The sequence below is a fragment of the Heptranchias perlo genome, chromosome 24 (genome assembly GCF_035084215.1).
Source record: "Heptranchias perlo isolate sHepPer1 chromosome 24, sHepPer1.hap1, whole genome shotgun sequence".
NCBI lineage: Eukaryota > Metazoa > Chordata > Chondrichthyes > Hexanchiformes > Hexanchidae > Heptranchias > Heptranchias perlo.
The window spans coordinates 9,051,632-9,173,527 of record NC_090348.1 but is presented as its reverse complement, the minus strand read 5'-3'; the positions used below and the strand labels follow the sequence as shown (position 1 = coordinate 9,173,527).

The window sequence follows — 121,896 nt, the reverse complement described above, 5'->3', positions numbered from 1 at the left end:
TTAGTTTATAAATAAAACTCACTATGAATAAAAAAGAAAAAGCATGAATAAAATCCTTGAAAACTAAAGATATAAATGCACTTTTTACATGGTGGATCGTTAAACTAAAAGTATGGGCAGTGTGCCTTTATTCCTTAAGTTGAAACTATCAACAACTTGTTCGTTGTAAATAAAAGCTACCTATCACATTATGTAGAAATGCTTCAAATAATATATTCCTTCATTTTATCAGCACACTTGAGAGTTATTGTATGTTTTTTTTGTCTAAAAGATAATCCAGCTTTGTTTTTCTTTGTATTTTATGTGCCAGTTCCTGTATATTGAAAATTCTGTATATATGTAAAGTATCTGGATTTCTAAGAGAATATTATTAATTTAAAAAGGAGATCTTAAAGGAGCCAGCACAATGATTTCATGAAAAAACTGTCTCTGGTGATGTAGTACTATTACAAGCTATGTGCAACCTAGAATCCAGGCATTCTAATGCTTTGTAAAATGGTCACTTTATATGTTAAAGCCATCCAATAATTAGTCTATGTAAAAACTGATTCTTAAGTCAATTTACAAGTGCACTTGTACAACAGCCTGCTTGAAGCCAAGTTTTGGCATTTTTCTTTTGACCAATCATGTGCCTAAAACATGTGGGCATCAATCACCATGTCTAAGAATCTCTTACTCAAGATACTGAGGAATGTACACAGGTATAATTTCTGTTTGCCCTGTATGGAGTGCACACTCTCTCCACAGATAGACACAACCCGTTTATCTCAGTCCAGAGAAGTTGGGCACAGGTTGGCAGGAGCCAAGGAATAGGCACTCTTGACACTCTGTAGAGTTAATGCTGCTGTTTCATTAGCTAAAGCCATACAGCTTATATATTAATATATATATATATATTATTCCTCTATATATTAATATTGTGGAGTGCAGTCTAGATCACATCCATGGCACCGTGGGGCAAATGACTGCACAGGGGGGCACAGTAAAGTGTAGAAATGCAGTGGTCATAGGGGATTCGATAGGGGGATAGACAGGCGATTCTGCAACCACTGATGTAAGTCTCGCAAGGTGTGTGCCTCCTTGGTGCCAGGGTAAAGGACATTATTGAACAGGTACAGAACATTTTGCAGGGGGAAGGGGAAGAGCCAGAAGTCGTGGTCCATGGTGGAATCAATGACATAGGTAGCAAAGGTTTGAGGACCTACAGACAGAGTTTCAGGAGCTTGGGAGGAAGTTAAAAAGCAGGACCTCAAAGGTAGTAATCTCTGGATTACAACCAGTGCCACGTGCTATTGAGTATAGGAACAGTAAAATAAGACAGGTTAACGTGTGGCTGGAGAAATAGTGCAGGAGGGAGGGCTTCAGATTCCTGGAGCATTGGGATCAGTTCTGGGGCAGGAGGGACCTGTACAAGGTGGACGGGTTGCACCTCAATGTTCCCCCAGGGAGGTTAGTGCTGTGGGGGAAGGTTCAAACTAATTTGGCAGGGGGATACTGTTACAGCACTAGAAAGGAATGATGTACTTGAGGATTCAAAGACAGAATCTATTTGGTTAGAATTGAGGAACAATAGAGGGGCTATTATGCTGCTTGGTGTATACTATAGGCCACCAAATAGTGGGAAGGAGATAGAGGAGCGAATTTGCAGGCAAATTTCTGAAAAATGCAAGAACTTTACAGTAGTGATAATGGGGGACATCAATTATCCTAATATAGACTGGGAAAATAACAGTACATAGAGCAAAGAGGGGGAGGAATTCCTGAAATGTGTACAAGAGAACTTTCTTGATTAGTATGTTTCCAGCCCAACGAGGAAGGAAGCAGCACTGGATCTAGTTCTGGGAATGAAGTGGGGTATGTGGAGCATGTTTCAGTGCTGGAGCATTTGGGAAACAGTGATCACAATATCATTAAGTTTAGAGTAGGTAAGGAAAAATCAAATGTGAAAATACTTAATGGAGGAGGGCTAATTTCAGTGAGTTGAAAATGGATTTGGCTCAGGTGGATTGGAATCAAAGATTGGCAGGCTAGACAGTAAAAGAGCCATGGGAGGCATTCAAAGAGGAGATAGTTCGGGTACAGACTAGACACGTTCCCACGAGGGGGAGTGGAAGGGTATCCAAAGCTAGAGCTTCCTGGATGACTAAAGATATAGAGATTTAAATGAAACAGAAAAAGGAGGCTTATGATAAATGTTGGGTTCATGATTCAGTAGAGAACCTAGCTGAATACAAAAAGTGCAGGGGAGAACTGAAAAAGGAAATAAGGGGGGAAAGAGAGACTATGAGAATCGATTAGTGGTAACATAAAAGGAACCCAAAAGTCTTCTAAACTTATAAATAGTAAAAGGGTAGTCAAAGGTAGGGTGGGGCCGATTAGGGACCAAAAAATTGATCTTGTGGAGGCAGAGGGCATGGCTTAGGTACTAAATGAATACTTTGCATCTGTGTTCACTAAAGAAGAGGATGCTGCCAATGTCACAGTAAAAGAGGAGGTAGTAGAGAAATTGGATAGGATAAAAATAGACAAAGAGGGGGTACTTAAAACATTGGCAGCGCTCAAAGTAGAAAATTCACCCGGTCCGGATGGGATGCAACCTAGGGTTGCTGAGGGAAGTAAGGATGAAAATTGCGGAGGTTCTGGCCACAATCTTCCAATCCTCTTTAGATATGGGAGTAGTGCCAGAGGACTGGAGGATTGTAAATGTTACACCCCTGTCCAAAAAGGGGGAGAGGGATAAACCAGGCAACTACATACCAGTCAGCCTAACGTAGGTGGTGGGGAAACTGTTAGGGACATTAATCCAGGGCATATTTAATTGGCAAGTTTGGAAAATATGGGTTAATAAATGAAAGCCAGCATGGATTTGTTAAAGGCAAATCGTGTTTGACTAACTTGATTGAGTTCTTTGATGAAATAAGGGAGAGGGTTGATGAGGGTAGTGCGGTTGAGGTTGTGTATATGGACTTTCAAAAGGCGTTTGATAAAGTACCACATAATAAACTTGTTAGCAAAATTGAAGCCCATGGGATTAAAGGGGCAGTGGCAGTGTGGATACAAAATTGGCTAAGGGACAGAAAGCAGAGCATAATGGTGAACAGTTGCTTTTCAACGTGGAGGGAAGTGTGCAGTGGTGTTACCCAGGGGTCAGTGTTGGGACCACAGCTTTCTTTGATGTATAATAATGACCTGGACTTGAGTATTCAGGGCATAATTTCAAAGTTTGAAATTTCAAACTTAGAAATGTAGTAAACAGGGAGGAGGCTAGCAACAGACTTCAAGAGGACATAGACAGACTGGTGAAATGGGCAGACACATGGCAGATGAAATTTAGTGCAGAGAAGTGTGAAGTGATTCATTGTATAGGAAGAATGAGGAGAGGCAATATAAACTAAGTGGTACAATTTTAAAGGGGGTGCAGGAACAGAGAGACCTGGGGATATACGTACAGAAGTCTTTGAAGCTGGCAGGACAATTGAGAAGGCTGTTAAAAAGGCATACGGGATCCTTGGCTTCATAAATAGAGGCATAAGAGTACAAAAGCAAGGAAGTTATGCTAAACCTTTAGAAAACACTGGTTAGGCCCCAGCTGAAGTATTGGGCCAATTCTGGGCACCACACTTTAGGAAGAATGGTATGTTGCCTCCCTGGTGCCAGGGTCATGGATGTCACTGAGCGGCTGCAGGACATTCTGAAGGGGGAGGGTGAACAGCCAGAGGTCGTGGTCCATATCGGTACCAACGACATAGGTAAAAAGAGGGATGAGGTCCTGCAAGCAGAATATAAGGAGTTAGGAAATAAGTTAAAAAGCAGGACCTCAAGGGTAGTAATCTCAGGATTACTCCCAGTGCCACGTGCTAGTGAGTATAGGAATAGGAGAATAGATCAGATGAATGCATGGCTGGAGGGTTGGTGCAGGAGGGAGGGATTTAGATTCCTGAAGAATTGGGACCGATTCTGGGGGAGGTGGGACCTGTACAAGCCGGACGGGTTGCACCTCAACAGATCCGGGACTAATATCCTTGCAGGGGGGTTTGCTACTGCTGTTGGGGAGGGTTTAAACTAGAGTGGCAGGGGGATAGGAACCTGAGCGGGGAGTCAGAAGAGAGTAAAGTTGAGAGAAGCAAGAGAGGGGAGGACCCAGGGGAAATTTACAATACAAATAGTTGTTCAAGAACAAGTGAAAGGGAAAAGCGTAGAGCAGCAGAAAGAAAGTGTACTTTAGGCACTACAGATAAAGTGAAAACTAGAAGGTGTGAAGTGATTAACCCAGCATCAAAGGTGAAGGTCAGGCTAGAGTGTGTGGCCCAACTAAGAGTTCTATATACAAACGCACGGAGTATAAGGAATAAATTAAATGAACTACAGGCACAAATTCAAATTGGAGGGTATGACATGATAGCTATTACTGGCTGCAGGATGGTCAGGATTGGGAACTAAATATACCAGGTTATAAGGTCTACAGGCGAGATAGGGAAAATGGAAGGGGGGAGGAGTAGCCTTAGTGATTAGAGATGAAATCACTTCACTGATAAAGGAGGATATAACGAGGGGTAAGCAGCCAACAGAGACATTATGGGTTGAATTGAGAAATAGGAAAGGATCTAAGACTATAATGGGAGTTGTGTATAGGACCTCTGGCAGCAGCTCTGAAGTGCTAGATTGTATAAATGCAGAGATTAGACAAGTGTGTAAGAAAGGCATGGTGGTCTTAATGGGGGACTTTAACCTTCACATAGATTGGGAAAAGCAGACTAGCAACTGTCAGAAAGGTAGTGAATTTCTTGAGTGTGTCCGGGATAGTTTTCTACAGCAGTATGTCCTAGACGCAACAAGGGGGCAAGCCATATTAGATTTAGTAATGAGTAATGAACCAGATTTAGTTAACAGCTTGACTGTGCGTGAACATCTATCCAATATCGAGTTCAAGGTAGTGTTTAAAAGGGAAAAAAGTGAATCAGCTGCTAAGATTCTAGACTTGGGTAAGGCCGACTTCAATGGGATGAGACAGAGACTGTCCACAGTAAACTGGGTAAATCTGTTAATGGGTAAAACGACTGATGATCAGTGGGAAATGTTTAAAGAAACATTTAACGTGATACAGAATCGGTTTATACCCCTGAGGGGCAAGAACTCTACTTGCCAAAAGAAACAGCCATGGACAACTAAAGAGGTAAGGGACAGTATAAGACATAAGGAAAGGGCATACAAAAAGGCAAAAAATGGCACAGATCCTGGCGAATGGGAAAGATTCAAAGGTCAACAAAGGGTCACAAAACAGATAGGAAGAGCTACAAAAAGAGAGTATGAAAAGAAACTTGCAAGGAATATCAAAACCAATACGAAGAACTTTTATAGCTATATTAAGAAAAAGAGGGTGGTCAGGAGCAGTGTTGGCCCCTTAAAAACTGAAAGTGGGGATATTGTCATTGACAATGGGGAAATGGCGGACATGTTGAACGATTACTTTGCGTCAGTATTTACAGTAGAAAAACAGGATAGCATGCCGGAAATCCCAAGAAAACTAATATTGAATCGGGGACAGGGACTCAATAAAATTAACATAAGTAAAACAACAGTAATGAAGAAAATAATAGCACTAAAGAGTGACAAATCCCCAGGACCAGATGGTTTCCATCCCAGGGTTTTAAAGGAAGTAGGTGAGCATATTACAGATACCCTAACTATAATCTTTCAAAGTTCTCTAGATTCAGGAACTGTCCCTCTAGATTGGAAAATTGCACATGTCACTCCGCTTTTTAAGAAAAGAGAGAGAGGGAAACCAGGGAATTATAGACCAGTTAGCCTAACATCTGTTGTGAGGAAAATGCTGGAGTCTATAATTAAGGATAGGGTGACTGAACACCTCGAGAATTTTCAGTTAATCAGAGAGAGCCAGCATGGATTTGTGAAAGGTAGGTCGTGCCTGACAAACCTGATTGAAATTTTTGAAAAGGTGACTAAAGTAGTGGACAGGGGAATGTCAATGGATGTTATTTATATGGACTTCCAGAAGGCATTTGATAAGGTCCCACATAAGAGACTGTTAGCTAAGATAGAAGCCCATGGAATTGAGGGAAAAGTACGGACTTGGTTAGGAAGTTGGCTGAGCGAAAGGCGACAGAGAGTAGGGATAATGGGTAGGTACTCACATTTGGCAGGATGTGACTAGTGGAGTCCCGCAGGGATCTGTCTTGGGGCCTCAATTATTCACTATATTTATTAACGACTTAGATGAAGGCATAGAAAGTCTCATATCTAAGTTTGCTGATGACACAAAGATTGGTGGCATTGTAAGCAGTGTAGATGAAAACATAAAATTACAAAGGGATATTGATAGATTAGGTGAATGGGAAAAACTGTGGCAAATGGAATTCAATGTAGGCAAATGTGAGGTCATCCACTTTGGAACAAAAAAGGATAGAACAGGGTACTTTCTAAATGGTATAAGTTAAAAACAGTGGATGCCCAAAGGGACTTAGGGGTTTCGGTACATAGATCACTGAAGTGTCATGAACAGGTACAAAAAATAATCAATAAGGCTAATGGAATGCTGGCCTTTATATCCAGAGGACTAGAGTACACGGGGGCAGAAGTTATGCTGCAGCTATACAAAACCCTGGTTAGACCGCACCTGGAGTACTGTGAGCAGTTCTGGGCACCGCACCTTTGGAAGGACATATTGGCCTTGGAGGGAGTGCAGCGTAGGTTTACTAGAATGATACCCGGACTTCAAGGGTTAAGTTACGAGGAGAGATTACACAAATTGGGGTTGTATTCTCTAGAGTTTAGAAGGTTAAGGGGTGATCTGATCGAAGTTTATAAGATATTAAGGGGGACAGATAGGGTAGATAGAGAGAAACTATTTCCGCTGGTTGGGGATTCTAGGAGTAGGGGGACAATCTAAAAATTAGAGCCAGACGTTACAGGAGTGAGATTAGAAAACATTTCTACACATAAAGGGTCGTAGAAGTGTGGAACTCTCTTCTGCAAACAGCAATTGATGCTAGCTCAATTGCTAATTTTAAATCTGAGATAGATAGCTTTTTGGCAACCAAAGGTATTAAGGGATACGGGCCAAAGGCAGGTATATGGAGTTAGATCACAGATCAGCCATGATCTTATCGAATGGCGGAGCAAGCTCGAGGGGCTGAATGGCCTACTCCTGCTCCTATATTCCTATGTTCCTAAGGCCTTAGTAGAATGGTGCCAGGGTTGAAAGACTTCAGTTGCATAAAGAGACTAGAAAACTATGGTTGTTCTCCTTAGAGCAGAGAAGTTTGAGGGGAGATTTGATAGAGGTGTAAAATCATGAAGGTTTTGGTAGAGTAAATAAGGAGAAACTGTTTCCAGTGGCAGGAGGGTCGGTAACCAGAGGACACAGATTGAAGGTAATTGGGAAAAGAACCAGAGGTGAGATGAGGAAATATTTGTTTACGCAGTGAGTTGTTATTATCTAGAATGCACTGCCTGCAAGGGTGGTGGAAGCAGATTCAATAATAACTTTCAAAAGGGAATTGGATAAATACTTGAAGTGGAAAAATTTGCAGGGCTATGGGGATAGATCAGGGGAGTGTGACTAATTGGATAGCTCTTTTAAAGAGGCACAATGGGCTGAATGGCCTCCTTCTGTGCTGTATGATTCTATGATTCTAATGCATAATATATCACTGGAAAATGAATTACTGGAAAAATAATGTAGAAACAGTCAATGTCATTTACCTTCAGGTCCTTTATCACCAATATATTTATCATCGGCCACCTGTTATACATTAATTTCAAAGTATAATAAGAATGCCAAAAATGTATTTTTCAATCTGAGAGTACATAATGAAAGGCTAATGAATGCTTGGCACTGAGCTTCAGTGGTACCTCAGTCTTGCAATTCACAGAATCATACAATCTTACAGCACAGAAGGTGGCCATTCGGCCCGTCGTGTCTGGGCCAGCTCTTTGAACGAGCTGTCCGATTTAGTCCCACATTCCAGCTTTTCCCCCGTAATGTTGCAAATTAGTCCTCTTCAAATACATGTCCAATTGCCTTTTGAAAGTTCATATGGAACCTGCTTCCGCCACCCTTTCAGGCAGTGCGTTCCAATTCATAACAACTCTCTAGGTGAAAAAAATCACTCATTTCCACTCTAGTTCTTTTACTTATTATTTTAATCACTGTGAGGATACGTTACAGCGGTCGGTAGTCTATCTACAGGCTACTGTGGCTATTAAGACCCATGAGATGACTGAAGTAAAAGCAGCAAATGAAGAGTTAAAAATTAGACTTACCAAACAAAGACAAAGAATAGAAGAATTAACGGCCACCACCCGTACTAGGGCTGATTTAATGAAACAGGAACAAGACAAACTTGTTCCACGACTCATGCCGCAGGGAGATCCTTAAGTTAACAGAACAAATGAAGTCCAGGAGAGGCATGATCCATATAATTACCCGATATGGATCGGGAGGCAGATGATGATGACATAGATTGGGGGGGGGGGTGTCCAGCAGGAAAAGCTGAACATTATTGGAATCCGGATCAGACGCCCATGGCACCGGCACTTGTGGTCAAACGGGAACCCCCAAATGACCAGGGAGAACCAGGAAAGGAGATGCACGGTGTCATGGCTCCGTATGACACCACCCAAATACAGAACATGGTCAAAAACATTCCCCGAATGAAACATAAGGAGGACCCAAGTCCTATCCTTTCAGCCATAGAGCAGGCTGCAGAGTTGCACAATTGCAACTTGGGAAAAAGGTCAAACTTCTACTCCAAGTATGTCACCCTGAGATGTATAAAGTACTGCCTGAGGCAGTCCGAAACGGCAGCTCACTTTGGGAAACTACTGCTGCCGCGGTGTGGAAGGCAACAGAGTACAGCATTAACGCCAGCCGTATGTGTATGTGGTCCCTGATGGACTGTCGTCTGGAAGTGGGGGCAAACCCCAGTGCTTTTGCTGACCATTTATGGAAACACTACAAAGCAGTGTTTCCCGGTCATGATCGCGAAAGACCGGACCACCGACAATGATAGTGTTGGATAGGGGGTGCCCATGAAACCTATCAAGCTATAAGGGATATTTATGACCCCTCCAATCCCAACCATAACGAGAAATGGGTCACGGGCTGGATGGAAAGGAAGTCTGAACAACTTAAAGCTAGGATAGGCAAAGTGCACATCATCCAACAGACTGACCACGGACGCCGTCCATGATGGTGCAATGAAGGCGGGGTAAACCAGAGACAGGAACATTTTATGAGGAAGGTATAGGAGGCGGGGAGTAAAGACATGGAATGTTGGACGTGTGGGGGAAAGGGCCACTTGATGGGGTCCTGCCCCTCTCAACCAAAAGGGAAAAGGAACAGGAGAACCTTTTAAACAATTTAAAGAATGGCAGAAACTACATGGACCCAAAGCAGACTACACTGGTCGCGTAAACATGATACAAGCTTCTGCTCCTCTGGCAGAACAATGATGGGGTTTGGCCTCCTGCAACAACGGGTCCCGAGCAAGATTGCAATACGACCCGTTTGGGAGCCTCATGTCAATGTTGTGGTAGGAAGCCATCGGAAACTCTTTATGATCGATACAGGAGCATCTTGCATTTGCATTTGGGGGGGATTCTCCTCCTCAGTATAAAATTGTCGGAACTATAGAATTGGGAGATTTTGGTGACGGCGTGTATAGAGGAGGGCTGACCCGAACCAACCTGACAGTGGGTAATTAGGTTGTCAAATGGTCGCCGCCTGGGTGCGAAACCCATCGGAAAAAGCGGATGGAATTTTGGTTGGATGAATATGGGATTGTGGTAAATATGGCCTAAGACTGTCTATGGAAAATGGGGAAACAGGGTTTAATACAGTACGTAGACGACATCCTTTTGCACACTGAAACTATGGGTGATATCCTCCTTAAAGAATTCCTAAAAGATAATGGTATAAAGATTAACCTAAGGAAAGCTCAGATTGTCATGTCCCGGGTATAGTGATTTTAGAGCATGGATCTGGACAGGTAGCTGACATTAAGATATCGGCTATAGGCAAAATACTGATGTCAATAGATGCTCCTTCTCTTCGGACATTCTTGGGCTATCATAGGGAATCGACGGAGAATTTCGCAGCCAGGACAGCGCGTTATATACTCTGTTTAAAAGGGGAGCATTAAGGGAATGGGGTGGGGGGGTAGGGGCAGTTCAGGAGCAGGCAGTGACTGATCTAAAATGGCCCAGGCACCGGCTCTGAAGTCACTTGACCCTGGTGCGCCCTTTTGACTAGAGGTGGGGGTTTCCGATTCCTTACTCTCCACGGTTCTAACACAAGAACGACACGGCGTTCAGATCCCAGTTGCATTCGCGTCCCGAGTCCTGACACCTGTGGAGCAAGCATATAACGCCTTTGAAAGACACTTACTCGCGGTATGTTGGACTACTAATAAATCTGCCTACATAACCGGTCTCGGACAAGTCACCCTACTCTGCCCACACCGCAACCGAGTTATTGTTGTCCGGGACACTAAAGGCTGGGGCATTCTATAGAAACCGAGTAGCGAGGTGGACCTTAGGACTACAAGAGCTCAACCTCAATGTCAAACACACACTCACCCCTCTAGATCGAGCGACAGGATTACTTTTCTCGGGAAACCCCCCACGAATGCTCACTGTCGATTCCTAAGGGAGATGGGTGGTCCTCAGAGGAAAGAGGACCCATTTCAACCAAACCCTGTACCGGACTCGATCTATATTTTTGTGGACACCGGACGGGATTTGGAGTCTATATCCCAGAGCTGGAAATTGAGAAATCGGTCAGGCTTAGTAACGGCCAGTCTGCACAACACGTGGAATTGGCCGTGGTAGCCCATGTCCTTCAGACGCCGCAGGTACAGGGTCCGGTATCAATCTTCTCAGATAGCTATTTTACTTGCCTATTCTTAACTATCTTCTCATGTGGGAGGAGAGGTTTTACCTCAGAGGATGGCAAACCCCGACAGTCCACTCCCCTTCTACAAAATATTCTTTCCACGGCAGAACGCCGAGGCAGCCCAGTAGGAATAGTAAAAGTAACGGCTCGCTCCAAAAACTTACCTCGGACCAGCGAGAATGCTACGGCAGATAGCTGTGCTAAAGGCTTCTTTGAAACTAGTGAAACATGGAAGCCTTCATTGTCTGACATAATGTCCACCCAAACCATTAAACCTCTCTTCCTCTCTTATTAACCTCAGAACCCTACAAGGGGATGATGAATGAACTCAAACGGTTAGATTGGCCATAGAGGGTAAAGAACCTTGGCCGCTGGACGCCCCATGGACTGGAGATGGTTTTGCCATCCTCCATGACCTAGTATGTTACCAAGGGAGATGGGTGGTCCCCAGATGCATTTTGGCGCGAGATAGTCCAATGGGCTCATAATTCAGGAGGCCACCAGAAAGGCGCTAGCCTACATGACCGGCTGATACAACAGATGTATTGGCCACAGGTGGACAGAGTGATTCAGTCCGTGGTAGACCAATGCTTAGTATGAGCCCAGATGTTGGGACTTTAACTTTCCCAACATTGACTGGGACAGCCATAGCATTAGGGGCTTGGATGGAGAGAAATTTGTTGAGTGTATTCAGGAGGAATTTCTCATTCAGTATGTGGATGGCCCAACTAGAGAGGGGGCAAAACTTGACCTCCTCTTGGGAAATAAGGAAGGGCAGGTGACAGAAGTGTTAGTGCGGGACCAGTGATCATAATTTCATTAGTTTTAAGATAGCTATGGAGAAGGATAGGTCTGGCCCAAAAGTTAAAATTCTAAATTGGGGAAAGGCCAATTTTGATGGTATTAGACAGGAACTTTCAGAAGTTGATTGGGAGAGTCTGTTGGCAGGCAAAGGGATATCTGGTAAGTGGGAGTCCTTCAAAAATGTGTTAACCAGGGTTCAGGGCAAGCACATTCCTTATAAAGTAAAGGGCAAGGCTGGTAGAAGTAGGGAACCTTGGATGACTCGGGAGATTGAGGCCCTAGTCAGAAAGAAGAAGGAGGCAAATGACATGCATAGGCAGCTGGGATCAAGTGGATCCCTTGAAGAGTATAGAGATTGCCGGAGTAGAGTTAAGAGAGAAATCAGGAGGGCAAAAAGGGGACATGAGATTGCTTTGGCAGATAAGGCAAAGGTGAATCCAAAGAGCTTCTACAAATACATAAAGGGCAAAAGAGTAACTAGGGAGAGAGTAGGGCCTCTGAAGGATCAACAAGGTCATCTATGTGCGGAACCACAAGAGATGGGTGAGATCCTAAATGAATATTTCGCATTGGTATTTACGGTTGAGAAAGGCATGGATGTTAGGGAACTTGGGGAAATAAATAGTGATGTCTTGAGGAGTGTACATATTACAGAGAGGGAGGTGCTGGAAGTCTTAACGCGCATCAAGGTAGATAAATCTCCGGGACCTGATGAAATGTATCCCAGGACGTTATGGGAGGTTAGGGAGGAAATTGCGGGTCCCCTAGCAGAGATATTTGAATCATCCACCGCTACAGGTGAGGTGCCTGAAGATTGGAGGGTAGCAAATGTTGTGCCTTTGTTTAAGAAGGGCGGCAGGGAAAAGCCTGGGAACTACAGACCGGTGAGCCTGACATCTGTAGTGGGTAAGTTGTTAGAGGGTATTCTGAGAGACAGGATCTACGGGCATTTGGAGAGGCAGGGACTGATTAGGAACAGTCAGCATGGTTTTGTGAGAGGAAAATCATGTCTCACGAATTTGATTGAGTTTTTTGAAGGGGTAACCAAGAAGATAGATGAGGGCTGTACAGTAGACGTGGTCTACATGGACTTTAGCAAAGCCTTTGACAAGGTACCGCATGGTAGGTTGTTACATAAGGTTAAATCTCACGGGATCCAAGGTGAGGTAGCCAATTGGATACAACATTGGTTTGACGACAGAAGACAGAGGGTGGGTGTAGAGGGTTGTTTTTCAAATTGGAGGCCTGTGACCAGCGGTGTGCCTCAGGGATCGGTGCTGGGTCCGCTGTTATTTGTTATTTATATTAATGATTTGGATGAGAATTTAGGAGGCATGGTTAGTAAGTTTGCAGATGACACCAAGATTGGTGGCATCGTGGACAGTGAAGAAGGTTATCTAGGATTGCAACGGGATCTTGATAAATTGGGCCAGTGGGCCGATGAATGGCAGATGGAGTTTAATTTAGATAAATGTGAGGTGATGCATTTTGGGAGATCGAATCGGGCCAGGACCTACTCCGTTAATGGTAGGGCGTTGGGGAGAGTTATAGAACAAAGAGATCTAGGAGTACAGATTCATAGCTCCTTGAAAGTGGAGTCACAGGTGGATAGGGTGGTGAAGAAGGCATTCAGCTTGCTTGGTTTCATTGGTCAGAACATTGAATACAGGAGTTGGGATGTCTTGTTGAAGTTGTACAAGACATTAGTTAGGCCACACTTGGAATACTGTGTACAGTTCTGGTCACCCTATTATAGAAAGGATATTATTAAACTAGAAAGAGTGCAGAAAAGATTTACTAGGATGCTGCCGGGACTTGATGGTTTGACTTATAGGGAGAGGTTAGACAGACTGGGACTTTTTTCCCTGGAGAGTAGGAGGTTGAGGGGTGATCTTATACAAGTCTATAAAATAATGAGGGGCATAGATAAGGTAGATAGTCAAAATCTTTTCCCAAAGGTAGGGGAGTCTATAACGAGGGGACATAGATTTAAGGTGAGAGGGGAGAGATACAAAAGGGTCCAGAGGGGCAATTTTTTCACTCAAAGGGTGGTGAGTGTCTGGAACGAGCTGCCAGAGGCAGTAGTAGAGGCGGGTACAATTTTGTCTTTTAAAAAGCATTTGGACAGTTACATGGGTAATATGGGTATAGAGGGATATGGGCCAAGTGCAGGCAATTGGGACTAGCTTAGTGGTATAAACTGGGCGACATGGACATGTTGGGCTGAAGGGCCTGTTTCCATGTTGTAAACTTCTATGATTCTATTGATCCTGGCCCTAAACAAAAAACCTGGTGCAGTCATGTCCCTGGAAAAGACTTCAGATTGATTGCATAGGCTCATATGAACATACATACGAGCATACAAATTAAGAGCAGGAGTAGGCCATTCGACCCCTCGAGCCAGCTTTGCCATTTGATAAGATCATGGCTGATCTGATTGTGACCCCAACCCTACTTTCCTGTCTACCTACTATAACCTTTGACTCCCTTGTTAATCAGGAATCTATCTAACTCAGCCTTAAAATATACAATGACCCTGCCTCCACCGTTCTCTGGGGAAGGGAGTTCCACACACTCACGACCCTCTGAGAGAAAAAAAATCTCCTCATCTCCTTAAATGGGAGACCCCTTATTTTTAAACTGTGGCCCCTCATTCTAGTCTCTCCCACAAGGGGAAACATCCTTTCAGCATCTATCCCTTCAAGTCTCCTCAGGATCTTATATGTTTCAGTAAGATCACCTCTCATTCTTCTAAACTCCAGTGTATACAGGCCCATCTTGTCCTCATAAGATAACCCCCTCATCCCAGGAATCAGTCGAGTGAACCTTCTCTGAACCACCTCTAAAGCAATTATGTCCTTTCTTAAATAAGGAGACCAAAACTGCACACAGTATTCTAGATGTGGTCTCACCAATGCCCTGTACAACTGTAGCAAAACATCTCTACTTTTATATTCCATTCCCCTTGCAACAAATGACAACATTCCATTTGCCTTCCTAATCACTTGCTATACCTGCATACTAACTTTTTGTGTTTCATGTACTAGGACACCCAGATCTCTCTGTACCTCAGAGATCTGCAATCTCTCTCCATTTAAATAATATACTGCTTTTTTATTCCTCCTGCCAAAGTGGACAAGTTCACATTTTACCACATTGTATTCCATCTGCCAATTTTTTTGCCCACTCACTTAACCTGTTTATATCCCTTTGCAGACTCCTTATGTCCTCTTCACAACTTGCTTTCCTACCTACCTTTGTGTCATCAGCAAATTTAGCAACCATACATTCGGTCCCTTCATTGAAGTCAGTGATATAGATTGTAAATAGTTGAGGCCCAAGCACTGATCCCTGTGGCACTCCACTCGTTACATCTTTCCAACCTGAAAATGACCCATTTATGCATAATCTCTGTTTCTCTCTCCCCAAAACCGCATGGGGAAAATCCTGATTTTTGTCATTATTGACTCTTTCTCCAAATGGGTAAAGGCTATCCCGGTCGCTAAGGCTACCGCCACTCAGGCAGCGAAGGTGCTTATTCAGCACATTTTCACCTGATGGGGCCTGCCCGACCTCATCGAATCTGACCTGGGGGTTAAAGCGACGGTCAGACTACATAATGTTTCGGGAAAATGGTCCAAAAAATTCGACGGTCCATTTCCCATAATCGCTTAACTGAGCCCAAATGTATATGAAATGATCTGTGGAAAGGTGTATAGATGGATACACATGCACTGAATTAAACGATGGAAAGGGTCAGAGGCGGGGAAAATAGACTGTCTTGCTTTAAGACTAGCCCGATGCCAAATTTCTGACAATCCCCTCCAGGGTCCGTGGACGCAGGTCCACACGTGTCGGCAGTGACAGTGTGGGAAGGACCCCTGATACCATCATAGTTTTGGGAATCCAAGCAATTCGGCCTCAGGACACGATTATAATCTGAGGCAAAGGAGAGCTATATCCCAGTAGGAACCATGTAGATATTAACAAAGAGCATACATTATTGTGTTACAGGTGAACCATGGTATGCCTGATGGTAACATGTATCATTATAACCCTCCTTGGGTGGGGGGGGGGGGGGAGAGAGAGAAATGGCCGTACTGAGGAAGAGGAGGACCACGAGGGTTATCAGGGTCGGAGTACAGTAGAGGAACCGCCATATGCCAAGTCACCACACCTGAGGCGAGCTCGACTTATAACCCACCAGATTTTAAACTGCTGGACGATGGCCAGGAACGCCTATCCTCAAAGCCGTTTCGCTTTCGAATCATCAGCTGCCGAGTACAGAAGGTGTCAGTGACTAGAGACAAGGGGCGAAAATTGACATGCACTTGCTCTGGGGTGGAGAGAACAGTCATTGGCTTTGCCAGATGGTGGCTGGCTGTACCGACCGGGGCACCAGCAACAATTGTCCACGGATCCATCGCTCCCTAATAGGCAAGCTGGGATCCCCTATGCCGGAAAGTTATCCCATGATGGAAGCCAGAGAACATTGAGCAGGCCACAGTTTTGGCCACGACATGAGGGCATTTTCAAATGCTATCGATAGGATTTCAGGCTTACCCGAACTCCACAGAGGTAGACCTAACCTCCAAAGAGAAAGAGCGGGATGATAATGTTACAAAAACGGACCCTGACATGTCCCCGCATTGTCCACCCTCAGAATTGGGCCCTAACAACTAACTGTTGGTTTTTAATACCTATCAATTACCATATAACGATGTTAAGTTTGACATTTTCCAGCATTTCTTAATCTATCGCTAATTGAAATGCCCTTTGGTTTATGTGATATAAGAGATTTTACCAGTAGATGTTGACCACCGAGATAAGACAGTTTGTGAAGGGAAACTCTCAGGAAGACCGACATCATCAACCGGACCAGCAAAGCAAGTCAGGAAGGAAGAGGGGTTTCGCGGAATGGTTGGGTATAGGAGCTGCAGGTTTGATCTTGATGAGGGAGATAAGTGATAACTGTAAGAAGACTCAGAACAGGATAAACGAGGTCCCCAGGAATGTTAGCCAGATCGCGAAGGCTGTGACGTGTAGCTTTAGTGCTTTCGCAGGTACAAAAATGGCTAGAGGACATTGAAAACAATCGTATATCCGCGTTTATAACCGATGAACAAATGGCCAAATGGAACCCGATAGGGGGCGAGCACTGTTATGTACGACGTCTGGGGTCGATATATCGGGTGATAGGATGTTGCAATCAATGGCAGGAGGGCCGACCTCTGGCTTTAATGTTAGCCCTACCCATTCTCACACCAACCGAACAGCCCCTGCAAGTCTTTAACGTTACATTCCTAAGGGTGATGGAAGAGCGATGTGCATAAGGAATTCGTCAACTACTCTAGAATTCTGGTGAAGTCAAATTTCACCTGGGCTGCACCTGATCTATCAAGTTGTTCGCTGACTAAAGACACCTGGATGTGTAGAGTTGTGAAGTTAAAAACAGTGGATGTCCAAAGGGACTTAGGGGTTCAGGTACAGAGATCATTGAAATGTCATCAACAAGTGCAGAAAATAATCAATAAGGCTAATGGAATGCTGGCCTTTATATCTAGAGGACTAGAGTACAAGGGGGCAGAAGTTATGCTGCAGCTATACAAAACCCTGGTTAGACTGCACCTGGAGTGCTGTAAGCAGTTCTGGGCACCGCACCTTTGGAAGGACATATTGGCCTTGGAGGGAGTGCAGCGTAGGTTTACTAGAATGATACCCGGACTTCAAGGGTTAAGTTACGAGGAGAGATTACACAAATTGGGGTTGTAGTCTCTAGAGTTTAGAAGATTAAGGGGTGATCTGATCGAAGTTTATAAGATATTAAGGGGAACGGATAGGGTGGATAGAGAGAAACTATTTCCGCTGGATGGGGATTCTAGGAGTAGGGGGCACAGTCTAAAAATTAGAGGCAGACCTTTCAGGAGCGAGATTAGAAAACATTTCTACTCATAAAGGGTGGTAGAAGTTTGGAACTCTTACGCAAAGGGCAATTGATGCTAGCTCAATTGCTAAATTTAAATGTGAGATGGATAGCTTTTTGTCAACCAAAGGTATTAAGGGATATGGGCCAAAGACAGGTATATGGAGTTAGATCACAGATCAGCCATGATCTTATCAAATGGCGGAGCGGGCTCGAGGGGCTGAATGGCCTACTCCTGTTCCTATGGTGCAATGTTCCTGGATGCGATGTGTTGCAAAATAACGTGCCTGCATGCGTGTGCACACTAGATGAGCACTTCCCGAATTGTACGTTGGGTTTACAGCGTTGGAAACCGGGAAGCGCCAAACATGGTTACACGGGCCGAGGAAGATATTGTGCGACCACGTCAGATAACCGCTAACTTTCTGTTTTAAGCCGGAAGAACCGAGAAAGGTGGCTGACACCACCTTGATTCCAGTCCAGACACATAATGTAACTGAGATCAGGGTTAAAATAGGCCTCCAAAGGGAGGCACAAGAAGCTGTTATAAAGTTCGGACACCCCATTCCATATCTCTCCTTGAGCCATAAATCGATCCTCTGAAAGACCATCTCACCGAACTCAAACAATAGAATGAGGCCGCAGCTGATCAGATTAATAAGTTAGGTGATCATGAGTGGTGGGAGGTTGTGTACAACGTAGGACAGCATCCTTGGGCTAGAATTCTCTCCCAGGTCTTAATAATCTTACAACGTGTGCTTGTCATGTTTATCATGTGCATTAAAGATCGGCAGCGTTACACCCACCTAGATCGCGAGATCGACATGGTGCGATATCGTGCAGTCCGAAGGTGAGTTGAGCCAAGACTCAACAGGAGGGAGATGTAAGATAATGGCTAAATACATCAGGCTAAATACATCAGGATAAGAGCTGACTATTGCATTCTGACCATGTCTATCTGGCTAACGCAACCTATTGTTCCAGCTCGTACAAACTGCAGCCTAGCACAAAATTAGCCATTGTCTTCTAACGAGGAAGCAAGAAAACAGATGTTAGCAGAACTGAGAACTCTGGAAGGACAACTGTTAACCTCGAGGCAGACAGCTGCCTCGCAAAATGGACACTTGTGATACCCTCGGCAACTAAGATATGAAAGGGGCAGCACAGCTATGAGAAGAAGGACATCTCGGAGCTACCGGACTGCCCACCAGGAATACCCAAGGGCTCTGGGTCTGATCAACGCACGATCTAGGATAGAAGCACCAGGTTGTACATCTGCTTGCTAACTGAAATATAATTGCTTTATAATCTGCACCATACTGTAATGTATATTGGACTACTGATTTGTGCTATGTTGGAGTATCAATAAACCCTCATACCCCAAAAGGAAACTCATTTTCTGAATCTGTAAATCTGCAACAACCCTATTTACAAAGCCAAGTATCCCATACGCTTTCTTAACCTCCTTATCAACTTGCCCTGCCACCTTCAAAGATTTGTGAATATGCACCCCCAGGTCCCTCTGCTCTTGCACCCCCTTCAAAATTATGCTATTTAGATTATACTGCCTCTCCATGTTGTTCCTCCAAATTGCATCACTTCACACTTATCTGCATTAAATTGCATCTGCAATGTGTCTGCCCGTTTCTCCAATCTGCACCTGTCCTCCTGACCTCTGTTACTACCCTCCTCACTATTTACTACGTTGCAAGTTTTGTATCATCTGCATTTCTTGAGATTCACGATCTGTTGATCAAGTTTTCTTTTCCTGGATTATAATATTTAACCACTCCATTTAATTAGTTTTACAACCCACTTGCCAACTATCTTTTCTATCTTGTATATTTTTGAGACAGAACATGAGAAAGCCCAAATTTACAAATGCAGCTTCTTTTGTGCCTGCATTGCACCTCAATCAATATTTGAAGTGACATTACTTGGTCCAAGGGGTATAAACTCGGTCTGCTGTCAGCCCTCCCGCTGGTGGAATTTCAATCCAGCTGCCTGACACCCCTATTGATTTGACGTCAAATAATTAATAAAAAAACACTTGAAAATGGTTTGAGAAATGCCAAAGCGAAGTCCAAATAGTTCATTAACTCGCGATGACAAACAGACCAAAAACTGGATCAATAGAAATCTTCGATCAACTAATTACCTCTGCTTTTCAGCGCAGATTTCAATACGTCTCACATTACAACAGATTACATTTATCAGCAAATAACCTGGCCATTACTTACCACAGACCTTTAATGGTCAACTAGTCCTATTGTGTTGTGGCTATGCTCGTTGATCAGTATAATTTTATTTCAGTCTCCTCCTGATATGATCAGCTCAAGAGTGACTCACCAAAGACATATCTGTATATCTTGACAAGAACAAAATGTCTTGACTGAAGACGTAAGTTATAGCCAACTAATATATTGCAGTTGTAACCACATTCGATATGAAATTAAGGCTGAAAATCAAGTCCCTCTTATCAGAGTTGATCTGAAAGGACTTCACTGACTCTTGAATATACCAACACAATGAACAAAATACGGGTTAAAATATATTTTGAAATGATGATACAACACTTTTAGTCGCCCAGTTACAACACATAGTTACAATAAAATTCAACATTGCAAAGGTGACTGACAATGACTAAGATCAAGCAAACTTCCCTTAAATACTGGCTCTAATTTGTAAACATTGTTTCATAGTTTGAGAATTCCGTTGTATCACAGCATTTCAGTAAAACATTAGTATAGTGTTGTAACAAGTAAAAGGAGTTAGATTTCACTAGAACGTCCTGCATAATATTGAACTTCCTCTTAAGTGTGCTCGCTGTACTTCATTTCCCAACCTGCTCTCTCATCTTGTTGCTTCTATTGATCAGGAGACAATGCACTGACGTCGTACAGGGGATGTGTAGCAGGTTGAAACGTTGATGCTGACATGTTGAGAAAGTTGCCGGGTTAATGGGGATATCTCTGTTTAGTCGCTGGTGTCCATCATTCCCCGACGCCCTGCAGCTTCCTCTTCTCGTGTGTCCCTTTGTGGTTTCAACTCTTCAATCTCCAAGACTGACATGTGGCCCCTTTAGAATCACCCGCCCTGTCAGAGGGACTTCTCGGAGAGCATTTAAAGAGTGCAAAGATCAGAACCAGAGCATACCAACAAAAAACACAGCCACTTAGCCTGCTATCAGACCTGCAAGTGGAAGTTGAGGAAAAAGAGATGAAGGTGGGTGAGCTCTATTTGCTTCATTGTACTGAGTGGTCGGATAGATTACTGAGACTGCTACTGATAGTTGGCTGAGATTGATTTAAACAGGCGTGAACTACGAATCATTCTGCTGGGCAGGTTTTGCAGAAAGTGATCAGTTCATTTGGCGGTACAAATGACCTTCTCAAGACTCTGTATTTCTTTGTTACAAAAAAAGCTATAGGAGACTCAATGACAAGAGACTGAAGAAGTCGATAGTTTACTTAAAGACTGCAAAAATAATATTGCATGTTTTTTGGATTTTGATAGATCGGTGTAGGAAGTAGTGTGAAAAATCCGGGATATTTACTCAGCTTTTCTCCCCTTCCTGTACAGGGTTTGGGGGCTGTCGCAGCTCAGACTCTCCTGCTGTTCCTTGTGTCTTCATTCTTTGTACAATCCAGGAGCGCCCCTCAGGTACAGACCCAATTGTTAACCGGGCAGGATGCTCAATTATTTGAAATCAATTCGTTTTCACGTTCACACTTCATGTTCCAATCTCTTTTTTTAAAATGTATAACTGCTTCTTGTTTGGATAGGGTCACTTTCAGAGACGTAACTGGACACCTCAGGCAATGTTGTATTTAAAAGGAGCACGTAAGTTCATCCTGACATCTTCTTATTGACCGACTCTCTTCACAGTGGGAATCTAGTGCTCCAGAGTCCAGTACATGAGTTGATACTTTACTCTTAAATTTTACTCATGTTTAACAGAGATTTAAATGTTTACATTTTACTTGTTCTTCATTTCTGTCTTAAGATATTAATGAATGAAAAGATAAACTATAAAGCGGTGAACAATAACATTCGTTGGGCTATCTAGATCATTGGGAGATTGCATTGTACCAATCTCCTAATGATCTAGATAGCCCAACGAATGTTATTAATAACTATTTAATATTGAGAACTGTACCGTGCATTAACCAAAAACGATCAAAACCAAACCACAGGGGATTGTATCTGACGAACTGAAATGCACAGTTTGAGGTTGTTTATATAATTAACTTCGATCTTTACACGCATTCATTTAACGTAAATCCTAACTCACTTCCTGTAGTGAAAGAATTTGTCTTTATAACTTAAGGGCTCTGCACTGCCCTGGTAGCTTTAAGTTGCGTTTATATTGACTGAATACAACTGGTGAAAGGCACGGTTAATTGGGAGCCAAGTCTTAATATTTCTTGTAGTCAATATTCCTACTCTTGGCTAGTAGAATATTTCACAATTCACATTATCAATGACCGATGAAAGTGCACCTTCGTTCCCAATAAAACAGCCGAGGTCACATTCGATAGGATTGTAAATTTCTAGAGAAACAACAGGAAATGGCCAAATAGATTTGTGTTTCAAACTTGTTCAAACTGTCGTTACAGAGGGACGTCGATTCATTGCTGATGATGGAAAAGATGGAGACCTCTATGAAAAAATAGATATTGGTAAGGGACAAAATAGAATTGGAAAAGTATTTGGTGTTAAATGTCATAACATGTTAATGATGCTCCATAGTTTATATATCGGTATGGAAATGACAGGTTAGTATTATCCTTTCGTCCCCGCAGTCCCTTTACAGGTCAATAACAATTCTTGTCTTTATCAGAAACTAGAAGCCAAAACACCAATCCATTAACTCTATCAGAAGCAACTGCTATGCTCCTGGCTTCCATCAGACAGGCGCAAGAAGGCAAGTATTTTTGGCAAGCTTCCTATAAGTTCATTATGTAATGGGGTGTGTAAAGTAGACTTACAAACCTGTACTATGTGAACATACCAAAAGAAAAGTGAGACAAGGTCAGCAGGTCATTCACTATCAGTGAACTGCATTCCTCAATCACTAGTAATGCTAATTCCTGGGAGTTTGAAGTTCATAACAAAACTAGTTTCAAAACAATCTGTTTACCACAGTCCAATTCATTATGTTGTCAGTACTACAGTTATCATCAATTCTGAATGAAGCAAGCAAATCTGATACTGAAGTAATTCCAATTACTTTGCTGCAGTTTCTAAATGGAATTTAGTAAGGGACTTATCACAATAATCAGTAAAAAGGGATAAGCATTCAGGTTCTGCTTGGATCAGAGATTCTAAATTAAGTGAGGTGTTCGGTATAATGATGTATTGTGGATCAGAATTGTACCTGAATTTGGGTATGTCATTTTGTGATTTAATTTCTACTAGAAATACATCAGAGGACTATATCTCAACAAAAAAAAACAAACGAGGACCATGTGAAACTACAGGGTAAATTCATTGACCCCACACTTCCAGGAGGGAACTATGCTCAAAGAGAGCACGGGTTCAAAGAATTGGCCCAATAGTGTGGTAGCCCTATCTCTATCCTGTGCTCCCTTCAAGTACGGTAGCAGTAGCTACCGTACTTGAAGGGAGCACTACACTACGGTAGCGTAGTGGTTATGTTACTGGGCTAGTAATCCAGAGGCCTAGACTAAAATCCAGAGTCACGAGTTCAAATCCCGCCACGGCGGCTGGCGAATTTAAATTCAATTAATTAAATAAAAATCTGGAATTAAAATACTAGTATCAGTAATGATAGCCATGAAACTACCGGATTGTCGTAAAAACCCATCTGGTTCACTAATGTCCTTTAGGGAAGGAAACCTGCCGTCCTTACCCGGTCTCGCCTATATGTGACTCCAGACCCACAGCAATGTGGTTGATTCTTAATTGCCCTCTTAGGGATGAGCAATAAATGCTGGCCTTGCCAGCGACGCCCACATCCTGTGAACGAATTAAAAAAAAGTGGGGACCACACTAGAGGCAATGAATTGACCTTTTGGAATATTTCTCCAATACTCTCCTCTTCTCACCCAAAGGTGGTGACTCATACTGAGATATGGTTCCACAGCTGCCAACAACCCTCTAGTACCTCACCCAAAAATCACACCTTATGAGCCTAGTAGGTGAGTGTTGCCGGACTATTTGACTATGGCAGGCATCACTGCAAAGCCTAATTCTGACCTCCAAATACACACACACACACACACACATAAATACTTTCCAGCAGAGTTAATAAGACTGAAATCACAAACTTCCACTGATTTTTTCCCCCATCCAAGTCCAATGGCAATGAGACTAATTGTAGTACCCCCCTCGTGCCCTAGCTGCCTAGGTAATTCATCACAAACCAGGAATTAAACCTGGCATCTTCTGGTCTGTAGACCACAGCATCACAGTGGTCAGTGCTTTCACCCACCTAGGCATTGGGGTAAAACATACGAAACTATATTTAAAAGATCTATTTTAGGGAACAGCAGGGGAGTTCTCCTGGTGCCCTGACCAAAATTTATCCCTCAACCAACATCACTAAAACAGATTAACTGCTCATTGATCTCATTTGGTGTTTGTGGGATCTTGCTGAGTGCAAATTGGCTGCCACATTTACCTACAAAATAGTGACTACACTTCAATTCATTGGCTGTGAAGTGGTTTGGGACGGCCCAAGAACCTGAAAGGTGCTACATAAATTCAAATTCATTTATAACTATCCTTTGTATGTAAACTCTGAAGAGTGTCTGGTCTGTAGGTGGAGTGCTGAATAGCCTAGGTTGAATGATCAGAAGTCAGCAAAACACACAGTTACTTCCTTCAATCTATTACTTAATAAACTATTTCAATTTGCGGTCTTCCCATCCTCAGTTTACCTTACTATAGATTGGCTCTGTCCCAATTTGTTTGTTGTATTTACACTAATATCTTTTCTAATCACAGCAATTTTTTACAGCATCAAATTTAAAACGAACCTATATATTGGGGAAAAACTGAAGAAAAGAGCATGCTAATCCTGTTTATATATATATGGCACAGAGGGATATGAAAAATTATGAAAATAACCTTTCCATTTTACTGTATCAAAAAGTACTGTCTAAGTAATCAGTCTGGATACTTCGGTGCTTTTTCTGTTTTAAATGAGAGCTTCCCCCTCTAAAATCAGTGTATTCTGTACAATGCATGATCCTAGCTGAAATAAACCTTCGCCTACTCTAATCGAGTTAGCAGAGACTCATGTGAATTATCACTTTTGTTATATGTACTTTAAAAAAAAAACTACAGATGAGGAAGAGGAAAGTGAACAGCAGCATTTTTGGCAAGAGAACCCAAACTGGAGAAAATTACTGCTCTAAACTCTTGACGCACTTCTAGAAACCAAGTTTTCCCCGTTGAGCCATTAGATTTCACCTACGTGCAATGTGACTCTGTACAAAATGGTTACACAAAAGTATGTTTGTAAGTTATTGATTATATTGTACATGGTAATAGATATTACATCCTTTTCATAACCTGTTTGAAATGTAGAATTGTTTAGTGAATTAAAAGCCTTTAGCTTCTTCAATGCTAATCATTACTGTTGAGTATCAGGACTTTCACAGTTACGTATCCAGCTCTACTTTCTCAAAATTTAAATCAAATATCTTGGCTAGTAAATTAGAAAAAAAAACATGATTTTATTCTCCCTCAAATGGTCAGAATTTTTGATACTGTTTCAAATTACACTCAAATCTTCTGTTCGTGGAGCATGATTTTTGTATAATAAAGAAAATCTCACACACACACATTACCATTTTGATATAGCATAACCACAAAAACGAACGAGTAACGATAGTTTTTAGAATTACATCGTACTTTTTGGTACTTTTACTTACTGACATTATACACAGTGAAGAGAGTTGCAAAGTTAATGTGCACTTTTAGTTAAAGAAAGACTTGCATTCATATAGCGTCTTTCACAACCGCAGGAGGTCTCAAAGCGCTTTGTAGTTGATGAAGTACTTTAGAAGTGCAGTCAGGGTTTTAATGTAGGAAACGCGGCAGCCAACGTGTGCACAGCAAGCTCCCACAAACAGCAATGAAATAAATGAGGAGATCTAAGGTCAGGACACCAGGGAGAGCTTCCCTGCTCTACTTCCAACAGTGCCACGAGATCTTTCACGTCCACCTGAGATGGCAGACGGGGTCTCGGTTTAACACATCATCCAAAAGATGGCACCTCTGACAGTGCAGCACTCCCTCCATACTGCGCTGAAGTGTCAGCCTGGATTATGTGCTCAAGTCTCTGGAGTGGGACTTAAACCCACAACCTTCTCACTCAGAGGCCAGGGTGCTCCCACTGATCCACAGCTGACACCTAAATAGGAAATTAAATGCCCTTAACTATAGGCAAGATGGGGAAAATGTGTTTATTATGAAAAATGTCAATATTAAACACAACAACTTAAATATTTTATGACAATTATTGCACACTGAAGTAATACATTGTCAGTTACACCTGATTTAATGTCATCTGTCTTATAACAATCTAAATTAGTTATCCAGCACAAGTCTTAATGCTTTGCACCAGAACATAACTTTTTTTTTCTAAACAGTAACAATGACCAGCTAAATCAATATGTCACCAATATTTAAGCTACCAATATCCGCAAATCCGATTAAGTCAATGTCAAGGGCCAACTGGATATAATAATTGAGGCTAGGGCATTAGGTTAAAAGAGAAGATTCATACATGGTCTGCATATTCTGATTGAGAGCTGGTGACATAACTATTAGGAATATTGAACAGAATGCAAGAATTCCCAAACATTAGTTTGCAGTCACTATGCTTTCCAAGTCAATATTATGGGAACTAGTCACTTTTAATGAGTTATTTTGATGAATTCTATTATGAACACTTCACTGTATTCAGTTGGATTTAAAAATCAAAACTGCAATTTGAGATGAAACTACTGTGCTGGGCATATTAAATAATACTCGCAAATTAAATTTGCAGTCAGTCATTGTGACTGCTTCTATATCTGAAATCTGATTATGCAAAATGGACCATTAATGCCACAAATGTAGAACAGTGGCCATTAAAAGCACTCATGAACACCATCTGTATGTTAATCCAATTTCTACTAAATCACCTTTGGATTTTTAGTCAGATTCCTAGAAATGGAAAAAGGTAACAGCAACAATAATTACATGGCTCATTGAGAATTCTTACTGTCCTTTGCACTTCCCAAAGTACAGTAGCACATTTAGAGTCCAAGTCTACAATAGGTACCTGGGGATTTTGAATATTGTTAGAACCTGGGGCAAGGATTGTGCTCGTGTCATCTGTCCACTTAACTCATGACTGAGCACATCTCCCCTTCTATCCTCTACTAACTGACAGAAAGTGATTTCACAAATCGGTTTTATTTCTTTATTCTATACACACACACACACACACGCAAGTGCAGGAGACTATACTCTCTCGATAAGTACATTTTAGAATGATAAAGCCATGAGGTGACTCTGCATAATGCCGATACAGGAGGACACAAACAGGAGTTTGCAGGACCTTTGATTTTTAAGATGGAGACAATACACAGAAACATTTCCTCCCTCTTTTCTGGCTTTTGCAACATCAATAAATCCAACCTACGTACCATTCCATTTTACTTTTGTTTTGGGAGCTTAATTTATTTTGAATACGGTCAAATCAGGTTGCAGCAGAAACGGATGCTAGTTTAAAAAAAATTGTTTTTTAGTATTTAAACAAAGTTTTGAAAAACAATGTGTGGGAACTTAATGATACTGATACATGATGTAACAAATATTGAATGCATTTGACTTGGACATTTATGAATTAGCATCTGAAGCGCACAGCCCATTAAATAAACCAAATTATCAATCTTGGCCTTAAAATATTTTATATTGTGAAAACAAAGCAGGTGATTAACAGTTGGTGCATCGTTCTTGGAATGAAAAGCTTGTAAACACACCATTCACCGTTTAATACTTTTCAGTGTTGGTAATAATTGAGGATCTTTATATTAAAATCGAACACTGTCTTATTTCAGGCACTGAGCGTCATCATCAAATCCTCTCTACTGTGCACTAACAATGTGAGTTTGGGACTGAGACACAATAGTACAGCCAATTACACTAGTGTAATATTTTCTATTTCCCACACCAGTTATTTCTTGCCCTAAGGGAGACAATCAGTTTAGTGCCAACCAGTGTTAAATTAGAGGATTTTTATTTTGCCTAGTAGGAACTATGTTGAGACTGACAGACTCATTTTACATAGGGCCTCACAGGCAGATGAGTAAAACTTTCATTAGATAGAGTTGAAATACAAATCTTTTTAATTGGGTACATTTCTTCCAAAAGCTACTTTAATTATAAATTCAGCTACAAAAAATAGAATATGCTAAAATCACTAGAGTTGGAAAGAAATAGCTTATATAAAAAAGTAGAAATGTTCCTTAGTGCTGTAAAAATACTAGAACAGACGTGACATTTGGACTGATAAATGCTTTACTTGGTTCTAAGAACAGGATCAATCATTAGTTTTATATAAGCACTTAGTTTTTGCATTTTGCAACTATTTTTCTGCATTTTCTCAAGCCAAATGCAATATATTTCACAACTTCCAAGCTGAAATTCCTCAGTTACAGAACAGATCGGTAGGAAAAAAAGGTGGAAGGTTAATCCCCTCTTATTATTAGATGGTAGCAGCTGCAATGTCGTGGAGGAGCTCATTTCAAATTGGATTTTCTCCCTCTGTTGCATCAGCAGTAGGGTGATCGATGCATACTATTTCACATAATCCCCGAAAGAGAAGTCACAGGGATAAAAGATGTGGTGAAATCAGTAAAAGTACAAGAGCAGATGGCCTATAGTGAACCTGTACACACACCCCAGAACTGTGATTATTAATGACATTAGCATCAAGGAATAAAAGCAGCATTTTCAATCACAAAAATACAAAATTACAATCTGGTTGTATTTACTAGGAATATATATCGAAATAGGTTAAGATAAGCTCCAACCCCAACAATGAAATACTAGGTCAAATGGAAGGTGCTGGAGGTCCTTTGATGCACTAGGGACTGAGGTCATTTACAGTGAGAAACAAATACGATCCACCATACCTTCCGAAACATTAATCACAGGAAACATGATTCCAAATGAGAACCATGAACAAGCTATTGGAACATGACCTAATACAATTATAAAATTCTATAAATATTCTAATAAAATGGCATAGGTGGGTTACAGAAATCAAGGGGTGGTTTTGCAAGTTCACCATTACCTCAAAGTGGACATTCACTACCAGAAATAAGTTCTAAAAGAATGAAAGCTGGACGAAGTGACAAGATGCATATGGGGGGGGGGGGGGGGGGGGGGGGAGGTTTGATCCTTTCAGCAGCAAACCGGGGTTGGGTGGGGAGGACATTTATTCCTTTATTCATAGAACCGATCTTTTCTTTAGCTACTGTAATCATTTGAAAGTTTACACAAGTTTGCTACACACATTTACGCATAACTTTCCCTCTCAACAAAATTCCAGCTTTGATACTTTTGAGAGTGTGTGATGGCCGTCTTAGTCACAGGGTAGAGTATAACCAGGTCATGTGGATTTAACTTGCCATTCTTCAATCCCTATTTTCCATCAAGGTATTGTAAACATAAGTGTTCCGAATGATAAAGTTAGCTCTCCGCTCAGTTTTAGTACTCCGCATGTGACTGGTTCTTCCCCATAGGAACTGGGCCAAGGGAAACTGGTGCTTTAATGTTTCTTCGATCCTTTTCGGCCTCTTCATCCTCATCGTATCGCTCATCATCATTCTCCTCATCATCACTCTGGTGTGGGCTTGAATGCAAGGACACAGAAGGGGATGGGGGTACAGATGCTGGTCTGGGATATCTAAAACCTTCAGTCTAGTGTGAAAAAAAAACAATTAGTCCATGCCATTGTTATTATTTCTTTTTAAAAAGATGAAGTCAAAATGGCAAATAGTTCCTGTAACACTGTCTTATTGCAAAATCAAACAATACGCAACTGTACAAAACAGGCAAACTTACCAATGGTGGTGCAATTGGGTCCATCTGGAATTTTTCTGGGAAGGCTTTGCACAGCGCAAGATGGCGGGCATGCATGTAGTACTGAAGAATTTAAAAAAAATTACACTGAATTATCATCGACTGTTAGGAAATATAGTAAAGTTTATGGAACCCAATACCGCACGTGCTTTGCGTGTTGAGTTATCTTCTATCGGAATAAGCTGCATTTCTAGAACTTGCGTGAATACCAAGTAACATTTTGAGAAAAGTATATTGCAATAACTCTTCTGTACTCAAGTTTTGAAAATGCATTGATGTTCTTTTTGGTTAGAGACTAAGAAATTTACATTTACTACAAGGTGTTTAATTTGTTTCCCTTCGCGCTGTCATGTTAGCCTCTTCAGTCAGAACATTAAGACTATCCAACTCAACTCCACACCAATTTTCAACAATGCAGGAAGAGCACTCTGACTAGTTTTTTCCTCTTCCAAAAGGCCCAGCTAATGTCAACAACTTCTCCTCCACTTCCCAGAGTAGCACATAGTAGATTGCCCTTCACGATCCTAAACTTATGTCCTCTGGTCTTGCTGCCCTGGCATATCTAAAAGCATGGTTTCAGATTTTCACTCTCTGTCCTATTAAGTATCCTATCCACTTCAACATCTCTTTTCAATGTTATCGTGCCATTCATTATGACTCTTCCCTCGTACATCAGGGATCCTCCTTGCTCTCCTCTACATTGTCTCCAGGGCCAGAACTAGTGATCACTGTACGCAGTGCTCCAGGCGTGATTTGACCAGGGCACCATCTAGCTTTAGCATAACCTCTCAGGAAATGTTACATAACTTAGCATCCTATTTGTTTTAATGCCATCTCTCACCATGTCCAAAGGACATGAGGTAAGTAAACCTACACCTCTTTCAAGTTTCCCTATTGCTAAGTTCTATCACACCCAGAGTACACATGCTTCTTTTTCTTACTTACAATATGCTGTACTTTGCAGTTTAACATTGAAATTCATTTGCCACTGATCAATTTGTATGCTAAACCAAAGAGCTCTCTTTATACGTTTTTATACCTCTTGACTCCATAATGCTTTCTGTTTTGGTCTCACCTCTGAATTTAGCTATCTTGCAAGGAGATCACAGTTTCAGTTCATTTAGGATATACTAGGAATCTAGGAACAGGTGGGCACCCCACTGACTATCCTCCATTTCCATCTAATCTCCCCACTCTGTAATCTGGATCTCCTTACAGCTGACTTGTGCTTCCTTCTCCTTAGCCTGTTACTAATTCACATTATTACCCATGACACTCACTGACCTAATTTTGTAAAAGGAGTTTCTCAAGCAATTTTTACCAAAGGCTTTTTGAAAGTCTCAGCACACTGTACAACAAGGCTTTTGCTTCCTTTTTTCAACCTGGATGGTCACCTTCTCAGAAAAGTCTTGAGGTTGATCAGACAAGATCTAACCTTTCTAAAACCACATAAGCTGTTATTTATTAGGTCATTTTCATACAGGTGGTACTCCATCTTGTTTCTGGTTACAAATCCCATTAGGCTTACAATTATGGAGGTCTGCACAATGTGTCTGCAGTTGTCAGGAATGGCTCTGTAACCCTTCTTGATCATGGGAATTACCTTTGCTTGTTTACAGTCTATCAGAAACCTCCACAGCGTTTGTTGACTCCCTTAGAATGACCAAGTGCTTCACAAATCTCTTCCCTCATCTCTAAATACCAGGAGATTTATTGATTTTCAGTCACTTCAGTCCATCTGGAATTTCTGCTTCACTGATCTCAAGCTCCAGAGCAGACAGAGCAGATGCAGAACACCAAATCTTCTACCAAATTAGCTGCTTATACTTACTCTGCCCAGATATCTCCAGTCTAGAAGCTCTGAAAGCCTCTCAGTCCGATTTCTCTGGATAATTCTCTGGCGACGTGACTGCTTGCAGAACCCAAACATGAACTGTGTCAATTGATTGCAGGACTCATCGACAGATCGGAATCTACGGTCAACTATGTAAATCCCTGGACACAAAGACAGCACAAAAAAGGTTAAAGAAAGCACTAGCCCTCTTAGAAAACTAAATGTAGAGCATCTTGTGGGTGCAGCATTTAACGTAAATGACTTACCATAGGCTGTTGGATCTGCCACGTGTTCCTGCATAAAACAACCAAAGCCAGAGAGGTTGGTAGTCACACTGGGAATTCCCATCACTGTGCACTCAGCTATAAAAGCAACGCAGAGCCATTGAAGCAGCACATGCTGTTTTATACTGGTCAAGCTTTATCTTTCTCTAATTATCATACAAGTAAATACCGAAATTTATTCAAGCAACGACGTGCAGGTATATGTACTAAAGTAGTTGTCTCTCTGCTGTACTTGCCTATACATCTCCCCCTCCACCCACCCATCCCACCCCAGGACTCCCATCCCCCACCACCAAGCGATCAGGTCCCTTTGCTGGAAAATAACCAGGAGGGAAACAGTGACTACACACGAGTTACTTTGAAGTTCAGTGTCAGTTGTTATGTAGGTAAATGTGGCAGCCATGTCACACAGTAGATCCCACACACAAGGTGATGTATTGGCCAGAACATCAGGAGAACTCCCTGCTCTTCTTTAAATAATGCAATAGGGACTTTAAATGTCCACTTGAACTACCAGTAGAAGTGGGGGCATCTGTTTACCATCTCAGATGAAGAACAGAACCTTTGAAGATGTAGCACTCTCTCTGCAGTGAAGTATCTAGGTTAGGAGTTCAAGTTCTGGAGTGAGGATTGATAGCACAACCTTCTGATTCAGAAGCGAGAGTACCACCAACTGAGCCAGTCAACACAAATGTAAATGAAAAATAAAGTCACAACAGATAGGGAAAAAAAAGCATGAACAACATTTGGAATAATCTACTAGTTAAAATAGAGTCAAAAGGGAGTTCAAAGTACAGTTAGATACTAGGCTGGGTGAGTTAGAGTACTAGAGGACCGAGCTTCGATGGGCTGACTGGCCCTGGACTTTAGTTACATTTTAAAAAATACTTTAAATAGGCTGATTATTCATTAGCGGATTACAAGGATAATTATACCCACTTCCTCCACAACCATGTGGTTATTCTAGGGTTATGGGGTGCCTAGGGTTATGGGGTGAAAAAATGATACAAAGGATAAGATTGCCTACCTTGAAGGGTTATACTTCAAATGGTAGAATCCCCTCATACATCATAGAAAATGAACTAATCCAGATTTGATCTGGGAAAATCACTTCTGTTTTTGGTCCGGACATCACTGGAATCACAGTTTGGCGGAAATGGGGTGGTAGCTGAGTTAAAGTAGCTGTGCACCACTTAACGCTTCCCTGCCATATACTGGGGCCTTCCGCAGGGTAGCCCCAGCATCTGCCTAAATCAGGTAGGGAGCCTCAATACGTCCTATGACGTAAATAGGACCCTGATGCAATTTAGAGGGACAACTGGGTGGAGCATGCACCATGCACCTCCACCCAGTTGAAGCAGGCAGTGAAGAGGAAGAGGCCCTCACCAGTCATAGAAAGGTTACAGCAGGGAAGGAGGCCATTCGGCCCATCGAGTCTGTGCCAGCTCTATGCAAGAGCATTCCAGTTAGTTCCACTCCCCAGCCCTATCCCCGTAGCCCTGCAATTTTTTTCCATTCAAGTACTTATCCAGTTCCCTTTTGAAAGCCATCCATCCACCCCCCTGCAGTGCATTCTAGATCCTAACCACTCGCTGTGTAAAAAAGTTTTTCCTCATTTTACCTTTGGTTCTTTTACCAATCACTTTAAATCTATGTCCTCTGCTTCTTGACCCTTCTGCCAATGGGAACAGTTTCTCTCTATCTACTCTGTCTAGACCCTTCATGATTTTGAATACCTCTATCAAATTTCCTCTTAACCTTCTTTGTTTTTTATTCGTTCATGGGATGTGGGCGTCGCTGGCGACACCGGCATTTATTGCCCATCCCTAATTGCCCTTGAGAAGGTGGTGAGGACTCAACCTTCTCTATTCCAAGGAGAACAACCCCAGCTTCTCCACTCTATCCACTTAACTAAAGTTCCTCATCCCTGGAATCATTCTAGTAAATCTCTTCTGCACCCTTTCTAAGGCCTTCACATCTTTCCTAAAGTGCGGTGCCGAGAACTGGACACAATACTCCAGAGCTGTGGCCGAACCAATGTATTATAAAGGTTCATCATGATTTCTTTGCTTTTGTACTCTATGCCTCGGTTTATAAAGCCCAGGATCCCGTATGCTTTTTGAACCACTTTCTCAACCTGCTCTGCCACCTTCAATGACTTGTGCACATATACCCCCAGATCGCTCTGTTCCTTTTAGAATTGTGCCCTTTAGTTTATATTGCCTCTCCTCAGTCTTCCTACCGAAATGGATCACCTCCCATTTTTCTGTGTTAAACTTCATCTGTCACGTGTCAGCCCATGCCACCAGCTTGTCTATATCCTCTTGAAGTCTATCGCTATTCTCCTCACTGTCCACTACACTTCCAAGTTTTGTGTCATCTGCAAATTTGGAAATTGTCCCCTATAGATCCAAGTCCAAGTCATTAATATATATCAAGAAAAGCAGTGGTCCCAGCACCGACCCCTGGGGAACACCACTGTACATCTCCCTCCAGTCCGAAAAACAACCAACCACCACTACTCTCTATTTCCTGTTGCTTAGCCAATTCTGTATCCATGCTGCTACTGCCCCTTTTATTCCATGGGCTTTAATCTTGATGACAAGCCCATTATGCGGCACTTTATCAAGCGCCTTTTGAAAGTCCATATACACCACATCAACTGCATTGCCCTCATCTACCCTCTCTGTCAGCTCATCCAAAAACTCAATCAAGTTAGTTAAACATGATTTGCCTTTAAACAAATCCGTGTTGGCTTTCCCCAATCAATCCACACCTATCCAAGAGACTGCTAATTCTGTCCCGGATTATCGTTTCTAAAAGTTTCCCCACCAACAGTCCATTCTTGTGGATATAAACCACCATTGCACTCTGGAACAAAAAGACCAAGTGTGCTTTAAACAGAATCCTAATCTCCAGCCTCAGAAAGGCAGTTCCAAGGCAAGTTCGCAGTGCTTGGCACAGTTCTCTTTTCCCTTATCCCCACCACCTTATCCCAAGAATAACTTCTAGCATCAATACTGTCCACGCCTACTGTCATTTCCACCCAGTGAACTAGCTACTTAAGACCTTCTAGCAGTGCTGCACATTCCCACAGGCTTTTCCCAACTTCTATGTAGAAGGGTCTGTACAGAGTTGGCAACTTACCCAATATTCTGTACCAAAGACGAATGAATGGTTAACATTTTTGGAAAAAAGCCTCTCGAGTGGTTTATAGAAAAGGGACGCAATGATGACACTTACCAGGAGTGTATCCCCAAGGTTCATAATAGGATGGGAAAACACCAAGATGACAGCCTCGAACAAATTCTTCATAATCCATAGGCAAAAGTGGGCTTGTGGATGACAGAAACTCAGGGTGGAAAACAATCTAGAAAATTAAAAAGCGATAGGATTTTAAAACATATTTAAAAAAACCAGAAATATCAGTTGGAAGGGAAACACTGGTATTGCTATTCTGAAAGCATTTCTGAAAATAGCCCGAAATGGCACTTTATTTAGGGTACATTTACACTGCAACTTTAGCGTTACTGCAATGCGCACATTGCAATACACCAGTTGGGTCCTGGCATGACTATGGAGGGAAGCAGTGAAAGACTTCCAGCTTCACACCACTTGTATCTATGGGCCCCTCGCCAAGATTAAATGCAAGAGATTTAGAACAGAGAGCAAGAGAAACTTCTTTGCTCAGAGAGTTGTGAGGCCATGGAATTCACTTCCAGGATTGAGAAACTATGTAGCAACGGAGGTTAACAAAGCCATAGACAATGCAAACAAAGTACTGGGGTTCATTTCTAGAGAAACAATTGAAATGGAGAGAAGTTATGTTAAACTGATATGGAACCTTGGTTAGACCACACTTGACCAGAACTGTGCAAGTTATTTTTCCATATTGCAAAAAGGATGTAGAGGCACTGGAGAAGATGCAAAAAAGATTTACAAGAATGATACAAGAACTGAGAGGCGATAACTATCAGGAAAGACTGAACAGGCTGGGGCTCTTTCTTCCAGAAAAAAGGTTGAGGGGTGACCTAAAAGGTTTTTAAAATTATGAAGGGGTTTGATAGGGTAGACTTGTGAGAGTCCATAACTAAGGGTCATAAATATAAATATAAGATAGTCACTAATAAATTCATTAAGTAATTCAGGAGAAACTTCTTTACCCAGAGAGTGGTTAGAATGTGGAACTTGCTACCACATGGAATAGTTGAGGCAAATAGCATAGACACATTGAAGTGGAAGGTAGATAAGTACATGAGGGAGAAAGGAATAGAAGGATATGCTGATAGGGTTAGATGAAGTAAGGTGGGAGGAGGCTTGTGTGGAGCATAAACACCAGCATAGACGAGTTGGGCCATATGGCCTTTTTCTGTCCTGTAAATTCTATGTAATTCTATGTATGTCAACATTCAAGATTAGATTGAATAAATGGATGAAAGAAAAGGGGATAAGGGGGTATGGGAACAGAGTGGGTAAATATGATTAGGACTATTTGCTCATTTGGAGGGTAAACATAGTCATAGCCTGGTTGGGTCAAATGGCCAGTTTCTGCATTATAACTTCTATGTATATTAAGCTCGGACCTAAAAAGGCAGCTTTTAAAAATTATTCGGAAGATAAGCATGCATGTTTAAAGTTCCCTCTGGGACCCAGCAGTCCAAAATCTTTGCCAGCCAGTATCAACAAGATATTGCTGGCTGAGAACAGTTACTGCACACATGACAAATCATATGGTTAGTATTTGAACGCAGATGTCAACTCAGCATTTCACTCAAAAAAACAAAATCAGCTTTTCTCACCCCCACTAGAAACTGACAACCTTTAATCCCAATTGATCAGCTGGAAGACAGGACTGGGACCTATTAGAACCAGACATTACTTTCTTCCACTTTTAACTGCGCATGAATTTGAGGGAGAAATATTTTTAAGATGAGCTGGTTTGAGAGTCACAATTACAGGTGTGTTTTACCCTTGTGCCTAAGAAGGAATATACAATGAATAAGATGCTTTTAGGCACCTTTTAAAAACATTCTTGTGTCCTGTTGCATGTTCAGTCTATCTCTGTGTATTCACGTATCATGAGGCAGTTAGCTGCTTCGGAAGTTGATTAGATTTTGTTAGTTTTCTAGGTTGGTAGATCTAGCTATAGTTGTTACTGATCAGCGATTGGTAGCCAAACAGTAACTGCACCTTTAACTAATCCACTGTATAAAACACAGAACTGGTCAATGATACCAACTTCAGGGTACGGGGGAGCTGACTTCCGCACTGCTGGACTAAGATTTACAAAGCTATTAAATGAGCACTGATCCAAATTCAAGAGTTTAAAATTATGAACAGGTCAAAATTTTCTTTGTGCAATTTCACCAATTTACAATCACATGAAATTGTTTCAGCTTTTCAGAAATACTAGACGACTAACTTCACAAAGCTAAGTGGAGGCAGGACACAGTCAATAGCTGTAACTCTATTTCCCTAATGCAACACCCAATTCTAATCTAAATGAAAGACCACAACATTTAATTGTGCCTGTCATGCAGAACCATTATTGGATGAGCCAACACTTCAGCCATCTGTACTCATTAAAGCCATTCAGTTCACTTTCATTCGAATAATTACTGATCTAAACAATATTCACATTGCAATCCATTAAGATACCAATCAGCCTAGTTTACTCTTGACCTCAGCTTTTCCAAATTTGTCTTTTCCCCTCCTCTAGGCACTCCACAGACCAGTTTTTATGCCACTGTGCATTGCAGTTATATTGGCCCAACTCTAATGATACTTGTCCCAATCAGTGAAGCTAAGAACATCACAGTACATGAATGGATATGATGTTCATTTATCCATGATGCATAAAGCAATAATGGGGGATAGCAGCAGACAGCATGCTCAGTCAAGTGTAAGTAGATTAATGCTCAACATACCAGAAATAAAAACCTTAGCACAGGTTACTGATGTAACTTTTCTAATTACGTTCAGAAGTAATTCACCCTTTTTGTAAGAGCGAACATTCTGGCGTTGCTAAACTTTTTATATGTGGTAAGGCGACTCCTTCTACAACACGTTAGAAAGAAAAAGTTCCCACCCAAGAAACTTGCTAGGCCAGAGCAGTTTTCTTGATTGCAAAAGACAAGCTGAAGCATTTGCAACCATCTTCAGCTAGAAGTGCCGAGTGGATGATCCATTTCTGCCTCCTCCCAATATCCCCACCATCACAGAAGCCAGTCTTCAGCCAATTTGATTCACTCCACGTGATATCAAGAAACGGCTGAGTGCACTGGATACAGCAAACGCTATGGGCCCTGACAACATCCCGGCTGTAGTGCTGAAGACTTGTGCTCCAGAACTAGCCCCGGCTCTAGCCAAACTGTTCCAGTACAGCTACAACACTGGCATCTACCCTACAATGTGGAAAATTGCCCAGGTATGTCCTGTCCACAAAAAGCAGGACAAATCCAATCCGACCAATTACCATCCCATCAGTCTACTCTCAATCATCAGCAAAGTGATGGAAGGTGTCGTCGACAGTGCTATCAAGCGGCACTTACTCACCAATAACCTGCTCACCGATGCTCAGTTTGGGTTCCGCCAGGACCACTCGGCTCTTGACCTCATTACAGCCTTGGTCCAAGCATGGACAAAAGAGCTGAATTCCAGAGGTGAGGTGAGAGTGACTGCCCTTGACATCAAGGCAGCATTTGACTGAGTGTGGCACCAAGGAGCCCTAGTAAAACTGAAGTCAATGGGAATCAGGGGGAAAACTCTCCAGTGGCTGGAGTCATACCTAGCACAAAGGAAGGTGGTAGTGGTTGTTGGAGGCCAATCATCTTAGCCCCAGGACATTGCTGCAGGAGTTCCTCAGGGCAGTGTCCTGGGCCCAACCATCTTCAGCTGCTTCATCAATGACCTTCCCTCCATCACAAGGTCAGAAATGGGGATGTTCGCTGATGATTGCACAGTGTTCAGTTCCATTCACAGCCCCTCAGATAATGAAGCAACCTGTGCCCGCATGCAGTAAGATCTGGACAACATCCAGGCTTGGGTTGATAAGTGGCAAGTAACATTCACGCCAGGCAAGTGCCAGGCAATGACCATCTCCAACAAGAGAGGATTCAACCACCTCCCCATGACAATCAGCAGCATTACTATCGCCGAATCCCCCACCATCAACATCCTGGGAGTCACCACTGACCAGAAACTTAACTGGACCAGCCATATAAATAACGTGGCTACAAGAGCAGGTCAGAGACTGGGCATTCTGCGGTGAGTGACTCACCTCCTGACTCCCCGAAGCCTTTCCACCATCTACAAGGCACAAGTCAGGAGCGTGATGGAATACCCTCCACTTGCCTGGATGAGTGCAGCTCCAATACTCAAGAAGCTCGACACCATCCAGGACAAAGCAGCCCGCATGACTGGAACTCCATCCACCACCGGCGCACCGTGGCTGCAGTGTGTACCATCCACAGGATGCACTGCAGCAACTTGCCAAGGTTTCTTCGACAGCACCTCCCAAACCCGTGGCCTCTACCACCTAGAAGGACAACGGCAGCAGGCACATGGGGACACCACCACCTGCACGTTCCCCTCCAAGTCACACACCATCCCGACTTGGAAATCTATCGTCGTTTGGTCAAAATCCTGGAACTCCCTACCGAACAGCACTGTGGGAGAACCTTCATCACACGGACTGCAGCGGTTCAAGAAGGTGGCTCACCACCACCTTCTCAAGGGCAATTAGGGATGGGTAATAAATGCTGGCCTTGCCAGCGACGCCCGCATCCCGTGAACGAATGAGAAGAAAGTCCCTGCCACTGGACTCAATATCAAGCATCTCCACCACCACCACCAGCACCCTCTGGCTGCTGTATGTACAATTTACAGGATGCTGTGCAGCAACTCACTAGAGTTACTTCAACAGCACCTCCCTCCTCTGCAAACTCTACCACCGAGAAGGACAAAAGCAGCAATGCAGTGGGAACCCCACCACCTGCAAGTCACACAACTTGTTGAATTGGACATAAATCGCCATTCCTTTATCGTCACTGGAATTCCACCATCAACACAAGGACTGCAGTGGTTCAAGAAGGCCCACCACCACCTTCTCAGGGCAACTAGGGAAGGGCAATAACGGCAGCCTTGCCAGTTTCACCCACATTCCAGAAACACAAAAAATACTAATTCTTTGCAACTTATAACCAACAATCTTGAATCAGCTGCAGTCAGACAGCAAAAAGCATAGGTCATGTACTGCCGCACAGTCAGTTGTGTCCTGCATTACCACACCAACAACTCACCGAGTCTACCCCACAGAAACAGGCCATTTGGCCCAACAGGTCTATGCTGGCGTTTATGCTCCGCACGAGCCTCCTCCCACCCCTCTTCATCTAACCCTATCAGCATACCCTTCTATTCCTTTCTCCCTCATGCGTTTATCTAGTTTCCTCTATAATGCATCTATGCTATTCGCCTCAACTACTCCTTGTGGTAGCAAGTTCCACACTCTAACCACTCTCTGGGTAAAGAAGTTTCTTCTGAATTCCCTATTGGATTTATTAGTGACTATCTTGTATTTAAGTCGTGTAGTTTTGGACTCTCCCATAAGTGGAAATATTTTCTCTACGTTTACCCTACCAAACCCTTTCATTATCTTAAAGACCTCTATCAGGTCACCCCTCAGTCTTCTCTTTTCTAGAGAAAAGACCCCCAGCCTGTTCAGCCTTTCCTGATAAGTATACCCTCTCAGTTTTGATATAAGTCTAGTGATTTACATAGCACCTTCAACGTAGTAAAACGACCCAAGGCGCTTCACAGGAGCGTTAATGAACAAAATTTGATACCGAGTCACATATGATGATATTAGGACAGGTGACCAAAAGTTTACTCAAAGAGGTAGGTTTTAAGGAGCGTCTTAAAAAGGAGGAGGAGGGGTAGAGAAGTTTAGGGAGGGAATTCCAGGGAATTTAGGGCCTAGGCAGCTGAAGTCACAGCCACCAATGCCACGTCATTAATGGAATCAGTTCTTGTGGCTCCTTTGAATGCTGCTCCCTGATCTCTACCAGACACTCTGAGGTCCCAAGAGCAGGCTAGGCCCATCCCAGAAAATTAGGGAGGGAAAGATAAACAGCCAGGGGTATTGTGGTTTGTGCCTTTTACTGTCCATGAGTATTGATCTGGGAAGTGGTTGCTTGCCCACCATCTCAGCAGAGGATGTTTGCATGAAAATGGAGGGGAGATAGTGGGCCATAATCTGCTATCAAAATAACGGTGAGGCTAATGGTGCTCGTTGTTATTTATGCGCAAATGGTACAACAACTTCAGGCGAGGAGCAGATGCATAATTAGATTCTAATTTCCACTTTTTTCTCAGTCCTTGCACTATTAATTTTGCAATCCTTCAATCTGATTGGTTAAGGAGATACCCAGTTGCTTGCCCTGTTCACTCAGGTCCCAGATGCCCTGTTTCCCTCACTGCGACGTTATCAGCTCGCACTTTCAGCAACTTGCCACCCAAAAAATTTAAAAACCTAAACCTGCAAGGGCAAGTCCAAATAATGGCCGATGCCGTTAGATGACCTGCTACAGTAAATTATGGCCCAATAACATCACGCATAAATGGATTATTAGAACGAGTTTAGCAATATCTGCTAGATTCAAGTGATCAAAATGGACTGTGAACGCAAACACAAGTAAGAAACTAACCAATCTCAAGCAAGGCTGGAGAGAAGAAAAAGATTCCCCAACTCGGAGAGAAGAAAATGATTCCCCAACTCGGAGAGATATTGCCAGCCAAAGCAATCAATGCTTTATCGATTAAGTTGATAAATAAAAAAGACATAATAGCATTTATATAGTGCCTTTCACGATCTCAGGATGTCCCAAAGTGCTTTACAGCCAATGAATTACTTTTGAAGTGTAGTCACTGTTGTAGTGTGGGGAAATATGGCAGCCAATTTGCACACAGCAAGGTCCCACAAACAGCAATTTGATTATGACTTTGGTTGAGGGATAACTATTGGCCAGGACCTCGGGGAGAACTCTCCTACTCTTCTTCGAATAGTGCCATGGGATCTTTTACGTCCACCTGAGGGGGCAGGCGGGGCCTCAGTTTAACATCCCATCCAAAAGACAGCACCTCCCTCAGTACTGGACTGGGGGGGGGGTCAGTCTAGATTTTGTGCTCAAGTCTCAAGCAACCTTCCGACTCAAAAGGAGAGAATGCTACCACTGAGCCTAGGCTGACACTCTACAACAACAACTTACATTTATATAGTGCCTTTAACATAGTAAAATGTCCCAAAGTGCTTCACAGGAACGTTATCAAACACAATTTGACACCAACCCACATAAGGAGATATTAGGACAGGTGACCAAAAGCTTGATCAAAGAGATAGGTTTTAAGGAGCGTCTTTAAAAAAAAAAGGGGGAGAGAAAGGCAAAGAGATTTAGGGAGGGAATTTGAGCTTAGGGCATAGGCAACTGAAGGCACAGCCGTAATGGTGGAACAATGAAAGTCAGGGATATGCAAGAGGGCAGAATTGGACAGGGATAAGTATAGATGATCAAAACAGCCCACGGAACACAATGGTTTCAATGGAAGGGTCTTCTGTGGAAATCAACTAGCTCGCTTCGAAGAACAGCAGCAAGTGCAGACTAGATGAAGATTTTTCTTGACTATTGAAGTGCCTTGGGATGTTTGACTACGTTAAAGGCGCTACATAAATGTAAGTTGTTGTTGTTTGTATTTGTGGGTCAGAGAGAAATTTCCTGGCACTATCCCCAGGTAGAATAAGTAAATGACATACAATTCACAGGAGGGCTAACAAACGGTACCGATTGATATAGAATACATCGAGGGGGCACGAGTGATGTGGACTGTATATGAGCAGTGAAGGAGTCATCAGCAGATTCAAAGTTCCCCATGATCTACGGATGTGCAGCAACTGATGGGCAGGCTCCCCATAGTGCAGGGAATATGAATCCAATGATGTAACTGCAAATACGGATAACCAGGCCACTGGTCATTAACTTCCAGCAGTGAGCTTGCTCTGGGTGAAGAGGCAATTGCTTGGTTTGAGGGCATATGTCAACAGTTGGCAGGTAGGGGCGGGGGGCTCAACCGGGATCTTGGGTTCATGTCACGCTACACGTAACCCCACCAGCAAAAAAGGGGGAAAAAATTTATATGTTTTTTAAAATTCTCTCTCTCTCTCTCTGCCATTTTGAGTTTCTTTCTGCCTGCCTGTGTAATCGACACAATGTATATCCAGTGTACTGGGACGTGCTGTTCTCCGTGACTGGCCTGTTTGAATAACAACGACACCTTTTGATTGGTGTGATGCTGTCCCAACATAGTATAAGATATGCGATTTGAGAACCTTTTCATTCATTCATCTGACGAAGGAGATAATCTCCGAAAGCTTGTGATTTTAAAATAAATTTGTTGGACTATAACCTGGTGTTGTAAGATTCCTTACATTTGTCCACTCCAGTCCATCACCGGCATCTCCACATCATAACTTATTGCACACACAATCCAGCATACTGTTTAAATAAAGACTATTGTTCAAAATCCCAATAATGTGACACCTACTGTTTTCATAATACAAGCAAATATAAGTCCCACAAACCACCCACTTTTCTAAGGAGACATTAACCAGAACTACATGAATTCCTTCAGCTCTCAGGGCTTCACACAAAGAATGAAATAGCTCAACAAGGCCGGGTGCTGGAACAGGCCAGTCAGTAGCCTGCGTCGCCATGTTTACATTTAAACAGAAATGGAGATTGATGGAAAATAAAAAGGGAATGCAAACATGGACTGTTGGCCAGCAGGTCCTGGTCATGTGTGCTTGCCCCATCTGTGAGCTTGGCCCATCTGTGAGCAGTTCTCCCTTAGATTAGTGTCTGCAGGAAAGGACGTTCAAGGTTTGTTGGGCCTTTTGGGCCAAATAGCCTTTCTCATTCAATGCTTTGTGATGTGCTTAAATCCCCAAGCATGCACGGCAATAAAGTTTTTACACTGATTAACTACTACAGCAGGCAAGAGGCAGCTGTAGGAACCCTAAGTGGTCCATATTGGATCACTGTGAACAGAACAGGTAACTAGAAGTCTGTAGATTTAGATCAGTGGTCATTCCTATCATGCAGACTGCTGCATTATCTACTGCTATTGAATAATACCATTTCATTTCAAAAACACTGATAACAGAGAACCACAACACCGTATAAAAGCGAGGCTCATAAGCAGTAAGGTAGAGTCTGTAGGCAATGCATTCTCACACGTGAACAGAAGGTAAAAGGCGCACCTTGACCCTGTCAGCCCGATTGTTGAACAGCCCAATTCGTCTGATGGTGTTGAGGATGGGGTCGTTGCCGTCATCGAGCATGTTGTGAGTTGTCACTGGAGGCAATGTTTGCCGCTGAAGTCAGTAAGAACAAGGCTCTGATCAGTGGCAGCAGTAATAGCAATGCTAAAAAATGGCTCGATGCTGCATTGTGGGCAAAAAGCTGTTTTGGGATATCAAAATAAAACCACACAAAATAAAACACATGGCAAATCACATCGAGAAAGGACACAACTGAATCCTTGCTACAAACCACCCCAGCACAGTAAGGGATTTCACCAGAGTCAGCATTCAGAATATACTCGACTCACTGATAGAGGCACTAATTCCAAATCATTAGCATCAACAAACAAACGGTTCTAAACAGCAACACAGCTTATTTGTATTAAAAATGGAAATGCATTCAAATATTTTAGATTAGTGCAAGAAGGTCAAAATATTACAGAACAATCTATGCATTTTATTTCTCCCTTCCTTCATTTTTGGAAAACGTCCTCCCCCGCAACATAGTTGAAATTTTCAAGACTGAGGTCAATAGATGTGTGTTGGGTAAGGGTACTAAGGAGAATGGATCAAAGGTGGGTAAATGGAGTTAAGATACAGATCAGCCATGATCTAATTGAATGGCGGAACAGGCTCGAGGGGCTGAATGGCCTTCTCCAGTTCTTACGTACTATGTTCCTTAGAAGGTGGTGAGCACTTTTATTTAAAAAAAACCCCTACAAAATGTTCAAGAGGAGTGATGGATTCAAGTGCAGGCCTATGTCCCAGAGATATCTACTGACACAATCAGTGTTTTGTGATGATGTGTAAAAAAAATTAAACGATCGGGGATGTAACATTTTAAAGATTAAAAAAAACCCTCACTGCAACGACGCTAACTCAATGGAAACATCAGGACCTGAAATTATGGTCAAACGTGCATCAATACTGCTCTGCTTCTTCACAGACACTTTTCACTATGGAAGCTTTCAAAAAGTTGCAATTAAGTGAAACATTCGCCTCTTGAAATTTTAAAATCATAACTTAAAAAAAACCAAAACAAGTAATTTTCAATCTGTACGATGATGTAAAATTATTACACTCCCAAGTATACCTGAGTTGCATAGATGGCTCTTTTCATTATGGTCAAGTCATCACGATCAAGGAACTTGTTCATATCTGGAGTTTCCCCTCTGCAAATATACAGGATAATTGGTAGGGTATTAAATCATGACAGAAGTAGAATAGATCAAAGCAATTTTTGGGTGGTTAGTGTAACTTAGCATAAAGCTGCCCAATGCCCATGCGTTGAGTTTAGGCCACTTTTTTTTCCCCCCAAACCATTAAAAGCACCTCTTTGTAGTGGGTCATATCCCTTTACAAGTTTCACAGAAACTTACTGCAGAAACGAATCTTTATAAACAAATAATCACTTAGACCCACATCATGCAAGGCACTTGTAGGCACATATGGGTACCTATCTGTTAAAGTAATTGAATTCCTGTTTCCCCTACATAACAGATAAGCTTGTGCAAATTTGATAATGGCAAAGACTGCAAGTACAAGTAGACAACAGCTAGTTTGCACGCATGTAAAATGGTTCAATACAACTTGTCCCAGCTTTACTCTGCTCACTTGTCCAAAAGGGCAAATAAAGCACACCCAGGTTTTAAAAAGTAGTCGATCAAAGACTATGGATAATGTGCATATAAATTTTTCTTTTCAAACTTTATGCTGGAGGATCGGAGTAACTCACTTTAACAATGCTTCATAAAGTCGCTTTCCAAATTTCTCCTTGACTATATGGGCAGTATCCCTGCAACAAAATAAAAATGAAATTGCTTGCGGCTCGATGGTTCATATGAAGTTTACAGTGAGCACTGGACATTACATTGCCAGTGAATGAAAAAAAGAGAAAACAAGCTGGCATCCAGGAACATTCAACACCAACTTACTTCTCCCTCCAATCCTTTCATCGAATGTTGCAAGAGAATTTATCATACAGCAAGGAACAGTACCCAATGTTGGGTCACAGGACTGGTGCTAGCTATGTGCTGTTGAAAGTAGCTTTCAGCTCCGTATTAGGATATAAACAATAATCAAGGGGTCCAATAGCTACTTCCAGTGTAAAGCCGCTCAGGGTAAATTTTGCAAGGCTTCAATCTAGCACGCAGCCTCACTTGACTGGAATGCAGATCAGAGAATGAAGTGTGGAGGTCAATAAAATTAATGGTCAGAAAAAATAAAATCGGATATTTGTGACTCATGCCCTCTGACCTCTACACTTAATTCTCTGAGTTGAATTCCCACACGGGGCTCGAAGTAGAGTCTTACAAAATTTATCCTCTTGTCTCTTTTAGCCCCACACTCAATTCATGAGATTTGTAGATTTCAACCATCAAATCGGTCTCTCTGACACAAGTCCACCAGCTGAGAACTGGATCGATATAGAATACTTTATCCAAAGAACTTTGCCAGATTTGCATTGAGGTCACTGGCCACCATCTAGTACACTGCCCAAGGGGCCATTCAGGTGCAAATTCAGTGGGTATACAAGCTATTTGACTGGGGAGGGGGTTACAACCAAAGCAGATCCTGTCCTCACCCAATATCCACAATCATTCTTTACAGCATGAGTTATTGGACAGTAAGTCAGGAGCAGGAACCTTTGTTCATTGTTTTCCTTCCCTGCCTAGGAGCACTGCAGTGCTCCAACAACTGCCCTGACTGAGATGAGCTAACAACTCAAACTAAGGATAGAATCTGGACTTTCATGTGGCTCAATTCCACACTGGTTGGTGATTTTATCAACTAAGGCACTGGGAGAGACATAACTCATCATCTCTGTCCAAGAGCCCAATGAACTCCCTATTGCAGCTAGCAGTAAAGCATAGAAACTAGGGATAACTTTCACATAGAAGAGTTCTTTTAGAAAAAGGAATAAATTCACAGGAAGCTCGTGTATAGAATTTCTTCCATGCATGAAATCTCCTTCCGGAGTGAAGCAATCTTGTTGAAATTTACCTTTTAAGTATTGTTGTCTTGTGTGGAACAAAGCTCTATGAAGTAATATCCAGAATGCCTACTAGCTGAACATGACACCATCGGTCAGTGGGTAGCGTTGCATTTCAGGAGTTTTGACTTAGGGTAGACCTGAAATTTGTAACAGCAACCAAGGAGTGGGACATCTGATGATTAATCAGTCATGATGGGAGTCTTGAATTATTCAGTTTTATTTTAAAGTATTATTGTAGGCAGTTATTTGGACATATTTTGGCAATTGATGCAAGATATGGCCACAATAAAATTTACATCAACTGTGTGGTACAAGCAGGTTTAGTTTGTGGTATTGAGGTCACAGAAAAAAAAACTACTGCAAGTTTATAGGCCGAGAGTTGCTATGGTTACAGCTCAGGTTTTACTGGAGGTGATGGGCAGGTAGTGCACAGCTGTCTGAATTCTTCTCTTCAATTGTCAGTGGCTTGTAGGAGAATAGAACCAGTTGGGCTGCTATCTCACGCAACATTTATTTTTTTTTGCATTCGAGGTAAGGGATGTTAGTGCTAGGACATGAAACACTTCCCATTTCAAACACCCAGTGTCAGCAACATTTAAAAATAATATAGAAAAGATTGATTTACCAGAGCTGTTTTCTGACTGCCTGCCCCTTCAATGTTTCAATATTAAAGTTGTGTGTTTTTCCCGGCATTATGAAAAACACCACAACTGTTACATCACACATGTGAACCTAACAAAGAGAAACACTGTATGTAAAATGAACCAACTCTTCGTGCCCCACACAAAAAAAAATATTTGTACAGCACTATTTTACACTGAGTTATTAATTGTTCATTTGTTTGAAAACTGTATATATTTTAATGCTTTCAGTGAACATCACCTACACTGTGGTTCAATAGGAACAGGTATTATTCACTGTACCTAAGATTTTTAAAATATGGTCCCACGCATAGGAAGACTCAATAACATTGGAGGGAACAAATAACTTTGATGAAGGTCTCATTTACCAAATTGATTTTAAAAAAAAACTTTCATTAGAAAAGAACAAACTTGCATTTACAAAGTACCTTTCACGATATTAAGATGTCTCAAAGCAATCGTATAGTGTCAGCCATGGCTCCGTTGGTAGCACACTTGCATCCGAGTCAGAAGGTTGTTGTTTTAAGTCCCACTCGAGACTGGAGCACATAATCCAGACTGACACTCCAGTGCAGTACTGAGGGAATGCTGCACTGTCGGAGGTGCCGTCTTTCGGATGAAACATTAAACCAAGGACCAATTTGCCCTCTCAAGTGCATATAAAAAGATCCCATGGCACTTTTCGAAGAGGAGCAGGGTAGTTCTCCCCAGTGTTCTGGTCCATATTTATCCCTCAACCACCATCACCAAAACAGATTATCTGGTCATTATCACATTGCTGTCTGTGGGATCTTGCTGTGCACAAATTCACTGTCATGTTTCCTACATTACAACAGTGACTACACTTCAAAAAGTACTTCATTGGCTGTAAAGCGCTTTGGGACGTCCTGAGTTTGTGAAAGGCACAAAAGAAATGCAAGTCTTTCTTTGTGGCCAATGAATTACCTTGGAAGTGTAATCACTGGTTCGTAGGCAAGTGTGGCAACCAATTTGTACACAGCAATTAGATGAATTGAGCAATCAATCTGTTTTGTTGTTGCTGGTAGAAGTATCAGCCTAGATGCTCAGGTCTTGGGATGGAATGATGGTGTGTGTGTGTGTGTGTGTGTGTGTGTGTACAAATACTTACCAAGATCATGGAATGATACAGCATGGAAGGAGGCCATTTGGCCCATCATGCCTGTGCCAGCTCTTTGAAAGAGCTATCCAATTAGCCATTCTCCCTTGTTCTTCCCCCATAGCCCTGCAATTTTTTTCCCCTTCAAGTATTTATCCAATTCTCTTTTGAAACCTATCATTGAATCTGCTTCCACCACCCTTTCAGGCAATGCATTCCAGATCATTACAACTCACTGCATAAAAATCTTTTCCCTCATATCGCATTATTACCTTAAATCTGTATCCTTTGGTTACTGACCCTTCTGCCACTGGAAACAGTTTCTCCTCATTTACTCTATCAAAACCCTTTATGAGTTTGAACACCTCAATCAAATCTCCCATTAATCTTCTCCGCTCTAAGGAGAACAACCCCAGCTTCTCCAGTCTCTCCACGTAACTGGTCCCATTCTCGTAAATCTCCTCTGCAGCCTCTCGAAGGCCTTGACATCCTTCCAAAGTGTGGTGCCCAGAATTAGCCACAATACTCCAGCTGGGGCCTAACCAGTGTTTTATGAAGGTTTAGCATAACTTCCTTGCTTTTGTACTCTGTGCCTCTATTTATAGGATCCCAAATGCCTTTTTAACAGCCTTCTCAACTTGTCCTGTCACCTTCAAAGACACCCCCAGTCTCTCTGTTCCTGCACCCCCTTTAAAGTTGTACCGTTTAGTATATATTGCCTCTGCTCATCCTTCCTACCAAAATGAATCAATTCACACTTCTCTGCATTGAATTTCATCTGCCATGTGTCTGCCCATTTCACCAATACGTCTATGTTCTCCTGAAGTCTGTTACTACCCTCTTCACAGTTTACTACATTGCCAAGTTTCGTGTCATCAGAAACTTTGAAATTATGCCCTTTATACCCAGGTCATTAATATATATCAAACAAAGCAGTGATCCTAATACTGACCCCTGGGTAACACGACTGTATACTTCCCTCCAGTCTGAAAAACAATTGTCTGCTTTCTGTCTCTTAGCCAATTTTGTACCCATGCAGCCACTGCCCCTTTAATCCCATGGGCTTTAATTTTGCCTACAAGTCTATTATGTGGTACTTTATCAAATGCCTTTTCAAAGTCCATATACACAACATCAACCGCACTACCCTCATCAACCCCCTCCGTTACTTCAAAGAACTCAATCAAGTTGGTCAAACACAACTAACCTTTAACTGGCTGGCTTTCATTTGTTAACCCATATGTTTCCAAGTGGCAATTAATTTTGTCCTGGATTATTGCCTCTAAAAGTTCCCCCACTGCAGACGTTAGGCTGACTGGCCTGTAGTTGCCTGGTTTATCCCTCTCCCCTTTTTTGAACAGGGGTGTAACATTTACAATCCTCCAGTCCTTTGGCACCACTTCCAGATATAAAAGGAGGATTTTAATTTTTATCCTATTCAATTTCTCTACTACCTCCTCCACAAGACAATCCCCTTTTTGGTCCCTAATTAGCCACACCCTTCCTTTGATTATCCTTTTACTATTTATATGTTTATAAAAGATTTTGGATTCCCTTTTACGTTACCCGCTAATCTATTCTCATACACTCCCTGCCACTCTTATTTCCTTTTTCAGTTCTCCCCTGTAATTTTTGTATTCAGCTTGATTCTCTACTGAATCATGAACCTGACCTTTATCACAAGTCTCCTTTTTCTGTTTCACTTTAATCTCTATATCTTGTCATCCAGGGAGCTCTAGCTTTGGATGCCCTTCCTTTAGCCTAGTGGGAACGTGTCTAGTCTGTACCCGAACCATCTCCTCTTTGAAGGCCTCCCATTGATCTTTTACTGTTTTACCTGCTAGTCTTCCCAAATGCTCCCCCACTGAAACGTGCCCCACTTCATTCCCAGAACTAGATCCAGCACTGCTTCCTTCTTCGTTGGGCTGGAAACACACTGATCAAGAAAGTTCTCTTGTACACATTTCAGGAATTCCTCCCCTTCACACTGTTATTTTCCCAGTCTATATGAGGATAATTAAAGTCCCCCATTATCACTAGTCTATATTCCTTGCATCGTTCTGTAATTTGCCTGCAAATTTGCTCCTCTATCTCCTTCCCACTATTTGTTGACTTATAGTATACACCCAGCAGCATAATAGCTCCCCTATTTTTCCTTAATTCTAACCATATAGATTTGGTCTTGAACCCTTAGTATCAACCATTTTCAGTGCTGTAACAGTGTCTTCGGTAAATACTACCAGCACCCCCTTCCTTTTTTTTCCTTTCCTGAATACATTGTAGCCAGGAATATTAAGTGCCCATTCCTCATCTTGGGTTTGAGCCAGGTCTCTGTTATTGCCACTATATCATAATCCCATGTGGCTACTTGTGCCTGCAGCTCACTATCCTTATTCATCGTGCTCTGTGCATTTACGCACATGTACTCCAAACCCATCTTAGTCTGTCTTGCATTTCCCCCCTGTCTAATACCTCCTATTTCTGAATTACTCTTTATTCTAATGCGATGTGTCTCACCCATTCCTCTGTGCACCTTGTAACTCCTCTCAAATGCTTCAGCCTGGTGCCTCTCCCCCTGCCAAATTAGTTTAAACCCACCCCCGCAGCACTAGTGAACCTCCCTGCGAGGATATTGGTCCCAGCTGTGTTGAGGTGTAACCCAATCATCTTGTGCAGGTGCCTCCTGTCCCAGAACTGGTCCCAATACCCCAAGAATCTGAAGCCCTCCCTCCTGAACCATTTCTCCAGCCATGCAGTAACCTGTCTTACTTTACTGCTGCTACTCTCACTAGCATGTGGCACTGGGAGTAATCCAGAGATTACTACCGGTGAGGTCCTGCTCTTTAATTTCCTCCCTAGCGCTTGCAAATTTGTCTGTGGGTCCTGAACCCTATTCCTACCTAGGTCATTAAGATATTGAACTACCCCTCCCTCCACCACTGCCATGATTTTATAAAATTGGGCAGTATTGTTTTGCCAAGGCCTCAGTCAAATCTCCCAGTTGTTACAAAGGGCGGGGGATATGTATTGACACTCTAAAGATATCACTTAAGGGATAAGCGTATTGGTCCAAAGCATTCACTAGTCAAAACTCCTAGTTGCCAAGGGTGAAAAATGGAGGGGGCAGGGTGGAGGAAATATTTACACGCTCTGTAAAATTAGCACTCAATGGATAGGTGCGTCCAAATTAGGCCAAAGTTTCGATTTTTCACATTAACCTGAAACAGCCCAATTTGAAACACTTTGGTTCTAGTTGCTCAGCCGTGGCCCGTTATGACACAGTAATTGTGGGCAGGTCCAGTAGAACTCAATGCTGCTTCAAACCTAGGCTATTGTACCATGACAGCATCGTGTCGAAGCTTGATCCTGTCCCCATGCAATGGACCTCGAGCAGAAGACCTGGTTGATTTTTTCTTTACCTCTCCCAGCTCACTTGCAGGTCGTACATGACTAATAGTAAAAAGTATGAAAAATTACACTATGTTTTTAAAAATCTATTGAGAACGGGAACACATTTTTTTTTTAAACATAGAATTTACAGAATATAAAACAGATCTTTCGGTCCAACTGGTTAATGCTCCACATGAGCCTGCTCCCACTATTTATTTAATCTCCCCCATCCCTTTCTCCCTCATGTATTTATTGAGCTTCCCCTTAAATGCATCTATGCTATTCACCTCAACCACTCCATATGGTAGCAAGTTCCTCATTCTCACCATTTGCATGCAGTTCATTACAGACTTAAAATGAGCCCACTTATCAAGTGCTTCTAAAATGGTAAGGAATTCTTACAGGAAAGCTGGGAAAAATGTCAAAAGTTGGGTCGATCAGCGATTTGTAAGTTCAGGCCATTCAGTATCAAAGGGGTTCCCTAGAGGTACAAAACTCATCTTCCACATTTTCATGGAAGACTGATTCATTCAGCAGACCAATTTCACAATAAACAGACTTGTCGGAGGCACTGTCAGGATTGCTGACTTTCAAATGTGGATCACATTGCTGAGAAAACACAGGCACCAAAGCACTGAGTGGATGTTCAGCTCTAAACATGAAGACACACTCACTTTGTCTTCGCTTGCAATGCATGACCGGTCAGTACTGCATTAACCTCTCAAGAGTTATTTACTCTTGATTTCATGGGTATTCTTAAAAAAAAATAGTTTGGTCAAGACTGACTGTAAAGGATAAAAAAAAGGCTTCCATGTTTATTGTTCAAGAAATGCAGGATAATAGATGTCTAGCTTCTCTGAATGATTGGCTCTTGTTTGTGAAACAGGAAGCTGATATATTGCTTTAAATTATTAGTACATCACAATATAGAGTTGCTGACAATATAATGGGTTGGATTTTGCTCTGAGCAGCGAATGAACAGCACCAGCCGTTGGTTAGAATTGCACTGGCCCATAGACTTTCTATGAGATTTTGCACGGCAAGTTCCTCGAAATTAGAGATCCATTCAGCACGGCGCCCTCTACAGGGCATCTGGGACCTGGGTGAACAGGGCAAGCAGCTGTGTATCTCCTTAACCAATCAGATCGAAGCACTGTTAATAACAGCACAGTCAGAACCAGGAAGTGTAAGTTAGAATAATGAATTCAATGACAAATCAGGTACACAAAGCGAAATAAAGAGAAGGCAAGAAAGATTTAATTAAGAGACAGAGATAAAAGAGACAGAAAGTAAAAAAAAGTATTTAATTATTGTTGGACATATAAAATTTAAAAGCTAAAAGGAAAGAGACCCCACACTCGTTAAAGTTAATTTTCAGTGCCAGAGAGGTTGTTTGGCAGTAATTAAGACTTCCCACGCAGTTAAAGGGGTACTTCAACTTGAAATAACTCGACGTAACTTTTTGTGGTGAGTTTAGTCTGTATATAATCGGGTAAGTACAGGAACTTCACGCCGGCGGGGAGCCAGAAGGCGAGATGCCATTTACACACAGCTTTTGGAGGAGCATCTCATCTCGGCCAGCAACTTCCGGATTTCCATGTTTAACTGTCCATGTGCGGTCGCTGGACGTTACTGTCCGATTTGCACATGAATAACAGTGAGCACAATTAGCCTCACCGTTACTTTTACAGCAAAATCCAGCCCAATCATTTCTGTTGTAATTCCATTGCCAAATGCAATGCATGCACACTTCAGAAGAACATAATCGACATTGCTCCGAGCTACACCAGTACAGCATCCCAAGGGTCTGAGGGATCAGGCTGGGTTGCTGTGGAAATTGAGGCTGAGAGAGACTTCAAGATTGGGAGGGAGCAGGGATGGTGTCCAAAAAAACTACCAAGACAAAGGGGAGAGGAAGTGGGCAACTACTATAGTAGCTAAAAATAGGCTGAATTTCCCCCCCACACACACACAAACTGATCGGTCAGTATGGTTCACATGGTCCAAATCAACAACATTGCAGACTGGCTATAATATTACTATCTTACAATATTACAAATCAGATAAAAGGTTTTTAAAAATATAAACAGATTTGACAAACCTGCCATTTTGATTGTTCCTACTGGTGGTTAAGTCAGACTGGTAATCTGGAGGTAGTATTGAGTTTCTAGGCCAATATTTGTGGTTTTGGTGGCTGTGCCTTCTGCTGTCTAGGCTCTAAGCTCTGGAATTCCCTTCCTAAGCCTCTCCGCCACTCTTTCCTCCTTTAAGACGCTCCTTAAAAACCTCTCTTCTTGACCAAGCTTTTAGACACCTGTCCTAATATCTTCTTATGTGGCTCAGTGTCAAATTTTGTCTGATAATTGCTCCTGTGAAGCACCTTGGGACGTTTTACTATGTTAAAGGCACTATATAAATGCAAGTTTGTTGTTTTCACATAGAAAATAAAATTGACAGAGTATGGAATTTGATTCCCAAAACATTGATAAGAATCCTGGAATCATGTACTAAAAGCAGAATTTCACTTATTAGCCCAGATATTTCCTTTTATCCCATGGGTCAAGGCATGGGTTAAAATACCGTCCACCAGAAAATGTTGGTTTTTCAGTCACCATTTCCAGTTGGTGGTGATGGAAAATCTGCCAACAGCCTTGTTTTACTGGTTTTTCTTCTCTCCAGTGCTGGTGGTAGGGAGTTACTATAAAGGGCCCAAGGCAGGGGGCAGAATGTTGGCACCACACCATGCCAGCCTTGGCTCAGTGGTAGCACTCTCGCCTCTGTGTCAGAAGGTTGTAGATTCATACCCTCTCCAAAGACTTGAGCCAATGATCTAGGCTGACATTCAAATGCTGTCAGGGGAGCCAGCTTTCAAATGAGACGTTAAACCAAGGCTGTTCTCTCGGGTGGACGTAAAAGATTTCATGGCACTAGTTGAAGAAGAGCTGGGGAGTTCTCCCCGGTGTCCCAGCCAACATTTATCCCTCAACCAACATCACAAACAGATTACCTGCTCATATATCTCATTGCTGTTCGTGGGACATTACTCTGCACATATTGGCTGCTGTGTTTCCTACATTACAATAGTGACACCACTTCAAAAATACCTCATTGGCTGTAAAGCACTTTCTCTCTTTTATATAACCAGTTCCCCTCTTTACCCTCCCATCAGCACTGGCTCAGTGATTGCACTCTTCTCTCTGAGTCAGAAGGTTTTGGGTTCAATCCTCACTTTAGGACTTGACTGCATAATCTAGGCTGACACTTCACTGAATGCAGTACTGAGGGAGTGTTGTAAAAGATCCCAAAGAGGAGCAAGGAGTTTTCCCAGTATCCTGGCCAACATTCCTCACTCAGCCACCAAAATAGAAAAAAAACTAGCAAAATCAGATTAGCCAGTCATTCATTTCATTTGCTACTTATGGGCTCTTGCTGTGCACAAGTCAGCTGCTGTATTTGCCTACAAAGCAACAGAGGCTGCACTTCAAAAGTAATCAATTGATTGTAGAGTGCCTTGGGATATCTGGAGAACCTAAAAAGTGCTATATTTCTGGCACCTTCTCCTCCTCAGTGAGCACCTGAGCTTCTGCAATCCCTTGCAGCTCTCCTTCGGAATCCTTACCCTCCATATCCTCCTGAGTCTCTTGGCTACTTTCTCGCCAAAATCCCCTCCCTCCTTAATTAAATTCATATCTGCCAGCAATGAAGAAGAAGAGGGTCTTCTCCAAATTGAAATCTAGGTGGCTGGAATCAAACAGATTTATTAAAACATTCAATTTGCTCCAACAAAATGGAGTACTTTAATAACTCGCCTCTTTAAAAAAGACAAACAGAATTCCAACCATATTAAAATATTCTTCCATTTATAATGTCCCTAGCTCCCATCCTCTGGTTTCTTAGCACTCCTGTCCTCACTCGCTCTTATCCTCCACACCAAGTTCCACCAACCACACCCACCCTATGACATTGTGAGTCATATTGCCTTGGAGGCAATGGCTTGGCATGTATTCATTCAATAAAACCACAGTGAACCAATAATATAAACGCCAGCATCCAGATGAGATCTACATACTTAAACCCCCTTTCATTTGGACACCTCAAGCATCTGATTAAACTATCAGCTTGGCAGAGAACAGAATATATTCACGACAACTGATCACAAACTACAGCGAGCATTAATGATACTCGAGACGAACTGTTCCCAGATTAATGTTACGATTCAGTGCAAGCACATGATGGAATTTTGTTTCTTCTGTAAAACTCCCGGATTCTTACCCGAAGGAGGAAGTTTAATCTCGACAATGCTTCTATGAATAAGTCCGCTCCTTTATTTGTAAATTCATATCTGCCAGCAATGAAGAAGAAGAGGGTCTTCTCCAAATTGAAATCTAGGTGGCTGGAATCAAACAGATTTATTAAAACATTCAATTTGCTCCAACAAAATGGAGTACTTTAATAACTCGCCTCTTTAAAAAAGACAAACAGAATTCCAACCACATTAAAATATTCTTCCATTTATAAAAACGGAGTGTTCAGTGCAGGCATATTTGCAGAACTACATCAGTGATATCGTAAGAGCACTATAGTCCCAGTAAACGTACCCTGCACGTTTTGGCCTTGCATCTCTTGCCTTTACACAATATTTATGACTTTTTACAGGGATTTGGATTGTTTTGTACACAGAGAAATGCTACAAATGAATGGTTTGTTTCAGAAAGTCTAATCAAGTAAGTCAGGAAACTAAGTTTTTTTAAAAATTCGTTCATGGGATGTGGGCGCCACTGGCGAGGCCAGCATTTATTGTCCATTCCTAATTGCCCTCGAGAAGGTGGTGGTGAGCCGCCTTCTTGAACCGCTGCAGTCCGTGTGGTGAAGGTTCTCCCACAGTGCTGTTAGGAAGGGAGTTCCAGGATTTTGACCCAGCGACGATGAAGGAACGGCGATATATTTCCAAGTCGGGATGGCGTGTGACTTGGAGGGGAACATGCAGGTGGTGTTGTTCCCATGTGCCTGCTGCCCTCGTCCTTCTAGGTGGTAGAGGTCGCGGGTTTGGGAGGTGCTAAAAGTAATTTGCAGTAGTTGAGATTTCTTGCATCATGATGGCCTAGTAATGAATTTCTTTTCAGACTGGCTTGTCCACTGTAAATATTGGCAATCTTATCTTTGTAGCAAAAAAAAACACAATCCCAGTTGCCAAGAGGGATGATGCGGTGCCTGAAATTGTTGCTTAAAATGGAAGGGCCATGCAGGGCTAAAGGACCAAGTCACAATCAGTAACTCTGTGAGAGATAGAAAGAGAAGCATGGAGGTGGATTGGTGGCATTTAAGGTGGCTGAAAGCAAAGCATGGGTCCGCTAGGTTCCAGTGTTTTGTGCATGGATTGCTTGCAATGGGTTAAATCAGCGAGTACGTTGGTGTGCTGAGTGGAAGCTTGTGGCGGTGTCAGGACACAGCTCGTTTTTATGGCTCTTATGCTTTCAAAAGGTTGGTGGTAGCAGTTTGGAATAAACCCAGTAGTTTCTGCAGCCCCTGGCCAACACTGCTATAGAGAAGTGACCTAAAGATCTTTCACTGGACATAAAAGTAGCTTCCCAGGAATCCTAACATTTTGCCACAACACATTAAAAAAAAGGGTACGGTGAAAGAGCAGCATACTGTACCCGTAGAAGTGGCCCCGAATAAATTCTTGGATGCGAGACTTGTACAAGGCGTGCAGATTCTGAAACTCATGCATGGCAGAGAATCTCTTGATGTTTAACCCATTAGGTGTGATTACATCTAGAACAAAAAAAAATTAAGATTAAGTTCAGTTCTGTAGGAATGTCTCTTTGCAAGTTTAATTTTCAGTTTTTCAGTAACAAACATTAAAAAAAAATAAGATTTTTGTACTTTGGTATGGAACTACCAAAAAAAAATGGATCAACCTTTTAACTGTATCTGAGAGGGACGTCCTCTAGCAGGGGTACCTGTGTCATCATCAAGGATCAGGTAATCACCTCTTGACAATCATGCCCCGCTACGTAAAGGGCAGTCAAGGCGCCAGAAAGCATTTAGGAATTGGGAAGCAAACCAGCTACCAACATGGCTGCCTCAGGCATGGCCCTCAGTGCCCACAGCCCATGGAGATGTGATATCATAAATATGCTGGCTGGCTGCCAAGAAACAAGAGAGTCATTCGAGCATTGGAGGCAGTGCAAAGTAGAGCCAATAGAATGATCCCTAATGTTATAAGGACAGACTTGGACTTCTCAGCCATGAACAGCAGAGGTGTCTTAGAGTTGATCTTAGGGAGGTACCAGGGATAGTAAACTGTATGGAAAAGGTGAATTCAGAGGCCAATTTTGGACTGGTATCAGAAAGTTCTTCACACAGAGTGATCAATACAATAAATGGAACAGACTCCTAAGATAGTAGTGGAGGCAAAATTCCTGAAGTAATTTAAGAACCAGTTGGATATAATGAGAGGACGTTAGTTCATCCATCCATCCATCCAGAATGACCCTAAGATGGGCCGAATGGCCTTACTCTGACGGCCCAGAGGTGAATCTAAGCAGTCCGCAATCACTGCTATGAACAGAAGTTAGCTAGGCAACACATATGCAATGTGCCCTCTAGAAAATATTATTGCAGTAGCATTACTAAACAACAGTCCCTATGTTAACTGGTGTAACATGTGATTTGTGCAATACAACACACAGTGCCATCCAGCAGCAATTTTGATTCATTCCTGCTTTGGGAGTGCATCAATTACACACTCAAAATTAACACAAACAGCACGTATCTTAAGGAATTTTCACTCCGAGATCTCTCAATAAGAACACTGCAATGAAAAGAAAATAATCTCCATTATCTGAATGTTCCCATCTCTCAAACCCTGTAAAACTGGGTGTACTAAATGGCAGGATAACCATAAGCAAGACCATTGTCATAGAGGCTTCACAGAAAAGTGTACATGGTTATGAAATTTGATCCCCATCTAATATGAAGAATTTGACTTATTTGGTTACTTTTCCTAGTGGTATTAAAAGGACTAAAAAGCCATTAATCCAGCTCTAACTTGAGACTGGCATGACAAGGTATGCACTTACCCACTGAAGGTGTTAAAAGATTGGGTATATTTTGTGATACTGTTAAAATATAATGAAAAATATACTTAAAACGTTTGTACCTGCTATTCCAATAATGGGCCATTGTCTTAGTCTACTTCCTACAAACAAGCAGGTCAAAGAATGCATGGGGAAGGGAACCATATCTGAATGAACCCCCCCCCCCCCCCCACTAATCAAGATCTGTTGGGGGTGTTTCTCAACTCATGTGTACACTTCCTGTTGGTTCTTAATTTCCCAGGGATCTCTGGAGTAACACTCTTCGCTATTAGTAAACTGTGAAACAATATCGGACCAATATGAACACAAAACTATAGTTTCAAGATGATCATATTTGGTGAATAATGGGCGGATAAACTTTTATTTCATAACAGCAGAATGAAAAGTAGCAATCTTCGAAACTGGGTCCATAGAACCATAGAAAAGATACAGCACAGAAGGGGGCCATTTGGCCCATCGTGTCCACGCTGGCTCGAAGAACAACCAGGTGCCCATTCTAAGTTGGGTCGGTTTATTGCGATGCACAGCTAGCAGAGGAGTTTGCTTAGGCCAACGTAAACCTTGCCTGGTTTTCTTTTCATCATGTTCTCTGCCTCAACAGCAGTGATGGCGGAGACTGTCGTAAACACGTGTGCGCAGTGGGCGCTGGCTCGCTCCATGCAATAGCGATGGTAAATCTGCCTTTCCCCCGCTTCCTTGTCAACATTGAACTGTTTAATAAAAGGAAAAGTGGGAGAGAATGAGAGTTTTCCCTTAGTGCTTCAACAGTAAGTCATAACTTAGTCTTTGCATCAAGACCATAGATGTAGCACTTCACGCTCGGAAACTGGATTTACAATTCTGTAGCTATTATGCATTGCAATGAGGTTTGACAAACTAACATTTACTTGAAGATCAGATGTCCTAAAAAGGGCTTTCCTGACTGTAAAAAAGGTCAACGGGGCCCAAAAGGCCAGCAGCAAAACACAATTGTTTTGAGTTGCAGTTTACTCATTAAATCACACTGATGGGCAGATCCCTGAAGGCAAGAGCACACGATAAATGTCAGGTTCAAAGGATCAAGCAGTAAGACCTCCATTCCAATGAGAGCTGCCAAGGGACAAAGCGAATTTTAAAACAGACTAAAAGGTGCAATAGCATCTGAACTTTTTACTTATAAGAAAAACATTTCTGCACATATACAAGTCTATGCTTCTTATAAAAGCAAATTATTTAGAAAAAAAGTCAGTAATGGGGCACATCCAGATTTATAGTGTGTATGAAAAAGAATGTTTTGAACAGTAAATTCTGCCATTGCAAGTACTCAGAACCAAGATTCTTGACAACATTAGGCTATAACAGTTGTAATTTCAGGCCATTTCAGAGTAAGATTTTGATAAACCCAAGTTACATAGCACATTACAGAATCACTAACATTGTGAACTGGCTCTTGGTGCTCTTTCTCTAAAGTAAGGCTGCATTACCCATTTCAGCTCCAATGATCAGGAATGGTTCAGAATTTATGAACACAACGCACCAACTGAATGATGTCCAGATCAGCCTGTGGGCATATTGACATGCTTTTGTTCTGTAATGGGACGTTAACCAATTCCTCCTCATCCCAAGCATTTCAACTGCACACCAAATGCATTTCCTAAAGAATGCAACAGAGCGACAAGGCAATGGTCTACCTCGAGTATATCCCTTAGTGGCACAGCTTCTACAGCAGCATACAACACTGTCCCTTCAATCCAAGAAAGCTGGCCTTCACAGGACTCAAACATGGTTCGGCATGTGTTGCTACTACTCCCCCAAACATTGGGGAAAGGTATCCTGTATTAAAAGGAGCCTGGATTATCCTGCACTTTGTAACGTTACTTGTCCCTAATTTGTGATGAGTTAGCACTGGCGCTCAGGGGAAGGCTCAAGCAGAGACCAGATACTTTCCCACTAACGGGAGGAGGAGAGGAATGCAGAGGGCCAGCCACACCATAAAATGCAGCCGGTCAAGGAGTGGCACTACAAAGTTAGCTGGCAAGATTTCCAGCCAGTCTTCTTGGTCACAGAACAAGTGTAGTACAAAGACCAAGAGGAAGGAATTATGGGCAGGGAAAAAAAAGTAACTTTCTCTTGTTTGACCATTTGTGTAGGCAGCTTTAACTTTCTGGGAAATGTGCATAGGGGCAGGAGGCCATTCAGCCCCTCAAGCCTGCTCTGCCATTCAATTAGATCATGGCTGATCTGTACCTCAACTCCATTTTCCCACCTTTATTCCATATCCCTGGATATCCTTACCCAACAAAAATCTACTGATCTCAATCTTTAAAGCGCCAATTAATCCAGCATCCACAGCCTTTTCAAGGTGGTGGTGGGGTGGGGGGGGGGGGGGGGGGGAGGGGTGGAAAGAGAATGAGAGTTCCAGATTTTCAATTATCCCCCAGCATCCACAACCTTTTGGGGAGCGAGTTCCAAATTTTTACTACCCTTTGCGTGAAGAAGTGCTTCCTGATTTCGCTCCTGAATGGCCTAGTTCTAATTCTTGATTCGCCCATCAGAGGAAATAGTTTGCATCTACCCCAATGAATCCTTTTAACATTTTAAAACACCTTGATCTAATCACCCCTCAATCTTCTATACTCAAGATACAGATCAGATACCAGACACAACCAAACGTGTGTGGTGTGGAAACAGTTCAATCCATGATTTGGAAAACCATTTAATTAAGCGTTGCACATTCTACATATTACCAATTCTATTGAAGAACATATGCTTTCTAATTTTGGGCAGTGTTGTGTTTTGCATGAGACACATCTATATTTGAAACCAATTACATGCATTTTATCACCTACTCTGAAACAACATCAATACTTTTTAAAACAATTAGCTGATCTCCTGTGGTGTTGCACAAGGGGTCTCGAGATCAACTGTAGTCTTCAGGTTAAGTGAGCTTAGGCTTGATTGAGCTCTGACTGGGCAACATTCTTTTAAGTTGTACAGAGGCCGGTGGCTAGTATGAAACAATCACAGTCAGCAGACTGACCACAGAGCTAACCTGCTTGGCTAACTAACCTGGCAACACATCAGAAGCCACATGCTTTACAATAGCTGCACAGACCTCACAGCAACCGCAACACTTCCTGCATCTAGAATTCTTAGAGTGAAGGATAGGTGACGGAGGGAGGGGACATTTTGTCTCCCCAAGTGTACGTACACAAATACAGTACAACTGATGCTCAAAAAGGTGCAAAATACAATTTTTGGAAATGTCAGTAAATGAGGTTCTGCCAAGATGCAAAAATATCTTCAGCCGAGTAAAACTGTTCTAAACCCGGTCGAACCGTTTCTGTTTTCAATTCAGAATTCATCTGGTGAAATAATTATCATGGGATCAGACGGTTGACAACCTTACCTTATCGAGTAGGTTGTAAAAGTCGGCATTACCAGCGCATAAGTACCTGCCCAGCAACGTGGCGTGGGTAGTGAAGATGGTTGCGATGGGGATGTTTCGGATTCTGCTCAGTATCAGTCCCACTCCTGCTTGCCATTCATGAAACTGGACAATGAGTTTTGGTTTGTCGTGGAACTGATCAGCAATCTGGATTAAAAAAATGAAAACACCTTAAAAATGCACATTACCAGCTATGAATAGACAAACGTATTAGACATAAACAAACAATTACAATGATATACTGCATAAGAATCAGTGCCCAAAGAGAGTGATCCTTTAATCATGTATGTGCTAAAGTAAAAATTCATCACACATTTAAAGTAACAACCAAAATACAAAGAGGAATCTTTATATAATTACTAAGCTAACGAATAAAGAATTGTATATATTTTTAATATATTAACCCCTATGGTCTGGTGTTAATTCAGCTTACTTGTGTACTCCTCCCAGATGTGGCAGACCTGAATATCAGCCAACATGGACAAGAGTGGAAACTAGAGGCTACAATCATTTTAAGAATGCCTGGTTACATTGGATTTTGAGCCGGTCCTTACATATCGGAACACGAGGAGGCCATTCAGGCCCTCAAGCCTGTTCCACCATTCAATTAGGTCATGGCTGATCTGTACATCAACTCTACTTACCCACCTTTGTTCCATGCCAGTACAATGTTATTTCTAGTATCTAACACTTTGATCTCTTGGGGAGATGGAGAGATAATTAATTATTCTGAGCTCATCAGGTTGAGGAATATTTGTTCCATTCCTCAGCAGCCTATGCGACTTTTGGCAGTCAGGATCAACAAGTCGGGGAAGTGTATAATTCGCTCTAAACTTCTCCAAAAATATGCCTTAGCCCAATCTCAACAAAGCACCTTCATTACACCAGTGTAACTTTTCTTTCATTTCACAAACTAGCCAGCCTTTTAGTTTCCCCGTAAAGAGACAGTCAATGTAACTGTCAATCATGGAGAGTGTGTGTTGTGAACACATATTTGTCAGGAAAGGACCATGTCATATGGGGGAGGCGAAGGAAAAGGGAGATAAATTTGAAGATTTTCTGAAGTCAATGATATTGGTACGTTTTACATCAGTTCACAGGGTTTCCTTAATAACGAGACTCGCAGCAACGACAGAAACAATGTGTAATATCTGAAGTGCTGAAAAGTGTTACTAATGTAATATTAAAGTCAATATACCTCTTTCAAAAACAAGGCAGTTAAGGACCCAAATATTACAACATCGTTCGATTCGCTGTCGTAATGGGGGATGCCAATGCGGCAGGCATCCCAGAATTCTCCTTTCCATCTGTCCAGATTCCAAGCTGCGGAACCAATATCAAATAGCAGCACATATGGATTACCTTCGATCAGCCATCTGCCAAAGCAAACCTGGAAACAAGGATTGCACAAGTCAGGGTGGATTGCCTCGGATTAGAAAAGGCTTTTGTGAACAAATTACCATCTGACTGATTACTGCCAATTATTTCAAGTTTCAAAACTCATAACCAAGACTGTTTGTTCCATCCTCTTCTGAGATCTAACTTCAGCTGATATCTGGGTCCATGGTCATCCCCCAGTACCTCACCCATGTGATTATTCTTCAGGCTTAGACAGTGAGTGCTGGCAAGCTATTTGACTGTGCTAGTATCATAGCCAAGCTCAACTCTGACTACACATACATCTTCCAGCACAGGCCACAATGAACAGCAAATCAGGAGTGGAAATGTTTGCAAATTGCCCCTTGTGGGTGAATTTAGGTCAATTGTGGAGGCCCTTTGATACCACATCAGATCAGGAGTGAAACTTGGGGAGTTTGTATGCTTCAGTTACTCATTGACTATAGAGGAGCTTGAAAGTATTTAATGTCAATTTAATTTGCACTTCTAATATCCCTTTTAGTAAATTCCAAGATTTTTCTCCCTTCTCTCATTTTTATAGTGAATTTTCTTTTTTTAATTCCACATTTTATTGACTCCCTTATCAATTTAGGAGACGGCTTATTTAACTTTATTTCTTACATATAAACTTGTCGTGCATCAAACACAATGTGAGTTTTTTAAAAAATCTTCCCTCACTACTTTGAAGTTTGCCTTTTTAAAAAAATCATACCAGATTTAGAAGGAAGCTGTTCAACGTTCCCGAGCTCTAAATCCGGATTTTCCAGTTGCAATCCATTAGTACTTGACATAGCCTCATCAAAGATCAATTAACTTTATTCTGCCTTTCCTCCGCCAGCTCGTTAACTGAACAAGGCTATTTCACTTCCCGAAACATCAATTCACCTTCCTCAATTTCAAAATTCTTCTGAACTTGTATAGTTGTGACTTGTCCTTTCCCAAATTTTTTTCCCCCTCCAGGGCACCCTATAGGCTGCAGTTTGAATTCGTCCTCCTCTTCTCCTCAGGTGAAGAATGTTTCTACAATCCAAATTTGCGACTGCTACTTTTACGTTAACTCAAGATTTTATTTCAAATACTTCTAGCATTCAAGTACAGTCTTTTTTTTCTTAGGTTTTTTTCTTTCTTTAAATTTATTTCCTCACCATTTTGTTTGTGAACACTTTGGAAACGCTATCTATATTTGAGGACAAAGCTCCTTCTCCTTCATGCCCACAAGATGGCACAAGACCAAGAAATATGAAATATCATAAAATTACTCATCCGCTTCGCAAAACACGACAAAGGATCAATAAGGCAGGAAAACATTTTCAGTGAGATACTGGAAATTATATACATATTATACATCCATCCAACTTCTGAAGACAATTACTATACCCAGATAAAGTCAATATGGCATTAAATTTACTGTATTATTTTGATCAACTAAAAACCAGTCAGCAAATCTCAATACGGGAATGCACAGATTAGTTAGCATTCGAATGGTTGTGCTAGGGGGGGACCCTTCATCAGATCCTCGACCCCCTTCCTACTGTGTGTTTTAATTTTGCATTTCAGCTCCCTCCCCCCACTTTAGTCAGTTGTTTAGGTTTGGGACGAACGCTCAACTTGTTAAATATTAATGGAATTGGGAGCACTCAGGGGGAATGGATGAAATTCCAAAGTTTAGAAATTGCACTGCCCGGATTTCGCCCATTTCCAATAAAGCCAATGGTCTTGAAGTTACATGAATCAATGTTAACCATTGAATCGACACGGAACACATGCAAGTTGCTTTTCCCCAGAACCAGGGTAGTCCTTACCTGAAACCCTCGATACCTCATGGAATCTACTGCCTTTTTTATGGCTGGGTTGCTTGGCTCAAACACTTCCACTTGCGTCTTCACATTATGCTCGTAATATGGACCTATCAGCACATAGTTTTCTCCCCATTCATCTGCTGTGACTTTAGCCTTTGTTTGGATTACAGTGTAGATTCCACCAACTGGAAAAAAAAATTAAAACCAAGCAATATGCGGTTAGAATACATAATTTAAGTCTATTCAGATGACTTGGTGAAATGGTCATTCATCTCATTCACTCTTTCTGGGATCTTGCCATTTGCAAATTGCCTGCTGCCTTTGCCTACACAACAATAGCTACACTTCAAGAAGTAACTCCTTGGCAGTGAGAGAATTCTCCTTGGAGAATTGATAAGGTGCAAAGTAGATGCAAGTTTTCTTCCTTACCTGTCTGATACACAGGTCTCAGAATGGCTGATTTGGCATTATTCGACACTACAGCTTTTACATGTGGGATGAGAATAACATTTTGCATACGGTGTTCTAATATTTTTTTCTATTTATAAGTGCACATAAAAGTTCCTCACCTAGGAAAGACATTCCGGATTGTGCTTCCGCATAGAAGACATGGAACACTGTCCCAGTGACTCCAGCTATGTCCACAATGAAAGTTAAATCAAAATGAATTGCCATTGTTGGAGATGTGAGCAATGGGAATAAGTCACCTGCCCAACACCTTGATGGTATGTGGTAGTAGGAGTATGGTTTCCCCCCACCCCACCCTTCTAATTTGTTCTCCTCCCCTGAAAATACTGTGCATAAGCCTCACCCCAGCATGAGTCAACCTGCCCTAGAGTACTTCACAAAATGGCCATTCCCGTGTGAGCCTGGAGAGGAGCGGGTACGGGGGCTATGCGACCTTGGGTGGCATCATAACCAAGCCCATTTACACACATGTACTTCCCAACGGAGACCAGTGTTAACACCCTCAGCTAGTTGATCCCAGGTGAGATCAGCTAAAAGCAGGGATTGAACATCCGATCTTACAGATCACTGTGCAGCTTAGTTCTATATTAGGCTGTGCTTTTGTCAGCTAGGCTACCAAGAGAGCAAAGTTTAAATCAGACTCTGATGCTAGTTAGGTACGTCCTTTGATAGTGTAGAAAACATATGTTTTCATATCTTCGCATCTCCCTTGGAGAATTGCGTGAAGTCATGATATGATTCGAAGGCTGATTAACAGTCTGACCAGCCGCGACGTGAATGCTCCTTCCATGGGCGTAACCATTTTTATACCAGCTGATAACGTGGTTAGTCCTACATGGCGGGAGGGTTTTATGGGCTCCCACAATGCATACGACGCGCGGGAGGGGGGCACCCACACCCACCAGATGCGAGTCAACCCAGAATTCAAAGCTAGAGTTCTGGGGCATGATTTTACTCGGAGCCGGGAACCCAGCACGTCCGCAGATTTTGGCGTGGGTTACCCAGAAACCAAATGAGTGCATCGCAATCCGTGATCGCAACTCAACTGAAGGAAAGTATTTGTGCTTCCAGGTTGTCCACATGCCAGGCAGCCAGATCGATAGGCTTGCTGCCTGTTGGGAGAGAAAGGAGCCACGAATCAGAGAAGGGGGGAGGGAGGTAGAAAGAGATCGTGGGCCGTGGAAAAAAAAAATCGGAGGGGTGGGGGGAGGTGGACGACATCGGGTTTGGGGGGCGGTGTTGGCTGATCGCAAGAGTCCGATCACACCAGGTGAGCTTGTTGGGCCTGGATGAAGCACTCCTGCTCCTCAGGGCCCACCACAAGCAGTTCAATAAAGGGCACTCACCTCATGGAGCCGGCCCTTCCAGCCTGCTTTCACCTGACGTGAATCGGAAGCGATGGGAAACCCAAACAGGTAAGGTTAATTTTGTTTTACATTTGTAATACACAAAAAATTAAGTGCCTCAACTATAGGAAGGAGGTACATTGCCCCTTTAAGTGGGGAGGGGACTTCCGGGTTTCTGTTGTGCGCGTGCATCCAAATGCGCCTGGGTTAAACCTGGAAGTGGGCGCATTAGAGCCGGGATACGGTCCCGCTCCAAAAATCAACCATTTTTACTGCCTGCCCACCCACCCCCAAGCCACCTGTTCTTGGGGGGTTAAAATTACCCCCCCCCCCCCCGCCCCAGGTCTCTACTCGCTGGGTTCAACCCTGCACCTACTGACTCAGAGGCAGGAATACGACCACTTAGTCGAAAACTCGCTTCTGACTTTGTGTTAGGGACAAAGAAATTTCCTCTCCTCCCCAATCGGAACGCAGCCAACATCACGGTTTGAGACTCTTACTTCATTACCTCGATTTATTCAATGGTCTCTTATCTCACAGAAATTGTATATGTTCATTCTGCAGTTTAGTATGTGTCAATTTTGGCTTAATTCCCTTTAATATACTAATTAGGACTGGTCACACATTTAGTTTTAGACCAGCAGGCTGGCTTGACATTTCTAAAGTGCAAATCAACATCCAAACTTAAAGACCTCTCCCAACTGCCCGTCCAGCCTCAAGACCTGGATGAACCTCTAGCTAAATGTCAGCAAAATTAAAGCCATTTCCTGCAAACATTTACGTGCCTCTAGCCTCAGTTCAATTAACCTCCCTAGCTACCATCTCAGGCTTAGCCAAGAGATCTGGAATCTTGGTGTACTGCTCAACTCCGAGCTCATCTTTCTCCCCCACACCTGATCTATTATCGCTGGAAGATTGACGACCTCTGCTCTTGATGGTAAAGCACTAAAAATAGCATCTGTATTATTTCAAGGCAATAATTTCTCCCATTGATCTCCTTGCCGACTTCCAAAAACTACAGCTCCTCTAGAACACCATGGTCGTCAGCCTTCACCTTTACTAAGGCCCACAATACACCCTCATCCAGCTCCACTGGATTCCTGTCCACATAAATACTGTGGCTACAAGAGTAGGTCAGAGGCAGGGTATTCTGCAGCAAGTGACTCACCTCCTGATTCTCCAAAGCCTTTCCACCATCTACAAGACACAAGTCAGGAGTGTGATGGAATACTCTCCACTTGCCTGGATGAGTGCAGCTCCAACACTCAAGAAGCTCAACACGATCCAGGACAAAGCACCCCGCTTGATTGGCACCCCATCCACCACCCTAAACATTCACTCCCTTCACCACCGGCGCACTGTGGGTGCAGTGTGTACCATCCACAGGATGCACTGCAGCAACTCGCCAAGGCTTCTTCGACAGCACCTCCCAAACCCGTGACCTCTACCACCTAGAAGGACAAGAGCAGCAGGCACATGGGAACAACACCACCTGCACGTTCCCCTCCAAGTCACACACCAAACTGACTTGCAAATATAATCGCCATTCCTTCATCATCACTGGGTCAAAATCTTGAACTCCCTTGCTAACAGCACTGTGGGAGAACCTTCACCACATGGACTGCAGCGGTTCAAGGCGGCAGCTCACCACCACCTTCGCAAGGGCAAATAGGGATGGGCAATAAATGCTGGCCTTGCCAGCAATGCCCACATCCCATGAATGAATAAAAAAAATATTAACTTAAAATTTTGAACCTCACTTTCAAATGCCTTCTATGGCCCAGCCCCACCATCCATCAATCTCTTTCAGGCTTACGTGTCCCTGCAAACACCTTACACTCCTCTATTACCCTCCATCCTCCAACAGCAACTCAAGCTTCATTGCCCAATCCCTCTGCTATTGGCAGCTGTTCTTTGTCACTATACCCCATTACTTTGGAGCACCCTCCCCGGTACCTCCAAACTGTCCACTCCCCACCTTCAAAAAGCCCCTAAAACCGTACACTTGAGCCATTTTTGCAGGCACCCAACATCTCATTCCATCCTCACCACCCTGTGAAATTTCCCAGAGATATTTGTGTGCCTGAGGAGAGTTACAGAAGTGGTTGCAGTTCTTTTGCAATTATGACGTGGAGGCATTAGGATTTTTATGTTTTCAGTTTATTTTCATTAACAGCAAATGAAATATGAACACCCAAGCAGCGAGAGCACTTTTCCTATCCTTATCTTGTCCCCAAATCGCACTTTGGCCTTGGCAAAAATGATAACTCGAAGACAAATAGCAAGTCGAGAAGTAGGATTTGTGACCAGAGGGAGAATTCTATTCTGGAGCAGCAATCAACCATTTGCAGCAGTCTGGTGCCCTCTGTCTACACATGAGAAAAGTCAGTTGCAGAAATACAGAGCAGATGTATCACAGCAAAATTCATCTTTTCAAGGATGAAAATCAGACCTACATACATGCCAACAATTTAGCAGTTCCCAGCCCTCACCACATTTGCAGACCCAAATCAACATTTTCACCCCTCCACCGACCCCCCCCCCTCACCAAGTCTCCAGAACTTCAAAAAGGGAAGGCAATGGACGTGAGCAAAGACCAGAATGCAAAGCAGTTCAGTAAACACTATTTGTAAATACAGCATTTTTCAAACAATATTGCATTGTGGTTCTTACCTGCACTGCTCTCCAGTTCTCAGCATTCAGGAACTGCAACACAACTTATTGACAGATATACTTCCCTCACTTCTTAGCTGCTCCTGTATCTCAATCCTCCTCCCCAACACCCACACCCTCCATCTTGGTTGTTGCTCCTTCGTTCTGTTTCTGCCACCAATTGGGGGGTGGGGCTCACTGTCCGTGCTTTGCTAATATTCCCAATAGTGGGCTGATTGCTTGTCCTTTGCTCCCCTGGGTTTCTGCCACTAATCTTCCAGTCTGGACTCCTCCTGACAGTAAACTCTTCCGTGGGACAGCCCCAGCCTGCGGGTTTTCCCTGTGCCCTTTGATCCACATTTGCCAATGTCAAAGTCCAGCTGGTCGCTAGCTCGGCCTTGGAGCAGTTGCACAGAGGAAGCTGAAAAAATCCTCTGTAAACATCCTTCTGGGCAAAACAGAAACATAACCCACTTCCACCTCGAGTCTCCTCCTTGATCCTGGGATCTACCGCTCCACTGGGCTGAACTTCACTGGCTTCTGCACTTTTCTCTTCTGCTCCGTTGGGCTCCAGGGCTGAGTCCACTTCCCCATCTGCTTCTGGCCTGATCTCTCCCCCTCTTGCTGGCTTTTGGCCTTCACCGTTGCGAAGTACATGGCTCCACTAGTTTCCTGGATTTATCTCCATTTGCCCACCGATCTCCTGGGTTGGACTTCAGGAGCACGGCCAAGTTGAGGAATGGATTCAATCATGTTCCTCAATGGTTTCCTAGTGCAATCTCCACTCTTCCCACTGATGCTTGAATCAACTACCCTTCTCATTGATTCCCTGATTAACTGGGCTGTACTCCACTTTTCCACCAAATCCTGGGATGTCATGTTTCCTAGACAACAGCCTGCTCCTCCACTGCACTCTTGAGTCTCCCCCCAACCATGCCCACTCACCTCCTGGATCTTTCTTTTGAATTAGTGAACCCTGTATTTCCAGCATTACAGTTTTTGTATTATTACCACAAGCTGCTACTACTTCCTAAATTTTTTTCCTGCAATACAAATGTTGGATATATTGGGTATAACCTGAAACTTATATTACAACAAACTCATGTCACATCACATTCCCACCACATCATAGGCAAGGCCTTAGGTTTCGTTTTTCAAAGCAAAAATGGTCCCAAATTGTGAACTATGATCCTGAAACACTGCGGAAAAATATTGTAATGCCGTGTAATAAAATAGAATTAACTTATTCAGGTCACCATAAAGCACTTGTAGGACTATATTCAGGGCCGTTATTTGAATTGCCAACTTTTCTTTTTTGGTGGGGGGGTGGGGGGCAGGGAGGAGTCAGCTTTTGTCCAAAACTAGGGGGTATAATCTTAAAATTAGAGCCAGGCCATTTAGCAGCAAAATCAGGAAGCACTTTTTCCACACAAAAAGAGTAGTGGAAATCTAGAACTTGCTCCCCCCAGAGGCTGTGGATGCTGGAGGTCAATTGGAATTTTCAAAACTGAGATTAATAGATTGTTGTTAGGTAAGAGGATCAAGGGATACAGAGAAAAGGTGAGTAAATGGAGTTGAGGTACAGATCAGCCCTGGTCTAATTGAATGGCGGAAGTTCCAGAACAGACTCAAGGGGTTAAATGGCCTACTCCTGTTCCTACCACTCAATGAATTGCATCACAATATTTTAATATAAATCAATCTAAAAGGAAAAAACCCATCCATCTATAGCCCAACCTGTGGGAGGGTTAGAGGTCATGGATTCAGTTCCAGGCTTTGTGAACCCTATTCTACTACATTAATCTAATTGAAATGGCAAATTTTATACAACTCAAAGTAAAAAGGAGGACTATACAACTTCCCAGCTAGAAAGCCAATAGCGTTTCTAAACCGACCTACAAGCTCCAGCCCCTCACTCACATGGGCAATTCCAAATGTCAACTGGCTAAAAGTAAATAAGCAACTTATAAAGGTCAAAGGTCCAGAGAGCTGATAACACAGAGGCTGGCAGGGAAATTAAAAGTTAACACGCCAGTTATTCGCTATTAAAAAGGGAGAGACTGAGATAAATCATTCGAAATGGCTCGTTTAGAAATTAAGCGTTCTTGTAAAACCTGACAGCAAGTTAGCATCTTTAATCTTCTAAGCGTCTGGAGGCATTGAGGAGGTGGTAGTTACCAGTGTTTCAGGGGTTTCCATAGCTGAAACTGATTACTGACCTTTGTTAGTGACTTCCCAAGAAACCTCAAAGAACATTAGATCTTCCACAGGTAAATTTTCATCTTCCCAGAGGGGGAGCCCGTTCAAAGAGCACACCGAAAGTGACCTGACCAACGACATTTTTAGCGAAATCCCTTAAGGTGGAAAACGTACAAAAGTTGACTTTGCCTAGTCTTCAGTCGGCTCAGTTAACATTTGTTCTGGCTTAGTAAGATACTTTGCAAGTTATGGTATTTCATTGGAAAGCGCGACAGTTACACTGCGCAGGATTAAAGCCAGGAGTCAGGTCGAGTTAAACACAAAGCCCTTGGACTGGAAGGAGATAGGGGAAGGGTCCTGACCGATGAGACCTCCCAACAGCCGAGACGTGGCTTTATCACGTGATTGTTCCAGTGTCCTGCCCATTCCCCGGAAACAACACAACCCCCCCCCAGTCAGGGTGTGCACTCTGCTGCTTAATTCAGGTCAAACCTCAAGCACCCTGTTATCAACAGCTCTACTTTGGTGAATATCAATAGTGAACTTTGTTTCATTTACTTTTCTGCAAGACTTAAACAAGCACCAGTATATACAGAGGGAGGGGGAGTTGCAGCTAGATTGCACTGGTTTCATCAGCGCAAAAGATCAAGGAAAATCACGGAAAATCAAGCGTAAGTTACGTCAAGCGTAAATCGAGTTTCCGCGATCTTTAACGCTGGTTCAAAAATCATGGCACCTGAAGCCCGCCGTGCCCACAAAACTGGCCACGTCTCCAGGTCGAAATAACAAGGATGACGAGTTTCTGCCCATTGCAGCTATTTGAGGAGGGGCTTCAAATTAAGGTCATTTTCTTTGTCCCCCTGACACTAGTAGGCATGTTTTAAACATTTTTACATATAAAAAATATTTAATTTACTGACTAGTGTACACCAATGAAACTATTAAATGGTTCAGTATAGATTTTTTAAAGTCTGTTCAGTGATTTAAAATCCGATTACTCACAGGTGGAGGATTGGACACTCTTATTAAAAATGTTTATTTTTGTGATAAACCCATTTTCAGCTGTATTAATAAAACTGCACCAGGCTACCACTCTTGAATGCATCAAGAAATATTTTATAATGCAAAAAAAACAGTTCCATTCTATTACGCTGGCGATTGTGCTGTTCCACGGAAGATTTTATGTTTGTGATGATGCAAATACGTTTAGCAGAAACTTGAGCTGTAACCTAACCAGTGCAATTTCAAGCGGAATTTGAGCCCAATTTGCCACTGGCGCTCAAAGCGAAAACTCTACCCCAGGTTCTCAATAAGTCTCCCCAAGCCCCAAAATTTCCTTTTTAAAGTAATAGCTATTTTAATCCATGCAAAAAAAATCCTTTGTCCGTGGCAAAATTTCAGACCCATGGGGGATGTCCAGAAACTTGCATGAAACTGACACCACTTAGCGTTTTATAAGTGTTTCCAAGACTCTGCGTTTCCTTTTCTTCTGTAAGAAAAGTAAAATAATCTATTTCCACTCTCCATGTCCTTAAAGAATTCAAGGAGGTTTGGCAGCCAGGAACTTCCCCTTCTAAATCCCTGTGTGCTGTTTCTCATTAAATTACTAAACATGAACTCCTCCAGGCTGTCCCAAAGATTCTATCTGTGGGTGCATCAGGCTAACAGGCCTGTAGTTGCTTAAGCCACATCTGTTGTCCTTATTTAAGGCAGGAACTCCTCTAGTCTCCAAGTGGAGTCATATTGCAAGTGCATTCACTTTTTTGCCCTCCTGCTGCCATTGACGTTGAGGCTGGCTATAGTTATCCACATGGCGAGAGCTTAGTGCCCCCACCACCAAACACCATTAGCGGGATGATGGAGCAGGGGGCCATTGCTTGACCTCCACTCCCACAGGAACCAACTGAGGGACCTTTCTAACCGATGCAGCCCAAACTGATCAACGTCCTCGCTTGCGCGCAAGATTTCCGCAGCAGCATGGACGGACCGGATGAGCAGCATCAGCTCTGACCATCAGTCAAGGGCCAACTGGACCTTATTGTGGCAACAAAGGTTGCTGGCAACAAAATCCTGGAGCTCCAGAATGTGCATTCGTGAGGATCTCCTGAGTTCAGTACTGCAAAATCCTAAGAGCATTATCACGCACAGCAACCAGAGGGATTCCTGCGGTGATATTTTAAGGTACTATCACTCATAAAGTTAAGGAGAGTCTCAGAGAAGGATGTGTGAAGTGTTATACTTTAAAATAAGAAGCTTTCTAAATGTACAGCGGTGTAATTGACAATGGATGGGAGTCAAAGAAAGAAAGAACTTGTATTTATACAGTGCCTTTCAAGCCTCTACTGACAGAACTTTTCAGTAGGTAGTAATTGTTATGCATCATTTTCTAGTGGTTGTACCTGGCAGCAATAATAACCAGGAGATAAGCCTATTTATCACATTGCTGTTTGTGGGATCTTGCTGTGCGCAAACTGGCTGCCGCTTTTCCTACATTACAACAGTATCTACATTTCAAAAGTACTTCATTGGCTGTAAAGTGCTTTGGGATGTCCTGAGGTTGTGATGTTGGTTGAGGGATAAATATTGGCCAGGAAAAACCCTGCTCTTCTTCAAATAGTGCCATGGGATCTTTTACCACCACCTGAAAGGGCCTTGGTTTAATATCTCATCTGAAAGATGGCACCTCCAATAATGCAGCGCTCCCTCAGTAGTGCATCACAGTTCCAGCCTAGATTTTAGTGCTCAAATCTCTGGAGTGGAACTTAGAACCCACAACCTCTGACTCAGGTGACGAGAATGCTACCCACTGAGCCACAGTTGACACCAGTCAAGTGCTGCCCATTATCTCGACACCACTCCTTGTCAGAGATACTTCCGGATAACTGCTTTTATTTTGCTCTTCTTTTAAGTCGACATCCATGAGTCAGCTCCTGTTGAATCTAGCTTCCGTAGACTTGGTCTGAAAGTCTCCCGCTGGTCTACAGAAAGTGGAGTCAATAGCAAAAACACCTGGAGCCAGCTTTAAAACGTAAAGGAAGGCCAATGGAAAAGGCTTCTCCATCTCCCATCACTGTCAGCACGGTGATGGGGTTTGGAAAAGTTAACTGAGAGAGAGCAGCTCGTCATGGGGAGGGTGGGCTGTACTAACGGGGTTAAAAATCTTTTAAAATATATATCCAGTTCCCCTTTGAAAGTCGCTATTGAATCTGCTTCCATCACCCTTTCAGGCAGTGCATTCCAGATCATAACTTTGCGCCCCTCCAGAGTTCGATTTCACCCCCAAATACTTTTTCACCAAGGACTGTGATGCGAATGGATAATTAAGAGAAGAAATAACTATATTACACCTTTCTACCTAGCGACATGTTTTTTAGATTAGTCCCTTAATCCATTTATTGCTGATTACACACATTTCATTTCTTAACAATGGCAAATTATGTTTGAAAAGACAGTGGGGAAGGGGGTTTAATACAAATGAATAAATGTACTTAATGTTGCACATGTAGAGTATAAAAGGTATTCCAGTTATGTAAGAGAGTATTGTGTCCTAGACTGCCTTGTTTCCACAGACACTAATAGGTTTAAAATTAGCTGTGGAATCTTTCCATCAACCCCCATCAGCATTCTCTCTAAGGGCAGATCATGAGCCATTCTCCTTCTTAATACCTCATTACATAGTTTAAATATTCATCAGGATCCTTCCCAAACATTGCTATCATGCTATGCCACTCACGTTCCCAATCTAACCCTCAAGATAGAAAGAAAAAAACTGTAATTTCATGATAATGAGCTACCCGGCCATGAAATAACATCCTGCCTCAAATTACTTTCACATTCACTTGCAACAGCTCACCAGGCTGGGAGTCCCTTCCTAACTCTATATTGTCTGTTCTAGTAGTTTGTTGTAGAAGTGTGGAACCCTCTCCCACAAAAAGCAGTAGATGCCAGTTCAATTAATAATTTTAAATCTGAGATCGATAGATTTTTCCAACCAAGTCTATTGAGGGATAAGGAGCCAAGGCGGATAAATGGAGTTAGGATACAGATCAGCCATGATCGCACTGAATGGCGGAACAGGCTCGAGGGGCTGAATGGCCTACTCCTTTTCCTATGTTCCTATGTTGTCACAGAGCTAATTAAAATCTCCAACTTCATTACTCAGTAGGATAGCCAGTGTTGTCTCGTCATTTTCTCTCTTCTCTTCTCCTCTCCTTCCCTAAAGATGTTGACTGCTTGCTGGGGTATTGAGCAGTTTATGATACCTCACTCAAGTGGCCATTATTCATGTGTGAGACTTGACACCGAGTATCGACAGACTATTCAAGCAGAGAGGGCATATCAACCCAATCGTTTCTTCCTCCAGTATCCACACCTGCACACTTCTGGTTAGAGTCACTGGATAATAATCAGTTGTAAGAGCTGATTTTTCTCCCCCTAATCCTGAGGCACTGAGGCCAACTGAAGCATGCCCATTGCTACCTTGTCTGAGAGCAACCAACTAACCATAGATCTGGGACAGAACCTGGTATCTTCCTGGTCTGTATGGCTTAGCTACTCATGTGATAAACTGGTATATTTCAGGAATCAAGTTTGTGAAAAACAAATATTTCTGCAATTTCATCAGAGTGGATGATCCCAGCTCTTTCTTTACCAGTTTTTACTGTGAACTTAAGTAGATTATGGTCACTATTTGCTAAGTGTATTCCTACTTTCAAATTGCTTACTTGTCCAGCTTTGTTTCCCCAGAATCAGATCTATTAATACATCCTTCTTTGTCTGACATGGATCATATTGATTAAGAAAATGGTTTTGGATGCAATCTAGAAACACCTTCCCATTTTGTCCACAAACCATTACCCAATTCCACTGTACCTATGAATCGTTAAAGTCCCCCATTATTACAGCGATGTTAATTTCCTATCCTTCTCCATAATATCTCTACTGCCTGCCTTAAGGTATATCATAGAATGATAGAATTTTACAGCATGGAAGAGGCCATTTGGCCTATTATGCCCGTGCCAGCTCTCTGAAGGAGATATCCACTTAGTCCCATTCCCATTCCCTTTTGCTTTACCCTTTAAAATTTTTCTTTTTCAATGATTTATCCCTTTTGAAAACTATTACTGATTCTGCTTCTACCACTATTTCTGCTAAGGCCATCCATGTCCTGACAACGTATCATGTAAACAAAATTCTTCTAACCTCTCTCTTTTGTTCTAATTAAAATGATGCTCTCTAGTTACTGACTCACCAACCAGTGGAAATAGTTTTTCTCCATAAACTTTATCATAACCCATCATACTTTTGAACACCTCTATCAGCTCTCCTCTTAACCTTCTCTGTTTTAGTGAAAAGAGCCCCAGTTTCTATAATCTCTTCTCATAAGTAAAACCTCTCATCCCTGATATTATCTCAGTGAATCTCTTCACACCCTCTCCATGGCCTCGACATCTTTCTTAAAGTAAGGCACCCAAAACTGGATACGCTACTTTAACTGCGACCTAACCAATGTGTAGGCTTAGCATTACCTCCTTGCTTTTGTGCTCGATAATCCTATTTCTCATTCAAGGTTGTAGCTTTGATTGACAACCCAGTGAGCCAATTCTCAACACAGAGAGCTGAGGGAAGGGTCAGGGATCAAGCACTTTTCCTTCCTCTCTCACTGAAAGTAGCACTCTGCAGTAAGTTTAGGTCTGGAACATTGAGAAAGGGAACAAAATCTCACTTTATAAAGGTTAACGGGTTCGTACCAGCCAATTCAGAGATGACTGACCTATAAAGTGACTTAATCCCGCATCAAAGGGTAAAGTTTCCTCTTTTTTATTTTTGATGTTACTGGCAGTAGCTGAGAATTGATTGATTCTCACTGGTAAACTTAAGTTCTGTTCGTTCATATAGTTCATGTGAAAACTGAACCAGCTTGTTAGTTTACAAGAGGCCTCGACAAACTAGAATATTTATCAGTTCACCTTCCGAATGGTAGGAGAAGCATGTGTGACAAGATCAGGATATCTAGAATGCAGAGCGAGGGGTCTTATTGCTACGGCCTCTGGGTCTCACTATCGTTTAACTTGATGTTGGGTCATAAACATATGCTCCAGATTGTAGGGAATGCAAGGTCCGCTTATGGTAGTGACCAGCGATGCTGAACCCACAAACTAGCACAGACATGAAATTTGTAACAGCATTAATTTCAAAATAAAATGTAACTTTCAGCAACCACACGGAAACTGCCACAACAGTTTGCTGCAGCAAAGCTTCAGGGTCTTCCGCAGCCAATCTGCAGACATCCCAGCCCTGCCCAATTAGTGTTGAAATCTCTTTATGGCCTCACCCCTCCCTATATCGGTAACCTCCTCCAGCCCTACAACCCTCCGAGAACTCTACACTCCTCCAATCCTCTTGCACATCCCCGATTTCCTTCTCCCCACCATTGGCAGCCGTGCCTTCAGCTGCCTAGGCGCTAAGCTCTGGAATTCCCTCCCTAAACCTCTCTGCCTCTCTACCTCTCCCCCTCCTTTAAGACTGTCCTTAAAACCTACCTCTTTGACCACCATTTGGTCACCTGTCCTAATATCTCCTTATGTGGTTCGGTGTCAAATGTGCCTGATTATGCTCCTGTGAAGAACCTTGGGACATTTTACTACGTTAAAGGGGCTACATAAATGCAAGTTGCTGTTGTTTTAAGGGAAAATATACACAGACACAGTACAGCACAAGTAGTAGAACAATAAATACAGCTCGGACTACTGGTTAAGAGCCAATTATTGCACCAGCTCCTTCTGGAACCTCTTGCACAGGTACAGATTCTTGTAGTGTGTAAGTAGTTTCTCTTGGGTTTTGATGCACCTGACTTGTTATCAATGCTACAAACAGAACCACTGAACACGGAAAGCTTCTTGTCCTTTATACTTTTTATTTCCTTGATGTAGAAGTAAGTTCTTTTCAAATTGCAAAGCAAATAGTAACTAAACAGTCTTAGCATCTTAGGACACTGAGAGCGATAGTATCTGATCATTGTCTCTGTCACCTATAGGTTCCCCGATCACAGTCTATTTTATCACATGGTAATAATGCAGACTCTCTTAATGTTTTGCTGAGATTTAAATGCTCATGCAATTACTGGACCTAGATTGTTAAAATGGAATCCCTTTAAAATACACTGGTCCAATCAGCAGCGGAATTAATGTGTCCACCTTGCAGATTCTGACCAGCATTTTAATCACACTGTCCTCCTAATGACTAACTTTGATCAAAAAATATTTGTGGTTATTAAGGGATATGGGCCAAAGGCTGGTATATGGAGTTAGATCACAGATCAGCCATGATCTTATCAAATGGCGGAGCAGGCACGAGGGGCTGAATGGCCTACTCTTGTTCCTATGTTCCTATGTTCCTATCCCTGAGCAACTACTTCAGTTTTCAATGAAGTGGGTGGACTTCATCTTAGAACTGGGCCACCGCAACTTTTAAAAGACCAATATAAGCATATAAGATATACAAGCCTAATTGAATAGTGCCCGCTTGAGGGAAACAGGGCTAGCACTAGGACCATGCAACCTGTGTATTTGCATGGGCCGCCAATTGGATCAAGCAAAAGGACACCTACAGAATGGTAATAGCTGATCCCTGATCATCATCGCCACTATTATATCACCGATTGAAAACGTGCCTTTCTGCGATTGTACATGTGGGGATTTGTTTAGCAGCTTGGCCTAGTAAAACGTAGGGTCCCTCAAACCAACCTTTGCACGGGCCCCCTCGCAAGGCAAGAAATGTACTGCTCCTGGTGAGAAAGAGCCATTTCAGTGTAAATATAAATAAATTAAACAGTTCTAAGCCTGCTCTTCAGATGCAATTCATGTCTTCCGTTTGGAAAAGAAAAACAAAATTGATTGCATGCTTTGCACGGGCACTATTTATAAAACACATTCATTCAGATAGTTTCTTCACGGAAAACTGACCTTTAGTTCCAGCACTGAATTATTCTGCTCACTTGCAACACAAACATAGATGTTAATATACCATTTATTCAACTGGTCAACTAATACAAGCAAAGAAGTGGAGGCTTGGCATTCAGCCATAGTCACATGTTTATTGACAGAAGCTCACACTCTATGACTATTCTTTGGGGCAAGAGTTCCTCCTTTTTCTCAGTTTAATTTTGTAGTAAATACAAATAAACTAATTGAATATAAAATATACAGGTCAACTAATAACCCAATTTATCTCACATATAATTAAAACTATAACAACTTGCATTTTTATTGCACCTTCAATGTCTTCTCAGGTGAACGTTAAAGCTCCCATGACATTATTTTGAAGTAGAGCAGGGGAGTCCTGGCCAATATTTATCCCTCAACCAACATCACTAATACAGATTATCTGGTCATCATCACATTGCTGTTTGTGGGATCTTGCTGTGCGTAAATCGGCTACAGCGTTTCCTACATTGGCTGTAAAGCGCTTTGGGACGTCCTGAGGCCATGAAAGGGGCTGTATAAATGCAAGTCTTACTTTCTCTCTTGAGCAGGTACTTTCACCAGCATGTCAACTTCACACTGCTTGCAGTATAACTCTAATTATGTGAAATCAACTTTTCAAAGTTTACAAGATGGTTGGCTGGACTACCTTTAAACTTCTAATGTTACAAAGCAGCCTTAACGGGCTGGTGACATCATGAAACAGGGAACAAAGTGTAAGTAGCTTACACCTACCCAAACGCTAAAATTAGATTACCTTGAAATAACCAAGGGCATTTAACCCTTTAGTGGTACATAGGGGGCACTTGACATAGACTTATAGCATAAAATGGGTGAGAATAGCTCTCTCCTCTCAGACATCCAAACCAACTGTTTAATTTTTTTTTTACCTTTAACCACAAATATTTTCTCAGTTCCTTTCCTTGTTTTACATTTCTACTCTGCTTGTTGCTGCTGTCTCTATTTCCACTTTTTACCCCAGTGTAAATGTGTACTTTGACTTTTATGATTGACATCAGCTTTCAGATGGGGCATTAAACTGAAGTCCCGTCTGCCCTCTTGGGTGGATGTAAATGATCGGATGGCACTATTCGAAGAAGAGCAGGGGAGTTCTACCAGGTGTCCTGGCCAATATTTATCCCTTGACCAACATCACTAGAATAGATAATCTGGCCATTATCTCATTGCTGTTTGTGGGGCCTTGTGTGTAAATTGGCTGCCACGTTTCCTACATTACAACAGTGACTACACTTCGAAAGTAATTCATTGGTTGTAAAGCGTTTTAGGATGTCCTGAGATCATATATATGTGCAAGTTCTTTCTTCTTTCTTTCCAGTACTTGCCCAGGTCAGTTTCCCTGGTATTTTGCTGCACACTGTACTGCCTATTAGTTTTTGTAAGGGTAATTGGAATCCACCACTGCCTATCTTATAATTCCATATAAAATAAATCAGTTTCGATATTCACTATGGTACTGACTTGGTCATTCAATATATGCAAAATGCATTGTTTCTGCGTTTTGTATAAGGTTCCCAAAAATCTAATAGATGCTCCAGAATCAGTTACTCATTTTCTGCAATGACATTGTTTTGCCAGCAGGTGGCCACCGTACACCGACTGAAAGAGACTTGAGTCTCTATGGCTGAAAACGTCAGGGCGAGTTGTTCTTGGGGGTAATTTAATCATTGGGAGCAAGAGCACACGTGAGAGGAACAGATTCAGCTGCAGTGTTGCTGCTGCTGCTGATTCTTCATACGAAGATTAACATTACTCCACTGTAGGAGATTTGCAATTAAATCTGTGGTAATCACAAATCCCGAGAGACCCCAGAATCCCCCATTTCAGCATCCAATTGTTTCTTAAATAATTCCAGAATTTTTGCCTCCACTATTCTTGCTAGAAGTCTATTCCACGTGTTGCTCACTCTTTGGGGTCATCTTCCATCGCCTGGTGTTATGTTGTGGGGGGGGGGGGGGCTAGGGGCAGGAGATAACGGCCTCAAAATGGGGTCGGTCACTTTACTCCCCTGGCGAACAGGCCAGCGACATTTTGAAAAGGGCCTAATGCTGGGCGTGTGGAGCACTCGCCTATTTCAGGTGGTAGGCCCCTTTTAATATGCAAATCAGGGTCGTAGGACCTCATTTTAGGTCAGAGCCTGGGCCGGGTACACTCCAGCCTGTTCCACGGGTGACGGAGCCAAAGAGGCCCAACCAAGGATAAGTCTGGAATTATTTTTGTATTCACCTAAAATGTGTATCTCAGTTAAAGTAACACATAACAATTTACATGGATAAATAATGTGGTGAAACTTTGGAAAAGGGAGTCAAAGGATATTGAGCAGAAGTTCGAAGAGCTAGGGGGAAAATGTGGCCAAAGAGATAGATTTGGAGGAGGTTTTTAGAAATGGGGAGAGATGTGAAAAGGCAAGGGGGATTAGAAAGAGAATTTGAAAGTGCTTGGTTGTGTTGGCTTAAGGCTCTGTCATTAATAATGATGGGGGGGGGACAATAGGCCAGCATTGGAACAGCTGGGATGTAAAGCTAAAGGAGATTGTGATGAAGGGTGGTGCAAGACTATGGAGGGATTTGTAAATGTAGGCAAGAATTTTGAAATCAATACATTGTTGGATGGGGAACCAGTGGTGGTTGGTGAGGACAGGGGTGATAGATGAGCAGCACTTGGTGCAGGATAGAATAAGGGCAGAAAAGTTTTGAATGAACTGGAGTGTGTGTACGGTGGAACTCGAGAGGCTGGGTAGGAGAGTGTTGACATGATGAGGGCATGGGAGAGTGTTGCAGTTGTGGCGGGGGTGCGGTAGGGACAGAGGCAGATGGTGCTGTAGAGGTTCCAAGCAGCTGGTCTTGGCAGGGGATAGAATGTGGCGTTTGAAACTCAGCTCAGAGAGTAAGAGTTCGCAAAACAACAGATTCAGTCTGAGCCATCAGCTGGGGGAGGACAATGGTCCAAGTTCCAGAGTCTCTAGCAGGAGATGAACAAGATGGCATTTTGCGAATGTTAAGCTGGAGAAAGTTCTGCCTCATCTATAACTTGGTGTCGAGCAAGCAGTCAGTCAGACAGCACTGTAACAGTCGTAGAATCAAGAGTGTAGGGTTTTTGTTTCTCTCTTTACTGCTTTAGGGTAATCAAAGGTTAAGATCAACCAAGGCTTTAAACTTTTCTAACAATTGGTTTTATTAACATTAAAATACAACAAGTTTTACAGATAGAGATTCATATAACCTTAATTAGAAGTACAACTCAAAACTCAAAATGGCCAATTCTTCTGCTTCGGGAGATTGAGAAGTTAATTCTTTGTTGATGTCCTCCGTGGTGTTCTTCTGGACTGTCTTCGAGTTCTTCTTCCTTCTTTCACTTTAGAATGGCTGCTCTTACACCATTCGCGCGTACAATAACCAGCAGTTCAGTAACTTTCCCCTTTCACTTCCCCATGGTTACACAGACTGATGCTACAGAAACAGCACCAGGTGTTTACAATGGTTTCCCACAGTACCTCGAGGCCTCCTTATCCATAGCCTTACAGACAGTCTGAATAACACTTTTCGAATGTGGTCAACTTTCCCAGCGTGCCGCCTTGAACAGTCAGTTTAACAGTTCCTTTGCTGAATTAATACTTTTAACCAAACTCAGCTCCTTTAACCGGTAATTAAACCAGGTTTCTAGCCAATCCTTTAGTTTCCTTTAAAACTGGTATTGAAAAGTCCAAACTCCTTCAAGCATGCTGGTGGTGAAGTAATGTTAGTGCTGTCAGCTTATACCTAACCCCGTGCTTACAGATGTCACAGAAGATCGTCATGTAGATGAGGAATAGGATGGGAGCAAGGATGGAGTCCTCAGGCATCCCAGAGGTGACCATGTAGGAGCAGTAAGAGAATCCTTTGAACGAGATATGCTGACTGTGTTGGGCTAGGTAGGAGTGTACCAGGGGAGGGCAGTATAGAGGTAGGTGGAATGCAAAAGAACATAAGAAATAGGAGCAAGAGTAGGCCATACTGCACCTCGAGCCTGCTCCGCCATTCAATAAGATCATGGTTGACATTTGGCCTCAAATCCACTTTCCTGCCCTATCCCCATATCCCTTGATTCCCTTAGAGTCCAAAATTCTGTCGATCTCAGCCTTGAATATATTCAATGACTCAACATCCATACCCCTCTGGGGTAGAGAATTCCAAAGATTCACAACCCTTTGATTGAAGAAATTCCTCCTCATTTCAGTCTTAAATGGCCGACCCCTTATCCTGCGTCTATGCCCCCCTAGTTTTAGACTCTTCTGCCAAGGGAAACAACCTCTCAGCATCTTCCCTGTTGAGCTCCCTCATAATCTTATATGTTTCAATGAGATCACTTCTCATTCTTCTCAACTCCAAAGAGTACAGGCCCATTCTACTCAATTTCTCCTCATAGGACAACCCTCTCATCCCAGGAATCAATCTACTATGACAGTGGAGGAGGGAAGAATGGTCAAGCATATCAACGGCTGTGGAAAGTGCACAGAGGGACGAGGAGAGATAACACGCTGTAGTTGCGGTTACGAAGAATGTTGTTGGTGGTCAAGGTGGTTTTTGTGCTGTGGGTAAGATGGGAACTGACCAAAGGGATTTGAACAGAGAGTTTGGAGAGGTCAGCAAGGAGTTGGGTGGCAATGGTGTATCCAATGACCATGACAAGGTTTGAGACAGTTTTTTTAAGGATGGGGGTGATGACAGCTGTTTTGAAGAGGGGTCAACAATAGGGCTGATCCTCTGATCAGGTGTTCCCGGTGATGACTAGTGCTCACAAGGAGCATTGGTCAAGAAACTGCAGGCCAACAGTGCTTAGTTTCCCATCCATTAATGTAAATGGATGAAAAGTCAGGCACTGCAACCTCAAGATTTCCCAACCATTGCCCTCTGTGATTGCTGTTCTTCCCTTGGAATGTTTGATTCGATAGTCAGCCCTTATGTCAGGGGAGTGAGCAGTTTCCGAGACCAGTGACCATTGAGCCAAGGTCAGGTACTTGAGGGGTCAGGACCTTGGTAAAGGGAGTAGGAAGTGGCTCTCATTGAGAAGGCTGGTAAGGGCTGGGAGGAGTTGGGGAGAAGCTACAGTGCTGTGTGATCGAGGTCAGTGTCGGAGGGGCTGAGGCAACCAAGCAGATACCCCCAATTTCAGAAATCCATGAGTTTGTCACAGTTGGCTTTGGAGTTAAGGATGAAGATGACATTAGAAGGTTGCTGAAGGAAGGGGTATGTCATGTACGCTTGAGCCCATGGGCCTTAGATTTGAGGATGTAGAGGTTGATGTTGTACTGGGGGAATGGCAGAGGTGGAAGACCATGAGGGAATAGGCAGAGATGAGAACACTGTAAACAAAGGAGTTGTTAAGCATGGAGATATGGGAATTAGCGGAGCTGGTGAGACAGCTGAGGGGCAGCAGGCGAGGTTAGTAGTGCCAGGTTATGCCACCCAAAAAATTTCTGCCCCCTCCACTGATCTTCAAAAGTCCAGGCCCTGACTTTGGCCTGAACCCCACCAGGTGGGCTCCACATCCACCACTTTCCAAGGTCTCAACTGAGGACCAGGGCGTGCAAACTCCCAACTTAGGGAATTCATTTCCTCCTGTCCCTGCTCCCTCTTAAGTCGCTGGCCTTATGGGGTAATTGTAGAATAGGTGGAGGCTTTGCTCCTACAAGGCCATCCCAGAAACTCTGGCTGAAGGCCAGGATTCAACTCTGTCGGATCTCAGCTCATTTCGCAGCGGACACCCACTGAACTTATGATGGGAATCTTCAGGCACCCTCACGCATTCTCTTGCTTTTCAACCAACTCTGCTCCTCCTAACATCTCCCCCAGTAATAATTTTCATGATTTTCACTTCCGCCACTTATCTAAAAGTTGAATCATTGTACGTTTATCGTCATACCTACTTATACAATATGAGAATGAATAGATGATATCATCTCTATTACAGCTGACGAGCAGTGGGCTGCAAATCGTCAACAGATAATCCCAGAGAAGGAGTGAAATGATTTCAGACAATGCCCATTCAGCTTCTATTTATAACGGAGGCAAAAATAGACAGAAGATAAGAAGGTGCCTTAAAGCACATTGGAATCAATGGATGTTTTACGGATTGGTAAGATATAGTTAGTGGTTTGCTCCAAAGATTTGTTTTGGGAGTTTACATATCTATTTACATATGTGAGTGGGACATAGATGTGAAGAAAATAAAATCAAAATTTGCCAATGATACCAAATTAGGGGGCATTGTAAAGAATGCAGGAGGAAATTTTGGGGACTGGCCAGATATGTGGCAAATGCAATTTAACATGAAGTAGTATAAGTTGGAGAAAAGAACAGGGAATGAAATATACTCAAAATGATAACATTCTGAATGGCTTTGAAGAACAAACAGATCTAGGGGCAGATGCAAGATTTAGGGGCAGATGTGCAGATTTAGAGGGCAGATACACAGATCTTGGGGGCAGATGTACAGAATTAGAGGGCAGATACTCAGATCTGGGGTGCAGATACACAGCTGTAGAGGGCAGATACATAAATCTTGGGGACAGATACACAGACCTAGGGGGCAGATACATAGACCTAGGGGTTCAGATACACAAATGTAGGGGGCAGATACACAGATCTAGAGTTGCAGATATACAGATGTAGGGGCTAAATACGAAGATCCAGGAGGCAGATAGACAGATCTAGGGCCAAATACACAGATGTAGGGGTCAGATACACAGATCTGGGGAACAAATGGGATTCTGGGTTTTAAATATAGGGACATTGAATACAAAAGCAAGAAGGTAATAAGCAATTTGTACTAGATGTTGGTACGGTCAGAGTTACACGATTGTGTGTATTTTTGGATACCACGTTACAGAACGGATATTGGAGTCATGTTAAAACTCACAACATAGATTTGATATTCAGAAATGAGAGGATTGAGTTATAATGAGACTTAAAACTTGGGCTGTATTCACTGGAGCAAAAAAGTTTGAGGGAGGATCCATTGGTTTGTTCAAAATTATGGAAGGTAAATATGGAAAAATTATTTCCTCTGGCAGTGAAGGTTAGAAAGGAATTAAAATGCTTTACCAGAAGTATATATTAAAGCTGAGTTAATCGTAACGTTTAAGGGGGAATTAGGTAAACATCTAAAGAAGATAATATTAAGGATATGGGGAAAACGAGGGAAAATGAAATCAGATTTATTTCTTCAGAATAATAACAGGGATAAAAGGGTTAAATTATGAGGACAGACTGCATAGACTAGACTTGTATATCCTTGAGTATAGATGATACAGGGGAGATGTAATTGGGGTGTTTAAGATGATTAAAAGATTTAATCGGGTAGATCGAAAGAAATTATTTCCTCTGGTGGGGAAAACCTTAAAATTAGAGCTAGGCCATTCAGGGGTGATGGCGGGAAGCACTTCTTCAAAAAAGGGTAGTGGAAATCTGGAACACTCTTCCTGTTGAGGCTAGATCAATTGAAAATTTCAAAACTGAGATTGATAGATTTTTGTTCGGCAAGGTTATTAAGGGATACGGAACCAAGGCAGACAGATGGAGTTAAGATACATATCAGCCATGATCTAACTGAATGGTGGAACAGGCTCGAGGGGCTGAAAGGCCTACTCCAATGTTCCTATGTTCTGCTGGGGACACTTGCACTGGCATCAGTATGATGGATCAATCCTTCCGTATCGAAATTTCTATGTTTATCTAAATATAGGCTCCTATGTCTTGACAGCTGCAGATGGTTGGGTGAAGGATTTCCTTCTATTGCATTCTCTGGTCATACTTTCAGAAAAGACTGTTTTGGACAGAAAATCATAGCCGTCAAATCGAAGGTGGCGAGCCTTGTTAATACACCACCTGTTTAATTTACAATGGAATGTATACAGAGCATCCATTAAAAGGTGTTGTAGTACCTGCCTGAAGATGTCGTTCCATTGTTTGGCGATAAATTAAGCCTCCAAACACATCTTACCTGGATCCGTATCCTATCTGTTGAAAAAGAGTCCCCAGACTTTGAGTTGCTTCAGAGTCAGCAGCCTGGTAGAGCGGGAGAGAGAAGGAGCCAATTGAAGTGAATTAAAGGCCTAGGACAAAGCGAGGAAGCAGGAAAGAACAAACGTTACACCCTTGTTCAAAAAAGGATGTAAAGATAAACCTGGCAACTACAGGTCAGTCAGTTTAACCTCAGTGGTGGGGAAGCTTTTAGAAACAATAATCCGGGACATAATTAATAATCACTTGGACAAGTGTGGATTAGTAAGGGAAAGCCAGCATGGATCTGTTAAAGGCAAATCGTGTTTGACTAACTTGATTGAGTTTCTTGATGAGGTAACCAAGAGGATTGATGAGGGCAATGTGGTTGATATTGTGTATATGGACTTCCAAAAGGCGTTTGAGAAAGTGCCACATTATAGGCTTGTCAATAAAATTGAAGCCCACGGAATAAAAGGGGCAGTGGCAACATGTATACGAAATTGGCTAAGTAATAGGAAACAGAGGGTAGTGGTGAATGGCTGTTTTTCAGACTGGAGGAAGTTATGCAGTGGTGTTCCACAGGAGTCAGTACTAGGACCACTGCTTTTCTTGATATATATTAATGACTTGGGCTTGGGTGTACAGGGCACAATTTCAAAATTTGCAGATGACACAAAACTTAGAAGTGTAGTAAACAGTGAGGAGGATAGCGATAGACATCAAGAGGACATAGACGGGCTGGTGCAATGGGCGGACACGTGGCAGATTAAATTTAACGCTGAGAATTGTGAGGTGATACATTTTGGTAGGAAGAATGAGGAGGGGCAATATAAACTAAAAGGTACAACTCTAAAGAGGGTGCAGGAATAGAGAGACCTGGGGGTAAACGTACACAGGTCGGTGAAGGTAGCAGGACAGGTTGAGAAAACGGTTAAGAAAGCATACGGGATCCTAGGCTTTATAAATAGAAGCATAGAGTATAAAAGCGAGGAAGTTATGTTGAACCATCATAAAACACTGGTTCAGCCACAATTGGAGTATTGGTTCCAATTCTGGGCACCGCACTTTAGGAAGGGTGTCAAGGCCTTAGAGAGGGTGTAGAAAAGATTTACTAGAATGGTTCCAGGGATGAGGGACCTTAGTTATGTGGATAGACTGGAAAAGCTGGGATTGTTCTCCCTAGAGCAGAGAAGGTTGAGAGCAGATTTGATAGAAGTGTTCAAAATTATGAAGGGTCTAGACAAAGTAAATAAAGAAAAACTGTTCCCACTGGCAGAAGTGTCACAAACCAGAGGACACAAATTTAAAGTGATCATAGAATCATAGAATCATAGAAAGGTTAAAGCATGGAAGGGGGCCATTCGGCCCATTGAGTCCGCGCCGGCTCTATGCAAGAGCAATCCAGCAAGTCCCACTCCCCTGCCCTATCCCTGTAGCCCTGCAGATTTTTTCCTTTCAAGTACTTATCCAGTTCCCTTTTGAAGGCCATGATTGAATCTGCCTTCACCGCCCCCTCAGGAAGTGCATTCCAGATCCTAACCACTCGCTGTGTAAAAAGGTTTTTCCTCATGCCATCTTTGGTTCTTTTGCCAATTACCTTAAATCTATGTCCTCTGGTTCTTGATCCTTCCACCAATGGGAACAGTTTCTCTCTATCTACTCTGTCTAGACCCTTCATGATTTTGAATACCTCTATCAAATCTCCTTGCAATTGCCTCTGTTCCAAGGAGAACAACCCCAGCTTCTCCAGTCTATCCACGTAACAAAAGTCCCTCATCCCTGGAATCATTCTAGTAAATCTCTTCTGCACTCTCTCTAAGGCCTTCACATCTTCCCTAAAGTGCGGTGCTGAGAACTGGTCACAATACTCCAGTTGTGGCTGAACCAATGTTTTATGAAGGTTCATCATGACTTCCATACTTTTGTACTCTATGCCTCTATTTATAAAGTCCAGGATACCGTATGCTTTTTTAACTGCTTTCTCAACCTACCCTGCCACCTTCAATGATTTGTGCACATATACCCCCAGATCTCTCTGTTCCTGTACCCCTTTTAGAGCTGTGCCCTCTAGTTTATATTGCCTCTCCTCGTTCTTCCAATGAAATGTATCACTTCGTATTTTTCTGCGTTAAATTTCTTCTGCCATGTGTCCATCTATGCCGTTAGCCTGTTTATATGCTCTTGAAGTCTATCACTATCCTCCTCACTGTTTAATACCCTTCCAAGTTTTGTGGCATCTGCAAGTTTAGAAATTGTGCCCTGTACACTCATGTCCAAATCATTAATATATATCAAGAAAAGCAGTGGTCCTAGCACTGACCCCTGGGGAACACCACTGTACACCTCCCTCCCGTCTGAAAAACAACCGTTCACCACTACTCTTTGTTTCCTGTCACTTAGCCAATTCTGTATCCATGTTGCTACTGCCCCCTTTATTCCATGTGCCGCAATCTTGATGGTAAACCTACCATGCGGCACTTTATCAAACGCCTTTTGAAAGTTCATATACACCACATCAACTGCATTGCCCTCATCTACCTCATCAAAAAACTCTATCAGGTTAGTTAAACATGATTTGCCTTTAACAAATCCATGCTGGCTTTCCTTAATCAATCCACACTCGTCCAAGTGACTGTTAATTTTGTCCCGGATTATCATTTCTAAAAGTTTCTCCATCACTGAAGTTAAACTGACTGGCCTATAGTTGCTGGGTTTATCCTTACACCCTTTTTTGAACAAGGTTGTAACATTTGCAATTCTCCAGTCCTCTGGTGCCACCCCAGTATCCATGGATGTTTGGAAGATTATAGCCAGTACCTCCGCAATTTCCCCCCTTACTTCCTTCAGCAACCTAGGATGCATCCCATCCGGACCGGGTGACCTATCTACTTTAAGTACAGCTAGCCTTTCTAGTACCTCGTCTTTATCAATTTTTAGCCCATCCAGTATCTCAACTATATCTTCCTTTACTGAGGCTCTGGCAGTATCTTCTTCCTTGGTAAAGAGAGATGCATAGTATTCATTTAGTACCTTGGCCATTCCCTCTGCCTCCATGAGTAGATCTCCTTCATGGTCCCTAATCAGCCCCACCCCTCCTTTTACTACCCAGTTACTGTTCACATTTTTTTATTCGTTCATGAGATGTGGGCGTCACTGGCGAGGCCGGCATTTATTGCCCATCCCTAATTGCCCTTGAGGAGTTGGTGGTGAGCCGCCTTCTTGAACCGCTGCAGTCCGTGTGGTGAAGGTTCTCCCACAGTGCTGTTAGGAAGGGAGTTCCAGGATTTTGAACCAGCGACGATGAAGGAACAGTGATATATTTCCAAGTCGGGATGGTGTGTGACTTGGAGGGGAACGTGCAGGTGGTGTTGATCCCATGTGCCTGCTGCCCTTGTCCTTCTAACTGGTAGAGGTCGCGGGTTTGGGAGGTGCTGTCGAAGAAGCCTTGGCGAGTTGCTGCAGTGCATCCTGTAGATGCCTGTAGAAGACTTTTGGATTTCCTTTTATGTTGGCCGCCAGTCTATTCTCATACTCTTTCTTTGCCCTTCTTATTTCCTGTTTCACTTCCCCTCTGAACTTTCTATATTCTGCCTGGCGATTGGCAAAAGGAAAAACTTTTTTACGCAGCGAGCGGTTAGGATCTGGAATGCACTGCCTGAAAGGGTGGTGGAAGCAGGGTCAATTGTGGCTTTGAAAAAGAAATTAGATAGGTACCTGAAGGAGAAAAATTTACAGGGCTACGGGGAAAGAGCAGGGGGAGTGGGACTCGCTGGATTGCTCTTGCAGAGAGCCCGTGCAGGCTCGATGGGCTGAATGGCCTCCTTCTGTAACCATTCTATGATTCTATGATTCTAAGTCAGAGGTACGCAAAATTAAACCTGTAAATAAATTGGACGGTATGAAGTTTGAGATCTCTTCCTCAGAGGGTCCTGTGTGACCATGTGATCCACAAAATAACAGTGATGTGGAGATGCCGGTGATGGACTGGGGTGGACAAATGTAAGGAGTCGCACAACACCAGGTTATAGTCCAACAGCTTTATTTGAAATCACAAGCTTTCGGAGCTTTGCTCCTTCGTCAGGTGAAGTGAGGAGGAGTTGCATAAAGGCAAAGCATATATAGTCAGAGAACAATGCCTGGTGATTACAGATAATCTTTCTAACTGCCCTTTATCACACCTCGGCAGACAGATAATCACAGCAATCTGTCTGCCGAGGTGTGATAAAGGGCAGTTAGAAAGATTATCTGTAATCACCAGGCATTGTTATCTGACTATATATGCTGTGCCTTTATGCAACTCCTCCTCACTTCACCTGACGAAGTAGCAAAGCTCCGAAAGCTTGTGATTTCAAATAAAGCTGTTGGACTATAACCTGGTGTTGTGCGACTCCTTATAAAATAACAGAGCACAGGACTCACTGAAGAATAAGAGATCAAAAAGCTATAGTTTGACCTTTTTAATAATGCCTTTTGATCTCTGCGCACGATACAAGAGTGTAAAGTAACTCTAATCCAGTAGTTATTTGCTGGGTGTTTGGACAGAATTTGATGATATTGGAAGTTACCGTAGATGCTAAGGAAATTGAAAACTCAAAAAGACTCTGCCCTTGGTGGACTGGACCCGAGTACTTACATCAGAGGAAGAGTTTGTGGGAAACTTTATTTAGTTCCCTAAAAATAGAGCCAATCTCACAAGAAAATTGCTTACATGAATCCAATTGTAAAGAGATTACAGGGGATTAATAGACCAATTAGCCTGACATCAATATTGGATTCAGTTATGAAAGAAACAATTCAGTATTATTTGATAGGATCAAAGGCAATAAACAAGGAATTTGTTAGGTTTCTTTTGTTGAAAGTATGAGCCATGTTAGCAAGTTAATGGAGTCAATATAGTTCACATTATGTATCGTGACTTTCAGAAGACTTTTGTTAAGGCTCTTTGGAAAATATATTATAGCAAAAGTGAAGATCTCAGAATAAATGATGAATGGTAAATTGGATAAAATATTAATTTGACAGGAGTTGGTAGATGGCATCTCATACTGTTAAATGCAAGTTAATACAAATAGATGTCAAAATATGAGACTGTGCAGAACTGAGTATAATATGTGGCTGGGGATAATGAACAAAGTATTTGTTACTGTTATTTTTTTATATACATGTAAATGAAATGTTTTTTGAACTTCTGCCAGGTTCTGCAGGTAGTAGACACTATTGGTGAAGTTCTCCCAGCCTGATGTATAGCTCGTAAGGGAAAGATGCACAACTAAAGCAAATATTGCTGCCTTTTTGGTCAATACCTCTTCCAACAATGATTGACACCTCAATGTCATTGAAATGGGCATCATCTGAAATATTCCTGAACTGTAATTATAAAGTTTCTGATCAGTACATTTGGATTGCCAACCAGGCTGTCTTCCTACTTAAAGTGCTAAACTATGATAATTGCACCTCTGCATTGATTAGTTCACTTCATGAAAAGCAAGACGCCAGCCTATTGTGCAGAACATGCAGCCTTCCTGTGAATTGGTAAATGTCTGCATGAACTCACAAAGCGGGGCCACCTCTGGTGGCTTCTGCACACTTCCATAACCCCCAAAATGGGTGGACAGAACCATTCAATGGTTGGGGAAAGGGACTTAATGGTTGGGACTGGATCATTAGACGCACACCTCCAACTTATGATAAGCATCCAGGGTATGCATTAAACCAGGTCCTGGGGGGAAGGAAATAGGGAGAGAGATACAAAAATGGCCATCCATGTGAGCTATTGGAGAGTGAGAGCTGCCATCGCCTGTGGAACAGAGAATCAAGGACTTCTTCCTTCACACAGGGTTAGCATCATTCACAAGCAATCATACCAACAGTCCAACAATCACTGTCCTTTTATGTTCTATCATCAACACATAATCCCAATAAAAGCAGTCTTTGAAGCAGACTGCATTTCTTAAGAATTTAAAGTTGCATCATTATTCTCTCCTGTATTGGTTAGGGTAGCCCAGGTACAACAGTTAAACCTAAATCTCAATAACTTGCTTATTGGAGAATATGTGGGATGTTCTCCCATCATCTTAGAAGACAGAAAGGTACCATCTGTAGACAAAGGTAGGCTAGTTGGGGAAGAACCTAATCATTCTAATAAATGTATTAAACATTTCTTAATATTAAAGACACTTACACATATTAAAACTAAGAATCTGCATGGAATAAGCAGGTTCTAAGAGATCATATTCAGGACGATTAGAACCTGTGAACAAACATTAATGGACTAATAAATTGCAAGATTGAGCACAGAGGACAAAGAGTGAACTTCTAACAGAATGAATTGCTAACAGAGTTAGGACTTTCAACTGGGAGAGTGGGAATTATATGCAGAGGGGGAGGAGGTGCGGTGTGATTTAAACCAAGGGACTATAAACTAATCTATCAACTTTTAAAACTCAAATTTAAAAAAAACCTAAAATAAAAAAAGACTAAATAATTACTAATTATTATGCAATGAAGCTAAATCCATTACTATTAGACCTAGAAATAAACTACTGATGATGAAACCATAAATTAATAAAAAATAGAAATAACAATACAGGCTATGTGTCAGGACTGTAATGTGTGGGAGTTTGTGGACAGCAAGACTGTCCCGGATTGCCACAGCTACATTAAATGTCTCTGGCTTGAGACACTCCAGCTTTGAGTGTTTGAGCTGGAGTGCAAGTTAGAAACACTCCGACATGTAAGGGAGGGGATGTTAGTCAGCAGGGTATTGGGAACCTGGGAACTAAATTAAAAAGCAGGACCTCACAGGTAGAAATCTCAGGATTACTACCCGAGCCACGTGCTAATTGACATAGGGATAGGCAGATCAGGAAGGTGAATGCATGGCTGAATGACTGGTGTGGGAAGGAGGGGTTCCATTTCATGGGACACTGGCACCAGTACTGGGTCAGGAAGGAGCTCCACCGCTGGGACGGGCTGCACCTGAACTGGAGTGAGAACAGAGTCCTAGTGGAAAGGATAAATAGAGCGGTGGATAAGGCTTTAAACTAGCAAGATGAGGGGAGGCATCTGGTAGCAATAACAAAAGCCTAAAGATAAAAGAAACAGAAAGTGAGTGTAAAGGGCAGACCAGGGTAAGGAACAAAGATAACATAAACAGTCAAGGAACAAATACAGTTATAAAACAGAAGTATAAAAGGACTGTTAAAAATAAAGTAAAAGGAATAACTATTAAAGATGAATTAATTTGCCTGTACAGCAATGTAGACAGTGTCCAACATAAAATGGGGGAGCTGGAGGCAATAATCCATAGCAAGAATCCAGCTATAGTAGGAATAACTGAAATATGGCCACAAAAAGAACAGGACTGGCAACTAAATATTGCAGGTTATAACATAATCAGAAAGAGGAGGGAAGGAAGAAGGGGGTGGAATAGCTGTACTGATTAGAGATAACATAATGGCAGTAGAAAAAAGGGCATAACTAACAGAAGGATAGAAACAGAATCCATATGGATTGAAATAAAAGAGACGGGATCGATCATGCTAATAGGGTATACTACAGACCACCTAATAGTGGAAAGGAGGTGGAGGAAGAAATATGTAAGCAAATATGTGAAATGAGTAAAGGGAATAGAATAATAATCATGGGAGATTTTAACTACCCCCAAATAAATTGGCAAGAAGAGATAGGTAAAGGGGTACAGGGAGTGGAGTTTTTACAATGTGTGCAGGGCTCCTTTCTTACCCAGTATGTAAAAAGCCCAACAAGAGAGGAAGCACTGCTGGATCTAGTAATGGGAAATGAACCAGAACAGATAAAAGAAGTAAGTGTAGGGGAACATCTAGGCAATAGTGATCACAACATAATAAGGTTTAAGATAAAGATTGAGAAGGACATAAGTAAGACAAAGACCAAAGTACTAAATTGGAAAAAAGCTGATTTTAAGGGAACGAGAATGGAACTAGGGAAAATGAACTGGAAAAATTTACTGACAAAGAAATAGAACAACAGTGGGAAACATTTAAAATGGTGATCAATAGAGTCCAGGAGAAATATAAAAAGCAAGAACAAACTAATCAGTAATGACACACCATGGATGAATAAAGAAATAAGGGCAACATTGAAACTAAAGAAAAAGGCATACACTAAGTACATTGACAACAAAGGAGAGGATAATAAAAGGGAATACAAAAAAGTTAGGAAAGAAGGTAAAAAAAAATTAGAAGGGCAAACAAAAACTACAATATTAAATTATCAAGGAATATATTAAAAAAGTAAAGTATTCTACAGACATATAAATAACTAAAGAAAAATCAGGATAGGGATAGGGCCACTAAGGGATACACACAATAAACTCACAGATAATGACAGCGAAATGGCAGAAATATTAAATAATTACTTTGCCTCAGTATTTACCAGGGAGACTAACATGGTGGGCATGACATTAGAAAAAGAGATCAAAAAAGATATAAAGACATTTAAGATAGAAAGTGGGAGATAATTGATAAACTAATCAAACTTAGAGACGATAAAACCCTTGGTCTGGATGGATTACATCCGCACATATTAAAAGAAGTTAGGGAAGAGATAGCAGGGGCACTATTACATATATATAAAAATTCATTAGAAAAGGGAATATTGCCAGAGGGCTGATGGACAGCTAATGTGATTCCCATATTTTAAAAGTGAGACAGAACAAGTCCAGGGAACTAGCGTCAATGGAATCCTTACTCAATGATGTAATAGAAAAACATCTAGAAATTGAAAATATAATAAAAAATTCAGCATGGATTTCAAAAGGGAAGGTCATGTTTGACCAACCTTATTGAATTTTTTGAAGAAGTAACAGAAAGGACAGACTAGAAGTAGTGATGCAGGTTAATATGGCCATAAAAAAGGCAAACCGAGTACTGGGGTTCATTTCTAGAGGAATAGAATTGAAAAGCAGAGAAGTTATATTAAGTTTGTATAGAACCTTGGTTAGACAACATTTGTAGTACTGTGAACAGTTCTATAGAGGCACTGGAGAAGGTGCAAAAAAGATTTACTGGGATGATACCAGAACTGAGAGGTTATAACTATCAGGAATGATTGAACAGTCTGGGGCTCTTTTCTCTGGAAAAGAGAAGACTGAGGGGTGACCTGATAGAGGTCTTTAAGATTATGAAAGGGTTTGATTAGGTAGACATAGAGAAGATGTTTCCATTTGTGGGGGAGACCAGAACTAGGGTCCATAAATATAAGATAGTCACTAATAAATCCAATAAGGAATTCAAGAGAAACTTTGTTCTCCAGATAGTAGTTAGCATGTGGAACTTGCTACCACAAGGAGCAGTTGATGCAACTAGTATAGTTGCATTTAAGGGGAAGCTAGATAAATACATGAGGGAGAAGGTGAATAGAAGGATATGTTGATGGGGTCAGATGAAGAATGATGGGAGGAGGCTCCTGTGGAGCAAAAACACCAGCATGGACCTGTTGGGCCGAATGGCTTGTTTCTGTGCCGTACATTCGATGTAATTCTATGTAAAGGACAGACATGGTATGTTCTAGGCACTATGCCAAGCAGTCAGATGATCAAAAGACTGAATGGGTACAGTAGACTAATAGAGGAGGTATGAGAAAAGATGAGACGGTAAGGTACAAACCTTGAGAAAAGCAATGATAGTGTCGTGCAGATGCACTAAAAAGGATTACATCATTTACATGATGACTTAATGGGTTAACCTATTATGTATTAATTAAAAATAACCAGAATGTGTTGACATGTTATCATCATGTTAGCAAGACGTTACTAAGATTATAAAAGGTACAACACACAAAATTTCAGGGGACTTGAAGTTCTAGCTTCGATCAGCATAAGCAGATTAGAACTACTTACAATGCTTACAACTCTTCCTGGTGAGTCCTCCTGTGAGCAACTGTCTGTGCCAGTAATCTCATGGTCACTGTATATAGTGGGTTGTGTAATATGAATAAAAGCATTAAACCGACATCTCATTATTTCCTAGTTTTCGAGCTTGTTTAAAGGGGTCTGGATACGGATTATCCTGTAAAAACCCAATATATATTTAGCCTATTAGGGGGCAAAAACCTAACACACACCTTTATCAGAATTGGAAACTGGAAGATAAATAATCCCCTTTATAGGGGTGAAACACACAACCGAGGGGAGTTGAGAATCAGGCTTGCAAACCACTATCACAAAAGGAGGCAGTTAATTGGTTTAATAGTCTGCAAGCAGGTTTTCTTCAAAAGCATGAGGAGGTGGAAAATTGTTGAACTGTATAAAAGGATCACGTTAGCCAGGCAGGGAAAGAGCATTAGAAAAACAAAAGGGGTGTAAAAACAGCTCAGTGGGGCAGTAATAGACATGATAAAGAACATATATTATGAAAACAGCTCCAAAGTGAAGAGGAACAAAAAGGGAGGTGAATGGGACAACTGGAGAAAAATGGGCTAAAATGAGAAGTTGCTGATGTCATGTTCAGACTAGAGTACGACAGAGTGTCAAGGTGAAAGATACAATTCCTAAAGTTTGCTTGGAATAGTGAAAAGATCAGTGTGACTGGGAGGAGGTGTTCAAATGGTGAGAAACATGGAGGTCAGCATCATACATTCAGACAGAATGGAGGTATTTGTCAAAGCAGTCACCCAATCCCCATTGTAGGTCTGTGCCATGACCAAGGAATATAATCTTGTCCTTTGAGAATTGCTAACATCCCTTCTTTCCTTTTTTCAAACTCCACAGAAGTTGAGCTTGACCACCAACTCAAACAAGCACCATACCAGAGGATGCCCTAGCTAGTGATTCAAAGCAGGGATCACGGGGTGATGCAGGGAGTGTGGATTAAGAAGGGGCACAGGTGGAGGTTGAAGAATCACAGCTGTGACAGAACAGAGATCCTGTGAGGCCATTAGTCATGCAGCAATGCAAGAGGCTTCAGGGTGCTAAAGATTTGTTTGGTGAAACACCAAGTGCCTCCTTGTGCCTGTTCTGTGTTGGGTTTTAAGCGTGCTGTATAGGTCTCAGGAGCAGGGTTTAAGCATGGTTCCCTTGGTGCCAGTCTTCCATCCTACAAATCTGCCATCTACCTGAAAGAATTGGGGCATGCTGCTTTGCCTCAATATGTAGGTGTCATGAATAGCTACAGGAAAGTGTGCTTCTATGTGTGGAAAGAAAGAAAAGAAAGGAAGGAAAGAAAAAGAGAAAGAATTTATATTTATATAGCACCTTTCGCAACCTCAGGATGTGAAGTGCTTTTTAAATGTAGGCAATGTGGCAGCCAATTTGTGCACAGTAAGGTTCCAAAACCAGCAATGAGTTAATGACCGGATAATCTGGGATTTTGAAGTGATGTTGGTCGAGGGATAAATATTGGCCAGGACACCGGGGAGAACTCCCCTGCTCTTCTTCAAAATAGTGCCGTGGGATCTGTTAAGTCCACCTGAGAGGGCAAATGATGTTATAAGTTGGATAGCCAGGTGGTGAAGGATAGAATACTAGAGCCTGGTCTTCAGTTGCTTCCGAGCCTTTATTCACAGAGATCAACATTACCCACTCCACATCTTAGATAAGCTCTCATATAAAAGGATACAAGAAAGTCCCCAATTGATACACATCATCTGAATACAATTAACACTAATTGATATAAATCATCTGGATACAATTAACAGACAGGGCCTTGGTTTAATAAAAGACGGCACCTCCAACAGTGCAAGACTCCCTCAGTTCTGCACTGAAGTATCAGCTTGGATCATGTGCTCAAGTCTCTGGAGCAGGACTTGAACCTTCTGACTCTGAGGCAAGAGTGCTACCACTGAGCTGCGGCTGCGATTTTAAAGCAGTGGTCGCAGACAATCCTCACATTTATGATCCCTTTTCATTGCTGATGATATTGCATATTGTACTGGAGCTCAGACAGCCACGGGTGTAGAATCTATGGCACCTTGCACTCAGGGAAGTCACTGACCATAAAATGGAATGTATCTCTCCTGTTGTTACTGCTGATTTGGATAAAGGTGTTGCAGTGTCCATAAGGGGCATTTGTAAGATGACCAATGCTACATTATGCAGTTCACATTTCCTACAACTTAAAAAGTACTTTTTAAAATTCATATGGGCATCGCTAGCAAGGCCACCATTTATTGCCCATCCCTAGTTGCCCTTGAGAAGGTGGTGGTGGGCCTTCCTCTTGAACCGCTGCAGTCCGTGTGGTGAAGGTGCTCCCAAGGTACTGTTAGGTAGGGAGTTCCAGGATTTTGACCCAGCGACGATGAAGGAACAGCGATATATGTCCAAGTCGGGATGATGTGTGACTTGGAGGTGAACTTGGAGATGACGGTACAACCATGCACCTGCTGCCCTTTTCCTTCTAGGTGGTGGAGGTCGCTGATTTATGAGGTGCTGTCAAAGAAGCAGCATTAGGAGCTAGAGACCTAACAGGTCTGCATTGCTAGAGTTAAAGTTGTCACAATGATTGACTGTGTCTCCGAATCTGGTGACAGGGAACACAGGATATCGGTGACTGCCTCTCTGCTGAGTTGGAGTTTTCCATTGCACAGCTCTTTGGACTCAATAGCTACCATGGGGAAGTACATATTGATCCTGTGCATCCCCACCCTTCGGTCTGGGGTCACCCTCTGCTCCTTTTTCTTAACCAGAATCATCAGACGGAGGCTTGCAGAGGTACCCATGCTGTAGGTATCTCCAGCTTGAATTGCACGATAGCTCTGTTCCTGGTTGCACTGCAAAGGCAGAAGCTGCACTTTTACTGTCACATTCGTTTGATGTGAAGCACAGAGAAAGGGGAGACAAATCAACAGGTCCACATACATGGAAAGGGAATCTTAATGGATTTTACACGGCCACTTGAAAAGATCAACAGGACCTTTAGCTGAAAGATTGCTTTATCTGTTTCTTATCAATATCGAAAGCGGAATTTCTGGAGAGGCCTTAGAAATGGCCACAAAGACGACAGAACCTCCTCCCCAAAGCTGTGCAGAAATTATTCCCCCATCCCCCACACAATTACCCCCGAGCAAACCGATCGGCAGAGTAAACGCAGGCGCAATTTAGTCTTTTATATCAGCACAAATAGACTTCAAAACGGTCTATCCCAATACGGATATGTTCATACCTAATTGTTAAGAGTAATTTCATACCTGGTGCAGCCATTTGTTTTAAACCCCGATTAACTCCAGGGAAAGTCTCTCTTGCACGTAGTAAACTTACATTCCAATTTCAAAGAAACCTTTAATTAATTGGATTAATAAAGCATTGTGTTATACTAAAAAAAATCTATACCATAACGATTTTCTTGTACTTTGTACTTCTAAAGAGTAATTTACGTTTTTTAAAGATGTATGTTTGACTAAGATGCAATAAAAGTACAATTTGTTAGACAAGGATATTCTAAGGTGTCACAAAACCATTAGCATCAGTTCAACTAAGTGAAGACCCGTTCAGTTAACATTGCGTTTAAGTGAATATACATTGAAAATCTCAAATCCTTTTATGTGTGCACCCAGTGCATTAATTGTTAATGCAAGAATTTTGATGATAAGCTCCTATTAAAAGTTGATAAGAACCTGCTGTGGGTTTTGTTTATTTCACTGTGAATTTCTGATGAGAACTTATAAATGAGTAACACTTTCTTAATACAAGTTACTTATAGGAATTGCAGGTAGTAACAATGTAAAAGCATTTGCAACAAGTAGTGCTCGCTGGACTCGAAATAATTGTTTTAAGATTTGCTTTCAATTAAAACGGAATATCAATAAAAATAACTTTGTATCTACAAAGGAAAGTGGGGAACATTTCAGTTTTTTTTTAATTGTGTTTTTGCGGTCATTTTAACTATAACTTTGCTCTGTTATTTCTACAGTTCAATAGTCTTTACTTGACAAAGCAGTGATATCTACCCACTTCCTGTATGCAAAGGTAGCGCCGCTCTGTATGAGTACATTTATTATTGTGACAAGCTGTGTTGACTTCATAACATCACCAAATACCAATGTATTTGTAAACTAAGATGCAATAAAAGTACAACTCGTTAGATAAGGATATCTCAGGTGCAACAAAACCATTAGTGTCTGTTCAATTTAAGTGAAGACCCGTTCGGTTAGCCTCGCTTTCAAGGGAATAGATATTGAAAATCGCAAATATTTTTATGTGTACACCCAGCACATCAATTGTTAATGCGAGAATCCTTACAGTAAGCTTCTATTAGAAGTGTAGAAGAACCTGTAATTAGTTCTTATCAGTAAAAATCAAACGAAATCAATCTTGAAATGTAACTAAAAAGTTGTCCGTTGTTCTATTTTTGTAAACTTTGTTGATATAGGCGATTTGGAGCAATCAAAACACAACTTTAAAAGTTCCTTTCTCTCGGAGATTGCCGCGCAATGAATGGACAACATTTAATGATGTGTAAACACTGTCTGAAAACCGGGCGATGTGTGCACACGGAAGAAACTCCAAACAAAAGTATACTTAGTGGAAACAACGGTTTTGTGGGAGGCGACATCTATTATGTAATAGGACTGTCACCATTCCTGACTTGTTACCGATCAGTGGATATTTTTTCCACACATGAGTCATACAGAGGATGAGTTTCATGAAGCCCACGAAAACGAATCTCACGCATAGTTAAAAACAAGGTTCGTCAAATATTGGACCACAGATCAGAAGAGGCGCCAAGCAAGACATCACAACACGGTGAGCCGTTCAATTAACAGGAGAAGGAACAGAATTTAGAAATCGTTAATATAGCTGATCAAAATTCAGCGCCAGCAATTTGAACAGAATTAATGTTAGCCGTTTCTGAACGGATTAACACATTGGCATTATAACATTTCGATCGAGGTTTGCTGGCTAGTTTAAAATGTGATCTGGAATGCACAACCTGAAAGGGCGATGGAGGCAGAATCAATAGTGGCTTTCAAAAGGGAATTGGGGGGGAGTGGGACTAATTGGATAGCTCTTTCAAAGAGCCGGCACAGGCACAATGGGCCGAATGGCCTCTTTCTATGATGATAAATGAGCCGTGATGGAAATATATCTCTGAGCTGTGATCCGTGTAAAGTGGGAAACATTGACAGCAACAAAACAGGCCCAGTTCGTAAATTGGCTGGTAACAATTCTTCTGTTTCGCGGTATTTAAAATACTGAACAAGATTCAGTTCAGCTTGTAAGGTGAAAGCAGCCGGAACAATGTGCAGTTTCGCTTCAATGGCGATATCTGTTACTTCGCTTCATCTGGTTTACCTGCCGCTCAATAAGTGGCATTGTGTGATATGTAAATAATATTCCCAAAGCAAATGGGTCCAGCAAAGCATAAAAAAGTAACTTTTAAACGTTGCTAACAAACTTCAGAATTTAACATCTCCCGCCCATATTTCACGGGGCTTCCAAAAAAAATCGCTAGTAAAATTTAAATAGACGCACATCAGAAGGTGGGAGATATCACGGCAGCGTTTCAGAACAGAGAGGGGAAAAAAACAAGTCTTGTCTTTAGAACTGAGCTAGGTGACTGGGTTGGACTATCGCGGAGTACTCCTGGGTGTTTGAAGTTCCACTTCAGCACCCCTATCAGGGGACAGCACTCACACCGTCAGAGAAGGTCCGAGTCCCTACTGTCCTTAGACTTGTGGGGACAATTTTCGATTTTGCCCAGAACCTCACCTTTCCCCCTCCTTATCAACAGTCGGTGTTTAAATGCAGGTAAGATGAACCGTAGATTCTCTTTACAATTGCATAATTTGGGGAGATTGCTGATTATTCCCAAGCACGAAGATCGTAAATGGTCTTCATCTCAAATTAGAATCTAATTGTCTATGGACCTCAATGCGTCGCAATAATCAGTTAGTTGAAGGACTTCAATGTTGGGAGAAGCTTACCTTTATGTGTTGGAGATCCATTTCTGTCCTCAAACCAGAAATTCCAACAAGTTAGGAAATCAGATTAGCAGGGACGATCTCAGTGTGCTTTGTGCCTTCTCCTCTCTCTGCAGAGACGTGACATGACCAGGCTGCTGCTGTTCGTGGTTGTTATAGTAAATTGCCAGAATGGATACTTGGGAAAACCGGTCTCCAGTGAGCAGTTCGTCTCTGTGGGTGAGTGCTGCAATCGGTTTATACATTAAGGTTGGCAAATTATACAGTCGCATCCCAGGTAAGGAAGGGCGAGTGCGACAAAAGTCTAATCCAATAGTGCATGGTTTTATTTTAATACCATGATTTGCAGAGATATTTGATACTGCAAAGATAAATGAGAGTTAAACATTCACACATACCATAAAATGTAACTGTATAACGCATTCTTGAATCCTCAATGGCTGTATGAAGTTATAACTATAGTCCAACGAAGTCTGGTTACTGGACTAGGACGATTTAATAATAAGCCCCTTGGTGAGGCTGGAGGAAAGACAGGGCTGCGGTATCAGATAATATGGTTACAGTGTCAGTTTTTTGCAAACCCTAATAGAAACGCTGGCGTTGGATCCGTACCCAGTGGTCACTGTTACATCCTGTACCTTTAGTGAAAACTCTTAGCAGCCAGCTACCTATTCAATCAACTGCGTTAATAATAAAGGGAGTCGATAGGGTAGATGAAGAAAAACTATTTCCTCTGGTGTGGGGGCATGCAGAAAAAGGGGGCACAATCTTAAAATTAGAGCCAGGCCATTCAGGAGTGAAATCAGGAAGCACTTTTTCACACAAAGAGTACTGGAAATCTGGAACCCTCAAAAGGATGGGGATGCTGGGGCACAATTGGAACTTTCAAGACTGAGATGGATAGATTTTTGTTAGGTAAGGGTATCGAGGGAAATGGATCAAAGGCGGGTAAAAGGGGTTGAATTACAGATCAGCCATGATCCGATTGAATGGGCGGAACAGGCTCGAAGGGCTGAATGGCCTACTCCTGTTCCTATGTTGAAATCCCTGTTAACACAGATCTGAAGTAAAAGCCCTTGACTCGATTTTTGGCTCAGTAGCAAAATACAGAGAAATATATCGTTTCAGGAGTTTATAGATATGTATTTGTGTTTATTAACTCTACAGGGATTCCGAATTTTAGAACATTCCATTGGGCGACAAACTGCCTCACTGTGCTTCATATCTTAATAATGCCCTGGCTTCGCTTCCCTACGGCATCATTTTAATTCTGTTTTTTGCTCTGGGGAAGGGTATTATTTTAATACATAGCTATCTAAGTACTAATGTGAAGGGGTGTAGTTGGGATTACACAGAATTAGCCCTGGATGCAAATGAGTTATATAACGGCCCGTTGTATTCAGCAGTGTTATTTGAACTCCTGGTCTTAGATGCCATGTACCCGGCCCGCAAGTCTCAATTTCCGGCGAACTCCCATGCCTTGGCTCGGAACTTAGACGCTCAGAACTCATCCGAACAGTCCAGCATGTGCTACTTCATGCAGGAGAGCGACTTGGAGAGTCAGATTTCCTGCAAACTCCGCTTCACCAGGAGTAAATTTAACTTCAATCCTTTTGGACTACGGTTCGGGAAGAGAGGCGACGCCGGCTCAGTTAACTGGAAGACCCTGATTGTAAATGGGAACAAGCTGCCTTATCTTTGGAAACACAAGATCCCAACATGTAAGAATTCTCAAAGCAACTGCTGAACGGGTTGTGCCACGCTAGATTTTGTATTAGAGGCTTGTTGAGTGTTCACTGTACTTTTGGTTCGAATTAATGCGATGTAAAACTACAGCACACATGGAGACCAATAGTGACTCGCTGTTATCTGTCCTGTTCCCATGATAAATTCAGCAGAATTGCATCATTTTTGTATGATATGTATAATATCATGTAAAGCAAGTAAACGCTCTCTACAGGTACAATAAAGGTAGCAGCATTGGATCAATTCACAAATTTAATAGGCGTGCGTTTTGAATGAACTCAATATCAACAGAAATGGAGGAAGTATTGATCTCATTTAGTTTCATTCTGGAATTATTTCTACCGTTCATTACTGGTCAATGCCCGTTTTTGTCTTGTTATAAATGAGGCATCAAGTTCATTTTGCTTTCTATTATAATATCGGTATGGGCAATGTATTAGAGAACCTTTTGCTATACGTGTATCTTTTAAAAGCTCAAAAACATGTCCTATATTTACGGCCCAAAAATAAAGTTTTAAATCTAAACTTATGAGTGGACATAGAACAGAGCAACTTGTGTCCTAAGAAATGGAATAGGCTTTCTCTGAATCGCTGGAGTATTAATTCCCCCAAATATATACTAGCATTTGAAAACATAGTTGGATAATTCATTAACGTTATGCAAAATACTGAGAACCCTATATTCTCCTGTACTCGCTGAACCGCAACTAGGGTACAGCAACTGAGAAAAGTGCATCTATATATCAAAGGCACTTGGCGCATACAAACATCTGGAAGATCTTCTTTGCCGTTAATCTAATCACCGTTGTTCAGCAGCAGAATAATCTCTCAAGGACCTAAAGGTGGTCCCCGCAAGATCAGTTGAAATTTATGATGGAAGTCAACTTATGTCAACACACTCCAATCGTTGGAAACAATCAGACAAAGTAAGCACCAGGTAATTGGAATCTATTCATTCAAAATAGGTTTATGGAAAATCCTAACAGTTCAACAAGATTCCTCATTGGAACAATAAACTCATAGAATACATAAAATATATAGTATTTAATAAATGTTTCTTTCTCAGAGACTTTACATATCAAATAGGCTTAATAGTGAATGTCAAATTGTTTTTAACTCCTGTGTGAAAAGTTTGATTTGGAACAAAACCACAATAGCAACTAAGGGATAAGAATGTCTACAGTCCTTGTAAAATATAGGCTTCTTGTCAAGAACCAATATTCTCACCTGGATTAGAGTCAAACCCCTGGTTCAAGGATAGACAATTTTTCAGACAATGGTTATGACCTATTTCAGAAATGAGACATTACAGCTTCTTCCACTTTCACGCATATATACAAAAAGTAACCTGTGCTTATAATGGCATTACAGTACCGTTGCAGTTCTAATGTTTAAAATCAGCAGTACTGCACAGTAACAGGCAGCATAGCAGTGTTTTGGCTCATGTTCCTCTCCATAGGGACTCATCTCATTCTATCATGAACCACTACAACTGAAAGAGATGAAGTATTGATCATTAATCTAGTTAAAATGCTTTTAATAACACAATTGAAAATATATTACCGCAGCTGAACTCAATTGTAGCATCAGTGGGTGGTTCAAGAGCCAATCCCTTATTCTTTGTATTTTGAAGAAGAGCAGGGGAGCTCTCTCCTGTGTCCTGGCTAATATTTATGCCTCAACCGACATCACTAAAAAACATATTATCACTTCATTATCATATTGCTGTATGTGGGGCTTTGCTGTGAGCAAATTGGCTGCTGCGTTTCCTACATTACAATAGTGACTAATCTTCAAAAGTACTTAATTGGCTGTAAATTCCTAAATATGGCTGGAATTCCTAAACCCTTTTGCTTTGCCACCTCTCTCCCCATAGGAGGGATTTGGCCATCGAGTGGAAGCAGGGAGACAAGTTGGAGCAGGTGGCTAAAGAAGAAAGTTTTGAGGAAAGTTTTGAGGAGCCTTTTGAAGATGGGAAAAGAGGGGGAGAAACAAAAGGGTTAGGAAGAGAAGTTGGGAGTGCAAGGGTCTAGTATTGATGGTGGAATTAGGGAGGGGGAATTCAAAGTAAACCAGTATTGAAAGAGTGGAGAATGTATTGTAGAAGGTAGGGCTAGGAAAGATTTCAGAGGTAGCACGGTGCAATGAGGTAGTGTGTGGGGAATTTGAAAAAATGAAATTGTTGTGCTGGGGAATAAAGGGCTGGTGGGGGATGGTGAAGCTGGGAAGATGGGTGTATGGAAGGTGGGTCTCTGTGTGGGATGGAATATGGGTCAAAGAGGCCAGATGTGAAACATAGAGGAGACAGAGTGGGGGAAGAGTTGATTCAATTGAAAGGTGCGGAGAGGTCAAACAGGATGAGAAAGCATAGCCGACTGTGGTCGCAGTCATATAGGATGTTGTTGGTTACTATGATCAGGATGCCATGGTACAGGAACCAGACAGGGGGAACTCCATCAGGAAGTGGGAGGAGAGATACGCCTGGAGTTAGGCAGTTGAAGGTTGGAGATGTGGCGGTGACTCAAAAGGCAGATTAATCATTTTAGAAAGTGGGGTGATGATGTCAAGTTTAAAAGTAAGGGGGACAATGCATGAGGGAAGGGAATGTTTGATGATTATGTTGGCAGATGGATGGTGGAGGCAGCTAAACACATAGCCTCAATTTTAGAGGTGAGAAAGTCAATTAGCTCCTTAAACAGGGCATCAGCGGCGAGGATGGAGGGGGGAAAAGGCTAGTCCATCCAGCTTGTCCCATATAATTGTGATGTTTTGTATATCACGATATATACACTCCCCACTCCACCCAGAAACCATATAATCTCCTGGGAGAGGTGAACAAACAAATCAAAACCCAGGCTGGTTAGGGAAAAAACCTGGAAAATTCCTCTCCAACCCCCACTTAGGTGATCGAAACAAGTCCAGGATATCACTCTGGCAATGATTAATGTTATACAATACCTACCTCTTGTGTGAGGTGATACACTTCTATCCTACTGTCTCAGTTTCTGTTTTACTCCCCAGGCTTATTGTGTTTTATCAGTTTCTTTCTCTCTCTGCTTGAGTCTCACTGTTTCTTTGTCTGCGTCTCTCCATATTTGCTTCCTTTTCCTTTATTGTATCTGTCTTGGCCGAGCCTCTATAGTCGGCAATACTCTACTGAGACATATTACTGGGACGGAGCAATGGGGCTTTGTTCTGCATCCAACCATAGGGTAACAGACTTGGCAACGTTTGATACTCAGTGCTCAACAGAAAACAATAAGTGTCATCTTGCATCATTAACATCCCTCAGCTCAGCAAGAAAAAAAACAGAAATACATTTGTATAAACTTAGAACAAAGTTTATGAGTAGTTTTATATCCTGGTGATAACAGGGAACCTATTAAGAGCTGCAGTTGGTACTTCAATATAACTGAGAATATATTAGGGCTGGATTTGGTAACACGGTGGTTTGACCTGATTACAGAGATAAAGAAAGGTTTAGTTAAAGTAAATAAAGAGCAGCTGTTCCCATTGGCAGAAGGATCGAGAACCAGAGGACACAGATTTAAGATGATTGTCAAAAGAACCAAAGGCAACATGAGGAAAAACTTTTTTATGCAGCAAGTAGTTATGATCTGAAATGTGCTGTCTGAAAGGGTGGTGGAAGCAGATTCAATCGTGGCTTTCAAAAGGGGATTGGATAAATACCTGAAGGGAAAAAAATTGCAGGGCTACAGAGAAAGAGCGGGGGAATGGGACTAGCTGGATTGCTCTTACAAAGAGCCAGCATGGGCTTGATGGGCCAAATGGCCTCCTTCTGTGCTGTAACCATTCCATAATTCTGTAAGAGGCCATTATTCATGCAGCAGTTAGATGCATTACATTTGACCACAGCACCCCGGGTTAGAGATAGGAAGAAAAGGAAAATCAGCCCATGTTCCTCCCTGATCACTGTACATTGACTCCTGTTGGGAGTGCATGCGTGTGGATGCTAGATGAGGACAGGATCAGGCTTGGCAATGACGTCTTCCACAGTTGAATAGTCTGCCAGCACCAACTGTCAAGACTCGTGTGTAGATAATGGTCACTTAGGCCTTGGTACCAGAGGGTGACTGTTTGTGGAACTGTGCCATGCACTCAAAGCAACAGTTTTCAATACTTAAGAATTACCTGTGCAATTTGGAAAAAATAGCCAACTGTAAAGTACTTCACTGAACAAGCTGAGCTGCACATTAGCAGTTCTAAGGGTTTCAAGAGTACATAGTGCAACTGGAGTAGGTCTACAAGGATGCTTTGTACTTTTGGTAATGACTGTGGATACATCTTGTAAGATTGTTCTCAAATTGGCCTCTATTAAAGGCTCTGAAATTCAAACTAGATTGAAACCACCTATTTTAGATAATCAAATTCACTGTCTCAAAGAAAGGCCTTACACGTTAACAAAATTCACAGCCAAAGTTAAAAATCCGGTGACAGGAAGTTACTGAAGAAAACAATACTAGGGATTTTTATTGCTTAAATTTGAATCAGCTTCTCTAAATTCAATGAGTGAACATAATCTTACTGCCACAATAAACATTCGCAATTTTTTAGCAATGAAAGAGGTTGGACGTGTGCAAAAGGCCAAGATTCTGCATGAGACTCAAGCCTTTAAAAAATAGTTAATCGTGTTCACAATGGATCTGCTTCCACTCATAGGAACATTAGGAACAGGAGGAGGCCATTCAGGCCCTCGAGCCTGCTCCGCCATTCAATTAGATCATGGCTGATCTGCACTTCAACTCCATTTTTCCACCTTTGCTCCATATCACTTGAATCCCTTACCTAACAAAAATCTATCGATCTCAGTCTTGAAAGCTCCAGTTGTCCCCCAGCATCCACAACCTTTTGGGGAGCGAGTTCCAAATTTCTACTACCCTTTTTGTGAAAAATTGCTTCCTTATTTCATTCCTGAGTGGCCTAGTTCTAATTTTAAGATTAAGTCCACTTGTTCTTGATTTCCACCATCAGAGGAAATAGTTTCTCCATATAAAATTCTTTTATTGAATTCTTTTAACATTTTAAAACCTCGATCAGATCATCCCTCAATCTCCCATATTCAAAGGAATACAAGTCAGGTTTATGCAACCTGTCCTCATAATTTAGCCCTCTAAGTCCTGGTATAATTTTGGTGAATCTGTGCTGCACCTCCTCCAAGGCCGATATATACTTCCTGAGGTGCGGTGCCCAAAACTGAATGCAATACTCCAGATGGGGTCTTATCAGAGTTCTGTACAGCTATAACATAACTTCCACCCCTTTGTATTCCAGCCCCCTTGAGATAAAGGCCAACATTCCATTAGTCTTTTTGTTTGCTTTTTGTACCTGTCTACTGGATTTCAATGTACTTGGACTCCCAAATCTCTTTGCTCCTCTGCAGTCCCCAGTTTCTCACCATTTAGAAAATACTCCAATTTATTTTTCTTTGGTCCAAAGTAGATGACCTCACATTTGCCCACATTAAACGCCATCTGCCATAACTTTGCCCACTCACTTAATCTGTCCATGTCCTTTTGCAACTTTCTGCTCCCATCTGCCGTTACTGTCCCTCCTAACTTAGTGTCATCTGCAAACTTGGATATACTATTCCTTCGTCCACGTCATTAATAAATATAGCGAAAAGTTGAGGCCCAAGAACAGATCCCTGGGGAACATCACTTGTTACCGTTGTGTCAATCAGAGTACCAACTCATTATTTCCACTCTCTGTCTCCTACTTCCCAAACAGTTTCCAACACAAGCTAAAAGGCTACCTCCAATTCCATGCGCTCTTATTTTTGCTAATAATCTCTTGTGTGGAACATTATTGAATACTTTCTGGAGGTCCAAATAGATAATATCCATCGACACTCCCTTATCCAACTTATTAGTGACCTCAGAAAATTCAAGTAGATTAGTCAGACATGACTTACCCTTATCAAAGCCAAGTTGGCTCTATATTGACAGCTCATATTTGTTCAAGTGTTCAATCGTTCTATGCCTAATGACAGATTCTAGTAGCTTTCCCACAACAGTGGCACATTAACGAGTGCCGGCCGTTTAAATCAGACGGTCCTCCCGCTGCCGCTATCAGATGGGCCGGCCGATCGCTCGGCTGCTTTCCTGCCCGGGAGTTAAAATTACCCCCCACTTACTCTAGTGCTTAATCTACTACTCCCTCCCAGTGGTGGCAAGCCACTTAAGGATGGTTTTCTGGCCTGCAAAAGGCCTGCATGGACTACGAGTGTTCTGGGAGGAGATTGCAATGGATTAGTGGCGGTTTCACATTCTTGCTGTAAACCCGCCAACATGAGAAGAATCCAAGCCCCCATGTGTAGATATCAAGGGAGACCGATTAGTATATCTTACATACCTATTTAGGTAAATATATAACCCAAAACTTTACAAGTTGTTTTATTATCTTTATAAAATCAATATATGTGAAGTGCTAATTATTGCATCTTGATATTTTCAGTGGGTTGAATAAATTTGTTGCAGTATTTGTGAAGTGCATTAACATCTAATGGCAGAAAATTGATGATCCTCAACATTTCTTTGAAAGGAGGTTATAATAGACTGAGAGGTCAACTCTATCTGAAACCCAATTGGGTCTTTTCCATTTGCAGCAATTGCTTTGTCCAGAAATTCATGTAACCCAGTTAGGCTTTTGACACAAGCCATTTTGGTCTTACTTCAAAGTTGTGCCCAGAGACTTGAGTCAGTTGTTTGCAAGTTTCTAAACACAGGTGTTAATGGGGTGGGGGGGGGGGGGGCGGAGATTTTCAACTCATGGCTGCCTGTTTCTCACCTGAAAAATGGGCGGCTAACAGTTGGAAATTGCGGGGATGGGAGGGAGGGGGGGCGGGGATGGGGGCCGTGTCACCTTGGCCACCCCAATGATGTCTAAGGCCTGCCTGATGCAATTTTCAGATGGGTCTGTAAATGGGTGAGCAGCCTGCCTGCCTGAAACAGGCGTAAGGTTGCTTAAATGTGTAAATCAGGGTCTAACGCTGGTTGTAGGACCCTGATTGCAAATTTTAGGTATAAATGGGCCGTGGATGCTCTGCCTAGTTATACGAGGCATTGAGCTGCATATATAGTGGTCCTTAAAGGGACTGCATATATAGTGGTCCTTAAAGGGACTGCATATATAGTGGTCCTTAAAGGGACTGCATATATAGTGGTCCTTAAAGGGACTGCATATATAGTGGTCCTTAAAGGGACTGCATATATAGTGGTCCTTAAAGGGACTGCATATATAGTGGTCCTTAAAGGGACTGCATATATAGTGGTCCTTAAAGGGACCACCAGAGACTGCTTAGTTAAGTCAAATTTTTAATGTTGATTTCTGTGGGCCCAGGAGAAGCAGAAGTGCACCTCCTGGGTCAAGGAAAAAACTCTGGCCCATTGCTGGCCCCTTCAAGACCCTCCGCTGAATTGACTCCTCCCCCACCCCCCTCCCAGACCCGACCTGCTGGCCTGCTCAGTTTGGGAGCCAGGCAATTTCTGGCCCTCCCAGAACCAGCGTGGCGCACGTCCATAACAGTAACTGCCCAATTTTAATTCCATTATCCAGTACTTCAAAGTGGCTGATCTTCACTTGTAAAGCCTAGACATCTGACAAGCTATTCAAGTATAGTATTTTGGCAGACTACTCACACGTGTATGACAGCCAAGCCTGATCCATTCTTCCCCTTCATGCCAAACATAGAATTTTACAGCAAAGAAACAGGCCATTCGGCCCAACAGCTCTATGCCGGTGTTTATGCTCCACACGAGCCTCCTCCCACCTTACTTTATCTCACCCTATCAACATATCCTTCTATTCCTTTCTCCCTCATGTACTTATCTAGCTTCCCCTTAAATGCATCTATGCTATTTGCCTCAACCACTCCAGTGGTAGCGAGTTCTACATTCTCACCATTCTCCAAGTAAAGAAGTTTCTCCCGAATTCCTTTTTGGATTTATTATATTTATGACCCCTAGTTTTGGACTCACCACAAGTGGAAACATCTTCTTTATGTGTACCCCATCGAATCACTTCATAATTTTAAAGACCTCTATCAGGTCACCCCTCAGTCTTCTCTTTTCTAGAGAATAGAGCCCCAGCCTGTTCAGTCTTTCCTGATAGTTGTACCCTCTCAGTTCTGATATCATTCTTCTAAATCTTTTTTGCACTTTCTCCAGTGCTTCTATATCCTTTTTGTAATATGGAGACCAGGGGCCCGATTTTAGCACCCGCTCTCGGGTGCGTTCTCGGCGGGGGGGGGCCTCGAAAATCACGAACTGGAGGACCCCGACCGGATCCCGCCTCGATCCCGCCCACTTCCGGGTTCCATGCTGACGCGCCGGCGTGCGCGCGCAGCCCCCGCTGGTGGGAATCCCGCAGGCAATTAAAGCCAGCGGGGTTCCACTTGAGAGTATTTATTTAGCTATATCAGGTCATTAACTGACCTGATTGAGCTGTTTTATTAGGAAGTGTGGGATTTTACCTTGAACTGAGACAGTTTCCCATGCTGGGGGAAACACTCTCACTCCAAATGGATGTGTTGCAGCCAGCAGCCTGTGGCAGCTGCCAAGGTGCATTCCACAGGTCGGGGGGGGGGGAGAGCCTTCACCAATGCAGGAGGACACTCCGTAACATTGGGCAACGCTTGCCCTCCACCACCCTCCTCCAAGCAAGAAGATTCACCGACGTGGAACCGCAACCCCTGTGTGAGGACACAATTTTCCACCGTGCACAACCCCTCAGACCTACAGCTGTCAGATGGGTGCTGCCTTGACATCCTCGGAGGGCGAACAGCATCACCAGCCTCACCAGCCTCGCCATCCACGCCGTCCGCCTCTGACACGTGGAGCTCCACAACAGAGTGCTGTGACACATCCACCTGTACAGCAGGAGGGAGGGCTACCGCAGAGAGAGATGCGTCGCAGAGGGCACTACTCTCGCCACAGGGTCCACAGACCGAGGCTCAGACTCCTGGATCTCTCTGAGCAGCAGTGCACACGGAGGCTCAGAGTCACTCGACATGTAGCCGTGGACATCTGCAGCCTCTTTCATGCCGAACTGCTCCTGGCTGGCCCGTGCACCATCTTCCAACCTGTCGCTGTCAAAGTCACCACTGCCCTCCCGAACTTCTCCTCCACAGCCTTCCAGGGTGCAACCGGGGACATCGCCGATGTCTCTCAGTCGTCTGCGCAGAAGAGCCCTGCAAATACACCAACACCCACTCTGCAGTGACACAATGGGTGGCATCAGTGATGCGTCCTCATAGTGATACCCAGGAGCGGGCATTATTGCACAAACCGGACAGGATTGGCGAAGACATGGCAGTAGTGATGCCAATAGAATGTGTGATGTGAGTTGTTCTGAAATTCAATATAAGTAACAACCATGACAAACCCTCAAACACCCTTGTGCATCCCCTTCATGCTCACGACATGTTTGCCTTATGCTGCCTACTGCACATATGTGATGCATGCCCTGTGGCTGCAGCACAGGCGGTGGCAGGTTGAGTGAGGCTGGCCGTGAGAGAGATGCACGAGAGGGTGAGTATGGGATAGAGCCATGAGATTGTATGAGGATTGGGTTGAGTGGTAGTGGCGGGGTGAGTACTGGCGAGGTGAGTAGGTGGAGGTAAGATGAGGATGGGGTTTGAGTGGTTATGAGGGGTGATGTGACAGAGTAGTGTTGGCAGTGCCGAAGGAGATGTGGGGTGGGGGCAGTGATGTGGCAGATGGAGTGTAGGGGAAAGACTACGTGTACTCACTGTGGCTGACCTACTGAGGTCATTGGACCGCCTCCTGCACTGTGTGCAGGTGGGTGATATGTTGGTGGCGCAGGTGACCCCCTCTGACACCTTGAGCCAGGCCTTCCTGGTGGCGGAGGTGGGCCGCTTCCTCCCACCCGCCGGGTGGAAGATCTCTGTCCTCCCCCTCCTCCTCACCCCATGTATTGATACCTGGGGTGAGGCATCATTAAACTGGGAGCAGCCTTCCCCCTGTCATCTTTGCTATTGGTTGCAGCATCTGTCAGTGGAGGACTGCCCCTTTAAATAGAGCACCTCCAGCTGACAGATCTTACTGCGCATGCGCAGCCCGCCCGACGCGCAGATCAGCAGCGGGGATCCCGGAGAAGCAGGTAAGTGAATCTAATTAGTGGGTTGCCTGCTGCGATCGCGTGGGAAACCCACTAATTTCACCGGGCGCGTGCCCATCCGCCGGGAACCCGCACTCCTGGTAAAATCGGGCCCCAGAACTTTGCGCACTCTAACCAAGATTCTATACAAATTTAACACAACTGCTCTGCTTTTGAATTCTATTCCTCTAGAAATGAACATCAGAGCTTTGTTTGCACTTTTCATGGATTTGTTAACCTGCATTGCCACTTTTAATGATTTGTGAATCTGAACCCCTTGATCCCTTTGTGCCTCTACCCCATTTACACTCTTATTCCTCCTACCAAAATGTACCGCTTTACATTTATCTACAGTGAAATTCATTTGCCATTTACATGCCCATTCTGCGAGTTTGTTAATGTCTTTTTGTATTTTGTCACAGTCTTCCTCAGTATGAATGATATCCCCCAATATGGTGCCATCTGCAAATTTTAAGATTGTACTTCCGATTCCCGAGTCCAAATCATATACATGCACAATATTCCAGTAGGGGGCCATGCCACAGTGATCCAGAGCAGGAATTCTGAGTGATTTTTCCCATCCCTAGCCCAGGGGCTCTGAGGCCAATTATCCTTCCCCCAACTAATGTTCCAGTTGAGACCAACTACCATAGCACAGTCCAGGGAGCAAACCTGTGACTTCCAGGTCTTATGACTTATGCAGTCCCCACCACTACACCGTCCTCACTTATCATGGACAGCTGCTTACGTAGAGCAAATGGCGCTAACCATTTACCATTACCATAGGAGTCAATTATAATGGCATCACATAAAAGGGGCTTGGAGGGTTAAATTATGAGGACAGGTTGCGTAAACTTGGCTTGTATCCCCTTGAGTATAAGAAATTGAGGGGTGATCTGATCGAGGTGTTTAAAATGTTAGAAGAATTTGATAGGGTAGATACAGAGAAACTATTTCCTCTGGTGGGGGAATCAAGAACAAGGGGACACAGTTTAAAAATTAGGAGTAGGTCATTCAGGTGCAAAATCAGGAAGCACTTTTTCATACAAAGGGCAGTAGAAATTTGGAACTCACTCCCTCAAAGGCTGCCGGTGCTGGGGGACAATTGGAGCTTTCAAGACTGAGATCAACAGATTTTTGTTGGGTAAGGATATCAAGAATATGAAGGGATATGGAGAAAAGGTGGGTAAATGGACCGGAGGTGCAGATCAGTCCTGATCTAAGATAAGATAGCTACTAATAAATCCAATAGGGAATTCAGGAGAAACTTCTTTACCCAGAGTGATGAGAATGTGGAAGTCGCTCCCACAAGGAGTAGTTGAAGCGACTAGCATAGATGCATTTAAAGGGAAGCGAGATAAACACATGAGGAAGAAAGGAATAGAAAGATACATTGATGGGGTCAGATGAAGCAGGGAAGGAGGAGGCTTGTGAGGAGCATAAATACCGGCATGGACCTGATGGGCTGAATGGCCTGTTCCTGTGCTGTCACATTCTATGTAATTTTATGTAATTGAATGGCAGAACAGGCTCAAGGGGCTGAATGGCCTACTCCTGTTCCTAATGTTCTTGCATTCCTAAAATGTATTAAGTGCGCCGGCTATTTTGGACAGTTCAATCACCTGTACTTATCGATGTTGTAACAAACTTCCTGTTATATATCACGATGTGGAGATGCCGGTGATGGACTGGGGTTGACAATTGTAAACAATTTTACAACACCAAATTATAGTCCAACGATTTTATTTGAAATCTACAAGCTTTCGAGGAAGGAGGAAGCCTCCGAAAGCTTGTAGATTTCAAATAAAATCGTTGGACTATAACATGGTGTTGTAAAATTGTTTACAATTATGTATCACAGCAAAGAAGCCGTTTTGACATTTTCTAAAATACATTGATACATGGACGTCATCCGTTCAAAAATCCCCAGTCAGTATCGGGATGTGATTGATCCAAGTTCTGAAGCTTCATTTAATAGTGTGCCTGACAGTTAACAGGTATGATTGGAAAACCAAGCTTCATATTATGCCAAAGGTTAGGCCAGTTTGGCCTGTAGAGGAAGTAAAACCCATGTTTGGACAGCAGACAACGCAAAATCGTCGAGCAGAAATTGATAGCCAAGTTCCGCACCCATGAGGACGGCCTCAACCGGGATCTTGGGTTCATGTCACGCTACACGTTACCCCACCAGCGAACAAATGTTATCTGTTTTTAATATAATGGGTCATTTGCTGGCTCTCTCTGCCTTCCGGATGTTTCTGCCTCTCTCTGTTTTTTTTCTCTGTTTTTTTTCCCTGTTTGTTTTTTTGTTTTTTTGTTGAATGTGTATTCGGGGGTTCTGCAGGTGACACCTCTCTGTCTGAACACGGTGATTGCCTTGGCAACGGGCAGTTGCAGGGGCAGTCTGTAAACACCATGTATTGTTCTATATGTATAAATGCGTAGGCTTCAAGGAGCTCCTGAAACATTTACCTGAGGAAGGAGGAAGTCTCCGAAAGCTTGTGAATTTAAAATAAAATTGCTGGACTATAACTTGGTGTTGTAAAATTGTTTACAATTGTCAACCCCAGTCCATCACCGGCATCTCCACATCATGACTACCATCGACACCACAAACTGCCGGCTCACAGTGGAAAGGATATCCAAGAAGATCGCGCATTTAGACACAGACATCAAGTTTTTACAGAGCTGCAAGAAAGCAGACAAGATCCCGAAAGGACTCCAGATCACGAACCCACTCAAGTCCACATACAACTCGGATTACGCTGAGAGACTCTGCCGCCGTACCTCTCGCACTCTCCGCAACCATCTCATACACCAACTCTACAGCAGACGCCACAACCTCGAAACCAAGATAGAGTCCATACTCTCAACCTGTACTCAGGACACAGCAGACCAGCTACGTTATACCGCCAAACAGACGAGGCAACGGAACTACGCTGCCTACATGAAAACCAAGAGCAGGAAGCTTGAGAAACTCGGCATCACCACCAGCAACGACCAAGCTTCCCCTGGTACCACGGTTGCAACCACAGGGAAGTCTATTGTCAATTTATCCGACCACACCCTTCAACCAGACGAAATCGAAGTTCTCAGCCGAGGGCTCAATTTCTGCCCCACTACCAAAATGGACCCCACTAGTCTCGTGGCGGACACAGAGGAATTCATCAGGAGAATGAGGCTCCGGGAATTCTACCACAAACCCCAAGATTTCAGCAGCGAACCCAATGAGACAATCGACGATCCGGAACAGCAGACAGAGGGATCCGCGGTACAGCAACCGAAGAGGAAAGAGTCAAACTGGACTCCTCCGGAGGGTCGCTGCCCTCAGCTGGACATGTATGCTCAAGCTGTCAGGAAATGCGTCAATGCCAGATTCATCAGCCGCACTCAGAAGACAGTCCAGAATGTCACCCGAGCACAACGCAACGCCATCAACGCTCTCAAGACCAACCGCAACATCGTCATCAAACCAGCGGACAAAGGAGGAGCCATAGTCATACAGAACAGAACAGACTATTGCAAAGAAGCATACCGACAACTGGACAACCAGGAACACTACAGACGGTTACCCGCAGATCCGACCAAAGAACACACCCACCAGCTCAACAAACTGATCAAGACCTTCGATCCAGACCTTCAAAGCATCCTACGCACTCTCATCCCACGTAATCCCCGCGTGGGAGACTTCTACTGCCTCCCAAAGATACACAAAGCCAACACACCCGGACGTCCCATCGTATCAGGCAACGGAACCCTGTGTGAGAACCTCTCTGGATACATCGAGGGCATCCTGAAACCCATCGTACAGGGAACCCCCAGCTTCTGTCGCGACACTACAGACTTCCTACAAAAACTCAGTACCCACGGACCAGTTGAACCAGGAACACTTCTCACCACGATGGACGTCTCGGCACTATACACCAGTATCCCCCACGATGACGGCATCGCTGCGACAGCATCAATACTCAACACCAACAACAGCCAATCTCTGGACGCCATCCTACAACTCATCCGCTTCATCCTGGATCACAATGTCTTCACCTTCGATAACCAGTTCTTTACCCAAACACACGGAACAGCCATGGGGACCAAATTCGCACCCCAATACGCCAACATTTTCATGCACAAGTTCGAGCAGGACTTCTTCACTGCACAAGACCTCCAACCAACACTATACACCAGATACATCGACGACATTTTCTTTCTATGGACCCACGGCAAGGAATCACTAAAGAGACTACACGATAACATCAACAAGTTCCATCCCACCATCAAGCTCACCATGGACTACTCCTCAGAATCAGTTTCTTTCTTGGACACACGAATCTCCATCAAAGACGGGCACCTCAGCACCTCACTCTACCGCAAGCCCACGTACAACCTCACGATGCTCCACTTTTCCAGCTTCCACCCTAACCACGTCAAAGAGGCCATCCCCTATGGACAGGCCCTGCGAATACACAGGGTCTGCTCAGACGAGGAGGAACGCAATGGACACCTACAGACGCTGAAAGACGCCCTAGTAAGAACGGGATATGACGCTCGACTCATCGATCGACAGTTCCGACGGGCCACAGCAAAAAATCGCATAGACCTCCTCAGGAGACAAACACGGGACGCAACCAACAGAGTACCCTTTGTCGTCCAGTACTTCCCCGGAGCGGAGAAACTACGCCATGTTCTCCGCAGCCTTCAACATGTCATCAATGAGGACAAACACCTCGCTATGGCCATCCCCACACCTCCACTACTCGCCTTTAAACAGCCACCCAACCTCAAACAGACCATCGTTCGCAGCAAATTACCTAGCTTTCAAGAGAACAGCGTCCACGACGCCACACAACCCTGCCACGGTAACCTCTGCAAGACATGCCAGATCATCGACACAGATACCACCATCACACGAGAGGACACCACCCACCAGGTGCATGGTTCATACTCCTGTGACTCGGCCAACGTTGTCTACCTCATACGTTGCAGGAAAGGATGCCCCAGAGCATGGTACATTGGCGAGACCATGCAGACGCTGCGACAACGGATGAACGGACACCGCGCAACAATCGCCAAACAGGAGGGTTCCCTCCCAGTCGGGGAACACTTCAGCAGTCATGGACATTCATCCACCGACCTTCGGGTAAGCGTACTCCAAGGCGGCCTTCGAGACACACGACAACGCAAAATCGTCGAGCAGAAATTGATAGCCAAGTTCCGCACCCATGAGGACGGCCTCAACCGGGATCTTGGGTTCATGTCACGCTACACGTTACCCCACCAGCGAACAAATGTTATCTGTTTTTAATATAATGGGTCATTTGCTGGCTCTCTCTGCCTTCCGGATGTTTCTGCCTCTCTCTGTTTTTTTTCTCTGTTTTT

General features: G+C 42.6%; 3 protein-coding genes across 3 annotated transcripts; 2 read left to right on the top strand and 1 right to left on the bottom strand.

Moving 5' to 3' along the window:
• Positions 1-20,550: 20,550 nt before the first annotated feature.
• Positions 20,551-25,216, top strand: spx (spexin hormone). Its single transcript, XM_068005324.1, has 6 exons — positions 20,551-20,867; positions 21,225-21,305; positions 21,428-21,485; positions 22,262-22,324; positions 22,486-22,569; positions 24,957-25,216. Exons 1-6 carry the CDS (start codon positions 20,862-20,864, stop codon positions 25,025-25,027), a joined length of 363 nt encoding a protein of 120 aa, XP_067861425.1. The 5' UTR covers positions 20,551-20,861; the 3' UTR covers positions 25,028-25,216.
• A 3,856-nt stretch (positions 25,217-29,072) lies between these two features.
• Positions 29,073-73,071, bottom strand: gys2 (glycogen synthase 2). Its single transcript, XM_068005322.1, has 16 exons — positions 72,779-73,071; positions 66,097-66,278; positions 64,095-64,286; positions 62,858-63,043; positions 60,035-60,179; positions 58,024-58,141; positions 56,639-56,759; positions 47,844-47,950; positions 45,959-46,018; positions 45,317-45,395; positions 44,182-44,295; positions 35,115-35,241; positions 31,854-31,949; positions 31,585-31,748; positions 29,736-29,816; positions 29,073-29,591 (listed from the first exon to the last, which is right to left on the bottom strand). Exons 1-16 carry the CDS (start codon positions 72,897-72,899, stop codon positions 29,379-29,381), a joined length of 2,106 nt encoding a protein of 701 aa, XP_067861423.1. The 5' UTR covers positions 72,900-73,071; the 3' UTR covers positions 29,073-29,378.
• A 31,691-nt stretch (positions 73,072-104,762) lies between these two features.
• Positions 104,763-106,384, top strand: kiss2 (kisspeptin 2). Its single transcript, XM_068004568.1, has 2 exons — positions 104,763-104,856; positions 106,068-106,384. The coding sequence occupies exons 1-2, from the start codon at positions 104,763-104,765 to the stop codon at positions 106,382-106,384; spliced, it is 411 nt and encodes a 136-aa protein (XP_067860669.1).
• The last annotated feature ends 15,512 nt before the right edge of the window (positions 106,385-121,896 follow it).

What these genes read in the sequence shown, in the direction of transcription:
- spx (XM_068005324.1), top strand. An exon ending in GTTGTATTTAAAAGGAGCAC is followed by an intron (nt 21,486 to 22,261) that starts GTAAGTTCATCC and finishes CTGTCGTTACAG; the next exon opens with AGGGACGTCGATTCATTGCT. An exon ending in CATCAGACAGGCGCAAGAAG is followed by an intron (nt 22,570 to 24,956) that starts GCAAGTATTTTT and finishes AAAAAACTACAG; the next exon opens with ATGAGGAAGAGGAAAGTGAA.
- gys2 (XM_068005322.1), bottom strand. Translation starts at nt 72,899, where the DNA reads ATGTCGTTGGTCAGGTCACTTTCGGTGTGCTCTTTGAACGGGCTCCCC. An exon ending in TGAGGTATCGAGGGTTTCAG is followed by an intron (nt 64,287 to 66,096) that starts GTAAGGACTACC and finishes CCTTGTTTCCAG; the next exon opens with GTTTGCTTTGGCAGATGGCT. An exon ending in ACCCAATTGCACCACCATTG is followed by an intron (nt 29,592 to 29,735) that starts GTAAGTTTGCCT and finishes TTTTCACACTAG; the next exon opens with ACTGAAGGTTTTAGATATCC.
- kiss2 (XM_068004568.1), top strand. Translation starts at nt 104,763, where the DNA reads ATGACCAGGCTGCTGCTGTTCGTGGTTGTTATAGTAAATTGCCAGAAT. An exon ending in TGAGCAGTTCGTCTCTGTGG is followed by an intron (nt 104,857 to 106,067) that starts GTGAGTGCTGCA and finishes TCCTGGTCTTAG; the next exon opens with ATGCCATGTACCCGGCCCGC.